At 46.4% G+C, this 144,179-nt stretch overlaps 5 protein-coding genes across 5 annotated transcripts in view; 2 read left to right on the forward strand and 3 right to left on the reverse strand.

The window, feature by feature from the left end:
• Window positions 1-16,732: 16,732 nt before the first annotated feature.
• LOC311307850 (homeobox protein aristaless-like 4) lies at window positions 16,733-37,636 on the forward strand (the record flags this gene model as incomplete). Its single annotated transcript, XM_084436736.1, has 3 exons — window positions 16,733-17,082; window positions 35,943-36,051; window positions 37,316-37,636. The coding sequence occupies 3 exons, from the start codon at window positions 16,733-16,735 to the stop codon at window positions 37,634-37,636; spliced, it is 780 nt and encodes a 259-aa protein (XP_084292862.1).
• A 5,128-nt stretch (window positions 37,637-42,764) lies between these two features.
• Window positions 42,765-72,984, reverse strand: ext2 (exostosin glycosyltransferase 2). Its single transcript, XM_084436601.1, has 15 exons — window positions 72,860-72,984; window positions 71,881-72,229; window positions 70,443-70,666; window positions 69,923-70,012; window positions 67,077-67,193; window positions 66,141-66,360; window positions 65,621-65,760; window positions 65,341-65,434; window positions 58,352-58,483; window positions 51,448-51,637; window positions 48,409-48,575; window positions 47,210-47,353; window positions 46,615-46,743; window positions 45,582-45,664; window positions 42,765-44,478 (listed from the first exon to the last, which is right to left on the reverse strand). The coding sequence occupies exons 2-15, from the start codon at window positions 72,193-72,195 to the stop codon at window positions 44,340-44,342; spliced, it is 2,184 nt and encodes a 727-aa protein (XP_084292727.1). The 5' UTR covers window positions 72,196-72,229; window positions 72,860-72,984; the 3' UTR covers window positions 42,765-44,339.
• A 699-nt stretch (window positions 72,985-73,683) lies between these two features.
• On the forward strand, window positions 73,684-79,078 carry tollip (toll interacting protein). The gene is made up of 6 exons (XM_084436775.1): window positions 73,684-73,831; window positions 74,367-74,516; window positions 75,367-75,549; window positions 75,929-76,081; window positions 76,189-76,273; window positions 77,018-79,078. Exons 1-6 carry the CDS (start codon window positions 73,799-73,801, stop codon window positions 77,242-77,244), a joined length of 831 nt encoding a protein of 276 aa, XP_084292901.1. The 5' UTR covers window positions 73,684-73,798; the 3' UTR covers window positions 77,245-79,078.
• Window positions 79,079-123,878: 44,800 nt separating this feature from the next.
• LOC311308438 (intestinal mucin-like protein) lies at window positions 123,879-131,689 on the reverse strand (the record flags this gene model as incomplete). Its single annotated transcript, XM_084437397.1, has 12 exons — window positions 123,879-124,080; window positions 125,317-125,440; window positions 125,583-125,622; window positions 125,874-126,002; window positions 126,558-126,632; window positions 127,854-127,994; window positions 128,127-128,161; window positions 129,651-129,829; window positions 130,473-130,662; window positions 130,830-131,013; window positions 131,158-131,318; window positions 131,665-131,689. 12 exons carry the CDS (start codon window positions 131,687-131,689, stop codon window positions 123,879-123,881), a joined length of 1,485 nt encoding a protein of 494 aa, XP_084293523.1.
• A 2,608-nt stretch (window positions 131,690-134,297) lies between these two features.
• The window catches only part of LOC311308439 (mucin-5AC-like), a gene marked incomplete at both ends in the record, with an annotated part of 13,549 nt that continues 3,667 nt past the window's right edge, over window positions 134,298-144,179 (reverse strand). The window contains 18 exons of the mRNA XM_084437398.1: window positions 134,298-134,405; window positions 135,467-135,588; window positions 136,115-136,243; window positions 136,333-136,489; window positions 136,753-136,992; window positions 138,431-138,610; window positions 138,703-138,813; window positions 139,212-139,350; window positions 139,844-139,995; window positions 140,971-141,185; window positions 141,337-141,463; window positions 141,794-141,888; window positions 142,089-142,253; window positions 142,356-142,493; window positions 142,628-142,697; window positions 142,790-142,903; window positions 143,145-143,264; window positions 143,966-144,177. Coding sequence (XP_084293524.1) covers window positions 134,298-134,405; window positions 135,467-135,588; window positions 136,115-136,243; window positions 136,333-136,489; window positions 136,753-136,992; window positions 138,431-138,610; window positions 138,703-138,813; window positions 139,212-139,350; window positions 139,844-139,995; window positions 140,971-141,185; window positions 141,337-141,463; window positions 141,794-141,888; window positions 142,089-142,253; window positions 142,356-142,493; window positions 142,628-142,697; window positions 142,790-142,903; window positions 143,145-143,264; window positions 143,966-144,177 — 2,594 coding nt within the window. The remainder of the gene's footprint in view (window positions 134,406-135,466; window positions 135,589-136,114; window positions 136,244-136,332; window positions 136,490-136,752; window positions 136,993-138,430; window positions 138,611-138,702; window positions 138,814-139,211; window positions 139,351-139,843; window positions 139,996-140,970; window positions 141,186-141,336; window positions 141,464-141,793; window positions 141,889-142,088; window positions 142,254-142,355; window positions 142,494-142,627; window positions 142,698-142,789; window positions 142,904-143,144; window positions 143,265-143,965; window positions 144,178-144,179) is intronic.

A 144,179-nucleotide genomic window follows, 5' to 3' on the forward strand; every position in this document is an offset into this window, starting at 1 on the left:
TCATTTTCACAAACTCACAGAAGCAGAACCAAGACCCCCATCTTCTATCCGATAGACCGCAGTCCTGATAGCCAAACATACCGTTGTTGCGTTGTGTGCTGTGCAGTTGTGTTCAGATGATCTAATCATTATTGGGACTGTGTCCCCAAGGTTGAAGAAAAACACAGCAAACATTTTGTGGATATTTTACCACAAAAAAAACCCCAAAACTCGACTCCCCTCTCGGTGCACTGTAAGCCAATCTGTGTACAGTGGGATTCCCTGCCGGATCAAAGATGCACTCTTGGCTTATATTCTACAAAGACAGTTGTCTTGGTCCAGATTTGACAAATTGGAGACAGATGCCTTATAATAGCTGATGCCCCCCCGCTCTCCCATCCCATCAAATGCAAAGTCTTACACACGGTGCTATTATATAACATCTAATTGCTCTATGTGTCCCCATTAGAAGCGAGACAGGCGACGTAACACACAACACAAGTGAGTGAGATGCTTTAAAGAAGCAATTTACACATATGGGAAGGAGGCCTAGTGTCTCCTTGAAACCTCAAACTTGACACCTTTTATTGGATGGAAACGTCTGTTATTACTTTCTGCTGAAACACATGTTTACACAAAGTACAAGATATATGTTTACAGAAGCTTTTTTGTCAGGGGGTTGAATGGACTGGAACTGCAGTCTATTTCAACATCAAAGAATGCTGGGTGTTGCTGATGCTGCCGTCTTTTGATAAAAGGGTACATATAATAGGAGGAATATTAGTGAGACTTGAAGGGTGGATCTAGACTAGCCTATCCGCTTGTCTCTCTCTAGAGTACACTGCTGGAAGGCCTGCTCTGAGCAGTCTCTGACCTGCCTGTCTCACTTCCTGCTCTTTCCTCTTCAACAACAGGTTTAATTGAGAGTCATGGTGTCCTGCAATATGATCTATTGTGGTGGTGGTGGTGGTGGTGCCTGGAGGCCTCAACCAGGAGGTGAACACTGACCTCTCTCCAAACAGCATATCTCCTCTTGATTCTGAGGCGACTGCTGGATAAGGTGAGGCAGAGAGAGAGAGAGAGAGAGAATGAAAGAGAGAATGAAAGAGAGAGAGAGAGACAGAGACTGACAGAGATGGAATGAAAGAGAGAGGGAGAGAGAGAGACACTCAGACACAGAAAGACAGAGATAGAATGAAAGAGAGAGGGAGAGAGAAAGAGAGAGAGAGAGGCACTCAGACAGACAGAGATAGAATGAAAGAGAGAGCGAGACAGAGACGGTGGTGAGACATCCTAGAAGACACTGGAAGTGTGTGTGTGTCTAGCTTCCCCCCCTTCCTCAATCCAAATATAGGGCAGCAGGATTAAACAACGTATGAGTGAGATGCCAATACACTTTCAGCACAGACGTGATGCGTGATCTGAGTCAAACGCTCTTTGTCTGCTGCTGCATCCCCTTCAACGATAATCACAGCTTCACGGCAGCCAAATGTCAGGCCTGTCTAGTGGAACTCAACACTATGTGAGTACAATAGTTTGTCTAATCAAGTTAATGCCTTTCAGCTTGGCGATGCCGCAGACAGGCAGTTCAGAGCCGGTTCATTTGGGAGCATGTCAGACAGACCTACAAGAGACTAGCTTAGGGGAAGCATTCACCACGGATGGATCAAGCTAGCACCCCGTACCACAGCAGACATATTCAGAACACAATACAGAGCATTGAAATGAAACTCAGACCCAAATATCTCAAAGTCTTTATAAACCTTTATAATGCTTGAAACGTAATTGAGGTGGACAAGCCAATGAAGAAGAAGAAGAAGAAGAAGAAGAAGAAGAAGAAGAAGAAGAGAGAGAGAAGTCCACTTCCTGACACATGTGCACCATGGGCCAGCATCCCTGAACCCTGACCTCTCAGTGTGCCTCTCGGAGGGGCTTCTGCGGCCCTCTCCTCTGGAGTCCTGGGGATGACCAGCGGCCGGGGTCAAAGTTCACAGCGATGACAGCAAGCACCTTGCTGCGAGACTCCCACCCGCCCCGCAAACCAAACAAAAAGAAGGTTAGGGTTCGGGTCTGGCCGACCCCTCCCTCCTCGCCACCCCCGTCCTGCTCCCAGCCAACCTGGCAGATAAAACGCCCAGGATCCTGCCTCCCCTTATCAAAACACCGCAGGGGTCAGAGGTCAACCCAGGAGATCACAGCCCACTTTTATCCCTGCGACATGCTTCCAGGGAATGTGGCTTTCCTCTACGGCCCGAGGGAGAGGCAGCTCTGATCCCTTCTGGACGGCTGGCGCACACTCAGCTTAATACAGCCTAATTTCAGCTAAAAACAAAATACCGTTTGAATACTCAAAGTGTGAAACGAACTGCAGTATTTTTCACGATGCTGCACAACTGTCTCTAGGCCCCTTCCAAAACAAGATGACTAATCTGAAGGGAACCAAACACTTCTGAAAAGCATGGAATAAAACATGCCTGTTTTTATGGTCTTGGGAAATAAATAAAAAAAGGGTTGTGTGGGGAGCCTGGAGCCAAATCTATAACTCTATAACTTCACATGGATCTTCTGCAGCAAGCTGTTCACAGTTCAAACCATAAGGGAACCATCCAAACACAGCGCTTCTCTCACACACCAAGCCAAATGGTGTGTGTGTGTGTGTGTGTGTGTGTGTGTGTGTGTGTGTGTGTGTGTGTGTGTGTGTGTGTGTGTGTGTTTGACTGCTGGAGCCAGGGAGGGTGGGGAGGGTGGGAGGCGAGACCTCAAACTTTACAAATGCCCCCCCCCCGATCCCCTACCCATAATTCAAAGCATAGAAAAGTGCAAACACACACGCATGCACGCACACACACATACAGACATTGCAAAGCTTTAAACAACATGTAACAGGGGAGGTGAACAGGTGTATCAGCACATGCTCCTGCCAGTGAATTTCCGATGGGTGACAGTGTTTAGACAGCAGCTACTGTAATGCATACTGTATAGTAACCCTAACCCCTACCCCTAGCCATATCGCTATCCTTAACCATACCCCTATCCCTAGCCATACCCCTAACCCTAACCATACCCTTATCCTTAACCATACCTCTACCACTAATCATATCCCTATCCTTAACCATACCCCTATCCTTAGCCATACCCCTAACCCTAACCATACCCTTATGCTTAACCATACCCCTACCACTAATCATATCCCTATCCTTAACCATAGCCCTACCCCTAACCATACCCCTATCCTTAACCATACCCCTAACCGTAACCCTACCTCTAACCATACCACTATCCTTAACCATACCCCTATCCTTAACCATACCCTTATCCTTAACCATACCCCTAACCTTAACCATACCCCTATCCTTAACCATACCCCTAAGCATACCCCTATCCTTAACCATACCCTTATCAATCAATCAATCAATCAAAGCTTTATTTGTATAGCGCATTTCATACCCAGAGGCAACACAATGCGCTTTACAGAGAACAAGGGAGGTGGGCAGACATCCCACCCCTACATATTCCAGAGGGAAGCAAAAAAACAGTAATCACCCAGGGGCCAGATAAGTGAGCTGTAAAAATTCTTCCCTGACCCCTCTCAACGAGGCGATCGAGCAAGCTCCTGGAGTATGTTTGTCTACCGGCTAAGAACATTTATAGAGCAATAAATAACATTAAATTACATTTTCAGAGTAAGAGAGGCTAATAACATCATAGGAGAGACATGGCAAACACTGGTGTATGTCTGTGTGTGCGTGAATGTGCCTGGGCCCAGATAGAGGCAGGGGTCAGGTGTAGGATCGGGGTAGGAAAAGGATACGGACCCGGGTTAGGGTGAGGGGAAGGGGATCTGAGCCCAGGACTGGTGTATGTCTGTGTGTGTGTGAGTGTGCCTGGGTCCAGGTAGAGGCAGGGGTCATGGGTAGGGTGGGGGTAGGAACCATTGGTTATGGTTATCCTCAACCATAGCCCTAACTAACCATACCCCTAACCCTAACCCTATCTCAGAAGCTGGAGGGCAGGTTGAAGATGAGACACCTGTGCGCTGGCGACCACAAGAGACAGGCTCCTCAGCAGATACATGCTTTCTTGGCTGGCTCTGGCTAGACATGGTACTGTCAGGAGTGTGTGTGTGTGTGTGTTTGAGAGAGAGAGAGAGAGAGAGAGAGAGAGAGAGATAGACAATTCTCTCCTCCCTGCATTCTTCTCTCCTCCTCCTATGCTACTGCTCTCTGAGCTGAAAGACACACACACACACACACACACACACACACACACACACACACACACACACACACACACACACAAAATGAAAGTAATAAGTGTTCAGGTCTAGATCCAACTTGCTAAACTGATTTACTAATAAACAGTGCTACTCTTTAAAAACTGCCCATATTAAAGGACGCTTTTATATACTTGAAGATGCAGGTGCTGTTGTCATACTCACTTACACCTCATGTAAAACCAAATTGAAACTCCCCTCAGCTCAATTAAGTCATGAATCTGTTCACTTATCTCTGTATACTATAAAGTAGCATATCAGTTGTTGACTGTGATAATTCCAAAACCTATTTAAATAAATGATGAGAGATTGAGACCAGTTGATTTGATATCCATTCCTCCACTATGGACACTTTTGGTGAGCACACAGAGCAAAGAGTCTCTGTCAAACAATATAGCATCATCACAATATAGCACCATCACAGTATAGCACAATCACAATATAGCACCATCACAATATAGCACCATCACAATAGAGCACCATCACAATATAGCACAATCACAATATAGCACCATCACAATATAGCACCATCAGAATGAAACAAGATAGCACCATCACAATCAAACAATATAGCACCATCACAATATAGCACAATCACAATATAGTACCATCACAATCAAACAATATAGCACCATCACAATATAGAACAATCACAATATAGTACCATCACAATCAAACAATATAGCACCATCACAATATAGTACAATCACAATATAACACCATCACAATATAGCACCATCACAATATAGCACAATCACAATATAGCACCATCACAATATAGCACCATCACAATCAAACAATATAGCACCATCACAATATAGCACAATCACAATATAGCACAATCACAATCAAACAATATAGCACCATCACAATATGCACCATCACAATCAAACAATATAGCACCATCACAATATAGTACCATCACAATATAGCACCATCACAATATAGCACAATCACAATATAGCACAATCACAATCAAACAATATAGCACCATCACAATCAAACAATATAGCACCATCACAATATAGTACCATCACAATAAAGCACAATTAAAATATAGCACAATCACAATATAGCACAATCACAATCAAACAATATAGCACCATCACAATATAGTACCATCACAATAAAGCACAATCACAATATAGCACAATCACAATCAAACAATAAAGCACCATCACAATATAGCACCATCACAATATAGCACAATCACAATAAAGCACAATCACAATATAGCACAATCACAATATAGCACCATCACAATATAGCACCATCACAATATAGCACCATCACAATATAGCACCATCACAATATAGCACAATCACAATAAAGCACAATCACAATAAAGCACAATCACAATATAGCACAATCACAATCAAACAATATAGCACAATCACAATAAAGCACCATCACAATAGAGCACAATCACAATATAGCACCATCACAATATAGCACAATCACAATATAGCACAATCACAATAAAGCACCATCACAATAGAGCACAATCACAATATAGCACCATCACAATATAGCACAATCACAATCAAACAATATAGCACAATCACAATAAAGCACAATCACACGAGTCTCCTGAACAAATAACTGTGTGAACTCAAATGATATGTAAATGATATATAAATGATATATAAATGATATGTAGCAAAGCAATCTTATGCCTCGCTGGGGGGCAACAGACAAGCCATAGAAAATATGTGACACCTCAGTCAAATTGGGCGAACATACAGTAGTACACAAACATATTATTTTGCAGTCCAAAGCAGAGCAGAAATATGAGAGGAAAAGACTTCCAAGCATCAACAGTACCAGGCTTCACTTTGTTCAGTTCGGCAGTGGTGCATTCAAGGTTTAAAATCCTCTGGAGAGAGCACATCCCAAATCTATTCATGCAAATATCAGGTGTTATCTATCGTTGAACAATTGTCTTTTTTGCAGATGTGACAAACAACATTTTCCGTTGAGCAACCCTCAGATCAAGATCAGAGTCGTCACTGAGCAAACATAGCCATGGAGTGGAAACATAGTGAATCTTGAACAGCTCAGACAGCACAGAATTGACATGACCCCCAAAATTGGCTACAACTGGACACTCCCAGAAGATATGGACAAAAGAGTATTGGTATTCCAAAACTGTCAATAATAGTTGTCTCGCTGGAAAATTTACATTCAGTTTTGAGGTTCTGGAATAGCGGCAGAAAGAGTAGGCTAGGCAGAGGGACAGTGGTTGCTGTATTTGGTGTCAATAGCTCTGATGAAATATCTACATCATGCTCGGAGGGCCAAAGCAGCCATGTGTACTGTGTTCAAATTGAAGACATTCAGCAGGCCATTAGCCGTCCTTGAAAGTGAATCGTACCTTAAGAGAATTCAAAGCGCCGTTTCTTCGTTTCTTCTTCAAGTGCGCTGCAGTGTGTCTAACCACCATTCCCAGAATGCACTAGGATTGGTTCCCGGTGTATGTGAGAGCTGTTGTGTGTACAGTATGTATGTGTATGTGTGTGTCCACATCTGTGTGATTGTGTGTGTGTGTGTGTGTGTGTGTGTGTACACGTTTGTGTGTGTGTGTATGTGTGTGCACAACAAAATTGCTGGAATTTGTGTAATTTATTCAGAATACATTGCCATCTAAATTGCTGCCTGCAACCTATTTGCACAACATTATCAGTCCAGTCAGTAGTGGTTGTAGCCGCTGTTTGGTTGGCCTGGGAGGTGCTAAAGCATTCTCTCTCTCTCTATCTCTCTCTCTCTCTCTCTCTCTCTCTCTCTCTCTCTCTATCTCTCTCCCGAAGAAGACTTCCTCATGGTCCTTGTATCTCATCAACTCTAGCCTTGTGTAACACGAAGGAAAATATAAATATATCTGTGGCATACAGAACTGCATTACTCACATTGTTTTAGTTTTGGATACAAGACCAACATAGCTACTACTTTGGCACTTCGAGATTCATCCTTGAGTTGTGCATGATGGCTCAATTGATAAGTCATTATCCTCCCGGACAGACTGCCTGCAGTAGACTGAAGGAGTCCACAAGCGCAATGTGAATGTGTCATTATGTTATGAGGAGCCATTTCGACATAGCTGTGGCTCCAGTTTTCAGGGACTGTGGATTTCATCCTCAGGACCTCCCCGACAGCCTTCTGACCCAAACAACCAGAAGGACTTATCTGGAGAAGTAAATTATAGGTAGGGACCGACACCACACTCATGAGGCCCCCAAGCATTTGAGGCATCAGTTATTTACATACCAGCGGGAGACGGCTGGACACTCAGGAGGATGATTAATGGTTGTCCTCACTCCATCGACCGCCAGTGACCAGGACTTCTCAGTGTGTCTTAATTTGTGGCTCTGTGTTTCCCCGGGATGGGTCAGACAGACAGACACACACACACACACACACACATACACGCACGCACGCGCGCACACACACACTCACACACACACACGCGTGCGCACGCGCGCACACACACACACACACACACACACTTTGTGAAGGACACTGTGGTGTACAAATCTTTGGTCTGCAGTAGAAGATATCTAATTGAGATCTGATAACACAGACACACACACACACACACACACACACACTTTGTGAAGGACACTGTGGTGTACTAAAGAGTGTGAGCTGGGAGTCCTGTAGATGTGTCATACACAATGGCATAATGAGGCTAGAGGGAGCCATATACCTTCTTATTGTGCTTCCTGGAGTTTGTTCTTTCTTTCTCATAGTAAACTAGAACATCGCTGTCTCTGTTCACCTTTAGACCCGTGGAAGTCTCTGACATTGACTGCTAAATGACTTTCACTGGTTTGACCAGTAATACCATTAATACCTCCCAGTTTGAGTCTGCTCTTGCCCAGAATCAGGGACAGCGAAGGGGGCTTCACTGTGCCACAATGTCCCCTTTCTCCCTCCCTCCCTTCCTCCCTCCCTCACTCTCTCTCCTCCTCTCTCCTCCCCAGCTCGCCCCTGTGTGAGGGCGTATGCCGGCCGGGTGTGCTCTGAATTTGATGAAGTGGGGGTAATTCTCGCAACTGATCATATCACTAAAGGAGGAATCCCAAGATCAAGACCAGACTCCCGCTCCAGTCGCATATGGGACGCATTTCACCAAATCCTAATAAACTTTCATCTGCCGATTGTGAGGAGCAGGGTGGTGTCTGTGGGCATCGGCTCCGGGGCCCCAATGAGCTCCGCAGACCCCTGACGTAGAAGAGGTGTTGGAGACAGGGGGTGTGAAAATCTGGGTGGAAAATGAAAATAGGGGACTGACCTGTAATCAAACCCTAACTAGACTATAGTCCAAACTCTAACTGGAACCTCTTAGACATTCGGAGAAAAAAAAAATTCGAAATCATTCTAGACAAATGTGCAGAAGATTAATTGAGCCGTGCGTAATTTGGTGCCTGGGAAAAAACGGCCTGCTACTACAGGGTTTATCACGAGCCGGTGATGTAACACGAGAATTTTACCTGTTCCATCGCTTCACGGCCCTCGTACAGTATGAGCGTGAGGAGAGCCAGATGTGAGGAGGCGGTCGTCAAGGGGGAAGCTGAGCAGATGTTTCTCTGGTGCTCGGGGTGTGCTGAAGGTGCTCTGTGCGCTCCCGTCCGCCGCCGCTCCGCGAGGCTTTAGGCCCCGTCTGTCCAGAGCCTGAGAGCAGAGGGCGCAGAGGAAGACGACAGTGATGATTTTTCTGTTTCCTGACTTGGTTCTGTTTATCGAATTAAAGATCAGTACAACCGCTGGTTCTTGTTTTTGTTTTTTCTTTCTCTGTTTAATTCGATCAAAAAATCTGCTGATGTAGTCGGCCGTGCTCCACTCATGTGAAACCAATTTCGGTGGCGTATAAAACTCGGGTGCTGCTGCCATTGCTCCAAATAAGCAAGGGCCGGACGAGGGGACATCCTCGCCCAGGATACACTCAGACGTCCGGGGGTGTCTGAGGGCAGGGTCCGGGACCAGGGGTCAGACGTACCGCCCCCCCCCACACACACACACACACACACCACAGCCCCCACTACTGGAAAGCAAAAAACACTGTGGGTTTCGGGCGTGGGACTGTCTCAACTCGCCCGCCAGTCTTTAGAGAAAACATCTCTTCATGATGACACGCCGCCACACAGCACGCAGGGGTGGGAACAACGCGTCTGTGCCGGGCGCTCTGTGTGTTCTGCGTCATGCAATCAGGACCACAGAGTGGCTATGGGTGGGTGGGTGATGAGGGTGACGGGAGGCGAGGATCTCCAGCCCTAGCAAACACACATCATCTGTTCTTGGTGCACGGGGGTGGTTTTTAGCTGTCGGGTCTACACGCTCTTGGACTGAACATGCCGTTGCAAGACGATGCCGCTCCGTACTGATTTCTGATGTTATGTTGCTTTCAACTTCTGGGATTTGTATCTGTTTGTTGTTGAGATGTATTTCATGTCTATATTTCACAAGGCTCTGCTGTGAAAGAGATATAGGTCTCAAAAGATTTCCCTGCATAAATAAAGGATGATTTTTTTTTTTTTTTTTTTAAGTCTCGCAGACATACAGGCATAACACCAACACCACACACTCATAAAATCAGTCTGTGCTGTTTACAGTAGCGTTACTGTACACGGATCAAACAGTTGAACTGTTTTGACCTTCACCAGGCCTGGTTTCACCTCTGCTCCTCACAGATGCCCCCTCCAGATGCCCCCTCCAGATGCCCCCTCCAGATGCCCCCTCCAGATGCCCGTGGCGTAAACCAAGCGCACCAGGAATAGAGAGCTGACCGGATCCATGAACACAAACCCCGGCCTGAGGAATGACGAAGGATGGCTTCCTTCACACATGTCAGCGATGATATTGTCCTTGCTCTGGGTTTAAACCAGCCACAGCATAGCTATGGGAAAACTCAACTGTGCCGCGCGCTCCAAAAGTAGTCAGTGTGATGCTCCAATACACTTCTCACATAGCGATGGCGGAATCTCCCTTTTATGTCAAATTAGATAAAGATTCGCTTCCCAGTATTTCCTCTTGCTGTTCCTCTGTCCGCCTGAGGTCCGTGAGACCCCCCCCCCCTTGAACAAAGCTGTCAGTTATTACTGTCTCTCCACGCTGTGTTAATGCCCATCAAAAGCCTCAATCGAGCTTCCTTGCCACAGGCTAGAAACCAAAATGGCAGCCCGAGAGTCCCCGCAGTGAGGAAGTGGGATGGTGGCTCACCCATATCCCAGTGGGTTTGGTGATGTTTTTTTTTATAAACTTCCACGTTCACAAATAGCGCTGACCCATCCGGTTTACTGGAAGTTATAGCAGCGGCTCATCCGGAAATGTGGGGTGCATGTCGGGGTCACAGGCCGTGACAACAGTCTCTCCCCTTGTGCCACAAGGACAATGTGTGGGATGCTACCCTGGGGTTAGGGATACTTGAAATAGGCTAACAAGTTTATTAAAGAGGACTAAAATTAGAAATTTGCCACTGAGAAAGAAACTTCAAATTTGTACCCCACCCCCACCCCAGCTGTGTTAACCATGATTCATTTTAGATAACAGTGGGATTAATGGGGCTAGGTATATTTTTAAAGTTTGATGTCCATACTCTTAAACTGTTCCATAGGCAAGGCAAGGCAAGGCAAGTTTATTTATATAGCACATTTCAGCCACAGGGCAATTCAAGGTGCTTTACATGAGACATTAAAAGCATTAAAACAAAAAGCAAGACATTAAAGACATTTAAAACAAAAGGCAGGACAAATTAAAAGCATTAAAACAAAAAGCAAGTCATTATAGACATTTAAACAAAAAGCAGGACAAATAGAATACAGGAATAAAAGTTACAGTGCAGTATACTGATAAACATAGCTCCTCTTAGAAAGCAGTGGCAAAAAGAAAAGTCTTCAGGCTTGTTTTAAAAGAACCAAGAGTTGCAGCAGACCTGCAGTTTTCTGGAAGTTTGTTCCAGATATGTGGAGCATAAAAACATACCATAGCGTGTTTCATAGACTGATGGCCAATAACACATGCATTATAATGGATGAAGTAATTTATGTGGAGGCATTAAAGCACAGTCAAACAGACCACTCTATTACTTGCTTGTTTGCCTGTTGAAGGAAAATAAATAATTTTGAGTACACAGCCCTCAAATGACTGTCAGGGAATCAAGGCAGAAGGACACAGATGTGTTTGTAACATTTAAATATAGGAAATAGTTCAACACAAATACATGATACAAAATACAAATGTACATACAGTAGTTATCATCAGGGAGTTAAACATCTGTGATGTGAGTCTTAAAGGCCTGAATGATTCCACTACTACCTCAAAACACTGGCACACACACACACACACACACACACACACACACGTGATATGAGAAATACGATATCACAACTACACTCTATATATGAACTGCCTGCCAATTAAGATAGAAATGTTAACAGAAATAGGACAGTCTAATACTGTAATTACAGATTTGGAGTGTTTGAATACCTTTCAGTAATGTGCGAGGATGTAGTTACAAATAATAAGTTGTTTCTATATGACTGTGGGTTAACACTACACCTTGTAAAAACAGAAACGAGTATTCCTTAAAAGCACCACAGCTCTCCAGTTTGTTCTTTGTATATATATATATATATATATATATATATATATATATATTCTTCTTTCTTCTGTTTTATTAAAGTGCCACATTCAATAGGCAGGCTGTCTTATTCGATGCAGGTGGGCTTGTGGTCCGAGGGAAGCTTTCAATAGCTCTGCCAGAAAACTGACACGTTAATAACTGTCCAATAGTGAGGGCCGTAATCTCTCGCTGGAGTCCCCTGTCACATGCCGTCTACGCCAAGGGCGGCGCATGGTTTTTATAATAAAACAATTACAGTACGTGAGACAGGCCTTTTCCTTCAGAGAGAAAAAGGAGTAGGAATCATGCTTGTGGCAAAAAAACACACAAAAACACCAAAAAAAACACATGAGCCACCCTCTCAACACGCCAATGGAAATACAGAAAGTTCACTCCATCATTATTCACAGTGGTAATATCACTGTGGTTAGACGATGGTCTGGTTGTTGTACTTGCTTCAGGACCTACGATATGGACAATAGAAGTTAGATCATTAAGGGGTTCCAACCCAAACATTAGACTGTATTACACAGCTGTAACACTCTTTGTGGTGCACTATTTTCGCTCTCTACAGTAGACGACCGGGTATGTTTTGTGGTGGACTTTCAATCCAAAATACACTCACACACACACACACACACACACACACACACACACACACACACACACCAACTCACTGGGAGCCAGAAGGATTGCTAGAGTAGGCTATAAGAATACACAATGTTTCACACATACACACTTTCACTTCTGATTTCAAATATTCTGTTATTTCCAAATCATTTTAAGTCCAACAAGGCAATCTATATCTCAATTCTCAGAAAATGTACAGTCCAAAAGATTGTTAAGGCTATCACTGTAGCTCTCTGTCCAATCTATGACCTTTTCAGCTTTAGAAACTGATGAAACTGCAAGTAGCACAAATAGAGTACTTTACTTTCAAATTAGTCTTGTTGACGCTTGAAGCTACTGAGTACTAGGATGACTGAATGCAGGCTAATGATCACTGACATATACAGATATACAAAAATAAACAGGCACCTTTTTAGCTGACTAACTGCCCTTCACAGGTGAACAGGTTCTCTGTTTGTAGACATGCCTTGCTGTTTGTGTATGCGTGCGTGTATATGTGTGTGCCTGTCTCTATGTATGTGTGTGCGTGTGTGTGCATCTCTATGTGTGTGTGTGTGCGTTTGCACGCGCATTTGTCTCTATGTGTCTGTGTGAGCGTGTGTGTGTGTGTATGTGTGTGTGTGTGTGTGTGTGTGTGTGTGTGTGTATGTGTGCGTGTGTGTGTGTGTGTGTGTGTGTGTGCGCGCGTGCCAGCGGCTGCTCGCTGAGACTGGTTTGCATTTGTTCTGCTCTAGCGTTGAGTCGGCTGCTCCACACTCTCTCAGTGTGCCATGTATACATTCTGCTAGAGCCAAGAACCCTTCTTCTCCCTGCCACCCAGCGCTCTGCATCCACGTACCGACCTGTAACCCAACCTGGGCTCTGACAGCAGCACAAATACACAGCGTGACATCATGTCTGCCAGACAGCACAGCCCTGTACCTGACCAGGCAGGCAGGCCGGCAGGAAGGCTGACCACATCCTGGGAGGTGAGGTGGGCGGGAAGGGTGGACCTGCTCCAGTCACATCCTGGGTCCTCTCAGTTCCAAACCCAGAGCATCACATCACTACACCACCGAATGTTCCACTTGAAAACCCCCCCAAAAAACTTATCTTCAAATATGCAATTACTGAATCTTTACTGAATGCCTGACTATATTTGTGATCAATTGATATCATGTCTTCACATAATAAAACAATTACTTCCAACTAGCCGACTATAGGCCTACATCTATAGGCCTAATTCAAATGACAGGAGAGTGTAGAAAATCTTCCATTATATTATAGTCATATAAAACACAGATGGGTATAACGTTACTCAAACAAAATGTAGCATTATGATGGAAAACATATTTCCCATTCACTCGTATTTATTCGTTCACTGCCCTAAGTCTATAGGCTTATTAAACCTATCTTAGACTAAACCAGGCCAAAAATAAGAAAACGCATTTTTAATTTAAATAGCCTATGAATTTATCATATGTGAGAAACTATTGGACACGAACAGCGTTGTTCTTTCTTTTTGAATCAGCTTCATCTACACATAATTTCGATTAGTCAAGTGTAGTATTAAAAACAACAACAATAATAGTAGGCCTAATCATTATTATTATTATTTTAATAATATAGCTGAGACCTTTGATGGTTGCCTTGACTACTATCTCTGTAGAATTATGACAATTAAGTATTAGGGTATTCTGGGTAACACGGGAGCACGGTGTCGAATTGGAGGACTATGTTGAGGGCCAATCCAATAAATAAAGTTGCGGCTGAACATCCGTTAGCCTAGTTACTGGATGATGCACATCGCATCTGCAACAGCCTATTGTGATAGGCATAATAGTAATGACAAAAAAAATCTATCTTTAGCCTATATCTTGAATATAATAGAGTGCTAATTCTGCCTCGCTGTTGGAAAATGAAACGAGACATTCATATTTGATGCGAAACTCAGGCCTCTTTTGTAGAGAATGTGATGTTTGTCTTTGGAAAATAAGTGTTTTATACAAACTCACTTACACCCAGGGGAGGCATGGAAGAAAGTGCCCAAACGAGGGGCACTGGGAAGATGTGCTCTGATTCATTTTATATGAAGGCTGGCTTTGGATAAGCCTGTTTTATAGCGTCCTTAATGTCTCGACATTTGCCTCCGTTTTTATAGTTGACAATGACCTAATGGAGACTACCCTAATCTGTGGACGGCCAAGCAAACGGGCTAGGCTACCTAAGTGTGTAAAAAGAAACCAATGGCCAAGGCCACAGGCTATTAAGATTTTACAAAAATTATCGGGCTGCAACTAGGCTATTAGAATCACTAGCCTATAACCAACAATTGTGAGCTGTTTGTGAGTGCTTAACAAATATATTCGGTCTGAGCCACAGGCCTACGTTTAAGATGTGGCAATAAAGATCACTTCCGATTGAGAATTAAATTGTTTTGAAGTTCATAGTCTTGGGTTAACTATTGTTTCTATATTCGGGAAAGGATGAAAAAACGCTGACAACAACTGAACATCCCCAAAAAACACGATTATAATTGCAGGCTTATTGCAGCTCAGATATTAGGCCTAGCCTATATTAGGCCCAGATAATTTCAAGAATATTATCAATTGGTAAATAGGCTGCATATATGCCCAAATGACCAACAAAATAATCAATTGATTGCGATTTGCAATAGGCTGCTGTTCATATGGCTACATTTCTAATCCAGCACATATGCATATTCATGCCAGGCCTACACTTACTGGAGCCTGCATGTAATCATACATACCTGCTGATGCCTGGTGAAGTAGGGCGCATTTAACAAAGCACGAGGTACACCTCCTTAGTAGCCTAATTGTGTTTTCATACGGTAGACCTATCGGCTATTGAAAAAATCACGTTCTTGACTGGAGCTAATGTCTGTGCATGAGGGAATAGTCGGTGGCCTCGTTGCGATCGTATTTAACTCAGATTTGAATAGGCTATTATAATGTTATCATTGATTTATGTGTCATGTTAACCAATCACCCAGAAATGCCTCGCTAGGCAGCAGACAAATGGATGGGCCGTCTTTGTGACCAAACAATTTTCTAGATAAGGCTGATGGTTTTCAGTTACTCTGTTGTGTGCCATTCGTTCATCAACATAAATACGTAGGGTTCTACGTTTTTTGGGCGCTATAACCCATTTGACATCGCCTACACTCAAACGTTACTTGGATAGCCTATAAACACGACCGATATCACTATGATGGGTGCAATAAATGTGTTTACTGTGATGATAGGATATTAGAGTAATCAAGGTCAAATTATTTAGAGAAGAAAGCATCCAACAATAAATCAGAACTAACAATAGCCTACAATATTTCACAATACATTAGTCGGAAAATTGTATAGGATGTTTATTAGGCTATTATTAGCCTAGTATGAATAATATTAATATTAGTATTTATATTGATATTATTATGATTATTATTTAATGAATGTCATGTTTTGTGACTGTCGATGAGCTGCAAATAGACTATATAGGCTCAAGTGCCCATGCAACCTCGACCCCATGAGTGAGATGTGTGGCTAAACGTTAGAGGGACATCAATAACAATCCATAGCCCATGAGAAATCTCAAAATACAGGAAATACATGTTAGAGCTGGATGAAGTCTCAAAGACGAACCATTCTGAATCAACTATACATCGCATCCTTTCTGGTGCCCTTCACTTGCCATCACATCAGTTATTCATCCCTAATTACATTAATGTCATGTGTTAAGTCCCCCCACATATTTCAACAAAACAGTTTTTCTTCTGAGCAAACGTCTGACCTCACCCATTCATTCCATCTAGCCTACATAATCAGTCGGGAGAGGTCTTGACTTAAAGTCCGCTCTGCAGTCTGGATCAGCGAGATCTGGGGTGCATCTTCCGAAGAAAGACGCTTTTTTTGCTCATCTGAACCTTAAGGGGAGTTTTTAAGCTTTTGGTCAGCGAGAGTGGTTCCTGGAAAACATCTGAATCGTTGTATAACCAAACCCAGCTGCCGTAGCCTGTGAGCGTGTGCATGTGTGTGCGTGACGGTGCGTATGTGTGTTCATCTGTGTGTGGAAGAGAGAGATAGATAGAGAGAGAGAGAGAGAGAGAGAGAGAGGGAGAGAGAGAGAGGGAGAGAAAGAGAAAGAAAGAGGGCGAGGGTATCTGTTTGCTTCCCTTTCCAAAAAGGAAAGAAACAAAAAAAACGTTGGACGTCTTTTTTTGCTCCCCCTAACTTTTTTTAGGAATGAACGCCGAGACGTGCGTTTCATACTGCGATATGACATCCATGGATTCATATTATAGCTCCTCTGCACCTCAAGGTAGGGATCACCCGACGAACCCGTTCAGGACATTCCAAGCGAGTGACACCAAATACAGCCCCACTTTCCTGACCAGCAAAGGTCAGGCTTACGGAGAAAAGTCACGGAGTCCATTTCAGCAGGAGTGCCAGTCATTGGACGCCACCGCTGGGGAAGGCACCTTTAACAAATATCACCTCTTCATGCAGAGATCGTCTTGCAAAACACCCCCCGAAGGAAGCAAACTGCACCAGGAAAGCGGACTCAACGGAGCGCTCATCCCTTGCTATGGTGAGTAAAGAAACGGTATCCATACGCAGCGTTCCCGTATAGGCTACGGTAGGCTATACGATACTCCGAGAAGCAAGAGATGGCGATAGTAAAATGTTAGAGTCTTCTTATTCTGATGCAACTTGTTAATAGGGTTAAATGCCTTGTAATATTGCATTGGTTCGTATGGCGATGTTGCGGGAGCTCTCGTGTCCGTCCGTTTCTAGACTAGGCTATTCCTCATTTTCACGGACGTTTCGACCCCGCCAATACAAAAGAAGACGCGTGTGGTTGGCAGGTCACAGCTACTGCGTTCCCGGTGTTAAAGGAATAATCGCACAGGGGAACATTGCGTCTGCCAAAGTATCTACAAAGTGAATGTGCTGGACTTCACAACTTATTACTAATATTACGGTCACCACAACTATCCCTGTAACACAATTACAGAGAGGCATAACCTCTCAGTCTATTCAATTTTCCCTTTGACTATTGGATTAGGCTATATAATGCGATAATCATTACAATATTTAATATTGGAAGTGAATCGTGCGATTAAATTAACGCGTTTTCAAATAGCATGAACAACTAATGCGCACCATGTATTTAGGCTCACTATAGGCTTATTTTTTCCAACATGCTTCCAGTCCTGCAGGAAATATCTTGTAGTAGGCTATTTTAGAAAATAGGCCTTTGCTACCTCTTGTTGTTTTAAAAGGTAATAATGTTAAGCGCCTGACACACACATGCACACACGCATGCACACACGCACGCACGCACGCACGCACGCACACACACACACACACACACACACACACACACACACACACACACACGCACCTTTGGTCTGCAGTAGGCCAAGATATCTAATTGAGATCCCATAATCTAATAGTCTACGTCTACACTGATTAAAATGGCTGATCATCATTGCAGATGTAGGCCTCTAATATTTCAGAATTCAGAAGCCAATTTGTCCGATCTTAAAGATCGCACATTGAATAACCTTGAGCACCTAGCCTACATTTTATATCATAATCAGTGCTGATATAGGCTACATGTAGGCTACAATAAACTTCGATTTCGAGCTATTAGCCTGCGTGGAAATGCATCCGCAGAATGATGCGTAAAATGCATCCCAATCCCCCAATCCCAGCAAAAACACGTTCTACCGTCATAGTAATCTGTGTATTGAGGATTCTGCAGAGGTCTACGAAAGGCCACATCTTGAGCGCAGGGGAAAATCAACCCATGCTATAAATTTAACACAAATACCACAAAATCCATTGCTTTCTCCAACCATGTGCAAGCAACTTGTGGGGGAGATCAAAACCCCGGGTATACGGCTCCTTGGATGAGCGAGAGAAGTCTGTTCAGAGCCCGAACGAAAAACCCGTCAGTTTGTCAATCCTCAATTCAACATTTGGGGTATTTTTTGTAAACAAAATATAGTCTACTCCATGCGCCCCTTTCGCAGAATACATAAAACATTGTTGCAGCTTCCATTCAATTTGAACGATAGCCAGGCGTTACGCACTGCGTGCACAGATTAAAATTTGATTTTTATAGCCAATATTGCATTGTATCCGTTTTGTAATGATGTAAAAAAAAGTGTGTGAAAAAGGCTATAATGATTATACTACTATTAAAATACAAGTCTATATTGTTTCTCAAGTTTGATATCTTTACTGCATTTAAATTGCTACACGCCCCTTCGTACTGCGTTGTAGATGTACGCACCAGTGACGTTCATCAAGTTTATTACATTTTTAGGTTAATAGCCTATTCATATAGCCTGTCCCATTTCACGCCCCTGCCAACAGAAAAATAAAGCAATACGGAACATGTGTTTATTAAACGAGCAGAAAAAGCGAGGTTATTCATATCAGTCTGTGTGCAGGGTCCATATCAAATGGGTGATTCATTTATTTTACACAGACCTACAGGATAGGTTTAATAGGCTAGAAGACCTACTCTGCTCTGCCATGGTGAGCGGAGGACTGTAGGGAGGATGAGAGAGAGAACCTGACCAGAGAGGACCGCTCAGAGTTGAGATGTCCGTAGAAGAGAGAGAGAGAGAGAGAGAGAGAGAGAGGGAGACAAAGAGAGAGAGGGAGAGAGAGAGAGAGAGAGAGAGAGAGAGCATTGAACCAACGCTGTCAGACAGAAGACGTTGATGAATGAGTTGGTCTCGCGGGCCAGCACATGGGAAAAGAAATACTGACGGAAAACTTCGGTTAAAGGATGGCATCCTCAAGATAAAGTGAGCCTACAACTTTTAATCGATAAGAATCAAAGGAGAAAATATGATTGTGATGATGGTGGTGCGTAGAATAATTGTCAATCGGCTATTAATAGGCTATTATTATTGTTATTGTTATTGTTATTGTTATTGTTATTATTATAATAATAATAATTATTATTATTGGTGTTGTTATTATAATAATCATCTTTATCAAAAATCCATGCACAGAACGAAATTGCTCAACTCTGAATCAAATAGCCTGGACAGCTGAGTTATTGGGCTGGGCGGTGCCCTAAAATATTTAATTAGGATTCATATAAACCCTAATAAAAGAGCATAAGCAATCAATCATTTCCGAGCGTTAATTAGTTGAAACTGATGACGTAACATAGCTTAACCATCAATATTAGATTTAATGATGGTCTGTTGCACAGATGTTATCTAATGTCTTTGGCTTAATCAAAGACCTTTTGACATAACGCACGAACACCTAGGCCTACTTTTTATCACCAGATTTGTCCACTGTTCAAATGAAAACTGATAGCTGCTGTGAGTTGGCCCTGGAATCATAAGATAATGATAATAATAATAATAACAACAACAACAATAATAATAATAATAGGCTAATGTTAATATTAATATTATTATTATTAATAATAATAATAGGAATACCAATAAGAAACATATGTATACGAATAATAATAGTAGGCCTACCACTTAATAATAATACAAATAAAACATATTAATAATAATCATTATAATTATAGTAATAACAACAACACTGAAAAACTTATTAATTAATATTATGTTTTAATAGACCCTCTAAAGTTCCACATGATGGGCTGCAAATGTTTTCATTCTACAGCTTGAATGTTAGGCATTGACCAGCTTTAAGCACCTGAACCTGAACCTTTACCAGTATGGGTAAATGGTATGGAGATCCAAATTAATTTGTAGGCCATTTGATTTTTAGTGATACAATTTCGTAAATTTCCATGAAGATAACATCGTTTGTTGACAGTTTATTGTGTCTTGCTATGTAGCCCGTGCAAAACAGGTTCTAAATGTCCAATTAATAAATGTAATGTGCAACAAAATGTGTTGTGTCAAGGTTAACCTCAGAGAACACATTTTTCTTATGCCATAGCCCATAGGATATTTTATTTATGTCAGAAATGTTAGGATCATATGCCTGTCAGGTCATATAGGTCGAGCAGCCTATGACGGGAAGTTCATGGGGACTGCTGATTAGCCGAATTGCTTTAGTCAGGCTTTAGGCCTTTCTGCAATCCCACATCGTTTCAATATTTCCCGTTAGATACCGCGGGTGCCAGTGTGAAGATATTAGAGCAGGCTACCGCACTGTTTTGAGAAGATGTCAAGGTGTTTGTTTCTGCTTTCGTTCGGTTGAACTTGCCAGTGACCCGAAAACTTCTTAACTCACAATATCCTATCTGACCCCCCCCAACCATTCAAGATACCAATATCTTTATCTTATTAAAGCAAGTAGCCTAGGCTACGACACGACAACATTTAAGCGTTAGCCTACATCAATATCAACAGACACAGCCTCATAATCAAAAGCCTTGATGAAAGTTTTCATAAGACCTAATTTTAAAGCAATGCAGCCCCTTCTATAGCCATGTGTGTCCGTGTGTATGTTCGTTCGCTTTATAAGATTTAGACCAATAAGGAGTAGCCAATACCATTGCACACCAGCAGAGGGCAATGGAGTAAATATCGACACATTTAGTAAACTGTCACCACTCCTCCAGTTTAACAATTTATGCACAATAAACATTATATGCTACATCAAAATGTCCAGCTTTTTACCAGCTGATTGAGGCCGGCCATGCTTTCCTCATCGAGAATGAATACTAGTAATTAGGAGAGGAGGAGAGTGAGGGACAACATGGCAATTGCAATAGGCAAACACTTGGGCTGCGTTCAAACTCAGCAAACAGACAAACACCGTTCATGGTAAAAAAAATAATATTCTGTGACCAACAATGATTTTTTGGATTATATATTTTGGATGCTGGCCTATTACCACTAGTACAACCTAATTTAATGATAGTTAGAAGTAAAAGGGTCTCAGGTTTTCAATTCATTCATTCAATCATACAATTTACCTCAGTCCAGTGTCCATTTTGTTTCACCGTAAACTACCTTTTCAGACCGTTAGCCTATGTTTGCAAACGTTTGCGGCGAACACAAAGCTAACTGAAAAAAGTTTAAAATAGTTCGCAATTTGAACGCACCCCTGGGGACAGAGCCGACTCTCTTAAAAGTACAGACACCGTTTTTAAACGGCATAGTCTCTTCTAATCGTGTCCGCCTATCCGTCCGCGTGTGTCCGTTCGTAGCATGAACTTTAGACCAATCAGGAGTAGCCAATACCGTTGCACACCAGCAGAGGGCTCATAAACCTGCACCGCATACCTCACCACCTGGGTGTGATTTTTTTCATAAACAGTGACATTATATAAATTAGAGGTCATGGGCGTAATGTCCATAAAGTCTACCAGCAGAGGGCCGAGGGTGAATAGTGATTATTATATTATATTGGTATTTTTTCTTTCTTTCTTTTTTTTTTACCATGGCAACGGTGCCATACAGTCACCATTACAGAAGCCCGCCTTACCACAGGTATGACTGAAATCCATCAGAAGGAGCAGGCGAGTGTTGAGGAGAAGGCAGGAAAGCCGGAGCGCTACGGGGGACCAGGGCCGTTAATGTGCTTCAGATGTAGGCCTCATACCGGCATCTCTTTCACTTATTTTCATACTTTCAAAGACCGATGCCTCAGAATCACAGGGAGTCATGGCGGCCAGAGAGTCGGCTCGTTTGCATAACTTTGCTCTACGAGTGCTTCATACAAACACACAAAGTGTCACGATATAAGTTTTTTAGTCATGGGGGTGTGTTGAGGGGGGAACGGTGAATAACTGTGTCAATTCGACTTTAACATGCCGGGCACGAATTATGAAAATTGCTCCGTGTGTAAAGTGTTTACGTTGAAACTCTCCATGCGAGACTTGCACCCCATATATTTTGTTTCTGTGTGAAACCAGGAAACAACTCAGTAGTTCGATGGATAGTCTAAGCTATTGGGAAAGACGCCATTTACTAGCTCCTTGGGAAAGCACACCACTGGGTCCTCTTCTTCCCATCGGTGTTTAATGAGCATTTGCAGGACCCACAGGGGACACTCGCATATTACTTCCAAACCAGGAACCTCAATCTCTTGGTATTTTTCTAGGAACAACAGGAGCTTTCCTCTTGTGGTATTTTGACCATCCTCCCAGTGGACTGCCGGGGAGAGGAGACCTCTAACTTTGGTTTCCTGCCCTTTTCGTGCAACTAAGAGGAGAGGGGAGGAGGAGGAGGAGGAGGGGGGGGATCCCCATCGGTAAAGGCCAAGGAGAACCCCTGAGGGAATCCAAGAAGAGACTGCGTCAATATTTGCAACATTCAACACTCCTGTTGAGTCGCTTTCCATCTCAGAAACCTCCCCCGTGTCGATGGGGATGTAGTAGTTGTTAGATGGAGTATTATTTTTTATGTCATTTCATGTCGAGCTCTTAGTACACTGCTGCGGTTACATAGCACACTTGTCACTCAAAAAAAAGCAGTAAAACTATTATCCAACAACGTGAATATTTAACTGTCCTGTGAGATCCTCTCACTCCATATCGAAGCCTCCAAAACTCTCCATCTGCCCCCCCCCTCCTCCTCTCACTGTCTTCAGTAGAGCACAGCTATTTCAGCTTGGCTTCATGGCCATCGCTGCTGATTGAGTTGAGCAGCGTAGTAATGGAAGCCAGCCACGAGAGAGTCACGCTAGAGGCCGGAGAAGGCTAGGGGAGGCTGGGGGGAGGCCGCGTTCCCTTCAGCAGGTCGCTGACATGAGTGGAGGTGGCAAGGGCCCGGTATCGGATTACCGGCCAGCTCACATTTTTGGGACAGCAATTTACATTAGGATCAATCTGTGTGGCTGAGCGCGACAGCTCTGTAGAGAGGGCCTTCCTCCAGGCCTGCTTAGCCAGTCAGACCCAGTGAGGAGTAACACAAGCCCTGAGAGCACACACACTGATCAGAAGGACCATCCCTAAGGAACAGGGTCGGTAATATTGACCTATGTTTTTCTGGGGGTACTCCAAGAGCTTAAACAGTTGAGCACACAATTCACAGTTAAGAGCCTAATTTCATTCATGATGTGATGAAATGTGACTAATTCCTTTACTCAAGTTGATTATTTGTTTGAGCCTCCCCTGATAATTTTTGGACTCATGTGCAGCACAGAACTGCTTGTTTGCAGCCCACGATACTGGAGCAGCTTCACAGACAGCATTGCTCTCTATTCTACAAGCATACTGTGCTATAGCTTTTACTTCAGCGAATGTGATATCCACATCATGCTCAGAGGGCAATGACTGCCTCATGTCTTTTATTATGACATTCCCCTGCTTTTGTAAAATTGAGTGTTTGTCCTATTGTGGTTTTCAACACCGGAGATCGGACCTCACTGGGACGGGAGAGGCGGGACACAGCAACTGCCACATCAACAGACTGGCAGTAAAATACAGACACAAGCTAACCTCCAACTTTTTCAAATATTCTGAATATGTATTTCCTCATTTTTTCCTACAGTGGTCTAGTTCTTTCTCAATCCTGTCTTCGAATGTTGGGAAAAAACATATAAAGTCAGGATGATTTTTGGATTGTGTTGAGTTCCCAGCTGTGAGAGCGGAGAAAGTGAGAGCGGTGATTTATCATGGTCTCTCTTTGTGGATTCTCTCTCGTAGCGGTTGTTTTTTCGCGCAGCGTGTGGACTTTACAGCAGCCTGCCGACATGATTCATCTCCTCACTCGGCCAGAGGAGCTGGACTTCAAAGTCCATGGCTACCTATCAGGGATGGCCGCAAACTAGCTCTACTGTTGATATTACTGTAGCTGGTGTGGGTACTTTGGGAATGTTTCCCACATTGAGTTGTGGTTTTGTTTTTCCATGTCTCTTACTGTTTTAGCTTTATGGCCAGGGGTATTAGAGAGGGCAGAGTGTTATCATCCCCCAGGGGTATTAGAGTGGGCATAGTGTTATCGTCCCCCAGGGGTATTTGAGAGGGCATAGTGTCATCTCCCATGCTTTATTTAAAGCATTTGATTGATGTAAGAAGCAGGTAGAGGAATATGACTGACTTTTAAATCCAAAAAGGGGAGTTAATGAGTTTACCCTTCATTGAGAGGGGAAGATAATTTTAATGTGTAGTGTGTGCGTGTGTGTGTGTGTGCGTGTGTGTGTGTGTGTGCGTGTGTGTATGTGTGTGTGTGTGCGTGTGTGTCTGTGTGTGTGTGTGTGTGTGTGTGTGTGTGTGTGTGCGTGTGTCTGTGCGTGTGTGTGTGTGCTCGTGTGTGTGTAGTGTGTGTGTGTAGTGTGTAGTGTGTGTGTGTGTGTGTGTGTATTTGTTTCAGTTTGCCAGTTTGGTTTAACCTTGAGCTGTCCTGATGATTGCAACTGACACCGAATTGTACACAGCCGTGCTATTCGCAGGGGGGGTCATTGTGTTCTACTGGAAACAAGGTCGTTTAGCTAAATGCCGTGAGCTGGGGCCGAGACTCCATCTGCCTCTGAGTAGGAGATTAGCTCCGGTTTTGTGAAACGGCAGCACAGGCATTCGTCCGCTAATCAGGTTATTCCGGCACCAAAGCCTTGTGGTGCCACAATCACCCGTTGCAGTAAACGGGATTTTTCTCAGATATCACCACCTATTGTTTTTCTGTCATCACCGCACAGTTTGTCGAACAGCAATCGTTCCCGTCCACAGTTATGTAGGCCTACTAGCATCTGTATCGTAGCCCTCACAGGCAAGACTGGGCAGGAACTCACCATTCTGGCCAGGCTTCAGAGCACAAAGCTTAAACATTACAGTCTAATCCATATTTCAGAAAGGGAAAACAAACCAAATTAGAGTTACAAATAAATGCTTAGCAGAGAAAACAGCTTGAACAAATGTTCCCCGCTCCCCGCATCCAGTCAAAACAAAGATCTATCAAGGCCAAATTACACACACACACACACACACACACACACACACACACACACACACACACACACACACACACACACACACACACACACACACGCGCGCGCGCCATTTCAAATATTGACGTTTTCTAATATTTAAAGAAAAGTTTCCCGCACACGGTCTCTACTTGCAATAAGATTTATTCACAATAGACGTTTCGGTACTATGACCTTCATCAGTGTTGTTAATATTTAGAATATTATTTTCGGCTTTGCGGGATATTTCTTCCATTAATCCCTCTTGGTGGCTGCAGGGAGTCTAATTTATGGTGTTTCTCCTGAAGCTGTGAGCTGACCTCAGCCATCTAATCAATTAAGAGGCAGGAGAGGCGCCCTGTCGCTTTACAGCCAGTTAAATTACACTTTGATGTTCCTCCCTGGTTTTTAACAACGTCTTAACGGCTGTACCCTCTGAAGGGTCTGACCCTTCCTGACTTTAATGGGTCTGACACCAATATCAAGGAGTAGAGCAGCTATTGTCTTCTGTCCATCTAAACATGGCAGCTATGGAGGCCATACCTGTTCTGTGGCCTACCACTTCCCAAACCTCCCCCCTCACTCTGACGGTATGAGTCTGCAATGATAGACATTAGCATTCATATTCAACACTTTTTGGAGACATGTTAAGGGGCAAATGTAGACGCTATTAAAACTAGTTTACAAGACCCGTTCTTGCTCTGCCGGCAGGTGTGAATACTCTCAGGGTTAACCTGCCAATTAGTCCTTCAGTTGAACCTCACCCCTGCTCTCACCCACTTATGAACTCCCTCAGTCCGAGTTGTTTTGGGTAGTTCTGGAACTGAGTCCTCCTCTCCATACGCAGCGAAGGCCTTAACTGCCCTGAAAAGGACTGTGAGAGAAAATCTGATGGAAAGTCGATCCAGAAAATACTGGAAAACAAACAAGGAGTTTAAAAAAAAAATCGTATTAAAACACATGCAGTGCTTTTTCTGCTGTTTGAGAAGAGGGTCAGCTCCGGAACTAATGTGGAGTCTTGGATCCAGAATGAAAATGTTCTTCGATGGTTCGTCATGTTTCAAAACAGGGTTGTAGAGCATACATAGTTAAATGAGAAACACATATATGCTATAAAAGTTAAACGGTTAGGAGTCAGGGAGATATATTGTCTTGGGCTACAGTAGGCCTTGTTCCAGTGTGCATGAAAGATGCTGAGATCTAGAGTGGAATAGAGTTGTTTGAAGAGATAGATAGATAGATAGATAGATAGATAGATAGATAGATAGATAGATAGATAGATAGATGAAGCTGTGCTTCAATTCAAGTAAGTCAGAGACAAATGTCTCTTATATATACATACATACACACACGCATGCACGCACGCACGCACGCATGCACACAAACAAACAAACACACACACACACACACACACACACACACACACACACACACACACACACACACACACACACACACACACACACACATTTACCATAAATGACGCTGTTACAGTTTTGTAGTCTTTGCACATGTCCTGACATGGTCATGTGTCTCTGAGCCATGTATAAAACATGATTTACCCTCACAAAAATCTAGATAATCCTATAACCAAAGGTCTGAAACATGAATGGAAAGTACCTGATGTATATTTCCAGGATAATCCACCAGGCTGCTCCTGCTTCGGTTAACATTAGGAGCTCAGATATAGAGCCAGACAGTGGAGTGGGAGAGAGATGCTAGTGAGCGCTACTGTCCTCTCCTCTCTCAGAGAGGAAGCTATTCATTCCTGTCCTGGAAGGGCTGGATCTCGTCTCTTTATTCCAAGCTCCGCCCGACAAGCATTTCTCCCAAGAAACACTTCTTTTCCTTCTTCTCATCCAATCCAACACTGTATGTTAACAGGAAGACACCATGTCCTCCCCTGCATGTCCCTTCCATGGCTGTCTTCCCCCCCCCCCCATTCCCCCACACACACACTTCCTCGTCCTCTGTTCTGACTGACGCTACCTGCGTCAAGTCTTTCTCATGTTCCTGCTCCGCAGGGCAAGACCTGTGGGAAGCCCCCCGGCGCTGGGCACCTAGGTTGCGGGGAGCAAGCAGGAGACTGTCACAAAACCCCTCGCCTGCCAAAAACAATCAATTACACCGGATATAAACAAGAGTCTTTGATCAGTGGGACTGGGGGAGCCCTTGATTTCTGCAACAATCTGACAACCTTGCCTTGTGGGGGGACCATGGGTGTAAGAGTGCATACGAGCGAGTAACTCAGAAATATTTAGGGTTTGGGTAAACACGCTCTCTCCTTTCTATCTTAATTGGTTGTGTCAGTTGTGTGCAGCAGGCAGGCAATGTGGGAGCCATCACTCCCCCGGAATGGGCCCCGGGCCCCAGCGCCAGCCCTGCTGGAGATCCAGCCTGAGTCCTGGGCCTGGGCCTCGGTCACAGCCCAGCACACCCCGGCCCAGGTTGAGACCCAGCGTCATGGTCCTGGTTTAGTCCCAATCCCAGTCCCAGTCCCTATCTCTATCCCTGTCCTTAGTCCCAATCCCATTCCCCATTCCCCATTCCTGTCCTTAGTCCCAGTCCCAGTCCCAGTCCCAGTCCCAGTCCCAGTCCCAGTCCCAGTCCCAGTCCCAGGCCCAGGCCCAGTCCCAGTCCCAGTCCTAGTCCTTGTCCTAGTCCTAGTCCTAGTCCTAGTCCTAGTCCCAGTCCCAATTCCAGTTCCAGTCCCAGTCCCAGTTCCAGTTCCAGTCCCAGTCCTAGTCCTGCTTGTCAGGTGTCAGGGTTCACAGTGCCCAGGGAAGGCAAACTGAAAAGTACACTACAGTACAGTACAGTCATAGAGAGTGGAAGTACAGCAGGCATACTGAGAAGGCCTGAACCTGCTCCTCAATACTGGACCGATTCAGATAAATCACTATAGAGGCCTACGTGAGCCTAGCCCCTGACTCTGATACATCACTATAGAGGCCTACGTGAGCCTAGCCCCTGACTCTGATACATCACTATAGAGGCATACATGAGTGCAGCCATTGCAGTAAACAAACACCACACCACCAAGCTGTATTTTCTATGTTGTCGTTGGCCGAGCTTTAGAGTTTCATGGTTACCTTGCTTCAAAAGCACCTGGGTCCTTGAAGGCTGAGTGTGTAAGGTGGGTGTGTTTATATGTGTGTGTGTGTATGTGTGTGTGTGTGTGTGTGTGTATGTGTGTGTGTGTGTGTGTTTGTGTGTGCTGGGGTGCATCCCTTATCCCTGCCATTCTGGGAGCAGTATTCCCGACCAGAAGCTCACATGAACCCATACACCCCTCCTGGCTCTAACCTGACAAGGCTTTGCCCGAGCCCTGGACAAGACATGAAACACATTTCACCCCCCCCCCCCCCTCGGTTCCCTAAAATAACCACCCATAAGTCTCAGAACCGAGCCGGGCAGAGGCGCAGTACCTGGAGTCGCCACTAGACTGGGCCAGAGGAGTCCTTCGTTGACGGGAGGGGGAGGGGCGATCGTATTCTGTACTAACTCAAAAGTACTATAGATTTCCAAAGGGAGTGTGTATGAAAACCCACAGCCATTACAGGGCTGCATACAGAGGTTGTAATGGAGAGAATTTACTGAGCCACAGGGATCAGGGGCTGAGACAGACTAGGGAAGGAACACGAGGGTTGGCATGGTAGAATAATGACTGGCACACTGGCACAGACAGCTCTACGAGAATTTATGATCTGTAAGATGACTGAGGTTTCACGGCTAGGCTGCAGTGTGTGTGTGTGTGTGTGTGTGTTTTTTTCCCCTTTGCTACAAATTACTGGCCGGAAAATTGCCAGTCTTGTCTCAGGGTTAGCTTGGCCTCCTTACTAAGTGGGCGTCAGTTTGCAGCCGCAACACACACGCCGTTCACACACACGACATAGCCTACACACACACACACACACACACACACACACACACACACAGACGTTAAAGGCTCACACATATGGGGGGTGGATAGGGAGAGAGTATGTGTGTGTGTGTGTGTGTGTGTGTGTACGTGTGTGTTTGAGAGCGAGCGAGAGAGGTACAGTGAAAAGCTGTAATTTTCTATCAGTATATAATTATGGCTTGAGTGTGTGTTTTCCAGGCGATTCGAGCCTGATTCATAAGCAGAGACCGCCAGAACAAACCAATATAAGTTTCGCACCATTAAATCCACGCAGACATATAACATGCATGTTCTTATTGCTTTCTAATGAATGGGTTTCCTTTATAAATTAGCCAAGAGCATATTTTGTCCGCAACAACAGCACACTGTTCTAACTGTACGAGGTGTGGGATATCTCCCTCTCAGAGTTTCACTCCCTCTGCCTCCCCTCCTCCCCCCATCCAGGTAAGGACAGCTCAGGGCTAACAGACTCCGACCTGCCTGCGACCTCTGACCCCTCCGGAATGGACGGCGGCTACCTGGGCGTGAAGGACCAGCAGGGCGGCGGCGGCGGCGGCGGTGGGAAGGGCCCTGGCTCCGAGAGGCCAGGCGGCGACCTGGCCAGCCCCATGGACAAGGGCGGCGAGGGGGGAGAGAGCAACAAGGGCAAGAAGAGGCGCAACCGCACCACCTTCACCTCCTACCAGCTGGAGGAGCTGGAGAAGGTGTTCCAGAAGACACACTACCCCGACGTGTACGCCCGCGAGCAGCTGGCACTGAGGACCGACCTCACCGAGGCCCGTGTGCAGGTGAGGGGGGGGGGGGGGGCTGTTACGGTAGATCGGTGGGTTGTTCTAGAACTTTCGCGTCGTCGGCGAGCTCGGGTCGCGTTTTCGGCGCGTCGGATGGCCCCGACTGCAGACAGACGCGGCGCTCAGTCGGGGGGTCAGACGGGGAGGCCGCGCCGATGGGAGGGGTGTCTCTCGAGAGCGCTCCCGCCCTGGAGACTGGCGGACGCGGCCTACGGACAGAACCCCATCAATCCCCGTCCACATCTGCTGCTCTGGAGAGATAACGTCACCCCGCGCTCGGGGTGAGAGATTTATCTGGTCATGTGGGAGGATGGGGTCGTGGGGGGGGGGGGGGGGGTGGGGGGGGGCACGGGGGCCTACATAGGGCAGGGGGCCCCAGGGTATGGAGTGGGGGGACGGAGGGGGGGTGAAGGCTGCTGTGGCTGAAACGGGCTGCCTGGGCCTCATATGGTCACTGCTAGGGCAGCAGATTTTCATCAACATATGAGGAGACACACTCTGCTCTGCTCTGTCTGTGATCCACGCTGCTCTGCTCTGTTGTGCTCTGTTCTGTTCTGTTCTGCTCTGTTCTGTTCTGTTCTGTTCTGTTCTGTTCTGTTCTGTTCTGCTCTGCTCTTCTCTTCTCTGCTCTGTTCTGTTCTGCTCTGCTCTGCTCTGCTCTGCTCTGCTCTGCTCTACTCTACTCTGCTCTGTCTGTGATCCATGCTGCTCTGCTCGGCTACCCTGCCTGTCTGCCTGGGCCTGAACTCCCTGGACTCCTGAACCCCTGAACTCTGCTCTGTGAGCGGCTAGCCAGGCCTTAAGGCTAAGAAACCTGCAGACCTGGAACCTGGCTGTGACCTTCCGGGCTGATTTACATATAATCCTGCCATGACCGCCCCTGCATTCCAGCTCTGGCAGATAGACCAGGAGACCACCACCCCCTCCCCCCCCGCCCCCCCCCCCCCCCCCCCCGCCCTCGCTACGAGCACACACACACACACACACACACACACACACAAAGTCTACCAAGATCCCCTGGATTCCCTCTGTTTTTCTTTCATTACCGTCCTGTTCAGGGAAGACGCCTGTGGTCTCCAGGGGAGGTGTGAAAACCTTCCCATGAGCCTCTCTGACTAGCCCTGAGGGTCAACATCAGACCAGCTGGCTTGATTTCACTGTTCTAATTCAAGACTTTCTGTGTTGTCTATATACAAAAAATAGGGGAACATACCATGATAGATTATGCCCCTATGTGGATTTATCGTACATTTATAGTTAAATTCAAATGAATTCAGGCATCATGGTTGGTAAGCAGTTATTCAGTCTGGGAGATGAGATCAGACCAGCTTCACTCTTTTAGCATGACATGTGCTCGCAGTGAAATACAGGAAGTCCCGAGAGCCAGAGAGTTATAACCCTCTGGAGGCATGCTTCTCTCTCTCCCTCCCTATCTCTCTTTCTCTCCCCCTCCCTCTTTCTTCCCCCCTCTCTCTTTCTCCCTCTCTCTCTCTCTCTCTCTCTCTCTCTATATATATATATATATATCCATCTCTCTCCTCACTTCTTTCTTTCTCCCTCCATCTCCCTCTCTCTCTACCCCTTCTCTCTCTCTCTTCCTCTCTTTCTCTCTCTCTCTATCTCTCCATCTCCCTTTCATTCTCTCTATCTCCCTCTCCCCCCCCTTACTCTCTACCCCCTTCTCTCTCTCTCTCTCTCCCTCTATCATGGGCCTTATAGCCGTGCCCTTTACAGTCCTGCTCAGCTCTCCCAGAGGGCCTGTTAAAGCACTCAAGTTAAAAGATAAAAGACACAAGCTGCTCGTCATTCAGGGAACAGGTCTCGCCACTCTTTATCCAGGTCACTCACACAAGAACAGAACTCACACAGCTCATGAATTCTCATTCTTAACTGGACAAATGGCTTGACCGCACAATCGTATTTCCTGTTTAAAAAAAAAATGGTGTAGGGTCGTTTATGTTATTGTATTGAGATTCTATTACCAGAACTTTATTGTGATACTCAGATTCCTCCGAATGATCAAGTTATCACTTTAACCACTGATGCGAAATATTTTAAGGAGCAGCTGGATTTCTACCTCAGTGTCAATAGAATGGATTGAGACATTCTACAAACTACCGCTGAGAATTTCAACAGATTTCAGATTTAAGGCTGGAAACTCCGCCCCTCCCTGTCCACTTAAAAGTGACAGAACAAGAAGAGCTTGTAAACGGGCCCGACTTAAACTTGAGCCTGGAGATGTTTGCTTTTCTAGTGTACTGGTTTCAAAGGGAGGAAGTCGCTGCAACCCAGAGTCATATGTGCTCCAGAAACATGGCCGGGTCAGAGGTCAGGGGTTTCAAAAACACCACATCTCTCCTCTCAGCCCAAACCCTCTGGCAATCCGCGACTCTGGGGATGCAGGCCGGGGGTCGGACATGGGGGGGGGGGGGGGGGGCAGACGGAGACACCAGGACCAGGTTCTGGGCTAAAACAGTGGAGTGCAGCTGAGACAGGGGAGCGAAGCAGCCGGACACAAGAAGAAGAAAGAAATTCACTGCTGTGATTAAGAAGTGTTCTTTCATCCCATTAACATTTGCATAGCATGCTTAGAGACCAATGGAGAAGAGATGGCTGTTTATTGGAATGACCCCCTATCTTAAATCTCTTGAATATCTTAAAATGCTAACCAAAACAATGCAAAAAAATAATTATTTTCCAGTCAGATTTTTTGTTCCAATGATAATCAGAACCATTTATTTTCTGAGTGCACATTGCTCCATTAGCCTAATGTGTGCACGTTCATTTGGCATTGGCTTCGCTCTGGAACGCCGAGTGGCGTGAGTGACAGCAGAGGCTGATGGTCGATCCTCAGAGCTGGTCTCTGACTTCAAAGTCTTTCTAACCCCAGCCCCCCTGCCAGGACCAGTTTGACGTTTCTCTGCTCTTTCTCTCTCTGCCGCTGGAACATAAATAAAGCCTCATAGCCGAACTCTGAGCTACTTTAGCTGTCAACGTCTTTACCAATTACTGTCATTTGCGAGCGGGCGCAGCACAAAGATCTGCCATGCAGAACAACCAACGGAGCAAGACCTATAGACACGGGTCCACAGGACCACATTATAACACGGATACGGTTGGTGGACAGAACGTCAACATGGCCAGCAGATCTACTGAAATGTAGAACATAATGAATAATAAGGATCCGGTTGGTGGACAGACGTCGATCTACTGAAATGTCTGAGTCAAATCAAGAAGGGAACGTGTGACCTCTAGGTTTTGTGACACCAGCACTCCCACTGTTACTCTGGGTCCTGTGTGGTTTACCTGAGGGATCGCTGAGGGAAGACAGGGAGTTTTTATTCATTTATCTTATTTTATTTTATTTATTTCTCCAGTGCAACCCACTGAAACCAAAGTCTAATGTTCAATGGTGCCCTGGTAACAAAGCAATACAAAAATATCCTACATTTACACATTAAAACTGATAAAAGTTATGTTAACATTATTTACAAACATGCACAGACCTCAACCCAATATATTTTTTGAAACTGCCCAAAGAGACTATGGCATCCAATTTGATGGTGTCTTGAAACTCATGCAAAGCTCTAGGAACACGGTAACTAAAAGCAGTTTTTCCTGACTCGAGGGACCTCAAGAACAAACCAATCCTGAGGTCTTGTTTGGTGATGACTAGCACACCACATGAAGAGTCATCAGGTAATTAGGTAGCTTTTGCAAGACTGCTTTATAAACATGCAGGAGAAAACATAAACACACAGGTGTGAACAGGTTGTCAGTAGTATGAGAGAAATGTTGGAAGTAAAGAGAGAGCCGAAGGTCAGAAAGAATGACAGCAGCATGCGAGGTGGGGACGGAGTGCCTGGGTCCGGCGGTCTCTCTCTGCGGCCTGCGCATCTCTCCCAGGTTGGGGGGGGGGGGGGGGGGGTTGCCTTGCCACATGGGAAAGCCAGGGGCTTTGGGCGTCAGGAAATTAAACATCAAATGAAAACAAGCTCCAGTTTGAACATTCTTCCATCTCGCTTTTCAATTTCCCAAATTCCCCCGCTTAGATTTATAGAGGGCTGAGTGTGAGAGAGCGCACGGGTGAGACGGCCGAGATTGTGGAACAGGCAGGAGAACAGGGAGACATTTGGCAGATCACAGTGACACAGCTATTCAATAGCACAATCCAATACACTCTAATATTACATGCTCTAAATCACACATATGCTCAACTCAGCCCATATATTTATCAGGACAATAAGTGGGTAAAGCTCTCCAAACAGATGATGTGAAGACTGGGGGAGGCTGCTCTGGGCCTTGACATTCAGGGTAATCACAGCCAGCGGGCTATCGGGTTACCCCCGCCCTGAGATAGCGAGCTAGCCCGCCATGTTCTGACGCAGTGTGGGAGGGGGCGCCACACATAAGCCCTTCCCGAGACTGACTCTATTTAGATCTCTTTCACCCTCTTTGGTGGAAATTTAAACATAATAATGCTTTCAGTAAACAACGGTTTTAAGCTGGGATGTCAGGGGTGATTACAGGACCCCTTTGTCATGAGAAAATTGCCTGATCCCCTGAAAACAAAGCATCGAGGCGGGAAGGGTCTGTAAACGTTTTGTTTTGAGAAGTCAAGTGAAAACTTTCCTCTCCACATTCATTGTCTGTAATGGAGGCATCCTCTCCTTCCTCTCCTGATCTCTGATTGCCTGCTCTGAGACTTACTGTACCATAGATGAATGGCTGGGTGAATTCACTTGCTCACTTTTTTTTGGGTTATGTCTTCTCGTAGTGCGCAGTATATGTGCCGGGGGGTGGGGGTGTGTGTGTGGGGGGGGGTTGCACATCATTGTCTGTTGCAAACCGCAGACTGATTAACCAAAGGCTCGTCCACAGAACCAAGTTCAAACTCTGTGACGGATCAAGATTGCAAAACAAAGCAGCCTTTCCCTGTGAACGGCCTCCTTACTGAATCAATAAGCAGAGCTAATCTGAGGAGCAGAATAGATCACAGAGGATGGAGTTCCTGGCTGCTTCTGAGGCCGTAAGCCCTGTTGCTCTATTTATTTGCAGCGCTGCACATAGTTTGATTTGCTTCCATCTTTTTCAGCACTTGTGTTGAAAATGTTTTTATATCTCTTGGCTGTACTCTGTATCATTTTTTCCAGTAAAAATGATTGCATTATTTGTGTAAGAGAGGTAATTCTCCTGTGGAAAGTTGTTATTCAAACGCTTCAGGCTTTTTGGGCAACCTCCTCTCTCCGTCTCTCTCTCTCTCTCACACACACACACTCACGAACACACACACACAGACACAAACACACGCAAGCACACACACATGCACGCACGCACGCACGCACGCACGCACACTCACGCACACACACACACACACACACACACACACACACACACACACACACACACACACACACACACACACACACAACGCCAGTCTCCTGCTGCTGATGGTTCTGATAGGAGGGGAGCACAGAGGAGGCCTTCAAAGAGCCTGTCAACTCACTCAGACATCAACCCTCTCTTGGCTCTGCTCTCTCTCTCTCTGAGGGGCTCTGTTTGCGAAGCTGCTGCTCACACACAGCAAACACACACACACACACACACACACACACACACACGTACACACACACACACACACACACGCACACACAGCAAAAAGGCCTGGACGCAGGCCGCAGGACCAAACCAGACTCGAACCACACTGAGAACACACACATGAAACCGTATAAATGTGTGGTGAAGGACTGGTAGAGCCAGGCCAAGGAACAGTCGCCTAGGCCCCGGAGAACAAACCATCTAGAACGATAACCCAGACCCCTCTGTGCTTTCTTCATGATCTCTTGACCTTGTGCCCCGCCCTGCAGGTATGGTTCCAGAACCGCAGAGCCAAGTGGAGGAAGAGGGAGCGCTTCGGGCAGATGCAGCAGGTCCGGACGCACTTCTCCACGGCCTACGAGCTGCCCCTGCTCACCCGGCCGGAGAACTACGCACAGGTGGGCTTCTGGAGCGACGGACCGCCGGGGTCAAGCTGAGGGGATGCCTTTCTTTTCTGCTCTCTCTCTCTGTCTCTCTCTCTCTCTCTCTCTCATCCTCTCTCTCTTTCTCTCTCTCTCTCTCTCTCTCTCTCTCTCTCTCTCTCATCCTCTCTCATCCTCTCTTTAATGGAATGACAGAGCAGTGGGTTCAGGAGGAAATAAGGCTGACCTCTCCAGAGAACGAGGTCAGACCAGCAGACCAGACACACCCTCACACAGGCCCAGAAAACACCCTCCATTTATTATTAGTCTGGACAGATATGTACAGAAGGTCAGAGGGTGTGTGTGTGTGTGTGTGAGAGAGAGAGAGAGAGAGAGAGAGAGAGAGAGAGAGAGAGAGAGAAAATGTGCATATAAAATGTATGATGTTGTGGAATGCAGTGCAGTGCACATCTGGCTGCACAGCTCCACTACTCATCTCAACACTCCACCCCCCCCCCCCCACACACACACACACACATCCATACTAGCCCCTGACTCCTACACCCATCAACTCCACCCCCCCAACACACACACACACACACAGCCCCTATCTCTCAACCCACGTCTACTCTCCACACACACATGCACGCATGCACACTCACACTCCCACTCCCCCACTCCCCCCCCCCCCCACACACACACACACACACACACACACACACACACACACACACACACACACACACACACAAACCTCCCTATTGGTCCTCTGAGCCTGTCTCTGTGGAGGAGGAGACAGGAAGTATGGGTTTTAGGGGAGCCAGCCATGGTGTTGAAATGATGCCTCCTCCTTGATCTCTCTCTGTGTCTACAGTTACCATAGACTCACGAGTCAGTCTCTAAACATTTCTCCAGGTTTCGTTGATAAAAGTGGTTTCAAACAATTTGACAGACTGAAAAAAACTGTATTGCAGAACCAATCCAATGTCTTTAGAGTCGTCCTTCCTAATGGGGCGGTGAATGTTTTGTTTTGACACACTGTACTTTCCGGTAAGGTGGGTTCTTCATCCTACTGGAGATGTAGGCAGTGGCTCTGATTGGTAGCATCGGTTTCCGCTGCTGTTATAACTAAGATTTTCAATGGAGATGTGTCCAGACTTTTGGAGGTGGAGATCTCCAAAGTTAGGCATTGCGAGACTCCCTCTCCCTCTCTGGTATCTAAAGTTACTATATACTCTCTCTTTCTCTCTGTCTCTCTCTCTGTCTCTTTCTCTCTCTGTCTCTCTCTCTCTCGTTTCAGATCCAGAACCCGTCGTGGATCGGCGGCGGCAGTGGAGCGTCCCCGGTGCCGGGCTGCGTGGTGCCCTGCGACTCCGTCACCTCCTGCATGACTCCTCACCCCCACGCCGGCGGCGGCGTGTCCGATTTCCTGGGCGTGCCCAGCCCCGGGGGGCACATGGGACAGACGCACATGGGCAGCCTGTTCGGCGGGCCGCCCGGTGTGGGCGGCGGTATCAATGGCTACGACCTCAACATGGACCCTGACCGCAAGTCTTCCAGCATCGCCGCCCTGCGTATGAAAGCCAAGGAGCACAGCGCCGCCATCTCCTGGGCGACATGATGGCGGCCCGGCGCCCGGTGGGACGGGGACAGGGGGGTGGTGGTGGGGGGGGGCGCTCTGGGAAACACCACCCCCCAGGATCTCCAGGAAGTCCAATACCAACCCAGCCCATGATGGAGAGAGGAGAGGAGAGGAGGTGATCTGCGCGTAACTGTAACAGCTATAGTGAGCGGCGGCCTAGAATAACAATGAGAAAAAAAGCCATAGAGAAGCCCGTAGGACACAGCAGGGGGCCGCCGCTGTCCGCGCTCGAGGGAGAGGAGGAGCCTGGTCTCGCATGTAGACAGCGGATTTGTTCACACCACTCGTGGCTCTGATGGAGAGGGGAGTGTGGGGCGTCAGAGACCAGCAATAAGCTTTGATGGTGAGAGTGCAGGACACTTTGAGTTCATGAAGAGTCTGATCTTCCCTTCCCCAAGAGGACTTACAGCCGGATTGGTGGCTCGTTGGAAACAACTCGTGGTACAGTATTCATAGGACAGAGAAAAGCTGATTTCAACCAATCCCTGCACTTATTCACTTAACACAGGAAATGCTCCTTGAGCTTGAGATGAATCCGCTAACACACCTGCTATTGAGTGTTGATATAGCTTTTCGGTTCAGGTGCTGTCATATTTTGTTTTCTAGTATTTAAGATTTAATTTTGTATTTCTCCATTAATTTTGCTCCTGGTTTGTCATAGAATTTCTCCACCCTCAAAGCACATTAATCAGACCAATGTAGCATACAGTACTAAGCAATATACCATACATTTGCATTTTTCGTCAGGACAGTTTGATCCACAATGTCACAAGCAGAGAGGTCTGGGTAACAGTAAAATTCAAAATGAAAAGCTCAAAGAAGACTTTGATTTCTCAGATTTCTCAGAATACACAAACAAATAGCTGATCTTTCAAACATCTAAACGTCAAAAAAAAAGATTGTGGTTTATTTCAGTGTGGGTGATAGAAAGACAGACAGACAGACAGACAGACAGACAGACAGACAGACAGACTTGGCCGTTGCAGGGATGCAAGAGTGGAATGGAGGGAGGGAGGGAGGGGGTGGAGGTGTGAGGGTGTCTGGAGAGAGGGGTGGAGGGATGAAGAAGTGGTCTGTGGTAGTGAGACAGAGAGAGAGAGAGATAGAGAGAGAGAGAGGGAGAGAGAGAGGGGAGGGGGCTCAGCAGGCCTGCTGGTCATGTAGCAGTGGGTCCTGGTTGCGCCAGCCTCCAGACAAACCCAGCTCTGTCTCGCTTGAGGAGACTCCTGAAGCGGACATGCCCGTTTCCTCCCCCTGGCGTTTTCCTCACCTCGCATTTCCACTTGCGGGGGCAACCAGGTGAAGTGCCTGTTAGTCCGCCGGCCAATAATAACAGCCCGGCCCGACGGCAAGCGGCGTTGGGCACAGCGGAGCGATGTGGAGGTTGACGCTGACGGTACCCAGGGACGGTTTTTTAACACAATGAAAGGGTGTCAGTGTTCATGAAGTGTTTTATCCTGTCATCGGCTCTGGCTCACTCTGACTGTCGGGTCAGGCCGGTGGTGAGGGGTCTCTCTGTGGGTTACTGCCACCGAGGCACCAGACGGACATTTTTGTTAAGTGTTACTTTCCCTCCATTCAAACCCAGCCGCCAGTCAGTTTTAGACAGGAAGGGCCAGGTTTCTTTCCACTTGGAGAACGCTTTTGAAGTGAATCCCGGCGTGTGGAGGCGGAGGAGAGTCTGGCGCTGGTTACAGCTTGATGAACTTGTGGAAATGTTCACTGTACAAATTTCCCCCATGGCTCCTTTCTCCCCCCGTTTATTTTCCTTTTCGGAGAGAATCATCTCAAAGCACTTAGTGGCTTTACAGTACTACTGTTCGCTCCAAAACCAACGTGTTCTGATACATCTCCTCACAAATGCGTACAGAGCGCGGCGATATGGTGAGAGAACACGAGTATCCTGACAGAGCATAAGGCTCGTGGATGATGGAGTTGAGCGGGAATTGAGCGGGAGTTGAGCAGGAGTTGAGCGGGAGTTGAACGGGAGTTGAGCGGTCTCCCATGTGGAAGGCTTGGGGGGCTTCGGTGGGCGAGGAGGATAAACACAAAATGGCACCAAACATAGAGCGTGAAGCAGTTAAGCATCGTGTCCAGAGCATCTGTCCACAGTCTAAATAACACAGTCCTCAAGATGTTACCGTTGTAGCAACATGATAACATCAGTGGCATTATTGCAGCTATGTTGTCAGAACGTCCCAACCTCTCCAGGCCTGGCTCCAGACAGCTCCGGAATTGGGACTGGGGTTGAGCAAGGCTGTAGTTTGAGACCAGTTTCATTAATTTGTTGGCTGGAGGTCAGAGGAGGACCATTCCAAGACAAACTAGCAACATACCAGTGTGGGGATCGAGTTCCCTGTCACTCGCTTCCTAAAATCCCCTGGTAACCCCCCCCCCCTCACACACACACACACACACACCACCACACACTCCTGTTTATGGAGGACTGGGACAATGCGTGTGTGTGTTTGTGTGTGTGGGGGTGAGGGCTGTGGGGTAGTGGGCGGGGGGGGACCCACCAGCATCTGTGCTTTCGATTGTTCCATGTCACGATTTGCAGCAGTGACAGAAATAGAAGACTTGCTCCAGCGTAATCTGCATTACAGGATCTTCTGTTTCTCCAAAGGTCCGATTTAGATCACGTCAAAACAAAAGCCTCTTTAGATCTGGAACTGGAACATGAAACCAGTACCTCATCTCAAACTCGGCGACCATCTCTAATTTCTTAACCTGAACCACATTCAGGACCGTTCGCCCTCCAGGTAGTTATGTGTTTGAACCAGGATGTTGAGTATTGACCTGTCAGCATATCAGGACATGGGAGGTCGCGACCCCTTCCGTGTTGCATCTCAGATTTGAACCAGTTCTACACAGCAATCAGACTAATGTTAAGTCCGTGCTGCTGACTATAGATGTCACAGGCGTGGCTCTGAGACATCTGAGGTTCTCTCCTCTGGTAATCTGGACATGGGGGCCCTCCATGGGCCCCCTGGCCCCGCTGCTCTCCCCGCCCGCCCCAAGGGGTTGCTGGGAGGGCGAGCCTAGGTCGGGCCTCGGTGTTCCGGCGTTCTGGGAAAAGGACAGCGCACACAGCTGCGCCTGGGGGGGTTAATGTAAAACAAACATGCCTCGCACATACTTCCCCTCAGCTGTCATGGCTCCGCTTTCAAAGAAGCCCCATACACTGCACCGGGGCTTGCTCTGTTCCTCCCACTCGCCGGGCTCCGTCCCCTGGCCCCGGGGCCCCCAGACCCCCTCCTCTGGGCCCCGAGGCCAGGCCTCCAGGCAACCTCCGCACGGCCAGTCAGGCTTTTTAATTAATACTGGGCCCTCGGTGGAGATTGTGTGACAGAGCGCACGGAAAAACCGTCTGTGATTGCGTCACTGCACTGCACGTCGGCCTGTCTGTACAGTATCTGGCCGACTGACTGGCTGAGGACAGGCTGTTGACTGAGTTAGTGCTCAAGACTGGCGCCAAAACACAACACTCAACAGCCCTACGTCCACTCCCAGATTCTCCTCTGTTAACCGTTATACATCCATTTCTGTTCTCGCATGCGCTTTGTGCGTCTTTATTTCTGGGCTCACCGTCTCTCTCGTCCTGTATGCAGTACCAGGACTTGTTGATCACTATGGACGAAATCTCCCAGTGTTCAAATGCAGAAAGTAGTAATATAAGTATATAAGTGTTCCAGGATGACCCACAGGTTGATATGTAAATATCTCTTTCTACCTATCCTGTATCAAAGCACAGCTTTGGCCTGAATGATCAACTTGTTCTAAGTAGCAGTATTGAGAAGCCGTCATGTAAACAGGCTCTCCTCGCTGTCCCTCAGTGATGTCACCTTTCTCACCACCCTCTTTCGTTTTCTAATACTACTGAAGCAGGGCAATTGAAGTAAAATTATAATAATTATAATATAAAACTTTTCTTTTTGAGTTGTGTGCATGTATAATTTTGTTTGTGTAAATTGGACTGATTTACAGTGTTAAAAGACCCTTGAAACTGTTACTAATTTGATGTAAAGTATTGTTTTACCTATTTGAGACGTGTATGGTTCCATTCAGTGTGCGTTTGCATTGAGTTAGTGTATGAACCAGTGTATGAGGTGTTTTCAGAAGGTTTTCTGTTAGCTTAAAGCATACGGCTTTTGTTGATGATATACTTTTACTCATGTTCCTGTTTTCATATATTTTGCGTGTTATTAAAGTACAGTAAGTTATTGCACTTACATGGTATTCTGAAAAATTATTTCTACTTGTCCATACTTATTGCACCTTACAATGAACATGTCTATATGCATCACTAATGAAAGACAGCATCTTTAAAGGACAGTTCCGGAATTTAGCATTATAAGCCATGTTATAAGGTTATTTACGATCATATACAATGGCCGATATCAACGTTTTGTCAAACGGTGCACTCTCGAGATATAGCCCACCGTCACTAACACACTCAATAGATCCATAGGTGCATTGACAAAATCCCTCAAAAACACCATCAACTCTTTTTCAAACACAGGAAACTCGTCGAGTGGTCATTGGTGTCCGTTGATGACAAAATAAATCACCACAAAGTATGCTTCCAATCCATTGAGTGTGTTAGCAGTGACAAGCTCTGTATCTTGAGTGCACCGTTTGATGAAACTTTGATATCGGAAGTTGTATATGATCCTCTTAACATGGCTTATAATGCTAAATTCCGAACCTGTCCTTTAAATCCTTTTGCATCTCCGAATGGACATAGCTCTGATATGAGATTGCAAAACCCTCAGGAATGTCATACTAATTGAAGTGGACAGAAATACAAGCAGCACCCTTTTGAACTGCTGACATTGTACAGGGTGGATTATGGAGCGTATATTACCAACAGGTGACAGGCGAGGCTCAAACCAACATCCTGGCTGGCGGGGGTGTGTAGAGGGACTGAGGTAAACCCTGCTGCCTCGCTACATCAACATGGAGGAATCTGTCCATCTGCATTTCTGATCTAAGTACGCACGCATGTACGTACACACACACACACACGCGCGTGCACGCACACGCACACACACAGCACTCTGACTCTTTGATGTCCCTCTCCTTGAAGACTCACCATACAGTGGAATTGGAATGAACACATGATCCTTTATTAATCAGTATTCAGACAATTTCTTTACAAAGTCATTATATATTTTATAATATATGTTTGTTTTCAGCATCATCTTAAACACATCCTATGGTCCTTATTAAAGTTAAAAAAAAGGAAAGCAAGTAAAAAGAACAAATGGCAAAACTGACAACTTTTAAAAACGTCCTCATAGTGATCCGACTGTAATGCACTGACTGTGAGAGGGGTTGGGAGGAATCCTCCAGACATAATTTATAGGTCGGCCTAACGGCACAAATATGAGTTCATCTGAATGTCTGGTGATTGCTTTGAAAGCTTAGTGTAGTGTAGAGACTTAAGTTTGCAGAAACATACTAGCAACATGGATATATGCAGAGACCAAGTTGACCATAGGGTTTGTGCAGCAATATCAACGCACGTTCAACATCTCAAGCCTTCAAATGACCCAGTAACCTTTGTCAAGAAGCACCCTCTTTCATAATTAGAGCTTGTTTCACAAAATACAGCATTAGAAAAAAGAACCAAAACAAAACGTTGATAACAGTTAAATTACATGGGATATATTATTTCTACAGGTTGCCGAAACGTCACACACACACATGCAGACTACCTCTCCTGTGTACTGTGCTGTACAAGGCAGCATAGCTGACTGTCACCCTGTCACAGCCAGTGCTACTCTAGTCTATGTACACTGATCCCAGAACAGCCAGAGAGCCCACAGGGCCTCCAGCTCAAACAGTCGGTCGTGGGAGACAGAGGTCACGAGCAGCCCCGCCCCCCCTAGCCTAGCCCCACCTCCTCTGACCTTGTATGGTCCTAGAAGGCCATGGCGATGGAAAAGCGCTGCGGTGAGCTGGCCAATGACAGAGCGAGGCGGGGCTACTTCCTGTACAGTTAACACCTATCCTCTTGAAGTGTCCGGAGGGTAGATTACGGGACTGGGGGGTTAGGGGTTCAGAGACAGTCTCCGATCAAGCATTCCATCCACCATTGACAGCATAACCGTACACAGGCTTAGCATACAGCATAACCCCACCCTAACCAACCCTACAGGCTCCTACACAAGCAAGTACACCAACCCTGCCTAACCCTAACCTAACCTCACCTCACCCTGCCTAGTATCGCAAAGCCAGACCTTCCTCCACACTTTATTTTGCACTGTTCCAACTCTGGAGAAGGATCTGGCTACACCCTAATATTCTGAGATAGGGGGGGAACACTGTATTTCTTTAAACCAATCGCAATTGTCTTGGCCAGCGCCAAGCTTGTTCTTTTTCAACGGTGCCTTTGCAAAATAGTGTCAGGGGATTGAATCTGATTGGCGCCGCTGGAATGATCTGGCTCATCTCAAACCTACATCCCTTGAGTCAGACTACTCCTTACCTAACCTACCCCATCCTCCATCCCCCTACACCCCCCTGAGATGATCAGAGCTTGGAGAGTTTGACATGAGAGAAGGATTAAGTATCAGCAGCAGATGATGTTGATGATACAGTATAGTGGGCTTGTATGAAATTTCTGGAGGTTGTGGGTGGGTGGGGGGGGGGCAGGTAAGTCCGCCGATGTGTCCGCTCACAGGCTGCCGATGTTGGGGAAGCTCTTGAGTTTCTCAGGGAAGTCGTCCTTGTACAGGACGGGGTCGGCGCGGTGCTCCACTACCTTCAGAGGCATGGTGCCGAACACCGACGCAAACTTGTTGATGCACTCAGACCTGGAGTGGAGAGAGAGCACAGGAATCAATCCACAGAGCAAAGAAACCCAACCTCGCAGACGCAAGTTAGGACCTGGTCCAACCTCCCAGGGTTATGACCTGGTCCAACCTCCCAGGGTTATGACCTGGTCCAACCTCCCAGGGTTATGACCTGGTCCAACCTCCCAGGGTTATGACCTGGTCCAACCTCCCAGGGTTATGACCTGGTCCAACTTCCCAGGGTTATGACCTGGTCCAACCTCCCAGGGTTATGACCTGGTCCAACCTCCCAGGGTTATGACCTGGTCCAACCTCCCAGGGTTATGACCTGGTCCAACCTCCCAGGGTTATGACCTGGTCCAACCTCCCAGGGTTATGACCTGGTCCAACCTCCCAGGGTTATGACCTGGTCCATCCTCCCAGGGTTATGACCTGGTCCAACCTCCCAGGGTTATGACCTGGTCCAACCTCCCAGGGTTATGACCTGGTCCATCCTCCCAGGGTTATGACCTGGTCCAACCTCTCTGATGCAGGTTATGACCTGGTCCAACCTCCCAGATGCAGGTTATGACCTGGTCCAACCTCCCAGGGTTATGACCTGGTCCAACCTCCCAGACGCAGGTTATGACCTGGTCCAACCTCCCAGACACAGGTTATGACCTGGTCCAACCTCCCAGATGCAGGTTATGACCTGGTCCAACCTCTCTGATGCAGGTTATGACCTGGTCCTACGCTGTGCCTGGGTTTACACCGGGTTTATGTTCATGTCAACAGAACTTATTTAAACATGCCTTTATTGTTTAATGATTCACTTTGTGTAATGGATCTAGAATACATGAAAGTTTCCCTTTTTGAATTAAATTACGGAGAATAATGAACTTTTCCACAATATTCAAATTTCTTGAGATGCAACTGTATACTGCTTTGTGTTTGTGTTCTGTATCGAAATGTGTTCTGTTATGCACACTAAGGTGCTTTATAAAATAAATCCAATATTATTATTATTATTACTATGCACAGTCAGCAGTACAGTAGTGTGTATATGTGTGTAGCATGTAGCGTATAGCATGTAGTGTGTAGCATATAGCATGTAACGTGTAGCATGTAGGGTGTGTGGGCCGTACCGCTCCACCATGTGAGTCTGGTCCAGCGACAGCCCGTCGATGGCCGTGCATTCCGGACACTTGAACTTCTTCCTGGGGGTCACCTGACAGGAAATGAGAGAATGGACTATCACTATCAGTCCCGTCGCCTAGCTAGCAATTAATTACAAGTCACGTTCACGACTTAGCCGGTGCATCGGTCAGGCACTGTAACTCAGTACGGGCCCAGTCCAAGAAAATCTCCTGTATCTGTGGAGTGATTCTGAAGAGTGTTTAAATAACCGAGCCCAACACAGCGCTGTCAGCCATGACAGATGCCGAGAAGAGCTAAATAAGGTCCTGGGCAGAAACAGCTCATTAAAGAACTGATCTACGGCCTGGCTCTCTGTCTTACCCCCACCCCCCCCATACCCCCTCTCTCAGTAGCTAGCTACCCACACGCAAAACACTCCTGACCTGTGTGTGAGTGTGTGTTTGGGGGGGGGGGGGAGTGCAGGGTTCAGTGTTCCCAGAGAGGGAGTGTGTGAGATATGAGTCCATGTGGGGCGGGAGGTGTCAGTGCGTGCCCTGGGGAGGGAGTTGGCGGGCGCTTGCCCTGTCGACCGGGTGTGCGTGAGCCCTGGCGCGCTAAGGAAAACAGTGTGGGGAGGGGGAGCGGCCGTGAGTGACACCCCGATAAGGGAGGTTAAGGCTGGGTTTAGCTGCTGGCCCTGCACCTGGAGATGGTCACTCTGGGGGGATGGAGGGGGGGGGGGGGGGGGGAGGGGGTAGGGGTTGGAGGGGGGCACGGCGAGGTGAGAACTGATCAGAGACAGAGACCCCGGAGTCGGCTGTCAGAACGCCAGCCCCTTCTCCTCCTTCCCGACCTGGGAACTCCACAATGCTTTATTTTCACCGCTTTAAGCTACAGTCAAAGCGCCGCCGGTATAAGAATCTCTTTCAATCATCTCACCAAAAACCTGGGCATGAATGGCTAGCTAAAGAGAGTTGGACCGGTAGCTGGTCAGTATGAAGCGGTCTCTGTTTCCGCGTCACTACTCGGTGTGCTGTGTACCTTTATGGGGGCTTTGCCGGTGATGTTGGCCACCAGGAAGTTCATGGCGATGTCCTCACAGTTCATGTGAGCATCCACCCAGTTCTTGATATCTCCTGGCATCTTGTACGAGTACAGGTAGTTAAAGTACTGGGAAGGGAGTTGAAAAGAAAGATAGTTAAACCTGAGGGGTCTCTCTTCATGTAGATATATCGCACATCACTAAAATGCAAAGTCAGGCATCTTCTGCAGTAGCCAGAGAAATTAAGCCGCTAACCCTCTGTGAGCGACGTACAGTACCCCCTTTGAGATTTTTTATCCCAAAAGAACTATCTTTGAGTCAGTGTGAGGGGCTGTGAGATGACAGCGAGAGATAGCATCCCCACACCTAGGGCTCTGTACTCTCTCTCTTTCTCTCTCCCTTCATTCCTCCCCAGTCCCCACCCTCTCTCTCTCTCTTTCTCCCTCCCTACCTGCCTCCCCCTCCTCTCTCTTCCTCCCTCTCTCTCTCTCTCTCTCTCTCTCTCTCTCTCCCCCTCCCCCCCTCTGATCTAGCCCCGATGGAGGTCTACGTGGGGGCTCAGCTGGGAGGAACACGTGGTGACTCCCGCGGTACCTTGTGGTAGAAGGCCGCCCCGGTCAGCACCATGGAGACCTCGTTGGTCCACTCCGACTCGTACTTCCACTTGCCCATCTCGTGGTCCCACAGGTGCAGACGGCCAGGGTAGCCAACCAGCCTGTCCGGGAACTCCCTCCACACCTGCAGGGGGGGGCAACACACACACACACAACAGTGTTGAGAATAGATGCACATCTTCAACTTGGCTACTTGAACAGAGGGAGGGGCGGGTTAAATCGTCAGAGAGTGAGCTTCATTCAACTGCATCAAAGCACTCCGGTCTGAGCCCCAGGATCACAGATAATCGCCTGTAGAGGGATGAGGGCTACAGGGTTTCTCTGTGATGGTCCTGGCTCCCTCGGAGGGTTGTGGGCCGGACACCCGAGACCACTGAGCCCCGCCGTCAGGCCCGGAGACCGGGCCTCGCAGTGCCCTGGCGGGCGGGCAGCCAAGCCTCGCTCGCCGCAACCTGCCTCTCATTTCGTGTAATTATCTTCAAATTGTCCTCAATTGTCTCAATGGGTTCTAAACGCCTTCAGGTGAGCGGTGGGCCGGCCTGGTGGACGTATGGACAGCCTCAGCTCTAGGCCTGTCACCATCCCTCACACATCAAACGCACGTCCGACGCAGCGGGCAGCTCGCTACCGCAAGCCCTGGACCAGCTTCAATTCTGGGATCAGCTCTAAGTGGGCAGTATTACCTGGCGGCGTCAGAAGGAGAGGGGATGGGTTCGTAGATGTCAGGGCGACGTATTTTCACCGTTTCATGGAATGTTCACGTTTAAAACGATAACAGCACAAGTCCGTCTCAACGTCCGGTTTGCTGCGACGACAACTCAAGTTAGCGAACGTTAGTGGCGGTAGCTAGCTAGCTAATGTTAAAAATGACAAGCGGCTATTTCTTGAGCCTCCCAAACAGTTGAGATATGTAAATAACAATCCCACCACTGAACAACAAGGTCCCAAAGTTAATGTGAACATTTAGAAAAGGTGCGACTTGCTAGCCTTTTTTTTTTTTTTTTTCGTATCAGCTGACACACTGGAAGTTTGCTTGGATCAAGTCATTGCCCTAGTGACCGTCGACGGAACATTCCATTGAAAAGGTCTATATAAGGCTATATATATATATATATATATATATATATATATATCAGGGTTGGCGTTTCTCCTCAGGCCAGACACAGAAGAGCTCATCACCTCGTAACCGAACTGCAGCTCGTCAGACGTCAGCATGATGATGTCGTCGTCGATGGCGAGCACCGCCTCCGTCTCGATCTCGTCGTAGGGGAAGAAGCGGTTACTCAGCTTGTTCTCCTTGGTGCGCACCACCTTGAGAGGCACAGAGATTTTCGGCCACAGAGACTCTGCCAGTAGGGAATGGACACAGAGGGAGTGGGGGGGGGGGGACAGAGAGAGAGAGAGAGAGAGAATATGGGGGAGAGAGAGAGATGGGGGGGGAGAGATTGGGGAGAGAGAGTAGGAGAAAGAGTGGAAGAGAGAGTGGGAGAGAGAGAGAGAGAGGGAGGGAGAGAGGGGGAAGGAGAGAGAGGGAGAGAGACAGACACACATACGACATACAGTAAGTGATACTAGATGGTTCATAAAACATTATACTCGTTGAGGACTTAACGGGGTCAAAGGGAATATTCACCCTACGTAACAGCAATGAATCACTTCACTAAAACTGACAGATTTTTAAAAGTGAAATATTTCCGTCGAGTTTGAACCGAGGAAGGGAGTCATCTGAAGACGGCGCTCTCGGTGGAAAAACAACGCCGGCGTAAGCGGCACGGCTACAATGACCCGCCCCTGTCACCTCGCCAGCTGCAGGCGGGTGCTGCCCGCCGGCCCGACCACGGAGACATTCCTCTCGAGGCAGAGAAACAGAGCTGGCTTTTTTGGGGGGCTGCGTTTCATGGGCTTGGGAGGTGTCCCTGGCACGGAGGACACTGATGGCACTAGATGTGTCACCCCATTAAGCCTCGCGCTGAGGCGCGGCGAGCTGCCCAACTCGCTGACGAGTCTGAAGACTCACACACGCACGCATGCACGCACGTACACACATGTACACACACACACACACACACACACCCAGACACACACACGTACACACACAACAACTGTCAGCTGGGGAAAACTGCAGTGATATATCTGTGTCCTCTGGCTTTCCCCCTCCTCTCTCGTTCTCTCTCTCTCTTTCCCCCTCTCGCTCATTCTCTCTCTCTCTTTCCCACTCTCTTTTTTCCAGATCCCTGCTGGGAAGACGAGAGGGAGGGAGGTGTTGCCAAACGGAGGTTACAACCTACCCCCCCCCCCCCACTGCATCTCCTCCGTGTTCAGAGCCAGCTGGAGGCCTGTGCCATCCCCGTCTCCCCCCAGTGATCTGTCCACGATCCCCTGCTGCAGAACTATCTACTCGGAGGTCAATCAAGGTCGAGGTCGGGGGCAATCGGACTTGATCCGGATCCACGACTGTGGTCTCTGACAAGCTTGAACGTAGAGCATCAGAAACAGACGGCAGAGACAGACAAAAGTCTCTGCGACGTTCCGAACCCGGCAGAGGGAACGTGGCGGAACAGCGACGTCAAATTCCACAACTCCTCGTTGGCGACGGAGCCTTGTTCGAAGGGTCGGGGCAGGTGGAGGAGGGGCGGGGCTTAGGGTGTCACGGGGAGTAAACCCACATCAGACGGGGTGACGAGGAGGAGGAGGAAGTCCGTCCGGGTCCGAGCAGCGGCGGCGTTGACCTGCCGACGGCCCCTCGTTACCTCTAATGGGTCACAAAGCTCCCGCCAGGCCGGGCTGATGGGACCATTAGGGGCCACTTCAAACAGGCTCCACTGCTTCCTTCCATTAGCCCCCCCCCCCCCCCCCCCGCTCCGAGGGGTCTCGGGTCCCCAGACCAGGGCCGGCCCCCGTCCCGGTGAGTGTTGGTCGGCGCTAAGGGGCCTCCATTAACAGCGGCGTGGCTAATCGCCTTGTTAGGAGGGGTCGTTAAGAGCACGGGCCACGGTGAATAATGGCTCATATCAGCTCAGTCTCACACATCTCTAATCAGCGATCTGACAGACAGGCGGACAGATAGACAGACCAGGCAGACAGACAGGCAGTCAGGTGGTTGAACGGACCCTCGGGCTGATTGCTCCAAGGCTGGGAGCAGCTGGCGGGTACATCGTCTGTACATCAGAATGAAGCAAGCTGCTGTGTGATGCCTGGCTATGCAGGACTGCGTAGGGCTGCTGGCATCTCTCGGTTAGAGTGAAGCGACTGCACAGCATGGGGGCGGTGAGGAGGGATGCCAAAACACCCGACCGATACTAACGTTTCAATTTCACAGTGTTCTCGTTTTCTGTCCGAAGGCAACCTGCCACACTGAGCTACTTGGGTTTCCTGCCCTAACCCACTGAGAAGCAGAGCCAGGAAGCTCTGGCTGCAGAGAGACCAGCATGTCACGCCTATCACGGCCTAACCTTCTACAGAGGGAGAGGGAGGGGGAGAGAGAGAGAGAGAGAAAGAGAGGGAGAGTGAGAGAGAGAGAAAGAGAGTGGGAGAGAGAGGGAGAGAGGGAGAGAGAGAGAAAGAGAGGGAGAGTGAGAGAGAGAGAAAGAGAGTGGGAGAGAGAGGGAGAGAGGGAGAGAGAGAGAAAGAGAGGGAGAGGGAGAGAGAGAGAGAGAAAGAGAGTGGGAGAGAGAGGGAGAATGAGAGAGAGACTCAAAGAGAAAGAGACAAAGAGGAGAAAGAAAGAGAGAGCATGGGAGAGAGAGAGGGAGAGAGAGAGAGAGATAGGGAGAAAGCTTGGATCGCCTGGCTGTTGTCACTCATCTGTTGTACATCAGTAGCTGCTCGAGGCCTTCACCACCATGGCGTAGAGCAGACTCCCGTTCACATCAAGCTGGCAGTTGACACGCCGCCTTCAACCCCATTCTGTGTGTGTGTGTGTGTGTGTGTGTGTATCGCTCTGCCAACTAAAGTCTCCCTACTGTCTGTCTATACAGTGAGAAACTGAAGGACTGACTGACTGACTGACTGACTGGTCATGGCTCCTGGCTCTGAGTTGAGGGAATGGAAAGGAGAACATTTTAAAGCCCTCTTGCCTCAACATGGAGAACGGTCTCCAAAGGGGGGATAAATCACACCACACTCTGGGCAGAAGCGTAACGGCCCGGCGCCCGGATTCTGTCCCCGCGTGGCACTTCTCCTGCGGCCGAGACGGGGTGACGACTGAGGGGGGTTTACCTTCTGGGGGGCTCTTGTTCTGGTTGTTCCACACCACCAGCAGCTTGGCCAGGCTGGGCACCTTGGAGATCTCTGTGATGACCCGGAACAGGCTCTCGATGCGGTCGTAGGTCAGCACCACGGCCGTGAACCCCGGCGCCCGCGGGGGGATGAGGGGTAGGAAGAGAGGGCTGTTCACACTCGACCACTTCTGCAGAGAACACACACAAACACAGAGACATTAGGACAGGTATAGGCAAGGACCCCATGATACAATACGCATCACGATATAGGTCACATTACGAGACATTGCGATACGATACGATACATATTGCGATAGTCTTCATAATTTACTGAAAATGCTTAAATACAGCTGAAAATACAACTCCATCCCTCGCTCCCTGAAGGTGATCCTGAGGGTGGAGGGGATGTAAGGACATTTGAAATTTACAACCAGAATAATGTATACATGACTGATTTCTATCCTTCATTTTATCTATTCCCTGTCTTGTTCTATATAGTTTCCTTGTGCAAAAAAAATACATTAAAAAATTATTGTTTCGATACTGTACTGCCGAAAGTTATACAGTATTGCAGGAAAAAACATTGTTGTACATTGTATTGCTGCATCGATTTTATTGCACAGCCCTAATACACACCCACACACACACACTCTCACACACACACTCTCTCACACTCACACTCACACACACACACACACAGAATTAGAAAACCTTAACATCCTCTGTTGCTGCATACAGCAGCTTGTGTAAACTACTCCTTTCAAAACAAAACGCACACATGCACACATCGTACATGTGCATTAGGACTTAGGTACCACACTCTCTAACCACCCTCCAGACCCGCATATCTCTGCCTTCCCGGTGATTTAAGCTGCTATAACTCAGCTCTGCTGGGCACTGAGGTCACTTTGTAGTGATTTCCAGAAGACATTTCACCGGGGAACCGGAAGCATCCATTTATGCCTTCTGAAAGATTCATAAGAGTTAGAAGTGGAGAACCAGAGAGAAGTGGCCTGGGGAGACAGACAGAGAGAGAGAGAGAGAGAGAGAGAGAGAAACAGACAGACAGAGGGAGAGATAGACAGAGAGAGGGGGGGAGAGAGAGAGAGGGGGGGGGGGATAAAGACACAGAGAGACAGGGAAAGAGAGAGAGAGGGAGGGAGAGAGAGGCAGAATGAGTGCGTGAGAAAGAGAGAGAGAGAGAGAGAGAGAGAGAGAGAGAGAGGTAAAGGGAGAGGAGGGACAACAGAGGGGGCAGGCGGATAGAGCAGGTTGCTTCCCTCTGTCATGTCAGGCTGGACAGTAGATCACTCCTGACCGACTGAGTGACGGAGATGAGGGAGAGGGTGAGGAGCAGTTGCTCTGGTAGCCTGGGAGCCCTGCTGCTCCTCTGATGTATCTGAGATATGTTGTAAAGGGAGTGTTCCGTCACGGAGCTGCAGAGAGATGCCTTCCCTGCAGCAGGGGTCCAGATGAGGAGTACTGGGGGTGCAGAGGAGGAGGGAGGGGGAGGGTCCAGATGAGGAGTACTGGGGGTCAGAGGAGGAGGGAGAGGGAGGGTCCAGATGAGGAGTACTGGGGGTGCAGGGGAGGACGGGGAGGGAGGGGGTCCAGATGAGGAGTACTGGGGGTGCAGGGGAGGAGGGGGGGAGAGGTGGCGTGGGTGTATGAGGCGGTCTCTGTCCCGCCAGCGAGGGGCTTGGCTCCTCTCCCTGGCCCCTGGTTTTAAAATGGCCTGTAAACTCTGCTAGACGCACAGGCCCAGGCCTGGATCAAGTGACGCTGTTAAAAGAACTGAGAGGGGAAGATGCTGTGTGACACACACACCCAGGCATGTGTGCGCGCGCGCACACACACACACACACACACACACACACACACACACACACACACACACACACACACACACACACACACACACACACACACACACACACACACACACACACACACACACACACACACACACACACACACACACACACACACACACACACACACACACCAGGAATCTGAAGGGAGTCGCACACTCAAGTCCAAGCCTGCGAGCTAACATAGACAACATTCATCTTGCGCAGCCCACTCTCCCTCCGGCCTACGTTGTCGTCATACACACACAAAGACACGCACACACACACACACACAGAAAACCGACACACAAACACACACACTCACACAAAGCAGACACACAAAAACACAAAGACATATGGCATTGGAAAAGTGCCACGTCAAAGCTAACCAAGCAGACAAACGTGACGAACGTCGCTATGGCAGCTACACCGTACGTGACCGCGTCACCCCGTCAGCCAAGTTAGCTACATGTCTACAAACGTGACCCCGTCAGCCAAGTTAGCTACATGTCTACAAACGTGACCCCGTCACCTCGTCAGCCAAGTTAGCTATATACGTGACCCCGTCAGCCTCTCAACTGCAAAGGCAGGTAAGCTTAAGGTTTGGTAGTTGTCTTGTTAGCTATGTAGGCTTTATAATACAAGCTTGTAGGCTTCATTTTACTTCAAATAATACTAGCTAACGTTTGCCATCTAGTGCCACGGTCCATGTAGCCTACAAGACAAAAACGGCAGTGGTTAGGTATGGTTGCTAGCTAGCTAACCGTTTTCTGAAACGGTCTTGTATGTAATACACGAAATGGACATTGGCACTAAATAACTAGCTAGCTAGCAATACGCGAAGGAATGTAGCTACTAACGTTAGGTGAGCTAACGCTAGCGAACAGCTATGTGTAGTAAAATTATTAAATATGGCTAGCTAGCTAACATTAGCTGGCTAGCTAACGTTAATTTTGGTCTATACCCAATCAATGGCAGGTTTATCTTGCTAGCTAGCAAGCGAAGTGCACACATCGGGGTCTATAATGCTAGCTAACCACCTTGCCGTTAACTAGCTAACGTTGAATCATTTTTGAGTGGCTAGTGTGGGCGGATCATTAAGGAAGAGCATTAGGGCCTACAACTGAGTTTATTATTTTTTTAAGCTTCTGAGTTTAAAGTCAGAATTTCTGAGATTAAAGTCAGAATTTCTGAGAAAAAAGTAAGAAATTCTGACTTTAAACTCTAAGCTTTAAAAAACAAACTCAGCTGTTGGCCCTAATGCTCTTCCGTAGATCATGGGTGTATTAATGGGGCGGATTCAGAGGTCTGTATCGAGGCAGCGTTCGAGTCATGCTTTTGCGAGGTGGCCACGTTCGATTATTGGCTGTGACTGCTGTGATAAATTAGTTATCTAACAGTTAGGCCTATTGGTAAAATACTGTTATATGCTATAAATGACAGTTATCTACTGTTATTGGTTAACCTGACCGCATTAACTTTTAATTTACATGTGAGTGATGGATAATTAACAGTATTTTACAATTAATATGAAATACAGTGGTACACTATGATAGCCTACTGTCATAAATCCATTGTAAATTGACATTTTTTACAGTGCATCATCAGCATGATATCAGCTTTCAGCCAAGCCAGCGAGCATTATGCCAACAGTAGCCTACATATCATAGTTCTACCAGGCCGTGTCATCTCCTGACAATGACATGGTGATTATGGTAATGCATGCATTCTTTGCACCAAAGAGACGTTTTGTGGGGTCAGCTGTCAAACATGCGTGTAGCCTTACTGGGCTAGCGCTGGCACAAAAAAAGTATAAAAACTCGAAAGGTTCGGTACAATTAGATGTATCAACTCGAAGGAACCGAATCTTTGAAAAGAGTCAGACTGCCCGTCACTGCTCGCTAGCGCAGGACTCGTTAGCGATACTTGAAAAGTGGAAACCTGTGGTCAGTGACCAATCAGAGGCCAAATCAGCCTCTCTGCACAGCCCACTATCTACGCGGGCCAATCAGCATCCGGCTGAAAATCCGATTGGATTCTCGTTGGTGTCCACGGATATCATAGCCTGTTCCCTGAAGTTATTGTCGCGGCGAGAGCATATTACACCCTGCGCATTACCCAGTGAGCTCTACAACAGGAGCCCCCACTAATAAAGGAGTGTATGGCTGACTTCATTAACTCTATCAAAGACCCCCCACGCACTCCAGATCTGCAGTCAGGACCCTCGCGCTTGTTTGAGGAGGTTCTCCGTATCTGATATAAAACTGCGGCCGTCTTGAAGTACGTAGGCCGGCCTCCTCTGCTCCAACCCATCTGTCAGGTGGCCACAGACGGCGCCTCCCCCAACCAGACGTCCACCCTACACCGTCGACAAGACGTGCACGCGCGTACACGAGCACCGGCACGCGCACATACGTGCATACACACAAATACGCACGCAGACACACGCTCTCCACATACCCACACCTACATCAGTCAGGCCTCAGCCAATAAAAATGCTCTTTACTAGCAAGTGGAAACTTCCTTTTGGTCGCCCCGACAGTGACACACAAGCAGTGAGGGAAATAATTAAACTAACACGGTGACTCGTTAGTGGCGAGATGGATAAAAGGGGAAAGGCACCACTTAAGTCATTTGTCTGAGGGAACGAAGTAGATGAAAGAAAAGCTACTTCGCCATGTTGATGGTTGCTTACTGTTCTCTGCTCAACACAAAAACGGGGGCTTGGAGCCAGCTGGCTTACCACCGCGCTCAGTATGGGGGTCAATGGTTGCGTGCCTCACAGGTATAGCTATGCCCACCTCTGCTCCCCAAACAAAAAGCAGCCTGTCCTTGCTGCCTCGCCTGACTGGCCTCCTATAGGCAGGCACTAGCACTGCCTGCGCAAAAATGTGCTTCCAATTAGGACCCCGAAGGATACAGAACGAGAGAGTGAGAGAGAGAGAAAGAGTGAGGGAGAGAGAGAGAGGGAGAGAAAAAAAAAAACCCTGCTTGATTTATTTAGTGTTCTGTTCCAATTCCTCCCAACGTCTTTCCACTGGATACGTGGAGAAAAGCATTTCATCTCCCCTCAAAACGCTGGAACGGTCAGAGCAGGCCTGTCTGAGCCCCCCCCCCCCCCCCGACAACAATTAACCTCTTGTGGGCCTGGACTGCGCCAGAGCAGAACCCGGACGGGACACCTGAGTGATGCTGAGGCCTAATGGGCCGGGTTGGGTAACAGAAAGCAGCTGAGACCTGCTTTGATTGAGTGACCGTGGAAAGCCATTAGACCTGCGAGCGTGTGTCGTTCTGAGGTACGCCGAAACGCCAAACGCCATGAGCGTCACGGCGGATGGAACGTGAGGGGCTCTCACCACCAGCGCGATGTGACGTTCTGACGCGCACGCGCTCGCACACACACACACACGCACACCTCGGCTCTACTGGAGGAAGGCGGGGCTGCATGTGGTGTGTTTGGGGAGTGAAGATCAGACTGGGCTGATTAACAACCCCGGAGAGGTGGTTGCTCAGTCAGGCTGTCTGCATCCCCAAACACTCCCCCAACCGCAGGGACGCAACACACAACCACACACGCACGCACGCATGCACACAAACACACTCACTCACTCAGATTACTCTGTCACAGAAACACACACACACACAATTCTGTCACAGAAACAGACATACACGCATGCACACACACAATGACTCAAACACGCAGGCACGTATTTTTCACCACACTCGAGGCATCCTCCCAGTGCAGAACTGCTGACGGGACTCTCTGGCTGTCTCTGTGACAAATGTTTACGGTGGCAACACGAGGCTGGGGGCCCGGGCCAGGCCGAACCGGGCCAGACCGAACCGGGCCAGGCCCGCTACACTCTCTCTGAGGCGGCTGCCGGAGAGAAATGTGGGGAATCTGCCACCCATTACAGAGGGGAAAGATTTACTAGGGAAACACAGAATAGTAGGGAAACTGTGACATAATATGCACCCGCCAGGGAGTCTGTATGGTCGAACCTCCATCCAGAGAGCCAGGTCGCATCAGTCCCAGACTGCTCCTAGAGGACTAGACCGGCTCGAGGCATGTAGACCACCTGGCAGACCCCCAGAGGCAGGCCGGAAACTCACCTGACGGGAACGTCGAGAATTCAAACACCGCTGCTTTCAACAATTCAATGCGCCTTGCCTTATGGAAAGACTCCCAACGAGTCGGCCGTTCTAAAACTATAGCTTTCATCCCTGCTGTTGTTATGTGAAGCCGGCTTAAAGGACAATGCTCGTTTTTGACAACCTGGACCTTATTTACGACATATTATAAGACGTTTGACTCACCGAGATCACTTTGGTGTAGTTCGGAGGCATGTAGAAGAAATTTAAAATCCAGCGCGAGCCAGTATATCCATGTAGTGGCGGTGGTCGGGGCACTTAGAATGCAGTTTCTAAACATCTATTTTCTGCCGCGAAACGGTTGTTTTCATCAATCTGTCTTGATGAATCGCTAGTTGTGCTTACATAGAGCATATAGGCCTGTGGTGGTTTTTCACATGCCTCTGTAATATGATCTTTAGAAACGTCTTTAGACACGAAATAGCTTCCTCACTTGCTCCAGCACGCATGCGCACAGCGTGCTGGAGCAAGTGAGGAAGCTATTTCGTTTCGAAAGACGTTTCTAAAGATCATGGCATGTGAAAACCACAACAGGCCTTTGTTCTATGTAAGCACAACTAGCGATTCATCAAGACAGATTGATGAAAACAACCGTTTCGCTGCAGAAAATAGATGTTTAGAAACTGCATTCTAAGTGCCCCGACCACCGCCATTACATGGATATACTGGCTTGCGCTGGATTTTTAATTTCTTCTACATGCCTCCGAACTACACCAAAGTGATCTCGGTGAGTCAAACGTCTTATAATATGTCGTAAATAAGGTCCAGGTTGTCAAAAACTAGCATTGTCCTTTAAGACACAGCAGCGGCGCTGGGAGTTCTGGGTGAAAGTAAACTCATGTCATGTCCACGGACTACGGCCCTCGCGCCGCAGCGCACGGCGTGGCCAGGGGAACGTACCACCACGGGAGGGTTGTTCCACTGCTCGTAGGCACGCGCGGCGTACGGGTAGATGCGGTCGTTGATGATCTGGAGCGTTGTCATGCCGATGGCCTTCATGGAGCTGAAGTAGGCCTCCCAGAACCAGCGTGCCTGAGGAAGTAAAAAACACTGGGGGTTAACACCCACACCCACAGACACACACACACGTTGAAAGGACACTGATAGGCATAGATAGCTGGCCTCGTGAGACCATCCATAGATATCCATTTGGGCACGGTCAAAAAATGACCGGGCCAATCAGCGTTTTATGACGGCGGGTTTAGGTGTGATGGCAGCAAGGACCGGTTGAAGTTAAACCGCGTGATAGACGGTGATGGACAGATGGCTCATCCAATCACCTGGCAACTTGAAGTTGCCTGATGAAGACCTAAGGGTCGAAACGTTGCGATATTCTCAATAAAGTGGACCGGGAGAAATCAGTGTGCGGATCTTTCCTCTTCTCATGTATGTACTACAAGATCCAGCACCTGGCCTACTAAGGTTGGATGAGCGCACAGCTCTTTTGCCCTTTTGTCATCCAATCACCTGCCAAGTATTTTTGAAAGTGCCTGCTCTTTTCCAAACAGTTTCCAAAGGAGAGTTCCCAGATGGTTATGTGAAGTAAACCTATGTGGCGCATCAGGTTAAGTAACCAGTTCATAAACAAACAAGCCTTCATGACCTTGACCAGTGTAGAGGTGGTAACCTAGCAGTTAATCAGATGTTAGACATGCAGATGTTAGCCTAGTGCTACAACAAACCCAGTAGGAGCCACCATGGCATCAGACCAGACAACCAGCCCAGCCCCCCCTTCCCCCCCCCTCCCGAGCCTCCTCCTGGCCCCCTGGCGTCCGAGCCCCCCGATCTTCCTCCATTAGACTTCAAGGGACATTGAGGAGGGGGAGAGGAGCCCATAAACGTTAATGGTCCCTGAAACAGCGCTATCTCCCGCCAGGAGGCGCCAACCCCCCCACCACCCCACCACCACCCCACCCTCCCCTGCTCCTCGCAGGTCCACTATGACGTCTTGAAAGAGAAATTGAGTATAACAACACTATCAGACAGGCTCATTTCTCCAACATGATCGCTGTGAACCAAAATAATCCAAGGGTGCTTTTTTTTTTTTTTCAACAATTGACAGTCTCATAAATCCTAACCCCCCTCGCCCGCCCAAATATTTGCGACTTGTTCCCCGCCTCTAAATGTGAGGAGTTTGCAGCATGTTTCAGGGAAAAGATTACAACCATTACGATAGGTATTACTCAACAACCCCCAGCTGAGAGTTGTAATCCTAAGTTATGCAGCCAACCATGCAAAGGCATCATGCTCTCCTTTTCCCTGGTTGACACACACACGCTCAAGAAAGTAGTATCTCAGTTTGAGCCTTCGACCCGCTTCCTTGACTCCATTCCCCTCCCACTACGCTTAAAAAAAAAAAAAGGGTTTTAACTGCATATCTGATGAAGTGCACGCTATAGTTGTTACGCTCCATGTTCACTGGCTCTTTCCCCGGTGCTCTTAAAACTGCCAGGTTGAAACCCCTCCTGAAGAAACTTAAGTACTTAGCAGCTTTAGGCCAATCTCTAATCTTCCCTTAAAAAAAGGTTTTTTATACAGCTAAATTAAAAAAAAGAAAAGAAAATGCAAACTGTATCTTTGAGAAATTCCAATCTGGCTCCCCAGCACACCACAGCACAGAGACAGCCTTAGTTAAAGCAGTAAACAATCTTTAGAGAGTAAACACAGATGCCAAAAATCTCTGTCCTTGTAGATTTAGGTGCAGCATTTGACTAGCCTTGTGTGACACCATACTGATTTTGCGAACTCACATTCTGTTTCTCTTGCAAATCAGTCTGTACACTCTCAATAGAGATCCGTTTGTGCCCCACTAGAAAATGATCAGGGCAATTGACGTTCTGTGAGGAAATACAAACAGCTACGCTGGGCGGGTTTAGGTGTGACGATAGCGAGGAGCGGTTGAAGTTAGCATGTAATTGACAATGACAGATAGATTGATCATCCAATCACCTGCCAAGTATTTTTGAAAGTGCCCGCCCTTTTCCAAACAGTTTCCAACTGAGAGTTCCCAGATGGTTATGTGAAGCAAACCATCTGGCGTGTCAGGTTAACATTTGATGGGGCGGTTCTATACAGGTTCAGTAACAGGCTGAAAGTTTTTTGTCAAAACTGATGGTGGATATAACATGTGGTGTTCCACAAGGTTAAAATCTGGGCCCTGTACGGTTTTGCTTATACATGATGTTACCCCTTGACAGCCTCCTTAGGAAACATGGATTTGATTTTCACTGTTATACAAACGATACTGTACTTTACATGTCAATGTGACACAAAGATTTGAGCCCCACCTAAAAACCTGTAAACTGCATTACAGACACTTGGATACCTCAACTAAAATTAAACCAGGACAAGACAAAGGTTCTCGTCATTGGAGGCAAAGACCAGAGAGAAGCAAGCTGCACATTTTGATTCACACTCACTAAAGACTAAAAACCAGGTGAAAAACCTCGGTGTTATTTTAGATTCTGATCTTAATTGCTGCCCGCTTTTTACCACCTGAGGAACATAGCCAAGGAGCGCCCATTTCCCTCTTTAGAAGACCCTGAGAAACGCACCCATGCTTTTATCAGACTCGATTACTGCAATGCTCTCCTGTCTGGCACGAGCAGTGCGAGTACTGACCAAGACCAGACAGAGAGCACACATAACCCCCACTTTAAAGGCTTTGCACTGGCTACCTAATCAATTCATGACTGTGCACCGCAATATATGTCAGAATAATGCTTTCGAGGTATGAGCCTTGTAACTACACCAAGGCCCGGGACTAAGACATTCAGTATGGAGAGGCAGCTTTTATCCCCCAGCCTCTGGAATAGCCTGACAGAGAGCTTGAGGGGGCTGCACTGTGGAGAATTTTTGTGTGTATTTTTTATTAATGTATTTTATTTTATTGTATTTAAAGGTATTGTGGCCTTTAACCATCTGTCATATTTGTTCCCTTTTTATTTTGTTGTGAAGTGCATTGTGTTGCATTCATATCTGAAAGTGCTATAGAAATGAAGTTGCATTGATTGATTGATTTGATTGACCCCCACAACACAGCTCGTTAATAGGCTGATTAGAAGGTTGGGGGGGGGGGGGGGGGTAGGCTTATTAAGACACGTAGTCGCCACAGTCCAGCCACGCCCGAGGGTCTTATTAGATAAGATAACCTTTAACCCTCCAGGACAGGAGTAGACCCAAGCCTTGTGGGTCAACTGTAAACTCAAGACAGGGCAACAGACGGCCCTTGTGAGTTGGAGCAGAGGAAACCTGTGCTGGGGTTAGCTACAAGGCTGTCCTCCCCAGGCAGTGAGCTGCTTGTTTTATTGACTGGAGTGTTTGTTGTCGTACGCTCCACAGAGAGCCATCAGTGGCACATGTGACAAGATGCAACCCCTCCCTCCTCTGACAAGATCCCCCCTCACACCGCCACCCCCGTTAACACTGGAGAAATAGAACAACACAAAAAAGAGGCTGTGTTTTTATGGAGGGGGTGAGGAGTATCCACAGAGACTTTCTAATCTCGGGGGAACATGGACGGCCCATAAATCAGGCGGTGATGAAAGTTTCCTTTCCGACCGAGAGGAGGCAGAAAGCAAACTGTGCAGGCCGCAGAGGCCTGGCCCATCCCCCCCCCCCCCCCCAGCGCCTGCAGGAATTTTTATGAGGGAAGAAGAGATGGAGTGGTAGGAGAGGAAGAGGCTTGAGCAGCGCTTCATAGCTCATTCCCCTGGTCACAAATATCAAGAGGGGGGAAAAACACCTCCTCAAACGTACGAGAGCTAATTAAGAGGTCTCCTTCTCATTGAGCAGGCAATGAACCTGTCCTGCACCTAACAGTACTCATTCTGTAGCCATAACTGTCTAATCTTGCTATTAATATACCTACATGTTTATACCTATCTGGAGAAAGAGCTTAGTACACTGAGCAAAAAACAAACTTGACAGGGCACTACTTCCCAGTCCACCCTCTCTCTCCCTGGTTTGACCACACCGTCAATCAACTGCTGTTGGGCTGGGTGGGGGGGTAAGACAGGATTACATGAGCCGTGCTGGCTACAGCCCCGTGATTGGCTGGCTGAGTGCAGGCTGCAGCCCCGTGATTGGCTGGCTGAGTGCCGGCTGCAGCCCCCTGTGATTGAACGATACCGACCGGCCCGGCTGATCTAACAAAGGCATGCATGTCTTGTATTCTGAGGGTCTGACCCAAACTAGGCTCTGGGGAGCCACTGGGTAGAACACGGCCCAGAAGCCCGCGCTGACCACTGCTAACATCTAGCAGCTGTTTAGCACTTAGCCCGCAATTTGTGAATTACATTGATGCTGCCCACACTGCCTCATCAAATTTGAAAATGAGTTTTCTGGATTGATGCTGCCGGCTACTGAAGGCTTAGGGTAACCATTCCGGCCCGAGCAAAATCTCGTGTGTCAGACTCGTTCCCTCTCACTCCTCTGCGACTTGAAAGAATCAGCCAGTCCGCTGGCCCTGTGAGGCTGAACCAGGCTGGAAGAAAGAGGTGGATCAGGTATTCATTCACCAGTAAGAGTAAACTACTGTAGGCTGATGACCGACAGCCAGGATATATACTAATAAGGACTTGTCTTGGGCCTTCCTCGCTGCGAGAGAAACTTCACATCTTCAGAAAAGTCCGCCGTGCACAAAGTAGTGAGACAGGAAACTACACCCACCGAGGAAGGAAAGACAGCTGGGCCCTCTATTGGGTAAACTATGTAAATACATCAATAGTATTACTATCAAAATTGTATAAAAAGGAATGTTTTAAGCTCCATATCACGCGCGTTTTGTACGCCTATTCTATACTCTTTTCCATAATTCGTTTTTTTCCCCCCGCTCTATTGATTTAATTTTGGTTTCATAAGCAGCGTTCATTGTATGTCACCATTGTTGAATGTTCTTTTTTCACAGGGCCTCTTTGTGAAAGAGGCTGACTGTGCGTCTCAATAGACTAAACCCTGTGTACACGGGGGTTGAAGAGAGACAACCGCGCACGGCCGTACAAGGTTCCATTAACTAGAACGCAAGTCTATCCGGACCTTAGAGAGGCGGTAGTCTTGGCTCAGCTCAGTCATCCCACTGTCCCCTTCCTGTGGAGTGTGATGTGTCAGTGTTGGGGGGGGGGGGGGTCAGGAGTCCCTCCAGATGTGCGCCGGTGTGGACTGATATGGAATGGGCCCTCCAGCACCCCATAAATCCTGAACAGGATGGGCCTTTGTGTGCAGACGAGCCCGACCCACCCTCACACCCGACCGGGCTGGACTGACCCTCGACACCCTCCACCCCCCCACGATCTGTCCAGCAGCCTCCACAGACACGCAACCCCGGGCCACACGGACCAGCGCTGACCCTCGCACCTTCCACCTTCACACACACCCCGCCTCCACACCCAGCCATCACCTCACGTGACCACTGTCTTTTAACCGACCTACCCAACACCATCCGCTTCTGATCGAGAAAGGGACTCGGCCGGGTCTGCCGTCAGTGTGGAGGATGACCCAGCCGACGTCCCGTACCCCCGCCTCCTCTGACCCCACGCTCGAGACACAGCGTAGACGGAGCAGACGGAGAACGAGCATTCCCGACCCGCACGGCTACGCTAGCGGCACACCAGACCAGAGAAGAGAACCAGAGGACGCTCAGAGGGCCGGGCCGGGCCCCGGGCAGGTGTAACCCGACCCCCGGCTCTGTCTCTGAGCCCTGCTTCCACCACGTCTGTTTGGCCAGTCTAATTGGTTAATGGACCGGGGTTGATACAAGGGAATGAGAAACAGCTTGAAGCGCTGTCGCTCTCTCATAGCCACTTTCACCTCTGTTTATTGTGGCTCAGCCCAGCTACTGAATGAAGAGAAGATGGAGAAGCCAGGAGAGAGAGAGGGGGGGGGGGAGAGAGAGAGAGAGAGCTGTTCTGTCATTCATTTCACCGTGACTAAAATCAACACTGCGCAATCAATGTAAGAGCTTTTTTTTTTTTGTTAAATCTGGACTGGGTAAATTTGGGCGGCGTTCTCCATCTGACAAAAAGAGAGACACTCTAGTCCGCGTGGGTCCACTGTGAACACAGACCACCTGGATTCTGGTTTACACCAGGAGGACGTCTGTCTGGCTTAGCAAGGGGGGGGGGGGGACGCTGGGCTGAGGAGGAGAGACCAGACTGGAATGTGAGAGCTAAAGTCACAACTCTCTCTGACCTCCCCTTCACACCGTGTTAACCCGGGAGCGCCGACGGACGCGCTCTTCTTCCGACACCCCTTCCTCTGGAGGCGGAGCAGAGGTAGATGCACCGATCCATCTTTCACTGTGACACGACAAGAGTGAGGAGAGGGAGAAATGGCTCTAGTTTACCGGTTGCCTCATTAACGTTATCAGGTTCCCTATTAGCTTTGGGTTTGAATCCGAAATATTGCCAAAAAGGTGCATTTGCTTTTGGAAATCCTCCGCCACCGACTGGTGTAACCAACCTGAGCTGCGCATGCAACTCGAGACTTTCGCTTTCACTCGTGAACGTTCCTTGCAAACCATTTTAAACGTTTGCCAAACGTTTGCAAACATAAGCGAACGGTCTGAAAAGGTAAGCTAGTTCAGTGAACTAAACGCTGGACTGAGGGAAATGTGAATCATAGTCTATGATTGAATGAATGAATGAATACCGGAGAACTTTCACTTCATCTGGACCGGTAGATGGATCGGTGACGTCAGGCAGATACCCGACCCGTGAACCACGTCTGGATCGTAACCAGATCCCCATACCGGATCGGTCCCATCTCTACTAAGAGGATGTGTGTAACCACGTGTTTTGAGACACCCGAGATGGAATAGGTCAGTTCTGGGGAGGCAGTGTGTGTGTGTGCGTGCGCGCGAGTGTGTGTTTAGTATGACGCGTCGCCGTTACCTGTCTCTGCATCTCCTCCACCTGTCTGTGAGGGATGCTCTTCAGTATGGTGTACATCTCTGCCAGCTTCTCCTCTGGAATGAACACTGATGCCCTGTACACACACACACACACGCACGCACGCACACACGCACACACGCACACACACACACACGCACACAAACACAGATGAACAAACAACGAATTTGACTTGAGACCATTCCTATCCAATCCCAAGTACAAACTGATCAACAACAACAGAGTGGTCTTGTTGGCTGTGTGTTGGGGGGTGTTCCTGTACCTCTTCCAGTCCAGGACCTCAGAGAAGGGCAGGATGTAGGAGTCGGCCAGGATGACGGGCACACAGCCGGCCTGTAGGACGTCGCTCAGGGCTGCCTGGCCCAGCCGGGCCCCGCGCAGGACCACGCAGAACGACGACTCCTGGTACACACACACGCACACACACGCACACACACATACGCACGCACGCACACACACGCACACACGACACACATACGACGCAGGGCTCAGACCGGATCCACGCTGTCGAACGTAGCCCGGTAGATATCAGACTAAATCTAGTCAAGTAACGCCACTGAATAAGAACAGACTGCTAAGACAACCACCCAGGATCCGACCCACCCTCCTCCCACCCTGGGAGTCCAGCCCTCTGCCACTCCCCCGCCCCCCGTCTCTCCCGTCCGTCACACGCCAGGTAGGACAAAATTACTTCCTGTCTACACAGGCAAGGACAGCGGCATGCTGGAGACAAGCTCTGAGCAGGCGGTGACTGAGACATCCATGCTGTGTGTGTGTCTCACCTGAAGGATGTGAGGGTAGTCGAACACCTGGCCCTTGTAGCAGCGTTTGCGGTTGGAGGCGTTGGCGGCGGCGGAGGAGGAGGAGGAGCCCTGGGAGAGGTTGCTGCACTTGTCCAGGAGGAGCAGGGCCTCGCCGTTCTCCTCCTTCAGACGCTCTAGCTCGGCCCGGTACTCCCGGTGGATGGCCGTCTGAGATGACAGGATGAAGTACCGCCGGGGCCTGATGGACAGACAGGAGGACAGCCAGGAGGAGAGACAGACAGGAGGACAGACAGGAGGAGAGACAGACAGGAGGACAGACAGGAGGAGAGACAGACAGGAGGAGAGACAGGAGGACACAGACAGACAGGAGGAGAGACAGACAGGAGCACAGATCGACAGGAGGACAGACAGGAGGACACAGACAGACAGGAGGACAGCCAGACAGGAGGACAGACAGACAGAAGGACAGACAGGAGGACAGACAGGAGGACAGGAGGGAAGACAGACAGGAGGAGAGACAGACAGGAGGACAGCCAGACAGGAGGACAGACAGACAGAAGGACAGACAGGAGGACAGACAGGAGGACAGGAGGGAAGACAGACAGACAGGAGGACAGACAGGAGGAGAGACAGACAGGAGGACAGCCAGACAGGAGGTCAGACAGACAGAAGGACAGACAGACAGAAGGACAGACAGGAGGACAGACAGGAGGACAGGAGGGAAGACAGACAGACAGGAGGACAGACAGGAGGACAGGAGGGAAGACAGACAGACAGGAGGACAGACAGGAGAGAAAGCAGGGATAACGTTGTGAGACGCCTGGAGGATCTAAAGCGATCCAGACCCAAAGTGGAGAGACGTAGAGCGGAGGTGACCGGACTGCTGTGGAGGTCCAGGGCGTGGAGGTGGGTGTGTACTGCTGTAGAAGTGTGTGCCGTCGGGGCCGAGCTCACCCAGGCTGCCTCTCGGGCAGCTCCACGTCCGCCGACAGTGGGCTGTACACGGGGATGCTGACGTCATAACCCTGGCGGTACGTCCACGTGGAAAAACCTCCACCGGCGAGCAGCGCTCTGAGAAACGCACACACGGACACACACATGGTCAGCGCTCTGAGACACACACGCATGGACACACACATGTTCAGCGCTCTGAGACACACACCCACAGGGACACATGCATATTCAGCACTTTGAGGTACACACACACACACACACACACACACACACATACACACACACACACACACACACACACACACACACAGACACACACACGCACGCACATATTCAGCGCTCTGAGGTACACATGCAGATACACATACTAGAGGTAGAGGTACACACACGGACACACACATTCAGCACTCTGAGACACACACACACACACACACACACACACACACACACAGAAATACACATATTCAGCGCTCTGGGACACACACACACACACACACACACACAAAGACACATATTCAGCGCTCTGAGACACACACACGCACACACACATTCAGCGCTCTTAGACACACACACACACACACACACACACACACACACACACAGAGTGGGTCTGGGTTTAAAAAATCGATTAATCGATACTGAATCGATTCATGAATCCCAAAATCGATCTTTTATTTAATGAATGAATGAATAAATTAAGGGATGAATAGTTCATTCATTCATTCATTCAATGATTCATTCATTTTTGGAAATCAGTATCGATACCCAGCCCTAGTATTGATGTGGTGCATAACTTGGCAGTCATGTAATTAAGGTTACAGCAAGGTTTTAGTAACACTAATCGAATCGAATCGTGATAATCGATTCTGAACCTTGTGAATCGGAATCAAATCAATTATTAAAATTCGAATCAATACCCAGGCCTAACAGAGAGACACCAATTCAGCGCTCTGAGGCACACACACGGACACACACCTATTCAGCGCTCTGAGGCACACACACCGACACACACCTATTCAGTGCTCTGAGGCACACACACGGACACACATCTATTCAGCGCTCTGAGGCACACACACCGACACACACCTATTCAGCGCTCTGACACACACACAGGCACACATAATATATATTCAGCACATTGAGGCACACACATGGACACAACTATTCAGCGCTCTGACACACACAGGCACACATATATTCAGCACTGTGAGGTACACACATGGACACACACATATTCAGTGCTCTGAGGTACACGAGAACTGCACAAGCTTTCATTATGTCTCCCCTGCATACAAGGAAGTAAGTTGTCTGAAACACACACACAGCACGCACATACACAACACACACACAACACACACACATGGTTCCGATGAGGCCCCACGCCAAATGGAGCACAGCTGGATGAGCCCAGGAAATTCCCCTCAGCTCCAGATAAGTGTTCCTGGTCTCAGGGCCGTCTGTTCATAAAACCCACCTTCTTCTTCCACCTCGGAGCCGACAGCAGCCAAGAGCCTGGCTGGGGAACATGGGAGTCTGGCCTGCTCCACACTAGATACAAGTCTGTCTGCTCAAGGCCACCGCTGCTTCAGTCACTTAGTACTGACTACTGCTTCTGTCACCTAGTACGGACTACTGCTTCTGTCACCTAGTACGGACAACTGCTTCTGTCACCTAGTAGGGACTACTGCTTCTGTCACCTAGTACGGACTACTGCTTCTGTCACCTACTGCTTCTGTCATCTAGTACTGACTACTGCTTCTGTCACCTAGTACTGACCACTGCTTCAGTCACCTAGTACTGATTCTGTGACCTAGTACTGCTTTCGTCACCTAGTACTGCTTTTGTCACCTAGTACTGACCACTGCTTCAGTCACCTAGTACTGATTCTGTGACCTAGTACTGCTTTTGTCACCTAGTACTGCTTTTGTCACCTAGTACTGACCATTGCATCAGCCACCTAGTACTGCTTCTGTCACCTAGTACTGACTACTGCTTCTGTCACCTAGTACTGCTTCTGTCACCTAGTACTGACCACTGCTTCAGTCACCTAGTACTGCTTCTGTCACCTAGTACTGACCACTGCTTCAGTCACCTAGTACTGATTCTGTCACCTAGTACTGACCACTGCTTCAGTCACCTAGTACTGCTTCTGTCACCTAGTACTGACTACTGCCAAGCAGCACGTTCATCTTGATCAACTTTTCAGACTTTATCTGGAGTTTAAATGGAGCCTTCACGTCTCACTTAATCATGGCGGGCTTTGGGAGATGCCAGACTGAATCAAATGTGAATATCTTAAGTATCAGAGAAAATGAGGCCTATTACATATGTGTGGAAAGAATCACTGAACACACTGAAAAATATAATTTTATACTGAACAAATGATAGAAAGGGTTTAGCCGAAGTGTTGTTGCTTTGAATGTACCAACAGCTGGACCAACCTAATCCAATGTACCATGTGTCGATAATGTCTGAGCGTATTATATGTGTATCGCCTGTTGATATGTTTGATAAGACGTTTCTTTCTTGGAACTGTGCGTTGAAGGATAACTTGCACCTAAAGAGTTTCACTCCTGAGTCCTGACAATAATCTATTACCATACCTCCCTCTAGTGGTCTGAATGGTGCACCTTTGTGAAGAAAATGTGTTTGATTCAACTGGGGAGTAAGTAGTAGTTATACCTCTGTTATTTTGTCTTCATAGTGTTTATTTTAATTATGTTTTTATCCGGAACTATCCATGGACTGCAGTTGAAAACTAGCCACACAGCTAAAACTGGCACATTTACAGTAATGTTGATTGGTGTGCATTGTCCCTGTACAAGTAAACTAAATAAAATAAATACCTGTCTCTAGGTACATCCAACGCAGTGTTATAATCTGGAGGTCCTCCAGGCAACATGTTGAAAAGCAGGTGGTTCATTCCTTTGTCCCACCTGGAAACAGACAGACACAGGTGGTTGTCAGGGGTTACATGGGGGTCGGATACCCAACATTGAACAGCAGTATTTAGAATTCCAGGACATCACAGATATACTGTCAAAGAGATATCTGAGAATAGTGGAAAGCTTAGAAATCTCACATGCAACGCAGAGCTGAGGAGATATGGTGAGAGGAGAGGAGAGGAGAGGAGAGGAGAGGAGAGGAGAGGAGAGGAGAGGAGAGGAGAGGAGAGGAGAGGAGAGGAGAGGAGAGGAGAGCCTTGGGTAGGGCAGAGCAGAGGAGAGGAGAAGGGAGTGGAGCAGAGGGGAGGAGAGGAGAAGAGAAGAATGGAGGGGAAGAGAGGCGAGGTGAGGAGAGGGGAGGGGAGGAAAAAACAGCAGAGGAGAGGAGAGCAGAACAGAGGAGAGGAAAGGAGAGGATTACCTAGGGAGCATAGCGAGAGCCTGTGCCGTCTCGCGGATTCGCAGGGAGTTCTGGTTGAGCACGTCGATGGAGGGGACGAACAGGCACGCCCTGGTGACGTCGTCGGTGTAGAAGTCGCTGTCGGAGATGGCGCTCAGCAAGTCGTTGTACTCCCGTGACAGCCCTGTGCTGCTAATGGGAACGCCCACCTCGTCCACAAAACGTTGCAGAGGGTAGATGTACACCTGCAATTTAAGAGGAGAAAAAAAGTCAATACAATAGCTTATTATAATTCCATATTCTTGCTCCTTGCCCAAACTTGATTCTATTCCATGATGTTGGTGTTGAACACAAAACCTGTTTAACCATCCAAGTTACCACACCATAACAATCTTGGGCTTATCGGCAAAGGAAGAGACTATACGCAAAGAGGTCTAGCAAACGTAGAAGATGTAGCCTAACAGTAATGAGCTCCAAGGTACTGAGTAGCGGTCGACCGGATGATTATCGGGCCAATATTCTGCATTTTTTCAATTATCTGTACTGGCATTTTCTTTATCCAATTGCCGATAAAACATTGAAACCACCGCGTCTCTGGCTGTCACCACCCTGTGTTCTCGAGCAATGTCCACCCACAGCACTATCTGATAGGCTGTTATTACTCGTGAAGGGTAACCAATCAACACTTAAGGCTACCGTGCCAGGCAGGCTACAGGCAGGCACAGATGAGGAACGGGCAGAAAAGCAGCAACGTGAAGCGAGAGAGCTGTGGGTTTCGAAGGTAAGATACTTGAAAGCCGAAGTGCAATAAACATGACAATCCTCAACACTGAAGTTGCAAAAACACCACAATCTTATGATCCAATGCTATCAATTTCCCAGTAACACTGAAAATGCCCGGATAATGCACTTTGTTGCAGTTAACTATAACGACATTGATAGGCTACGTTAGACAAAGTATTGTTCTGTGCGGTTGACTGAAACTTGCTCATCACATTGCTCAACTTTCTTTATGGAACCTTTTCTAGATCTTGCTTGTGAGTTTATAGTTATGTGTAGCTACTATCCATTAAGCTTGTTAGATCAGCACAATGTTGATGAGATAGATAATGTCCACTAACGTTAGCCACCCAGTCGCACATGCAAGGTGAATTTGGTTTCAAATTGGATATTCTGAGCTGTTTGCAATGTTTAGCAAAATATTAAAAGTGAGGCTACTAGACTAACATTACTGCGCTTATAGCTATTATGCTTCATGCTTAAAGACATTTCAACAAAGTTAGGTGTTGGAGTTTGTTATTCTACATTTTAACACAGGCTTTTCATTTTACTGCAAATGTATATCAGTTCCAAATATCGGTTATCGGCCTCCTTGATTACTAATAATCTGCATTGGCCCAGAAAAAAAAACATGTCGGCCGACCCCTAGTACTGAGATGCACCTGAGTACTGAGCCCACCTTGATTCTGTTCTTGGGGTTGTAGCCACACCGGTACACATCAAAGCAGGTGTGCATCCTGCAGCTGAGGTCCCCCCTCTCTGGGATGGGGCTGGAGACGGGCAGCCGGACGAGGGGGGAGTCGTGGACGCTGCGCTTGTCCAGGCTCCAGTCTGCCGTGGACTCGATGGAGTGCGGCCAGAACTGGAACATGCCTGTGGCGATGAGGCCCAGGAGGACCACGGAGAAGAGGGTGATGTAGTAGATCCTGTGTTTGGTCTTCATCCGCGGGATCAGAGCTGGGCCCCGAGAACTGTACTTCCCAGCCGCACACATGCTGAGTCCAGTCTGGCTCCACTCCAATCAGCCACTGAGAGGGGTTGGAGAGGAACGTTAGCAAGCTAGGCTTTGATGTGAGATTGGGGTCCAGGATGTTTCTCTTGCTATGCTGTCTCTCATTTTAGCTAACAGTCTCATCTAGCTAAAAAAAACAACAGCTAAAGCATTATTATGTCAAGGACAACATTAAATCAGTTCATAACGTAGGCATTGAAATAAGAAAACACCAAGCATTTTTTTTCAGAGCAAGCTTTCAGAGAATGCCACCCTAAACCTATGAAAAGCCCTTCTAACACTGGGCAAGTGACTGCGTACAACCAAACAACAGCTGATCTAGCTAACGTGTCTGCATAGCTAGTAGCTGGCAAGCTGATGATCTGCTCTAGCGTTGACTTCAGACCATCAAAGCATGTGACGTTAGAGAGCTACTAGTTAGCAGTCATCCAGCAGTACGTTTACATTGAAAAGTGACACAGCTAACTAGCAATCTAGGAATAATAAATATATAATGTTGAGAACACCTGTCCACATAATCAATAACAAAGCATACTAGCTTGTTATGTGGCTAACTAAGGACGGGTTAGCCAGCTAGTTCTAGCTAGATAGCCAGTAGCTAAAATGTCTGAGCGATGTTACTTTCAGTCAATTTGATTTAATGTACCTTTACGTTTGACCGGGAGAGAAGTCGACTACACTGTATCAATTCATAGCCGCTTAATGTATAGACGTAAATCGGATAATTCAGACGTAGCTGGCTAAAAATGTTGTCGTGTAGCGACCTGATTTGCGGAAGTGACTTTTCTTCTTCTTCGCTTCTTCAGGTGGGCGACAATGCGCGGCATGTACAGCACCGCCACCGCGCGGCCCGGTAGACTATGGTAAAGGCTAGTTCAGAGGCCGTTTAAGGTTAGGTATAGGGTTGGGCTAAGGTTAGGGTTGGGCTAAGGTTAGGGTTAAGTTTAGGGTTGGGCTAAGGTTAGGGTTAAGTTTAGGGTTGGGCTAAGGTTAGGGTTAAGTTTAGGGTTGGGCTAAGGTTAGGGTTAAGTTTAGGGTTGGGCTAAGGTTAGGGTTAAGTTTAGGGTTGGGCTAAGGTTAGGGTTAAGTTTAGGGTTGAGGCTTGACCGGTTTCTGCGTTTATGGGAACTAGCCACTACCAGTCGACGAGTCACCCCGGTGGTGTAGCTGGAACAACTCTCGTACGCCTAACTACTCCCTAGTTTTATTGATCTGGGGAAATGGTCGATAGTTACATCGATTTGCGTATCCCCCCGGGTGGATGGAGACGGAGTTGTAGCCTCTTTTATATATATATATATATATATATATATATATAAAATAAATAAATAAATGTGTTTCTGTATAAAATGGTTATATCTATCTGAGGCGGGCTACCCGGGAATAGAAAACTGGCGTGCATTGAGTGAAGTCAGCCAGTCAGCTGATCTTTGAACACAGGATTGGTGGCGTAATACGATTGGACTAATAAGCCTACCCCAAGTATTCCTTGGCTATTCAGTTGTTTACATTTTTACTCGGTCGTTTTAACTCAGAAGAGTTAATCGTCGATAGCGTTTTTGACATTAAAACGCTTCTGATCGATATGGCAACTACAATTAGCACCCAACGAGGCCAGGTACACGGAGATAGCAAAGAGTTGTGGTTTCGACGCGCCTACTTGTGTTAGCTAGCGTGACGTTAGCTAGCTATATGCCGACTAGCCTAAACGCAAGTTATTTTAGCTAGCCATGGCTAACACCACTTCACTTGGGAACTGTGCTGTGATTCAATAAATTAGCTACTGTAGTTAGGTGGCTAAACGCCCACAGTTAGCTCGCTATCTGGCTTATTTGATTCAACTGAATGTAGCTCCGAAGCTCATCTAGCTAGCTAGCTAGTGCTATGTCTATGTTCGCTAGTTAATTAGCTAGCACTAGTACTAACTGTTAGTCATTAAATAGGGATGTAACGTTATCTAGCACTAACGTTAGCCAGCTAAATAGTTGGCCGTATTTAGAGGATATTTGCGGAACATGAGCCAGTTAGCAAGCCAATTACGTCTTAACTGGAATAATATGTGAAATGGGCGTTGGCTAACGTTTACTCACGAGGTCAGTCTGGTAGCACCAGACAGTGCTCCGTCTCACCGTGTTCATGTGTGTCGTGGTCAGGTGTACATCGGGGAGCTGCCCCAGGACTTCCTGCGCATAGCTCCCACCCAGCAGCAGCAGCAGGTGCAGCTGGATGCCCAGGCCGCTCAGCAGCTGCAGTACGGCGGGTCAATAGGCACCGTGGGCAGGCTCAGCATCACCGTGGTGCAGGTATGGAAACGCTGGGGGGGGGGGGGGACTAAGAGAGAGCTCGAGTGGCACCATCTTGAAAACATAAAGTGTATCAAACAGAAATAGCTTCTTGGCTATGTAGGCTACTATACAAGGGTGCTGTCATCCTCATGAAAACATCCACATTTGAGTTGCCAAGCCTTGTGTAGGCTACTGCAAATCAACAGATGCCTGTCTACCAGTCAGTGTGATCCCTGGCCTTGCTTTCCTTTGCTACGCTCCGTTATGAGGGGTGTGTGAATGTTGGCCTGCTTCCCATAGCTGGACAAGGCAAGTTTTATGGATTCTGCCTTGTCTACCTGATCTTTGAAGGTTTTCTTGTACTTGGTCCCAAAGTGGCACTTAACACTCAATGTTCGGCAAACAACATTTTCAAACCATAAAGTACACACAGCACGGTCCTGAAGGACAAAACCAAACTCTGAATGCCTGGACCTCCTTTGCGTTAGCTTTTTTTTTAGCTAGTGGGGAAGCCATCATGAAACGATCACTGAGATTCCTGCGGGAAACATAAGCAGGAGGCCGTACCGTTAATCAAAATAAGACAGCGCGCATGTGCATTGCGAGCAACAGCCAATGGCTGTTGAAGAGGGGATTAGAAATGCAGCTGATGGAACACTTGAACATTTCTCTTGAGTGCCAGTGTGCCAATGATTAGGCTGCCGTGTGCCTATGGTGGCACGCGTGCCTTAGTTTGCCTACCCCTGATTTAAAAAGTTGGGGCCTTTGAGTAATCATCATATGTGGTTGAGCAGTGTGTGGGGGGGTAATTGAAGGCTTTGCAGGTGTCTCCTCAGTTTTCCCTGAACCCCCCCCTTCTTTTATCCAGGCCAAGCTGGCTAAGAACTATGGGATGACCCGTATGGACCCCTACTGCCGGGTTCGCCTGGGTTACGCCGTCTACGAGACGCCCACGGCTCACAACGGCGCCAAGAACCCGCGCTGGAACAAGGTGATCCAGTGCACAGTTCCCCCGGGGGTCGACTCTTTCTACCTGGAGATCTTCGACGAGGTGAGGCGGCGGGGCAGCACGGAGGGGCGGGGCTAGAGATTATCAGGGGATCACTTTAACAGGAATGTAGGGATAGCACCTTACTGGAGATGTTGATGTGTGGCGTTCTGCTAGAATCAGGGATGGATGGGAGCATAGATATCTAACGGGTGTCCCGTCCCCCAACTTGCCCACACTGGGATTGAGCCCGGGTCCTCTGATTTGCGAACGCACATGACCACCTCTCATAAACACCGCTAATCAGTTAATCCATCGAAAAGCTAGCTCTTCGAGGGCGTGAGAGGGCAGTATTTATACTGAGGAGTGAGTTTAACCAATTCAACTCAATTACAGATGGATAGATGAGTGTTGACACCCACGTTGCTTTGTCGTCCTCCAGCGGGCGTTCTCCATGGACGACCGGATAGCGTGGACCCATGTGACCATCCCTGAAGGCCTACGGGAGGGAAATGTGGTCGATGAGTGGTTCAGCCTCAGCGGTCGCCAGGGAGACGACAAGGAGGGCATGATCAACCTCGTTATGTCTTTCGCTGTGAGTTCACCACACACGCTTGATACACAACACGCATAACATACACATGACCTGATTGATTGAAGTGTATTCACTTTTTCCATATTCTCCATCTCTCGCTACACCAGTCCATGCCAGCTGGAATGATACCTCAGCCTGTCGTCCTCATGCCCACCGTCTACCAGCAGGGGGTGGGATACGTCCCCATCTCGGGTAAGAGGTAACACACAGCCACACATACAGGTCACATGCTCCCCTCCATTTTGCATGGGGCGGCTTTAGCTCAGGAGGTAGAACTAGGTCCAATGATCGTAGGGTCGGCGGTTCGAATCCCAGCTCCTCCTGACCACATGTTGAGGTGTCCTTGAGCAAGACACTAGACCCCAAATTGCTCCCAATGAGCAGGCTAGCACCTTGCATGGCAGCTGACACCATTGGTGTGTGTATGTGTGTGTGAATGTGTGATTGAGAGGCCTTCATTGTAAAGCACTTTGGATAAAAGTGCTATATAAGTGCAGTCCATTTACCATTTACCATTTTGTCCAGTCACGGGACTATAGAACCTCGACTTCCCTATGTGCAAGACTAAGAACTATAGAGTAGAGCTATATCAGATTAAAGCTAGCCTTGCATAGGCAGACCTTTCTCCACATTTCGTTTCGCTGTTCCAGCGACCAGTGCTGTAGAAGGGTTAGGCTGCACCCGATTATCATTCTGAGATAAGGTGGAAAAGACACTTGTGTTTCTTTAAACCAATCACAATCGTCTTGGGCGGCACTAGGCTTGTTTTTTTTGTTGTTTTTTTTTCAATGGTGCCCTTGCGAAATAGTGTTGGAGGATTGGATCTAATTGGTGCCGTTGGAACTGTGCCAATGAGAGGATTATCTTGAAAACCTCCATGCGTTGAGCCAGGCTAGATTAATGCTCACCCCCTCTTGTTCTCTCCCCATCTCCCAGGAGTGCCCACAGTGTACAACCAGGGCATGGTGCCCATGGGGATGCCAGCAGCGCCCAGCGCAGCCCCCCACTCCCAGGGGGGCCCGGTCAGCGAGGAGGACCTGAAGGCTCTGCAGGACATGTTCCCTAACCTGGACCCCGAGGTGATCCGCACCGTCATCGAGGCCCAGCAGGGCAACAAAGATGCCGCCATCAACTCTCTCCTGCAGATGGCCGAGGAGCTGTAGTGGCACCACTGCAGGGGCGGCTCCACCTGCTGGTCACGGCGGCACAACGCGGGCAGGAGCGTCAGTCTGGCCTGAACATTGCCCACCACTGAGCTACAGCCCCCCTCCCCTCCCAGCATGTACGGACTGTATATACACACACACTCAGGCCTGCTAGCTCTCAACTGTCCCACACTTTTACAACTTTAAAACAAATACTCAGCTTTGCATATCTGGGCTGTCTCACATCCATGCATTATCTGGTTAGAATTCCTGCCCGTCTGTTTCATGAAGCACAGAGATTAGAACCCATGTCCATAAGACACCAATGACGCACCTATTTAGCTTGTAACCCAGGCTGGGTTCGCTGCCTGGGGGTCGTTGTGACGTCTCGACGACCTCCCGGTGTTACATTCCACTGGACTAGGTGGGGTCAAAGGTCACCTGGTTATGATGCAATGCTTGGTCAGGGAGGAGGAAGCATAGTTGGTCTCAGACTGGTTGAGAGCTCCCAGCGTGTCTTCCCTGTGTATGTGTGTGTCGACCAGTACCCGCAACTCTGTGAGTGATACATCTGTATAAATATATAGTTCTATATGTTGAAAAGATAAGTTATTTTGAAGATATAAGATATATGTCTTAAGTGATTGGTAGGGTAAAGAGGACTTATTAATGCAGATCTGCGTAGAGCCTCTCAGCCAATCCCTGCAGGAGGTTGAGAAGCAACGACGTCCCTCAGATCAGCAGCTAAAAGTCATCTGCACTTCTCCACACATCAGTGGCCTAGTTCTGATACCGATGCGTTGCCAACAGTCGTTTCCAAATAGGGGGTGGAAAAGTAATGTTAAAATGCATTATCACATTGATGTCACATTTGGATGACGCATTAGAGCAGCACTGATCTCCACAGAGTAACGAGAGGTGAGACAAACCCACAGAGATGGACGAACCTTTGAACATCACCCTTTTCCGTGTTCATCTCTGAATATGTCGGCTGTGAAGCTGTATTGTTGTTGTTCGTCCACCTTGGATCATATGGCTTTTTCCAATACGGTGAAATTACTAAATTCTCTTTTGATTCACACAGCGAGAAGTTGTAACTGTTGCTGTCCTCTTTCAGAGGAGACTGCTGTCTGCTAATTTCAATATGCGGTATTGAATGTTGCCGTTTGCCAAAGGTCTGATTCAGATGTTGATTTGATATTTATATTTGTGTAATCTTCAAATATGTGCATATATTTTTCCAAGGAAATATCCTTTGCTGTTTCTGGTGTGATGCATTAGTACTAGTAGTAGTTCAGATTCTTCTGTGTCCAGGCCATGATGCTCCCTGTGTCATGCAGTATGTATCTAGGCTGCTGTATACCGCAACTTAGACGGTAACTCCTGTGTTCAGGCACTGCAGTTTGATTGACACTTCTATATTGTGCTACTATTGCATCTAACAAACCAGTCTTATCCCCCGCCCCCTCCCCACACACACACACTTCCCAGAGACACAACAAGCACTTTGATTTACTAAAACTACACCTCTCTCTGTCTGGCCCCCAAACATTTAACATGGCTGGCTGCATTTGGAACACACCTCACGTTGTTCTGGTGTGCTCAATGGCATGTGTGTGGTAATGAACTTGAGTGAAGGAACTGAATTCCATGGTCTGTACTATCAAGTGTCTTATCATTCTATCATGTTCATGTGATCTCATGGCATCCTGAGCAGATATCTGCTCATGTCATGACCCCATGACCAGTATCACATGCTAAAGCATCTCTGGTTCGTCTTGGTTGAATGGTTGGAGCTCTTTGACGTTGCACTGTGTTCGCAATATGACCTGCTCTTGTTTTCTTCGATACATTTCTTCGATAAATTGTGGAAATTAAATGTTTATCTACAAAGTTTATCTGTGTTTGTCTGGTTGTGTATACCTCTACCCTACTGCTAGTTCATTAAATATACATATCAGCACTATTGTACTCATACTGTCCACACCCAGTCTTTAGCCAACTTCTTAGGCCATGGAATCCCTAAGTAGTAATGTTAGGATGAGACAACCGCTCGAAGAGCCAACAGGCAGACACATTTGGACTTGATGTTGCTATTCTTTATTAAAGACTACAACTATACACATTTTTACTATATATCCAATTTACTGAAATCTTGAAAGAAAGTTTCTTGATGTTGATAAATGCTATGTAATTACTCGGCAACACTGCAAATGAATATAACTATAAGTTATAAGTCTATAACTACTGTAATTCCGAGTATAAATAAAGCTTGAATGAATGAATGAAATTAAACTGGTGTTAAATTAGTGTTTAACTAATACCCCCGCTACCAAGAACTATACTGTAGACTTGGTCAATCGAGGGTCAAACATTGAATGCCTGTCCAGAGGTCTGTTCTTAGCGCCTCCCCACGACGGACTTTCGCTTGGCTGCGCTCTCACATTCGGTGATGTGGCAGGAGCAGGCGTCGATGTGGATGTAGGTGTGTGTGACCGTGGTGCCATTCTGGCACTTTAGCTGGACCTGCCTCTGACTGGTGCTGGCCTCCTGGCAACATGAGCAGTGGTGCATTACCTTGTTAGCCTCCACAGAATACCTGCGCACACACACACACACACATGAACACATACACATACAACACACTCACACACGCGCGCACACGCACACACACACAGGAGAAAGAGACAATTTTATGGCTTGGAACTACAATGGGGCAACAGAACACACCAGTCAGATTTCATAAGGGGCTAATTGGCTGGCTGGCTGAAACCTTTGCATCAGCTACTGAGAGCCCAGAACAGGGGACCGGCGGCTCCAATGTGGTCTGTAGCTGCAGTAGAGGACTTACATGGAGGACGACTGACAGGCTCCAGCGCAGGAAGTGATCTCCACAGGCAGGGTGGAGTTACAGCCATTCACCAGCAGGTGGGTCTTGGTCGTCTTGACCTCACAGGTGCGGGGTTTGCCTGAGGCAGAACACGGAACGTGGGTTAGGATGTATGAGAAACACTAAAAATATAACTACAGTTTTGTGGTCTTTTTTTAGTGGTTCTAGATAGTTGACTTACAGGACCTGCAGCATCCACTGGCATCAGTGGTCTCTGTGCCCTGGAAGAGAGGAGAGGACAGAGGACATTAAAATGAATAAACATTAATTGAGTTCTGGCAGATAACGCTGTTCATCTAACCTCTGGTAGTATCAAACATCCCAGTAGAATACTCACTGGAACACAGGCCTCTGGGAAGAATGGAGGACATTGTGTTTTCACCTCTATAGGAACGTAGTGGCCGTTGATGACCTTGCATGTGTATTTCACACATTTATCACCAGGGACTGTCCATGTCTCATTCACCTAGAGGAAACACAGAGGAGCAGGATCAGGACATCAGACAGGTGCACACACACACACACACACACACACACACACACACACACACACACACACACACACACACACCATGGTCAGAGAATCAGGAATCATGTACTGACCCGGATAATGTGTGTGTTTGGTCCCTTGGTTGTAGTTTCAGCTTGGGTTGTAGTTGTTCCAACAACGGCAGTTTGGGGTACAGTGGTTGTTGTTGTTGTGGTAGTTGGTTTAGCTGTTGAGAACACTTGAGCAGTTGTTGATGGACGTGCTGATGAAGGCTTTAGTAGTAGTAGTAGTATAGCTAGTGGTGGTATGGCGGTTGTTGTTGTTGTTTTGGTAGTTGGTTTAGTTGTTGAGACAACTTTAGCAGTTGTTGATGGATGTGATGTTGAAGGCTTTGTAGTTGATGAAGTCTTACTAATCGTTGTAGTTGCTGTAGTCTGGCCCGTTGTCACCACTTTAGGGGACGGTGTGGTGCTACCTGGCATTATGACCACACAGCTGTTCTGAACACACCTCCCACAGCACTGACCAGGTACAGTCTGGTACTCATAGCCCTGAAGAGGCGAAAGAGATGATAAGCATGATTAGCGCATACAGTATGTACGCACACACACACACACACACACACACACACACACACACACACACACACACACAGACACACACAACACACACACACACACACACACACACACACACACACACACACACACACACACACACACACACACACACACACACACACACACACGTGTGAATGACAGGTTGTGAGCCAGATTAGACAGGTAACTCTGCTGGCTGACTGTGGCTGGTATCTACCGGAGAACAGGTGGTGTGACAGGTGATGGGTTGACAGGTGACTATGTCCAGCTGGGTGACAGGGTCGATGGTAGATCCACAGGAACATTCCTCACACTTTCCACTGGGAACCTTAGAACCCGGCTGCAGACACAAACATTGTTTATAAACATATATTTTGACCATGTTATTGGAGGATGATCTATTCAGCAGTTACAGCTGGACGTTTAGTTGAATAGTAATTACTTGTTGAGTCTGTGTAAAACTGAAGCAGGGTTTATAACACATTCATGTCAACTCAGCTCTTACCTGGTACTCTTTTTTGTCATGGACACACACGCCTTTGGGAACTGAAGAGAGAAGCACAAAGATGAATCAGACACAGGATAGCACACCGTCCGTGGCCAGATACTGGCACCTATGGATGTAATTAGGGGGCCTCCTACGTCGAGGTGATAGACCTACCACACTTGTAGGTAGTGCAGCAGGTAGAGTTGGTTGTAAGCACCACCTGGAAGCCTACTTGGCAGGTTACATTCACAATGGGGCACAGCTTGATGTTACATTCTGTTGAGGAGCAGACCAACCATAGGCTGTTAGTGGAAACAACAACCGCAACCTCACTCCTATAACCTGACACGCCACATTGGTTTGCTTCACATAACCATCTGGGAACTCTGATCTGACACAAACGGATCTCTGTGGAGAAAGTATCCAGACTGATTTGCGAGAGAAACAGAATGTGAGCTTGCGAAAATCAGGATGGTCTCATCTTACTCCTTCTATGACCCCTGACCCCAAATCTGACTATGACACTTCAAGCCGACGCCGGCCCAGAACTACAGTGACTATGATTTCTCACCACAGGTCGAGGTCTGGCAGCAGTCAACTGTCTTTTTGACCACCTGGTATCCAGGCTCAGAGCAAGTGATGTTGGCGGCGGGAGAACAAGTGACTGGCTGGCACTGTACACTCATGGAGTCCTTGTCACATGTACAGTTCTCACAATTGCTCGTCCACGTGTGACCAGGCTGGAGGAGAGACAGGACAGGCGAGAGTCAGGCTGGCGTCTCTATGAGGGAGTCCGGAATAGGCAGCTAGAGAGGCCTTCAAACGAATCTGACTGACAAGCAAAGCTGGTGAGCTTGACCACAAATGTGAGGTGCAGGTTCAAGTTCAACTTTATTGTCACATGTATTAAATACAGTGAAATGCTTTTGCAAGGCTCTCTCTCTCATAACATGGAAGACGTCCAACAACAACAGATATATACAACAATATGCGTTATATACAGCAAAGTGCAGGTGTTTTGTATGATAACGCTTTGTTGATGATGTTATTGTAATCATGTGCTCTGCTTTAAGATACCCATGTGTGTCTCATCACTTGTCTCTGACACTGTATAGAAAGTGAAGTCTGTCTGTCTGCATGTCTATCTGTCTCTGAGACATTATTACCTTCACGGGTTTGCCATCAGGCCCGGTGCAACCTGGGATGAGAGAGAGAGAGAGAGAGAGAGAGAGATACATATGAGAGTGCGAGTGTTTAGGTTTTATTCCAGTGCGATTATACATTACTGTAGTTGTGAACAAATAGGTTACATCAATATGTCAACCCATTTACCATATGATTCCACAAATTCTTTCAAAGTTGGTGTTAGACTCTAGATATGATATACAAGATCTATGAACTGTCATACAAGTGGATCTCCAGTCTAACACAATACAACAGTCGCTGTCTTACCACAGGTAATGACGCAGGTATCAGAGTAGCTGTTGAAGAGGATTGTCCCAGCCGGGCAGAAGCAGCCTTCCTTGGTCGAGGTGGAGGTTTCATTGGTCAAGATGGAGGTTTTGTTGGATGGGAGTTGAGTGCCACTTGTCCCATACTTCTCATTGTATCTAAGACAGGACAGAATGGGGTGATGAAAGGAAGTTTAATTTTCACAGACAGCGGTAGTGTCTTGTTATGATCGAACACATGGCTTAAGAAGGTTTCAGTCATGTCCAAGGGAGGGAAAGAGGGCAGCTTACATAGTGTTGCATGTGGGTTCGACTGCTGGACCACAGGGCATGTACACCTTAGTCTTGGGGCAGACAACCTCTGCAGACAAGAGGGGGGAAAAATGTATTGATGGTATTTTTATGTTGAACCAATAAAACACTGCTCAGTGATGCCTGAAGGACGGTGTCGCCATGACAATGCAGACAAATCAGTGACAATTCAGAGAGTGCCTTGGTCAGTGCATTGTGGTGTCTGGCGCCCCCTGCTGTGCAGCTCACCACATTGCCCATTGGTGGCATTCCTCCAGTGTACGCAGACGCCGGCATTGGAACACTCTGAGGCGTAAGCCTCCAGGCTTGAGCAGCTGTTGTTTCCTCCGCTACACAGGTCTGAGCGACATGTCTGGATGAATACGTCTGGAGACACAGCCTTGTGGCATGCCTCAAATACCCTGAAGGACAGGTAACCCAGCGGTTAGAGCACCCGATCAGTGACCGAATGAGTCCCCATCAATCACTGTGTAGTATATTTTTATACTGTATTACATCAATACATTTGTATTAGGCCTACTCTCATGTAGTAATCAATTTACTCAAGAATAATGAATAAACTTCACTTTAGGTAGAACTGTGTTAATATAACAGGATAGTGACAACAGATGCCCTGTCCTGAGTAAACATTCCTTTGTCCCTGAGGCCAATAAAGATAACACCTCTGAAGAAGAAGTCTACAGTTGTAACGTGACACAGGAAGAACCCAAAATGGCCCCCATGTCCGGAGGGGGGCAGAGCTCAGTGACCTGTTGACCAATTACAAGCAGATCTGTGTTAATGAACATCCCTTGTATGCAAATTTGTTTGTCATGTGATACTTGGCCTGAAGCCAAGTATATAAGCTTGCCACCTCGTAAAAGAACCTTAGTATTGCCGAAGTTTTGACCTGTGTTAGGCATGCTCAATAAATTGTTGTTTTGACCGCATTTTGCTCCTGAAGTCCTTTCATTTTGCCCAAAAGTTAAGAAGAAAAGATACCACAACTGCTTACCGTTGTGCCCTTGAAAAGTGTCACTTAACCAAGTCACCTTGGATAAAAGCATCTGTTAAATGACTAACATGTAATGGAAACGTAGGACAGTCACAGGCTGAAAACGGAGCAGGGCAGGAGTGTAGTTTCTCTGGGAAATGGAAGGTCTCCAAACAAGTCCTGTAGCTACAGTACCTTCAGGACATCAGAATGTCAGTTTACAGAGAGGCTAATGTTGACAGAATATAACAACGCTCTAACGACCAAAAGCTCAGCCAAATAACTTGATATTAGCAACTCACTGAGTGTGTAGATATTTCTTTCCACTATCTGTCAGAATACAACAAGCCATAAACCGTTTTCACAGTTTTCTCTTACTTGCTGGCCATGATGTCACAGACTGCTGGGATGCAAGGGGTAGAGGGCGAAGTGCTTGGCCAGGCTGTTGTGATAGGAGTTGGGGGGGTGGGAGGAGTGGGACAATCCTTGGCATTGACCACCCACTCAGGAGCGGATGTGGAACAGCTCTGTACCTGTCCATTAGGTGACCGGCAATCATTGCCCTTGGAGTTATCACAAGTACCTGCGAGAGGGACAAGAGTTGAGAGGGGAGGAAGTCCAGATGGGGGCTGAGTTAGGATTGGTATTGTCGCAGGATTTAGTAGATAGCATAGGAGTGGAGATTTTGGTAGTTGTTAAAGTGAGGCCAGAGTAAGGTTCACAACAGGATTAAAGTTGGCTTAGTCCAGGTTGGGGGCTTAACAATTTACCACACTGTCCCTCTGTGTTGCTGTGGAAGAGGGAGTACGGCAGCTGGATATTGAAGGAGGAGCCCTTGTAGACAACCTTGACCTTGATTGCTTGGATCTGCAACATCATCTCCAGGCCAGTGCTGGTCAGGATCAAACCTCCCTTGGTGAAGGCTGGGTAGACTCTCGTCTGGTTGACATAGGCCTGGTATATTCAGAGACAACCACACACAGAAGTCAGGGTAAACACGCAAGACAAGTAGGGGTCAACTAACTATCTGTCACCGGCTATAATAAAGGAATACCACTGTTTTGTTTGAATACATTTTCAGATCCATTTTATAGGACTGAAGTTTAAGGTGCAGGAGTATTGGATTTGAGTTTATCTATACTGAGCATAATCTTGGAGTCGGCAGCAACATTTCACTGTGACTGTACACATGTGACAAATAAAATAAATCTTGAATCTTGAATCATCTCTAATTCACCACGGTAATACAAATGTATAGTAAGTACAGCATTTGTATTTCGGAGATGTTTTTAGGAGATGTACACACCACATTGGTAGGTGTCCCGGCAATGATGAGCTGTGTGAAGATAATCTTGGTGCCCTGGCAAAAGATGATGAGAGACTGGGGACAGAAGGAGCTGCCAGATGTTCCACAGTAGTGATTATCAACAACTATGCTCAGGTTGTATTTAGGGATGATCTCTTTGACCAGATAGTAGGAGCAGTTCTGTCGGAAGCTGTAGGATACTCCATCAAACGTCAGGTAGTGAGACCCGCTCCATCCACTGCATACACCTGCATGAGGAGAATATCAAACCTCAGGTAAGATGCAGATATATCCAGTGATGTGCACAATTACCATTGAAGTGGCCAAGGTCAAGATAACATAACTGGAAAATATGCTGGAATGTTCCGAGAGTGACTTACATTCACACTCATATTGATAGCAGCATCCTGTTTTATCCAAGACTTTGATAGGTTGGCGGCGGTTCTCACAGCTTGGGGGAGTCTCGGGGCAGGGATGTGGTATCTCAACGACCTCCCCCCTACTGCACGTTGCTGAGATACAGTTGTTCACTTTCCAAACATCTCCTTCCTATCAGAGAAATAATGGGGCTAGGCAAATATACTACTACTAATAATAATATAATGCATAGCGTTATGCGTTATAGAACTGTACTATACTGAAATGTACTGGGACAGTTGAACTACCAATGAATAAGACCTGGCCTCACATTATAAACTACATGTGCTTAGACTACAAAACATGTTAAAATCTGAAGTCCCTGAGCATAAGGCTAACCATAATGTTCCCTTTAGTAAATGTGAATTACCTTTCTTGGTGGCGTTAGACTAGTGCACTTTGATGTATATTGGGGAGTCTTGTGTGATGGTGTAGTCTTGGGAGAGGTGGTTGATGAGGACGTGGGTGGAGGAGTGGAAGGACATGGTTTTGATAATTTTTCAATTTGGCATGTTGCATTACAGTAGGCAGTGTAACACCACCCTGCTCCATCAGTCACATTATACAGCAGGTTACCTGGGAGTCGACAGGATGAAAATGTTCAATTAGCAGAGGAAGTAAGTGAGGTAATTTTATTAGTAAAAGTAGAAGTTACTGTAAAATGGTTTATATCAAAACAACAAAACCTTACCTGGTAGATACTTTGTACTATTAACCAAGCAAAAGCACTGGGTGGTGGTTTTAGCTTCTGTAGTGGTGGACACTGGACCTGTGGTAACTTTAGGGGGTACACTGGAAGTTGACACAATGATCTCAGGTGTGGTTTGTTCCTTGGTGGTAGTTTTAACTTGGGTTGTTCCAGCCGTAGTTGATGACGGTATGGTGGTTGGTATGGTAGTTGAGATAACTTGGTTGGTTGTTCCAGGGATTGCTGTAGAGGGCTGTCCGGTTGTTGTTTCAGAAATCACAGTTGTTAAAGTTCCTGTAACAGGTACTGTTTTTGTAATAGGTAAAATCGATGTTGTTAAGCCTTGAGTACTGGATTGTCCCCTGGTTGTTGATGGTGGTATGGCCGTTGTTGTTGTAGTAGTACTTGGCTTAGCTGTTGAGACAACTTTGGCAGTCGTTGATGGACTTTCTGTTGAAGGCTGTGAAGTTGATGAAGTCTCAACAATTACAGTTGTAGATGATGTAGTCTGACCTGTTGTCACCACTTTAGGGGCTATTGTGGAAGGTGACACAATGATTTCAGGTGTGGTTTGTCCCTTGGTTGTAGTTTCAGCTTTGGTTGTTGCTACGAAAGTAGTTGATGGTGATATGGCAGTTGTTGTTGTAATGGCAGTTGGTGCACCTGTGGAGACAAATACCACGGGTGCCGTTGGTGGATTCGCTGTTGACGATTGTGCAGTTGATTGCGTTTCAACATTCAGAGTTGTAGCTGTCGTAGACTGGCCTGTTGTAACCACTTTAGGTGATGCTGTGGAAGTTGACACAATGACCTCAGGTGTGGTTTGTCCTTTGGTTGTTGTTCTAACAGTAGTTGAAGATGGTATGGCAGTTGTTGTAGTAGTACTTGGCTTAGCTGTCGAGACAACTTTGGCAGTTGTTGATGGACTTGTTGAAGGCTGTGCAGTTGATGAAGTCTCAACATTGACAGTTGTAGCTGATGTAGTCTGGCCCGATGTCACCACTGTAGGTGTTGCTGTGGAGGTTGACAGAATGACCTCAGATGTGGTTTGTCCTTTGGTTGTTGTTCCGCTAGCAGTTGAAGGCGGTATAGCAGTTGTTGTTGTTGTTGTACTTGGTTTAGCTGTTGACACAACTTCAGCAGTTGTTGATGGACGTGCTGTTGAAGGCTGAGAAGTTGATGAAGTTTCAACAATGCCAGTAGTAGCTGATGTAGTGTGGCCCGATGTCACCACTCTAGTTGGTGCTGTGGAAGTCGACAGAATGACCTCAGATGTGGTTTGTGCTTTGGATGTTGTTCCAATAGCAGTTGAAGGCGGTATAGCAGTTGTTGTTGTTGTAGCACTTGGTTTAGCTGTTGACACAACTTCAGCAGTTGTTGATGGACGTGCTGTTGAAGGCTGTGCAGTTGATGAAGTCTCAACAATGCCAGTTGTAGCTGATGTAGTTTGGCCCGATGTCACCATTGTAGGTGGTGCTGTGGAAGTCGACAGAGTGACCTCAGATGTGGTTTGTCCTTTGGATGTTGTTCCAATAGCAGTTGAAGGCGGTATAGCAGTTGTTGTTGTTGTTGTTGTACTTGGTTTAGCTGTTGAGATAACTTCAGCAGTTGTTGATGGACGTGCTGTTGAAGGCTGTGCAGTTGATGAAGTCTCAGCAATGCCTGTTGTAGCTGATGTAGTCTGGCCTGTTGTAACCACTTTAGGTGTTGCTGTGGAAGTCGATACAATGATCTCAGGTGTGGTTTGTCTCTTCGTTGTTGTTCCAATAGCAGTTGAAGGGGATATAGCAGTTGTTGATGGACGTGCTGTTGAAGGCTGTGCAGTTGATGAACTCTCAACAATGCCAGTTGTAGCTGATGTAGTCTGACCCGATGTCACCACTGTAGGTGGTGCTGTGGATGTCGACAGAATCACCTCAGATGTGGTTTGTGCTTTGGTTGTTGTTCCAATAGCAGTTGAAGGCGGTATAGCAGTTGTTGTTGTTGTAGTACTTGGCTTAGCTGTTGACACAACTTCAGCAGTTGTTGATGGGCGTGCTGTTGAAGGCTGTGCAGTTGATGAAGTCTCAACAATGCCAGTTGTAGCTGATGTAGTCTGGCCCGATGTCACCACTGTAGGTGGTGCTGTGGAAGTCGACAGAGTGAACTCAGATGTGGTTTGTCCTTTGGATGTTGTTCCAATAGCAGTTGAAGGCGAGAAAGCAGTTGTTGTTATTGTTGTACTTGGTTTAGCTGTTGAGATAACTTCAGAAGTTGTTGATGGACGTGCTGTTGACGGCTGTGCAGTTGATGAAGTCTCAGTAATGCCAGTTGAAGCTGATGTAGTCTGGCCCGTTGTAACCACTGTAGGTGGTGTTGTGGAAGTTGACACAATGATTTCGGGTGTGGTTTGTCCCTTGGGTGTAGTTTCAGCATTGGTTGTTGTTGTTCCGAAAGTAGTTGATGGTGATATGGCGGTTGTTTTTGTAATGGTAGTTGGTGCAGCTGTTGAGACAACTACTATGGGTGCCGTTGGTGGATTTGCTGTTGAGGATTGTGCAGTTGATTGAGTTTCAATTTTCAGAGTTGTAGCTGATGTAGTCTGGCCCGATGTCACCACTTTAGGCGTTGCTGTGGAAGTCGACACAATTATCTCAGCTGTGGTTTGTCCCTTGGTTGTTGTTCCAATAGCAGTTGAAGGCGGTATAGCAGTTGTTGTTGTTGTTGTTGTACTTGGTTTAGCTGTTGAGATAACTTCAGCAGTTGTTGATGGACGTGCTGTTGAAGGCTGTGCAGTTGATGAAGTCTCAGCAATGACAGTTGTAGCTGATGTAGTCTGGCCTGTTGTAACCACTTTAGGTGTTGCTGTGGAAGTCGATACAATGATCTCAGGCGTGGTTTGTCCCTTGGTTGTTGTTCCAAAAGCAGTTGATGGGGGTATAGCAGTTGTTGTTGTTGTTGTAGTACTTGGCTTAGCTGTTGAGACAACTTCAGCAGTTGTTGATGGACGTGCTGTTGAAGGTTGTGCAGTTGATGAAGTCTCAACAGTGCCAGTTGTAGCTGATGTAGTCTGGCCCGATGTCACCACTGTAGGTGGTTCTGTGGAAGTCGACAGAATGACCTCAGATGTGGTTTGTCCTTTGGTTGTTGTTCCAATAGCAGTTGAAGGCGGTATAGCAGTTGTTGTTGTTCTAGTACTTGGCTTAGCTGTTGACACAACTTCAGCAGTTGTTGATGGACGTGCTGTTGAAGGCTGTGCAGTTGATGAAGTTTCAACAATGCCAGTTGTAGCTGATGTAGTGTGGCCCGATGTCACCACTGTTGTTGGTGCTGTGGAAGTCGACAGAATGACCTCAGATGTGGTTTGTCCTTTGGTTGTTGTTCCAATAGCAGTTGAAGGCGGTATAGCAGTTGTTGTTGTTGTAGCACTTGGTTTAGCTGTTGAGACAAATTCAACAGTTGTTGATGGACGTGCTGTTGAAGGCTGTGCAGTTGATGAAGTCTCAACAATGCCAGTTGTAGCTGATGTAGTTTGGCCCGATGTCACCACTGTAGGTGGTGCTGTGGAAGCCGACAGAGTGACCTCAGATGTGATTTGTCCTTTGGATGTTGTTCCAATAGCAGTTGACGGCGGTATAGCAGTTGTTGTTGTTGTTGTTGTTGTTGTACTTGGTTTAGCTGTTGAGATAACTTCAGCAGTTGTTGATGGACGTGCTGTTGAAGGCTGTGCAGTTGATGAAGTCTCAGCAATGCCTGTTGTAGCTGATGTAGTCTGGCCTGTTGTAACCACTTTAGGTGTTGCTGTGGAAGTCGATACAATGATCTCAGGTGTGGTTTGTCTCTTGGTTGTTGTTCCAATAGCAGTTGAAGGGGATATAGCAGTTGTTGATGGACGTGCTGTTGAAGGTTGTGCAGTTGATGAACTCTCAACAATGCCAGTTGTAGCTGATGTAGTCTGACCCGATGTCACCACTGTAGGTGGTGCTGTGGAAGTCGACAGAATCACCTCAGATGTGGTTTGTGCTTTGGATGTTGTTCCAATAGCAGTTGAAGGCGGTATAGCAGTTGTTGTTGTTGTAGTACTTGGCTTAGCTGTTGACACAACTTCAGCAGTTGTTGATGGGCGTGCTGTTGAAGGCTGTGCAGTTGATGAAGTCTCAACAATGCCAGTTGTAGCTGATGTAGTCTGGCCCGATGTCACCACTGTAGGTGGTGCTGTGGAAGTCGACAGAATGACCTCAGATGTGGTTTGTCCTTTGGTTGTTGTTCCAGTAGCAGTTGAAGACGGTGTAGTAGTTGTTGTTGTTGTTGTTGTTGTACTTGGCTTAGCTGTTGAGACAACTTCAAAAGTTGTTGATGGACGTGCTGTTGAAGGCTGTGCAGTTGATGAAGTCTCAACAATGCCTGTTGTAGCTGATGTAGTCTGACCCGATGTCACCACTGTAGGTGGTGTTGTGGAAGTTGACACAATGATTTCGGGTGTGGTTTGTCCCTTGGGTGTAGTTTCAGCATTGGTTGTTGTTGTTCCGAAAGTAGTTGATGGTGATATGGCGGTTGATGTTGTAATGGTAGTTGGTGCAGCTGTTGAGACAACTACTATGGGTGCCGTTGGTGGATTTGCTGTTGAGGATTGTGCAGTTGATTGAGTTTCAATTTTCAGAGTTGTAGCTGATGTAGTCTGGCCCGATGTCACCACTTTAGGCGTTGCTGTGGAAGTCGACACAATTATCTCAGCTGTGGTTTGTCCCTTGGTTGTTGTTCCAATAGCAGTTGAAGGCGGTATAGCAGTTGTTGTTGTTGTTGTTGTACTTGGTTTAGCTGTTGAGATAACTTCAGCAGTTGTTGATGGACGTGCTGTTGAAGGCTGTGCAGTTGATGAAGTCTCAGCAATGACAGTTGTAGCTGATGTAGTCTGGCCCGTTGTAACCACTTTAGGTGTTGCTGTGGAAGTCGATACAATGATCTCAGGCGTGGTTTGTCCCTTGGTTGTTGTTCCAAAAGCAGTTGATGGGGGTATAGCAGTTGTTGTTGTTGTTGTAGTACTCGGATTAGCTGTTGAGACAACTTCAGCAGTTGTTGATGGACGTGCTGTTGAAGGTTGTGCAGTTGATGAAGTCTCAACAATGCCAGTTGTAGCTGATGTAGTATGGCCCGATGTCACCACTGTAGGTGGTTCTGTGGAAGTCGACAGAATGACCTCAGATGTGGTTTGTCCTTTGGTTGTTGTTCCAATAGCAGTTGAAGGCGGTATAGCAGTTGTTGTTGTTGTAGTACTTGGCTTAGCTGTTGACACAACTTCAGCAGTTGTTGATGGACGTGCTGTTGAAGGCTGTGCAGTTGATGAAGTTTCAACAATGCCAGTTGTAGCTGATGTAGTGTGGCCCGATTTCACCACTGTTGTTGGTGCTGTGGAAGTCGACAGAATGACCTCAGATGTGGTTTGTCCTTTGGTTGTTGTTCCAATAGCAGTTGAAGGCGGTATAGCAGTTGTTGTTGTTGTTGTACTTGGTTTAGCTGTTGAGATAACTTCAGCAGTTGTTGATGGACGTGCTGTTGAAGGCTGTGCAGTTGATGAAGTCTCAGCAATGCCTGTTGTAGCTGATGTAGTCTGGCCTGTTGTAACCACTTTAGGTGTTGCTGTGGAAGTCGATACAATGATCTCAGGTGTGGTTTGTCTCTTGGTTGTTTTTCCAATAGCAGTTGAAGGGGATATAGCAGTTGTTGATGGACGTGCTGTTGAAGGTTGTGCAGTTGATGAACTCTCAACAATGCCAGTTGTAGCTGATGTAGTCTGACCTGATGTCACCACTGTAGGTGGTGCTGTGGAAGTCGACAGAATCACCTCAGATGTGGTTTGTGCTTTGGATGTTGTTCCAATAGCAGTTGAAGGCGGTATAGCAGTTGTTGTTGTTGTAGTACTTGGCTTAGCTGTTGACACAACTTCAGCAGTTGTTGATGGGCGTGCTGTTGAAGGCTGTGCAGTTGATGAAGTCTCAACAATGCCAGTTGTAGCTGATGTAGTCTGGCCCGATGTCACCACTGTAGGTGGTGCTGTGGAAGTCGACAGAGTGACCTCAGATGTGGTTTGTCCTTTGGATGTTGTTCCAATAGCAGTTGAAGGCGAGAAAGCAGTTGTTGTTATTGTTGTACTTGGTTTAGCTGTTGAGATAACTTCAGAAGTTGTTGATGGACGTGCTGTTGACGGCTGTGCAGTTGATGAAGTCTCAGTAATGCCAGTTGTAGCTGATGTAGTCTGGCCCGTTGTAACCACTGTAGGTGGTGTTGTGGAAGTTGACACAATGATTTCGGGTGTGGTTTGTCCCTTGGGTGTAGTTTCAGCATTGGTTGTTGTTGTTCCGAAAGTAGTTGATGGTGATATGGCGGTTGTTTTTGTAATGGTAGTTGGTGCAGCTGTTGAGACAACTACTATGGGTGCCGTTGGTGGATTTGCTGTTGAGGATTGTGCAGTTGATTGAGTTTCAATTTTCAGAGTTGTAGCTGATGTAGTCTGGCCCGATGTCACCACTTTAGGCGTTGCTGTGGAAGTCGACACAATTATCTCAGCTGTGGTTTGTCCCTTGGTTGTTGTTCCAATAGCAGTTGAAGGCGGTATAGCAGTTGTTGTTGTTGTTGTTGTACTTGGTTTAGCTGTTGAGATAACTTCAGCAGTTGTTGATGGACGTGCTGTTGAAGGCTGTGCAGTTGATGAAGTCTCAGCAATGCCAGTTGTAGCTGATGTAGTCTGGCCTGTTGTAACCACTTTAGGTGTTGCTGTGGAAGTCGATACAATGATCTCAGGCGTGGTTTGTCCCTTGGTTGTTGTTCCAAAAGCAGTTGATGGGGGTATAGCAGTTGTTGTTGTTGTTGTAGTACTTGGCTTAGCTGTTGAGACAACTTCAGCAGTTGTTGATGGACGTGCTGTTGAAGGTTGTGCAGTTGATGAAGTCTCAACAATGCCAGTTGTAGCTGATGTAGTCTGGCCCGATGTCACCACTGTAGGTGGTTCTGTTGAAGTCGACAGAATTACCTCAGATGTGGTTTGTCCTTTGGTTGTTGTTCCAATAGCAGTTGAAGGCGGTATAGCAGTTGTTGTTGTTGTAGTACTTGGCTTAGATGTTGACACAACTTCAGCAGTTGTTGATGGACGTGCTGTTGAAGGCTGTGCAGTTGATGAAGTTTCAACAATGCCAGTTGTAGCTGATGTAGTGTGGCCCGATGTCACCACTGTTGTTGGTGCTGTGGAAGTCGACAGAATGACCTCAGATGTGGTTTGTCCTTTGGTTGTTGTTCCAATAGCAGTTGAAGGCGGTATAGCAGTTGTTGTTGTTGTAGCACTTGGTTTAGCTGTTGAGACAAATTCAACAGTTGTTGATGGACGTGCTGTTGAAGGCTGTGCAGTTGATGAAGTCTCAACAATGCCAGTTGTAGCTGATGTAGTTTGGCCCGATGTCACCACTGTAGGTGGCGCTGTGGAAGCCGACAGAGTGACCTCAGATGTGATTTGTCCTTTGGATGTTGTTCCAATAGCAGTTGACGGCGGTATAGCAGTTGTTGTTGTTGTTGTTGTTGTACTTGGTTTAGCTGTTGAGATAACTTCAGCAGTTGTTGATGGACGTGCTGTTGAAGGCTGTGCAGTTGATGAAGTCTCAGCAATGCCTGTTGTAGCTGATGTAGTCTGGCCTGTTGTAACCACTTTAGGTGTTGCTGTGGAAGTCGATACAATGATCTCAGGTGTGGTTTGTCTCTTGGTTGTTGTTCCAATAGCAGTTGAAGGGGATATAGCAGTTGTTGATGGACGTGCTGTTGAAGGTTGTGCAGTTGATGAACTCTCAACAATGCCAGTTGTAGCTGATGTAGTCTGACCCGATGTCACCACTGTAGGTGGTGCTGTGGAAGTCGACAGAATCACCTCAGATGTGGTTTGTGCTTTGGATGTTGTTCCAATAGCAGTTGAAGGCGGTATAGCAGTTGTTGTTGTTGTAGTACTTGGCTTAGCTGTTGACACAACTTCTGCAGTTGTTGATGGGCGTGCTGTTGAAGGCTGTGCAGTTGATGAAGTCTCAACAATGCCAGTTGTAGCTGATGTAGTCTGGCCCGATGTCACCACTGTAGGTGGTGCTGTGGAAGTCGACAGAATGACCTCAGATGTTGTTTGTCCTTTGGTTGTTGTTCCAGTAGCAGTTGAAGACGGTGTAGTAGTTGTTGTTGTTGTTGTTGTTGTTGTTGTACTTGGCTTAGCTGTTGAGACAACTTCAAAAGTTGTTGATGGACGTGCTGTTGAAGGCTGTGCAGTTGATGAAGTCTCAACAATGCCTGTTGTAGCTGATGTAGTCTGACCCGATGTCACCACTGTAGGTGGTGTTGTGGAAGTTGACACAATGATTTTGGGTGTGGTTTGTCCCTTGGGTGTAGTTTCAGCATTGGTTGTTGTTGTTCCGAAAGTAGTTGATGGTGATATGGCGGTTGATGTTGTAATGGTAGTTGGTGCAGCTGTTGAGACAACTACTATGGGTGCCGTTGGTGGATTTGCTGTTGAGGATTGTGCAGTTGATTGAGTTTCAAGTTTCAGAGTTGTAGCTGATGTAGTCTGGCCCGATGTCACCACTTTAGGCGTTGCTGTGGAAGTCGACACAATGATCTCAGCTGTGGTTTGTCCCTTGGTTGTTGTTCCAATAGCAGTTGAAGGCGGTATAGCAGTTGTTGTTGTTGTTGTTGTACTTGGTTTAGGTGTTGAGATAACTTCAGCAGTTGTTGATGGATGTGCTGTTGAAGGCTGTGCAGTTGATGAAGTCTCAGCAATGACAGTTGTAGCTGATGTAGTCTGGCCTGTTGTAACCACTTTAGGTGTTGCTGTGGAAGTCGATACAATGATCTCAGGCGTGGTTTGTCCCTTGGTTGTTGTTCCAATAGCAGTTGATGGGGGTATAGCAGTTGTTGTTGTTGTAGTACTTGGATTAGCTGTTGAGACAACTTCAGCAGTTGTTGATGGACGTGCTGTTGAAGGTTGTTCAGGTGATAAAGTCTCAACAATGCCAGTTGTAGCTGATGTAGTCTGGCCCGATGTCACCACTGTAGGTGGTTCTGTGGAAGTCGACAGAATGACCTCAGATGTGGTTTGTCCTTTGGTTGTTGTTCCAATAGCAGTTGAAGGCAGTATAGCAGTTGTTGTTGTTGTAGTACTTGGCTTAGCTGTTGACACAACTTCAGCAGTTGTTGATGGACGTGCTGTTGAAGGCTGTGCAGTTGATGAAGTTTCAACAATGCCAGTTGTAGCTGATGTAGTGTGGCCCGATGTCACCACTGTAGTTGGTGCTGTGGAAGTCGACAGAATGACCTCAGATGTGGTTTGTCCTTTGGTTGTTGTTCCAATAGCAATTGAAGGCGGTATAGCAGTTGTTGTTGTTGTAGTACTTGGCTTAGTTGTTGACACAACCTCAGCAGTTGTTGATGGACGTGCTGTTGAAGGCTGTGCAATTGATGAAGTGGCAACAATGCCAGTTGTAGCTGATGTAGTCTGGCCCGATGTCACCACTGTAGGTGGTGCTGTGGAAGTCGACAGAATGACCTTAGATGTGGTTTGTCCTTTGGTTGTTGTTCCAATAGCAGTTGAAGGTGGTATAGCAGTTGTTGTTGTTGTTGTACTTGGTTTAGCTGTTGAGATAACTTCAGCAGTTGTTGATGGACGTGCTGTTGAAGGCTGTGCAGTTGATGAAGTCTCAACAATGCCAGTTGTAGCTGATGTAGTCTGGCCCGATGTCACCACTGTAGTTGATGCTGTGGAAGTCGACAGAATGACCTCAGATGTGGTTTGTCCTTTGGTTGTTGTTCCAATAGCAGTTGAAGACGATATAGCAGTTGTTGTTGTTGTTGTTGTTGTAGTACTTGGCTTAGCTGTTGAGGCAACTTCAGCAGTTGTTGATGGACGTGCTGTTGAAGGCTGTGTAGTTGATGAAGTCTCAACAATGCCAGTTGTAGCTGATGTAGTCTGGCCTGTTGTAACCACTTTAGGTGTTGCTGTGGAAGTCGATACAATGATCTCAGGTGTGGTTTGTCCCTTGCTTGTTGTTCCAACAGCAGTTGAAGGGGGTATAGCACTTGTTGTTGTTGTAGTACTTGGTGTAGCTGTTGAGACAACTTCAGCAGTTGTTGATGGACGTGCTGTTGAAGGCTGTGCAGTTGATGAAGTCTCAAATATGCCAGTTGTAGCTGATGTAGTCTGGCCCGATGTCACCACTGTAGTTGATGCTGTGGAAGTCGACAGAATGACCTCAGATGTGGTTTGTCCTTTGGTTGTTGTTCCAATAGCAGTTGAAGACGGTATAGCAGTTGTTGTTGTTGTAGTACTTGGCTTAGCTGTTGAGGCAACTTCAGCAGTTGTTGATGGACGTGCTGTTGAAGGCTGTGCAGTTGATGAAGTCTCAACTATGCCAGTTGTAGCTGATGTAGTCTGGCCCGATGTCACCACTGTAGTTGATGCTGTGGAAGTCGACAGAATGACCTCAGATGTGGTTTGTCCTTTTGTTGTTGTTCCAATAGCAGTTGAAAGCGGTATAGCAGTTGTTGTTGTTGTAGTACTTGGCTTAGCTGTTGAGACAACTTCAACAGTTGTTGATGGACGTGCTGTTGAAGGCTGTGCAGTTGATGAAGTCTCAACAATACTAGTTGTAGCTGATGTAGTCTGGCCCGATGTCACCACTGTAGTTGGTGCTGTGGAAGTCGACACAATGATCTCAGCTGTGGTTTGTCCCTTGGTTGTTGTTCCAATAGCAGTTGAAGGCGGTATAGCAGTTGTTGTTGTTGTTGTACTTGGTTTAGCTGTTGAGATAACTTCAGCAGTTGTTGATGGACGTGCTGTTGAAAACTGTGCCGTTGATGAAGTCTCAGCAATGCCAGTTGTAGCTGATGTAGTCTGGCCTGTTGTAACCACTTTAGGTGTTGCTGTGGAAGTCGATACAATGATCTCAGGCGTGGTTTGTCCCTTGGTTGTTGTTCCAATAGCAGTTGATGGGGGTATAGCAGTTGTTGTTGTTGTAGTACTTGGCTTAGCTGTTGAGACAACTTCAGCAGTTGTTGATGGACGTGCTGTTGAAGGTTGTGCAGTTGATGAAGTCTCAACAATGCCAGTTGTAGCTGATGTAGTCTGGCCCGATGTCACCACTGTAGGTGGTTCTGTGGAAGTCGACAGAATGACCTCAGATGTGGTTTGTCCTTTGGTTGTTGTTCCAATAGCAGTTGAAGGCGGTATAGCAGTTGTTGTTGTTGTAGTACTTGGCTTAGCTGTTGACACAACTTCAGCAGTTGTTGATGGACGTGCTGTTGAAGGCTGTGCAGTTGATGAAGTTTCAACAATGCCAGTTGTAGCTGATGTAGTGTGGCCCGATGTCACCACTGTAGTTGGTGCTGTGGAAGTCGACAGAATGACCTCAGATGTGGTTTGTCCTTTGGTTGTTGTTCCAATAGCAGTTGAAGGCGGTATAGCAGTTGTTGTTGTTGTAGTACTTGGCTTAGTTGTTGACACAACCTCAGCAGTTGTTGATGGACGTGCTGTTGAAGGCTGTGCAGTTGATGAAGTCTCAACAATGCCAGTTGTAGCTGATGTAGTCTGGCCCGATGTCACCACTGTAGTTGATGCTGTGGAAGTCGACAGAATGACCTCAGATGTGGTTTGTCCTTTGGTTGTTGTTCCAATAGCAGTTGAAGACGATATAGCAGTTGTTGTTGTTGTTGTTGTTGTTGTAGTACTTGGCTTAGCTGTTGAGGCAACTTCAGCAGTTGTTGATGGACGTGCTGTTGAAGGCTGTGCAGTTGATGAAGTCTCAACAATGCCAGTTGTAGCTGATGTAGCCTGGCCTGTTGTAACCACTTTAGTTGATGCTGTGGAAGTCGACAGAATGACCTCAGATGTGGTTTGTCCTTTGGTTGTTGTTCCAATAGCAGTTGAAGACGGTATAGCAGTTGTTGTTGTTGTTGTAGTACTTGGCTTAGCTGTTGAGACAACTTCAACAGTTGTTGATGGACGTGCTGTTGAAGGCTGTGCAGTTGATGAAGTCTCAACAATGCCAGTTGTTGCTGATGTAGTCTGGCCCGATGTCACCACTGTATTTGGTGATGTGGAAGTCGACAGAATGACCTCAGATGTGGTTTGTCCTTTGGTTGTTGTTCCAATAGCAGTTGAAAGCGGTATAGCAGTTGTTGTTGTTGTAGTACTTGGCTTAGCTGTTGAGACAACTTCAACAGTTGTTGATGGACGTGCTGTTGAAGGCTGTGCAGTTGATGAATTCTCAACAATGCCAGTTGTAGCTGATGTAGTCTGGCCCGATGTCACCACTGTAGGTGGTGCTGTGGAAGTCGAAAGAGTGACCTCAGATGTGGTTTGTCCTTTGGATGTTGTTCCAATAGCAGTTGAAGGTGGTATAGCAGTTGTTGATGTTGTTGTACTTGGTATAGCTGTTGAGATAACTTCAGCAGTTGTTGATGGACGTGCTGTTGAAGGCTGTGCAGTTGATGAAGTCTCAACAATGCCAGTTGTAGCTGATGTAGTCTGGCCTGTTGTAACCACTTTAGGTGTTGCTGTGGAAGTCGATACAATGATCTCAGGTGTGGTTTGTCCCTTGGTTGTTGTTCCAATAGCAGTTGAAGGGGGTATAGCACTTGTTGTTGTTGTAGTACTTGGTGTAGCTGTTGAGACAACTTCAGCAGTTGTCGATGGATGTGGTGTTGAAGGCTGTGCAGTTGATGAAGTCTCAACAATGCCAGTTGTAGCTGATGTAGTCTGGCCCGATGTCACCACTGTAGTTGATGCTGTGGAAGTCGACAGAATGACCTCAGATGTGGTTTGTCCTTTGGTTGTTGTTCCAATAGCAGTTGAAGACGGTACAGCAGTTGTTGTTGTTGTAGTACTTGGCTTAGCTGTTGAGACAACTTCAACAGTTGTTGATGGACGTGCTGTTGAAGGCTGTGCAGTTGATGAAGTCTCAACAATGCCAGTTGTTGCTGATGTAGTCTGGCCCGATGTCACCACTGTAGTTGGTGATGTGGAAGTCGACAGAATGACCTCAGATGTGGTTTGTCCTTTGGTTGTTGTTCCAATAGCAGTTGAAAGCGGTATAGCAGTTGTTGTTGTTGTAGTACTTGGCTTAGCTGTTGAGACAACTTCAGCAGTTGTTGATGGACGTGCTGTTGAAGGCTGTGCAGTTGATGAAGTCTCAACAATGCCAGTTGTTGCTGATGTAGTCTGGCCCGATGTCACCACTGTAGGTGGTGCTGTGGAAGTCGACAGAGTGACCTCAGATGTGGTTTGTCCTTTGGATGTTGTTCCAATAGCAGTTGAAGGCGGTATCGCAGTTGTTGATGTTGTTGTACTTGGTATAGCTGTTGAGATAACTTCAGCAGTTGTTGATGGACGTGCTGTTGAAGGCTGAGCAGTTGATGAAGTCTCAACAATGCCAGTTGTAGCTGATGTAGTCTGGCCTGTTGTAACCACTTTAGGTGTTGCTGTGGAAGTCACTACAATGATCTCAGGTGTGGTTTGTCCCTTGGTTGTTGTTCCAATAGCAGATGAATGGGGTATAGCACTTGTTGTTGTAGTACTTGGTGTAGCTGTTGAGACAACTTCAGCAGTTGTTGATGGACGTGCTGTTGAAGGCTGTGCAGTTGATGAAGTCTCAACAATGCCAGTTGTAGCTGATGTAGTCTGGCCCGATGTCACCACTGTAGTTGGTGCTGTGGAAGTCGACAGAATGACCTCAGATGTGGTTTGTCCTTTGGTTGTTGTTCCAATAGCAGTTGAAGGCGGTATAGCAGTTGTTGTTGTTGTTGTAGTACTTGGCTTAGCTGTTGACACAACTTCAGCAGTTGTTGATGGACGTGCTGTTGAAGGCTGTGCAGTTGATGAAGTCTCAACAATGCCAGTTGAAGCTGATGTAGTCTGGCCCGATGTCACCACTGTAGGCTGTGCTGTGGAAGTCGACACAAATATCTCAGGTGTGGTTAGACCCTTGGTTGTTCCAACAGTAGTTGAAGGGGGTATGGCAGTTGTTGTTGTTGTTGTTGTAGTACTTGGCTTAGCTGTTGAGACAACTTTGGCAGTTGTTGATGGACTTTCTGTTGAAGGCTGTGCAGTTGATGAAGTCTCAGCAATGCCAGTTGTAGCTGATGTTGTCCGACCTGTTGTCACCACTTTAGGGGGTTCTGTCGAAGTTGACACAATGATTTCAGTTGTGGTTTGTCCCTTGGGTGTAGTTTCAGCTTTGGTTGTTGTTCTTCCAAAAGTAGTTGATGGTGATATGGCTGTTGTTGTTGTAATGGTAGTTGGTGTAGCTGTTGAGACAACTACCACGGGTGCCGTTGGTAGATTTGCTGTTGAGGATTGTGCAGTTGATTGAGTTTCAATATTCAGAGTTGTAGCTGTTGTGGTCTGGCCCGTTGTCACCACTCTAGGGGTTACTGTGGATGTCGACACAATGATCTCAGGTGTTGTTTGTCGCTTGGCTGTAGTTTCAGCTTTGGTTGTTGTTCCAACAGTAGTTGTTGGTGGTACAGTGGTTGTTGTTGAAGTGGTAGTTGTCAAAATAGGTCTAGTAGTTGTAGATGAAGTGATCTCTGATGTTGTTGTGTACTCTGTTTACAAGAAAAATGTTATACAGTTATATTTACATTACTGCTGCAAGAAATGTTATGAATGAAAGCCATTGTCATAAAAAACAGAAATACTTTTAATGTGTTTAATTTTTTTCATTTTCAAAGCTGCTTGTTATTCCTCTATTTAGATTATTTCTGAATCTCTCACCAGGGGTTGTGAAGGTGAAGATAGTGGAGGACTTGAGAGTGGTGTATCCTGTTGTGGTTCCACTGACAGTGGTCATGGTAACAGGAGATGTTGGTGGAGCTGTGGTTGTCAGGCAAGGGTTCATTTCCCTGTGAATGACCCCATTAGCTCCACAAACAGCATAGATGCAGCTGCCAAGCCCGTCTGTAGTGTTGTAGATGGTGGACCCATATGGGTAGTTTCTGCCATTGTATAGACACACACAGGCTGTGGAGAGAGACATTCCTCATTCAGTTTAACCACTGGGGATTTTTTGTTACCTAAATGTTTCTTGTTATTCCTGGATGTGATTCTTACCATTGACATCATAGCGGCAGTTCACTCCACTGAATGTGCACTGGCTTAAAAATAAAGGGGATAATAATCATGACATTAATATGTATTATATTTATTATAACAATGTTATAATGATAATAAGGATCAGAACATAGGGGTATCGTCTCATAAGTTTAAATTGATTGACACACCAAGTGTAACAATTGCTTTCTCTTGTTGGAACCCGGGCTCCAATACTGTAATGGTTGCCTTGGTGGTCAAAGCAACCACACTGTTCTCTGACAACACACTTCATGGTGTCCTGGTTGAAATAGGGTCGTTCAGGTGGACAATGGGGGTAACAACCTGGAACACAGACAGACAGCATGACTGAGAACAGCTAGTAGCCTGTAGGGCTGCAAACGACTCTTCGCCTGGAACATTAAAAGATAAATAAACCAACAAACCATTTTGTGGAATTCATAGAAGATACTATGGGACAGATGTACTAACAATAAAGGTTTAATAAAAAAAATGTTAGCGCCCGTTTTGGTGTGGTATGTACAAATAATCCCAGTTTTGGGCATGGTATGTACAAATAGACTGCACATGGCTCACACCTCATTTTGCCCAGCGCAGGAGCTCAGATAGGAACCTCGTGCATATGTGTTCATGGGACGGTTGAGGGAAATGTGGATCGCGCACAAAATGGGGAGGAGATGTGTAAGCAGCGACGGTTTATTATGTTAAATGTATGAAAACTGCGGGGTAAAGCGCACATCGGTTTTGTGGTGAAATTTCTCCACTTTTGAAAAGCAGGTGTAAACCAGTTGCATGTAACCCACAGCTACACATAACCATATCCCCTGTTAGGAACATAGAGTACAGTTTTATCAAATGCATGCATGGGGAAGCACAATTATGCACTGCAAGTCGCTATATTTCCCCCACACACATTACAATTTTGAGAGCGGTGACATGCGCTGCTTGTGCAATGAGGCGCAGGCTTTCTACATCTAAAGTAAAGGGAACACACCACACACTTTCTGCGGCCTGGCCAAGGCGCCATTTACGCCGCGCTCACAAACATTAGTTCATCTGCCCTTATGTTGGCATTTGTCTTGTTCACACTGGATGGCAGCTAGGACAGTAGACACACTGACAGTAGTGTTGAACTCTGTATGGATCATTCAACATAGCGATATATACAGTATATTTATCAGTGTGGCCCTTGTTGGGAGGGGTGTGTTCTTACCCTCCAGAGCAGGTATGATGCTGGAGCAGTTGCCTGATGGGTTCCTGCAGGTCTTCATGCAGGGGGCTCCACATGGCTTGTAGTGCCACTCACATCCATCAGGGTAGTTGTAGTAGTCACAGAACATAGCTGCAAGAGATGGACAATAGAGTTTCCATCTAATTGTGAAGTAATTTTTAAACAAACTTTTGAAATGTTGCAAAAAAGAGAGAGAGAAAAAAGAAAATGTGAATTAAGCATGTTTCCATTAACTGGTTTAGAGCGAATACACGGCTACGCAAAGCATTTTTGAGCGTTTCGTCAGAAGATGGCAGTATAAGATACTGTACGATATGCATGGCTGTAATAGTGGAAGAAGTAGAGGTTGCGGAAAGGAAAAAAACAGTTGTCTTGGCCATCTGAGAAGAATAAAGAGAGGTCTTCAAGAATTTGTTTCAATTGGGCAAGTTGTAATTGTTCTGTATGAGACTGAGATCATTTGGTCCACACGTACCTAATGTTGCTAAGAGCCACGTTTTCAAGAGTTGTGGTAATACCCTGGAAAATGCAGACAGTGGCGAGCACTGAGTCTGTCTGTCTGTCTGTCTGTCTGTCTGTCTGTCTGTCTGTCTGTCTGTCTGTCTGTCTGTCTGTCTGTCTCTCTCTCTCTCTCTCTCTCTCTCTCTCTCTCTCTCTCTCTCTCAGCTTAGCTAGAGGCAGTTCTTCATAAGCTTAGCCAAAGGTAAGGCTGTGATTGTGATCCAACTCACGGCAGATCTTGGGGGTTCTCCAGGTTACACAGACGTTGGCTTCGTTGCAAGCCTTAGCATAGGCGGCCACGGCGGTACAGAAACACACACAGTCTCCTCCGCTGTCACAAGCACATGAATCTCTCACACACGCCTCATAGTATGGGGAGGGGTCCACCTTTAAAACACAAACAGGTGTTGGGTGGACACATGATTAACAAACTAAATTAATTTGGTCATTCACATTTGATTCCTGTTAGTAGCCTCTGTACTAACATATTTGGTGTCAGTGTCAGTCATGAGGTTATGTGTAGTCCTGTGCATTCTTCCCAGTAAGATATAGGCTACGCATGTACCTGAGTGTGGCAGCTTTTGAAGACAGAGCTCTGGATGATGCTGCACTGTTTGAGAGACCAGGCCCTCCTGTAGGGGTTGGCGGTGCAGGGGTCCTTGGTGTGGTGGGAGTCGGGGCAGTTGGGGTTGGCTTTCCAGCTGTTCCCAAACACCAGCGGGTCCACCACCGTTTCCTGGGTCCTGGTGGTGAAGTCGTTCTTCGTGTTGCCGTCAAAGTTACCACAGAGACCACACACCTTTCCCTGTAGTCAAAATACCATGGGGAGAGGGAGTTCACATTCATGACAGGCTTACGGGTGGCTAATGTTGGCTGGCACCAATTTCAAATCAAAACTATTTGAACAATACTTTTTAGTAGTATAATACCACAGTGTTCATATTGGGATGTTAAAGGTTATTCACTCAAGGTGAGTCTTCAAAGCACACTTAAAAATCTTTACAGTCTGGGCAGACCTAATGTGCCAGGGCAGACTGTTCCAGAGCCTAGGAGCAGACGCCCCAAAGGCTCGGTCACCTCTAGTCTTCAGCCGAGTCTTTGGGACAGCCAGCAGCAGCTGATTAGAGGATCTTAGCTCTCTAGCTGGGGCATGAAAGTGCTGGAGTTCAGCAAGATACTGAAGTGCCAGTCCATATTGTCTAACGACCTGACAATACCTTCATAGCCCAGAGCAGACATGAGCCCAGGCCCTTCTGTGAGGCTCGCTCACAGCACTGACTGACCAAATATCTGCATGTTAATTGAGATGAGGCTCTTCAGTCTAAACCAATCAAAAAGCTTTTTTTTTTGAGGCGGGCCAGGAGGAGCAACAGGGATCTTTAGACTAGACAATGGATAAAACAACAAATTGTCCACCCCCAAACTGACACATGTACGTCTGTACCTGGAATTAGTCCATACTGCAGCATATATGCATAGCCTACCTTGTACAATGTGCTCATCTTGATGAACAGGCTTGTCTTTGTGTCCCACATGAGGATGAGTCCGGGCTGCACCTCGATGACCAGGTAGAGGCCCATCTTCCTGATCTGTTTCGGGAATGGCCCTCCGCCGTCTCGTACCACCTCGTACCCTCCCTCCTTCAGCAGTATTTCGTTACCCTAAAGAACGCACACAAACACACACATACGCACACACACACACAATTTAATTGACGTCTCAGTCTGGAGTCAAACCTTAAATAGGGTGTAGTTTGCTTGTTGTGTGTGGGTGCCTGCATGATAGGATGGGTCTGGGTACCCTTAAGAACAGCTTGATGTTCTTGGAGCAAGTGGTGCCGGTGGTACCACAGGGAACGTTCTCAGTGTTGATTCTGAAGTGGCCTTTGGTCTGATTGGAACCACAGTAGTCCTGGTGACGACACACAAGATAACTTTAATCCACAAGAGCATCGCTCCCATTTATAGCCAGAGATCAGGTCACGACTTATACAAGACACATGCACACACATACACACACACACACACACACACACACACACACACACACACACACACACACACACACACACACACACACACACACACACACACACACACACACACAGAAACACACACGTACATGCATACACCAACCTGCAGCAGAGTGTATTCACACGCTCCGTTGAAGGTGAACCGTTTGTCGTCAAAGGTGAGGTAATTGCCATCCCCGTACAGGGCACAAACTTCATCGCAAGTGTTTTTGGTACACTCCCATTTCCGGGCCTTGCACGTGCTATGAATAAAACACACACACACACACACACACACACACACACACACAAACAAACAAACAAACAAACAGTACAGACAGTTGTAAAGGTCAGTGAAGTCTGAGAGTAGCCGAGTAGCCAGCTATGGAAATAAATCAAATCAAACTTTATTTGTATTGCACATTTCATACACAGGCACAGAAACACAATGCGCTTTACAGAGAGGACAGAGGTGAGAATGTACATAATGATCCTACCCTTAATTTTCTAGAGGGAAGCAAAAAAAATAAAAATAACAGTTCATCCTCCTGCTATGGATAGCTGTAGACCTACCAGCTGTTACAGCTGACTTTGATGGTCTGGCCAGACTTGTACACAGCTCCGTTGTGGAGACAGGGACAGCTCTCCTCCTTAATGCAGGCACCATTTCTAGACACCAGGCCACTGGGACACTTACAGCCTGACGTGCACTCTGCACTGATCTGTACAGCGCCAACACACAGTACAATGTTAAGAGACAACAACATTAATGTACATCATATGCACACAATGTAAATCAAATCAAATCAAACTTTATTTGTATAGTGCATTTCATACACTGAGACAACACCATGCGTTTTACAGAGAGCAATAGAGGGATGGTCATATATTCCAGAACGAAGCAAAAAATTTTGCAAATTCTTCCCTGACCTCTCTCAACGAGACGATCGAGCAAACTCCTGGATGTTTGTATATTGGCTAAGAGCATTTACAGAGCAATACACAGTGTACTGTGTTGTGCAGTAGAGACTCACGCAGGCCCTGTCCAGGTTGTCACAGCTCTTCTGACATTCACTCCCTATGGCTCCTGGCACAGCCGTGGAACAGTTGAAGTAAACCATTGGAGCTACGCATGCTGCTGCTAACACTGGACACACACACACACACACACACACACACACACACACACACACACACACACACACACACACACACACACACACACACACACACACACACTTCTTACTTTCTGAACATTGCAGCAAAAGTGGAGATTTTTTCAGTAAGCAGCACTGTGAATTGCCATGGAAGTTCATCCAATGCAATTCTAGCCAGACAGATCTGCCAACCAATCAAGAGTGCTTTTTCTTTTGAAAAGGGGGGGTGGGGGGGCTGGTATGATCTCAACAGTTTAAGGCAAAGTTCACAGGCTGTAGAACAGCTTTTAATTGCCGGGAATTAGATTGAATTACGTTTACATGCATTCACAGGGTCAAAAATCCCACTTTTCATCCAGTGGAAGTGAAAGCCAAGTACCTAGTATCCACCAGTTTTGTATATAATTAGTGCTATGTTTTTATAGTGAAGTATTGGTGTATTGAAGTACCCATGTATTGCTGTATTGATTGATGGTAATTGTATGTAATAGTTATCTACTCTATTTGATCTGCTGCGCCCTGCCCCCTTCCCACGTAGTTTTTTAAAGATGAAATCTATCTATCTATCTATCTATCTATCTATCTATCTATCTATCTATCTATCTATCTATCTATCTATCTATCTATCTATCTATCTATCTATCTATCTATCTATCTGTCACTTACAGTATGTCTGGGAGGTCATCAATCAATCAATCAATCAATCAATCAATCAATCAATCAATCAATCAATCAATCAATCAATCAATCAATCAATCAATCAATCAATCAATCAACCAGTCTATCTATCTATCTATCTATCTATCTATCTATCTATCTATCTATCTATCTATCTATCTATCTATCTATCTATCTATCTATCTATCTATCTATCTATCTATCACTTAAGTCTGGGAGGTCATCTAGATTCAGAGGAGCAAGGAAGCAGGTGCGCTTACCTTGTGGCCCAGTGCAGCTTAGTACTCCTTCTCTACAAACACTGTAAAAGAACAGTACATACACCCTTATAACAACAGTCCTGTAGACTGTACATAGTGTATATACAGCCCCCCCCCGACCCTTCTCCCTCGTTCTCACCAGTTGGCTTCACCTCTCCTGATGGTCTGTCCTGAGAGTACGACCGCGTCATTGTCGTAGCAGGGGCAGCTTCTGGCCGGCACGCACCGACCGTCCGGGTTCATGTAGGTGCCGTTTAGGCAGCCACAGCCGTCCACGGGGGTGAAGGCGTGGCCGCAGGTGTGGTCCCTCTGGCTGAGCGTGCGGCAGGAGCGGCCGCAGCTCACCATGTTGTAGCTGTAGGACGTGCCGTTGGTGCATGAGGATTTGAACTTCCCTGAGGGGGGAGAGAGCGGGGGGACGGACGGAGACAAAAAGGGGAGGGACTGGAGTGTTACGGCTGTGTTTCAGGTACGTATGATTCAACAGGCGTTTTACAGGTGTCACCAAAGTCATACTTTTTCCCATCGTTTTCAGGCTGGTATGTCGCAAAATGAACTACCATCATGGCAGCAAGTTGTAAGATAGATTTGTCTGGGGCCTGTAGTTAGATTTTGCAAACTTGGTATCGGCAACATAAGAACAAAAAAAATACCTCTGTGGTGGCTTGGAGTGATAGCTTGAATGCTATGAGACATTTCTGTATTGCTATACTGATGTGAAAAGGGATATTGCTCAGATAGGAGTTTCTGGGACTTCAAACCTCAATGGAAAGAGACTTCGTTAGGTGTAGGGATGTGACTTTGTTAGATGTGGGTGTGGCTTTGTTAGGTGTGGGGGTGTGACTTCGTTAGGTGTGGAGGAGTGGCTTCGTTAGGTGGTGGTATGACTTAGACATGAGATGAATCCCAATCTGAGTGCGCAAACCGCACTTGCGGCCCCTCGCACTTGTGGCCTGAGGCCTGAGCACTTAATTGACGTCAGCTGGAAGGGCCAGAGGGTGCAGGGCCGTGAATTAAATGGGACGATGAAAATGGTATTTTCTGCTCCTAAGTCTGTGAAATTGCGGACTTTCGGTAAGTGCGGTTAAAGTGTGCAAAATGGCGGCGTGGCGCACTTGTGGACCTAGCAATTCCGTTTTGGAACTACCCTGAGCCTTTGTGGACTTAGCGGGAATGCGCATGTAAGGCCACAAGGCCGCGAGTGCTCTGCACTTTCGCCTAAGTGCGCGATTTGGGATTCAGCCATAGTCTGTGGTGTGGGGGTGTGGCTTCGTTAAGTGAGGGGGGGTGGCTTCGCTAGGTGTGGGGATGTGGCTTCATTAGGTGTGGGGGTGTGACTTTGTTAGGTGAGGGCGTGTGGTTTTGTAAGGGAGGGGGTGTGACTTTGTTAGGTGAGAGAGTGTTATTTTGTTAGGTGAGGGGTTGTTATCCAGCAGCTGCTCACCACAGACTGTGTCTCTCCAGCCAGTGAGGACCACCCCGACAGCAGCGCAGGCATGAACGTAGGAGGAGACGGCGGTGCACATGCAGTCCTCCTCACTCCTCATGCAGTTACAACTGTCATACATACAGCTCTAAGAGACAGAAGGCAGGGGAGAGAGAGAGAGAGAAAGAGAGAGAGGATCTATCACTCTGGGATGTTTTTTATGGGAAAAACATGAAACCATTCTAATTTTAATTGCAAGGGTTTTCTTGATGTTTTACTTTGTCAATGTGTGTTTTCATGGGTTACAGTGGCATACATTCACACAGGTGAGTGTAAGTTAATGTTGAATGTTGTACTCCACATGTGACTGGGTGTCACATTATTGCATCTCTGTCTGTGAGGAAGTGTGTGTGACATACATCTCTGTAGGATTCAGGGCTGTGCGTGTGTGTGTGCGCGTGTGTGTGTGTGTGTGTGTGTGTGTGTGCGTGTGTGTGTGTGACTTACGTCTGTGTAGTATTCAGGGCTGTGCGTGTGTGTGTGTGTGTGTGTGTGTGTGTGTGTGTGACATACGTCTCTGTAGGATTCAGGGCTGTGTGTGTGTGTGTGTGACATACGGCTTTGTAGGAGTCAGGGCTGACGACAGAGTGGCAGGCATTGAATGCTCCTTTGGGATCTGTCAGCTTGGAGCACCAGAACTGGGCGTATTTCTCTGTGAGTCAGACACAGCACGTTATAATCACACTCATCATCTCGCACGCACACACACGCGCACACACACACACACACACACACACACACACACACACACACACACACACACACACATACACACACAGGCATTATCGTCACATTATAACCATATGCATTATCATCACATACAGTTGACGGTGCCTATAGGAAGATGTGGCTGTGCGCCGGCTCGTACCCTTTTCCACTCCCAGACTGCAGGGGTCAGCGAAGGTGGCGCTGACGTCGGGGCAGTTGGACCTGCCCTGCCAGGTGTTGACGAACGCTACGGGGGTGCCCTCCACCAGACCACTCATCACCATGAAGTCATCAGCCATCACGTTGTTGAAGTTCCCACACAGGCCTGGAGGAGGACGGGACAGACAGACAGACGGATGGACGGACAGACGGACGGACAGATGGACAGATGGACAGACAGGACAGACAGATGTCAGAGATGTAAAGATAGAATAGAATAGAATATAACAGGTACATTGGAATTCTTGTTATCACTTGTCCTTACAATATCTCATCAGCACTAATCAATTCCTCATTCTAGTTCCTAGGTATACTAGACATTATAAGCTGCCCAATCTTGCAATTTACTATCTGTAGTCTAGCGGCTATCTGTAGTCTATCAAATTGACCTTCATCGGACAGATGAAAAGAGATGTAAAGAGGAGTGGATGAGGACGGAGGGAAGGAGACAGGAGAGGGAGAGGTGAGGAGCAGGAGGGAGAGAGGAGAAGAGGGGAGGGGGGAGAGGGGGAGCAGGGGCGAAGAGGAGGAGCAGGGGGGGGGGAGAGAGGAGGAGCATGGAGCTGGTAGTGAGAAGAGAAAGGCGGAGGAGAATAAGAAGAATAACGTAAAGGTGAACCCACCACAGGTGGTCCCTTTGTGAATGGTGTTGACGGTGATGTAGAGCTGCATATCTGGAACCAGCTGCACCTCCAGCTGCAGACCGATGTTAGTCTTGATGAAGATGTAGAAGGAGGAGGGCTTGAAGATGCTCACGTCCGCTGCATCACAGGGGCAGGAAATGATTTACTTATTTATTTTTGAAATGTGGTTACTACCCCTTTAATGTATGTAATTATGTCGACTATCCAATGTGTATGAACTCACCGTTGAAAATTGGAAGTTTAGTAATGATCTTATTGATGTAGATAATCCCACCCGACTGGATTCTGATCACCTGTGAAATGTATAGAGATACTGAATTAGACTGACATTTACTTTGGCTTCCTCACATCACAGTGATGCTGGATTGGAACTCTGGTCCTTATCGTACTCAATCAAATGACTGGCTTGTTCTTAAAGTCCCTCCAGTATGGTCGCAACCTTGAAAGTCTGCCTTCTCTTGTTGTTGCTCCATGCTCTTGGAATAATCTCCAAAAGGGTTGATTGTCTTTCATCCTATGATCAGTTAAAGGCCGTGGGGTTTAGAAAAAGGAAAGTGGACACAGTCTTGGAGAGGTGCCGGTAACGGGTGACTTATACTGAATAAAAGAAAGACACTGCACACTCAAGCTCTTGATGCAGGGTGATTTAATCAAGCAGACAATGTTTTAGTCGTTTTTTTGTCAAATCTTTGACAAAGGCCTGTAATTACCTGTAATTCCTTTGGTTGGTTGGATTTTTGTTGATATGTTGATGGCTTATTTATTGATGGCATTTTAATGTATTTGATTTTTTATGTCTTTGTATGTTTGGCATCTTTGGAAATGAGGGTCTTTAAAACTGAGTTTTTAAATTTAAGTTTGAAATGAAATGTAATGAAAAACCGATAGTTGTATCATACAGGTGATTACAAGAAGTAAAAGATATTGTCTAAGAGGGCCTATGCTCTTCTGTGACAGCACAGCCTGCACGCTATTTGACTTCACGCTACGTCCTGTCTAAGTGTTCTTGTGTACTGTATGTAAGTTATTTTTATGGTGTTGTCATTGGTACTAGCCTACAGGGCAATGAAAGGAACAGCTCCCTCCTACCTCCAGGCCATGGTCAAACCCTACACCGCCTCCCGACCACTATGCTCTGCTACCTCGGGACCTGTCACTCCGAGGCCTCTGCGGTTGATCGACACGCTCACGGCTCTTCTCTGTCCTGGCCTCGCAGTGCTGGAACGAACTGCCCACTGACGTCAGGACAGCAGAGTCGCTGCCCATCTTTTGCCGTCGGCTCAAAACTTATCTCTTCAAGAAGTATTACAACAATCCTCCCTCTTAAGCATCTATTGCATTTATATTTTGCACTTTGGCTTTAACACTAGACTATGCACTTGTTAGAAAGGAGATGCACTTGTGAGTTCTGGTGAGTAGTAGTACACTACCTATGTTAAATGCAATTATTTTAAGTTGGATAAAAGTGTCTACTAAATGACTGTAATGTAATGTAACGTAAAATATGGAGTTGTCATTGTATGGTGTTGTCTTATGTAATGTTTGTAGTTGTTTCCAATGTAGGCTACAGTGCTATGGAAGGGAATTTCCCCTGAGGGGACAATCAAGTCTAAAGTCAAACAAACAAAAAGTTAGAGTTGTCTCACTGTCTTAATTCATGTACGACAGAGGAGCAGCAGTGGATTACTTACTGTGGATTTGCCATGCAAGGCCAGGGTGACCGCCTGCAGGCACGTCTGGGAACCCGTGTCCGACGAGCCACACTTCACCAGGTCTCCCAGCACTGTGAACTGGGACCCGTTACACTTCTGCAACACCAACCGCAAACACTGGGTTAAAACCAGGGAGAACTGGAGAGCACCAGAACAGGTTGAGGAGCTACGAGACCAATAATGTCCTGGAGCAAAGTATTGGAGGTACTGGAAAATAGTCACACAGTGGATACGTGTGAAATAAATTATGTATATAAGAATTTGTTCCTAATTTGCATGCCTGGGTAAATAAAGGTTAAATAAATAAAATTTTAAAAAAATGACACGCTTCTATCCAGCAGGTAAACATGAGCATTCATACATTTCTACCACTTCCTCCCGTGATTCAGGAAGGGGAGTCTCGGTTATATTACAACCCCGATGTGGTCCCAGCACAGAAGTGCAAAACTAGCTTACTACTACTGCTTAGCTGCTCCTGGTGAGAGGCCTGCGCTCCCTAGCCAGGGGTCTGCCTGTGTACCTTAGCCAGCACGTAGGAACAGGCTCCGTGGAAGGTGTATGATTTCCCATCAAAGGTGTTGATGTGGGATCCTCCCTCCACCGCGCAACTCCCTGGACAGTCTTTGTCCCGGCAGCTCCACTGGCTGCCCTCACACGTGCTAGACGAGACAACATGCCAACATGAGGGCGACACCATTTAGCCTCCTGTGGCATGAATAGAATACTTGTGTTGTGTCAGGAACTATTCCCTGTAAATATTATGTCATATTGTGATAGATCTTGTTTTGTTTGTTTTATCATCCTGCAAAGCACTTTGTAATGCTCTGTTTAAAAATAAAAATTCAAAAGCTATATACAGTAAAGTTTTGCTTCATACAGAGATGTCACGGCTTGTCGGACGTCCTGAGCCAGACCTACCAGTGTTGACAGCTGGTTGAGTAGGATTCTCCTGGCCGATACAACTGTCCGTTGTTGTGTTTACAGGGACACTTACGCAGCGGGATACAGCCCGTCTTGCCGACGTCATCAAAGACCGTCCCTGAGAGAGAAACAGAAAGAAAGAGATCAAGAGAGAATACTCAGAGCCACAGATATGGAAGTTAAATATCGCTGGAGATGATAGATAGATGGATAGATAGATAGATAGATAGATAGATAGATAGATAGATAGATAGATAGATATATAGATAGATAGATAGATAGATAGATAGATAGATAGATAGATAGATAGATAGATAGATAGATAGAGAGAGAGAGAGAGAGAGAGAGAGAGAGAGAGAGAGAGAGGGATAGATAATGGTTTTATTGATATCAGATTTTTTATAGATAGATAGATGGATAGATAGATGGATAGATAGATAGATAGTTAGATAGATAGATAGATAGATAGATAGATAGATAGATAGATAGATAGATAGATAGATAGATAGATAGATAGATAGATAGATAGATAGATAGATAGATCCTGCCTACCTGTTGGGCAGAAGCAGTCTTCGATGCAGTGTCCATCACACACCTGGCTGCTCTGGGGGTTGGAGCAGGTGTCAGGACAGGGGCTGCCACACTCCAGGTACACCTTGTTGTAGGGGCAGGACTTTGCTGTGCAGACACACACACACACACACACACACACACACACACACACACACACACACACACACACACACACACACACACACACACTCAATAGGTTAATCAACCAGACTTTTTTTTTTCAGAACTTTGCTGAATTGCTAAACGTATGGGCAGGTTGTTTTGATAAGTGTGTGTATGTGTTTTGGGGATAGATGAATGATGAATCCTAAACAACCCACATACGGAAAATAACAATATGTTGTTGTTATTATATGAGAATGTATGTCAAATACATTTGACTTTTCTCAAGATACATTTCACAAAGCAAAATGCATTTCACCTTTTATTTAGAAATGTATATTGAAATTGATGAATATATAAATACTTTCCTTATTGGTGTGAAATGTATTTTGAAGTTAGTAAATATATGTCATATAAAAACTCCCAGGCCAGTTGTTTTACAGTAACTAGGCCTATAGACCAATGCTTGTAAGTCTTAAAGGTAGAGTTTTGCACCGGTAGAATTAATGTTGGTGGTGACAGGTGGTCATTTGTCAAACATAGTTTTTGTTGTTGTTGTTGTTGCTTTTTACAGTACAGTGTCTCTCTTACGGCATAATGAAGCGGTCCTCCACTGCTTGGGCATGGCCCCGGCCTGTACACACTCGCGGGAGAACTCAGAGACGGTTTGACACAGGCAGGAGCTGTTGGAGCTGTTGGTTTTGCATTGGCATATGTCTGCCATGCAGGCAGTGATAAAGGACTCCTCGTCCAAGTGGTTGGTACAGTCTTTGAACACATCATTGGTGAAAATCCCGTGACAGAAGCTCTATCCAAGAGAAACCAGACAATACGAAGATTAAAAACAGAATTAAACAGCCAGCCACCACTGAACAATGACATGCCAGGTAGAATCACATTTTCCTCTGTCTCTCTCTCTTTCTCTCTCTCTCTCTCTCTCTCGCTCTTTCTCTCTTTCCCCCCCAGACCATATGCCTTCCCTAGGACACTCACAATAATTCAGCTGTCAATGCTTGAAGTTAGAGCTTATATGTATACAGTAAATTTAACTTATAGTGACAGTAGTAGTCTATAGCTATAGCCTATATCATTGCTCAAACACAAGAGTTTACAGTACCTTATCGGCTACTATACAGTAGGTTCTACATGTGAGAGATCTAGGTACTATAATAGTGTTTGGTCTACCTTAGAGCCACATGTATGTTCAGTTTGGACCTCATCCTGACAGTTCTCTGTAGGGTCGTTCCGCTTCCACAGGTCTCCATAGGACTGCGCAGACTGCTTTACACCTGAAACACAGCCCCACAGCAGGTCTCAGACCCAACATATAGCTCACACACACCTAAATGGGTATGTTATTGAATGAAGGCTTTTTACGCGAACAGAAGAGAACGAATACATTTTATAGCAGGACTTGTAACCACCACCTGTATTGTTAAATGTAGGTACACTTTGTTCATACTAATCAAGAGTTTACATACTGTGCATTTTCACAGTCATGATTTTACCATTCTTGTTGAACTCGTTGTATGTTTGGACTCCATTGAAGTCACCACAGAGCCCACAGGTTAGGTTCCTGAAATTCCGGTTAATTACAATCTGCAAACAAACAGTGTTATTTTAAGACTGTCACTCCAATCTGCCCTTCTGTGTTCAGTACACTGTAGGTCAATCACTATTCAAAACCCACTTAATAGCCATTTCATTCATGAATTCTTATTCTTAGCCCATGTAGTAAATATTTGTTTTGTGGTTTCTTCATCTTTCGTTTGTCATGTTTGTCGTGGAAGGATAGGTTTGTCATCTGCTCTCTGAACCTATTTACTCTTTTTCCTCCATTGAACTAAATATTTGACTTTTCTCTGAGAGTATGCCGCAACCCAGATCCTGTTCATCTACTTGTTTCCTGTGTTTGCATCTTATTATCTTCTCAGGCGATGCTAGTGGTGTGATTATCTCACCCGGAGCGAGTCTTCCAGGTTCCAAACGATTTGCAGACCAAGCTTGGAACTGACTCTGATGGAGCTGGTGTTCTCTATGCTTACTCCAGATGAGACGTAAGGCGCTGTCACCCTGTAAGAGAGACCAGAGGTTCAAAAGCCTGTAAGTATACTACAAATGGCCATCAGTACATGAAGTTATACCACATCCACCTGCTCCCATTGCGTGTTAACCTGACTCGCCAGATGGTTTGCTTCACATAACCGTCTGGGAACTCTCAGTTGGAAACTGTTTGGAAAAGGGCGGGCACTTTAAAAAATTCTTGGCAGGTGATTGGATGAACCATCTGTGGCTCAGGGGGTAGAGCGGGTCGTCCAATGACTGCAGGCTCATTGGGAGCCAAATTGCTCCAAATGAGCAGACTAGCACTTTGCATGGCAGCTGTCGCCATTGGTGTGTGAATGTGTGTGAATGGATGAATGAGAGGCCATTGTAAAGCGCTCACGCACTAACTTCAACCACTTCTTGCTGTCGTCACACCTAAACCCACCCAGTTAGCTGTTTGAATTTCAACCTCTTGGAACGCTGATTGGCGAGATTGTTTTCTGAACGGGCACAAACGGATCTCTATAAGAGAGAGTATCCGGACTGATTTGCGAGAGAAACAAAATGTGAGCTGACGAGATCAGGATGGTCTCATGAGGGTAATTGTGTGTTAACCTGGAGCTTAACGCTCTAAAGACTGTGGTAATGGTGGTCAACCTCAGAAAGAACTCAGTCCCCCCCCCCCCCCCCCGTCACATCACCCTGCATGACACCCCGGTTGCCACCATGGACTCCTTCCGCTTCCTGGGTACTGTCATTTCCCAGGACCTCAAGTGGGAACTGAGCATCATGGTACAGTTCTACACCTTCATCATCGAGCCCATCCTCACCTCCTCCATCACCACCTGGTTCCCCGCCGCTACAGTCAAGGACAAGACTAATGTACGGCAGGTGATACGCTCGGCGGAGAGGGTGATTGGCTGCGGCCCGCCCTCCCTCCAGGCCCTACATGACTCCAGGCCCCGCCCTCCCTCCAGGCCCTGCATGACTCCAGGCCCCGCCCTCCCTCCAGGCCCTGCACGACTCCAGGGCGCTGAAACGGGCCAGGAAGATCATGGCCGACCCCTCCCACCCGGGCTATGGCCTCTTCACACACTCCCCTCTGGAAGGAGGCTGCAGTCATCAAAGACTAAAACTGTTCAACACAGGAACAGCTTTTTCCCCTCAGCCATCAGCCTTATCAACATGGCTCCCCTCTGACTCACCCCCCTGCCCCCTGCAATTTTGCACTATACTGACTACTGCACTGTATCTTTTGTAGGCCAACTGATAGTATTTGCACTATATTTGTATTTTGCACTGTCCTGTCCAGTCCTTGCACTGGTACATTGTTGTGTTGTTGTTGGCCCAACAATGTGGAAAAAAAATCCTATGTATGTCAAGTACAATGGCAATAAAATAAATCAGATTCTGACTAGGTATCAAACATAGGTTTTCCCACATGCCAACCCAAACATGTACTTTTAGACTTCTAGACGCTTAATTTTGCATAGCCTGAGGGGAACGTATGGACATACAAATCCTAGGCATGGGTACGAGTAACAAGTATTGTGACTGACCGTGTCCACTGAAGAGACTTTTATGAGTGAAAGTTAGAGAGGTAGAACAGACTTACGGCAAGTCATTGACCAGGATGGAGTTCTTGGTGAGCTCCACTGTGGTGCCCTCCACCCTAATAGTGATCTTGCTGATGGTGGGGAGGTTGTCCACCACCTGTCTCCTCATCTGGATGTTGAAGTCCTCATAGGGGCTCCGGCAGTTAGAGGCCAGGAGATGGTTGCAGGTGGAGGGTAGTCGGAACATGTCCCCGTCAAACGTCTTAAAGTGGTAGTTTCCCCAAGTACTGCATACTCGGTCCAGGTACGAGGAGTCCCCTGCTACAGACAACACAGCTATCAACTGAGGCAGTGGCATTATATTTTCAATAATTCACATTAACATTATTTTCTGTAAACGTTACTTTTTTTGGATATGGATATACTGACCTGTTTGCGATGCAGATGGCGTTATCAGCAATGCCAAGCATGTCATCAGCAGAGGAAGACTATCCAGTATTATAGAACCCATGGTTCTTCCACCAGTACAGGTCGATATGAGAACAGAGTTCCGTCTGTTGCAGGTATTTATACCTGAATCCTTTCTGTGAGGAGGGAACTCTCTGTTCCTTCTCTCATCCACTCCTCTCATTTACTCATCCCCTCCTTTCCTCCTCTGCTTCTTCTGCCCTTCAAGGTGGAGTCTTAGAAATACGAACAGTATGTCGAGCTGTCAGAACTCCTCAGTGAAGACAGCTCATGCCGTATGAGGAGGGGAGGATTGTTTGCATTGTGCTCTGCTTCAGGGCTCTCCAGTTCCTTATATTGTGGGATAATGACAAGGAAATACTATTTATTTAATAGTATTTGCGGCAAAAAAACAAATTTGTGTCACAACTAAATACGTCATGTGTTTCACATCTATCTGTATAGGCATTTTGTGGGCCTAACCCTGCAAGGCATAAATCTCCTGTTTAATAGTCACCTGCTGTTTAATAATAATATTAATAATATTAATAATTTATTTATAAGGCGCCTTTCAGGTCACTCAAGGTCACCGTACAGGATAAAAAGACAATAAAATAGACAAAGATACAAAACATCAACAATCACAGTGAATAGGCCTGTCTAAAAAGGTGGGTTTTCAGGTGGGACTTAAAAATGGACATGGAGCCGATATTCCTGATGTCAGGGGGGAGGGAGTTCCAGAGGCGAGGAGCAGAGCAACTGAAGACCCCATGGTGGACAGATGGGCTGGAGGGACGATGAGGTTGATGACAGAGGCAGACCTGAGAGTCCGGATGGGATTGTTGATGTGGAGGAGGTCAGAGAGTTATGGAGGAGTGAGGTTAGGGATGGCCTTGAATGTGTGGAGCAGAATTTTATAGTCAATGCGGAATTTGATAGGGAGCCAGTGGAGTTTAATAGTCACCTGTTTAATAATTCACTGTGTGGTACTCTGAGGACAACATGACACTGTGCTGATGTAAATATTACAGCTGAGCTGTGTTTCTTAAAGGAGGTGTGGGCAGGATCTCACGGAGCGACGAACCACACCCTTCCAGGACCTGCATCCTGATCTAACTAAACAAAGAATGAATCGTATCGTACATATCTACTGTTAAGGAGCAATCTTGTCCCACAAAATACACTGTTACGGGGCACTGATTTGAATTCTTCTGGTCACTGGTCTGATGTTCTAACCGTTGGGCAACCTACGTCATCGCTCTGGGAGCCTCCTTTCCTAGCATCCTCTCCTAGCCTCCTTCATCCAGCCTCTCGCTGGGGGGGGTATCACTACCTTGTTCAAAGGCATTGATAGCCGGGAATATTTGTCAAGTCTTGACATACTTGGCTGCTGTGGCGTCACGGCCCATCTACTCCTCTCTGTGGATCCTTTATGACACATACCCTGGGTAAATATACTAAGCTGGGGAGCAAACTCATTTCAGGATGCAGAAATAATATGATAGAGAGGCAGTTGATGTGTGTGGCTCAAAACAACCCCGATGATTCATGAGCTGGTGGCTAACTGCAAAGTGTCACTGGAGGTCAGAGCTGGCTGGCACCACACGCTCTTCATGAGGAGAGAAACACTTGAGAATGTTATAATAGAGAGACGTGACTCAGGTTCGGAAATGGTGTTCAGAGAGCACAAACCTCTGCCCATGACAGCATTTCATGGCTCTGTGCGTGCGCACCTGCGTGCAAGCAGGACATATTTGGTATTGCTGCATTCGTCAGGTCGAGAGGTTTATGCCAGTGCAAACCCTGTGCCTCTATGACCTTCCCATGCTGAGATATGGCCGTTTCAAATACCCCTATTGACAGTGAAAGGGGTAAATTTTTCACTCCTGTGACTAAATCTTAATAATGAATGGAGGTGAATGGCCTGTCGTGTTTGGGTTGCTCGTGGACCCACCCCGTGATTCGGATCCGCTCCAAAATGTAACGCCTTCTAAGTTGGACCATGCTACACGCTTCCACCGGGATTCCTGAAAACCGGTCTGGTAGTTTTTGCGTTATCCTGCTTAAGAACCAACCAACCAATGAACACATGCCACCGAAAACAAAACCTCTCACCCTACGCTGCCGCTGGGGCGGAGGTCATTGGCGATTTTATAGGGGGGGCAGGGGGGGCAAGTGCCCCCCCTGATTGGACAGCCCAACTCTGCTCAGATTCTTTTTTTCTTTTTCTTTTTTTTACTAATTATCACAATTATTAAATACATACTTGTGGTTTGTACCAGTTTGTGTTAGATCATCATTAATTTTAAAAGTGCATTTATTACTTAAACTAGGCTACCTCTAAAAAAAAATATATATATTCATAATCCACTAATGGCACAATTCGTCCGTCGAAAAAAAAGAGATCTGACTGTACTGCTCAGTGCTCAACAAGCTACAACTAGCCAACCTGCTCACAATGGCAAAAAGAGCTATACAAACAATTTACCACTTCTTCATAAAATAAAATAAAAACTGGCAATGCTAATGAAGAAGCTATCACTCGAAATGACAGCGCAGCAGGTGCAATCGAATGCAGAAGTGCTCCAGAGGCTATCGAAGCTAGCACTAGCACTAGCAACATCACCATCGGCGAGGAAGCTAGCACCAGCAGCCAGTTACAGTTTGATGTTGTGATGTTGGGTATGGCCTAGTGCATCAGGTGTGAACCATCATAATGTCAGCAAGACAAGAAGAAGAGACAAAAAGGGTAAATTTAACCTTACTAATTTACTGTAGATATTAAGTGCTGGGTCAGATTCTATAATGTGCCAGTGTTTTAGAATGATAGAATGAAAGAGCCAAGAGGGGAATACTGGATTAAAAAGGGACTCTAGGCTCAGATGCTCTGGATCATCATCACAAGACATTCTGCTTGTGTTACATTTTCAAAGCAGATACGTGCCCATGCAACCCATTTATGTTTGTACTGTCTTTGTTGAAAAAAAAACCCACATTCTCAACTCAACTCAAATTTTATTTGTAAAGCACATTTAAGACAACCGAGGTTGACCAAAGTGCTGTACAGCTCCAGAGCAACAAACACATCACAGCACGCAACAGAACACTACAATACACCAAACACAATAAGCAATATACAATACAGTACAATACAGGGGCCATCGGGTGTCCAGCTTAACCTGAGTTGAAGGCCTGGGAGAAAAAGGTGAGTCTTCAAAGCAGACTTCAAAATCTCTACAGTCTGGGCAGATCTAATGTGCCAGGGCAGACTGTTCCAGAGCCTAGGAGCAGACGCCCCAAAGGCTCGGTCACCTCGAGTCTTCAGCCAAATCTTTGGGACAGCCAGCAGCAGCTGATTAGAGGATCTTAGCTCTCTAGCTGGGGCATGAAAGTGCTGGAGTTCAGCAAGATACTGAGGTGCCAGTCCTTTTAGAGCTTTAAAAACAAACAACAAAATCTTGAAATCGATTCTAAAACGCTGATTCTACTTGTACTTCTGTCCAGCACCTAGAGCTCATCACTTTTGGATGTGCGTGCTTTTTAAACTGTAATAATACTGATGGTGCCAGAAAGCATATTGCTCATCTGGTCAGTATGTATAGGATTGAATGTTGTTTATTTGTCATATCTATACGATCGAGGTACAGTACCATGTACAATGACATGCTAAAATGATTATCAAATGTGGGCTAAGCACTGTCTGTGTACAGTCTAGATATAGTCCAACTATGGAGTAGCCAGATAAAGGTGACATGACAACCAGGTGGCGGTATCTGTACGAGGACAGGAACCTTAGATGACCTGTAACCTGGAAATCCTGCCTGACATTAAGTTGCCCTGGTGCCTTTAGGGCAAAATGCTCTTGTTGAGCAATTGTTTATTTACACAATGTGTTACTCTACGCTTCATCAGATGCACTTGGATTGGTCCCCGGGCACGGCTTATGCACGCTCCTACTATCTGCTCCCGGATGCCCTTGGGGGAAAGACGACTGGATGGGTGAAGAGCAAGAGACGCATTTCATTGGCTACCCTGATGCATGTGTGTTTGTGTGTGTTCCCTGTGTCACCTATTACCACATGTGTGCTTGAGTCAAGTGTACTAGCATGCCACATGAAAAATAAAGAATTCTTCCTCTTCTTCTTCTTTATCTACAATAATTTCTGCAATTCCCCCCTGGGGATCAATACAGTACTACCTACAATGAACATTGGTCATATTTACCTGCATGTCACTGTGAACAGCTCATCCTGCTGGTTCAAATGACACTGAATGTGCTGAATGAATGTAGCTGTTCTTAGCCATTAGACAAATATATTCCAGGAGCTTGCTCCAGGTTGCCTGTTTTAATATCTGTGTTGCTTTTATGGATCTGTGTGCTACTAACCCTTTTCTTCCTCCCCTCTCCCTAGTGCCTCTCTCTCTCCCTCCTATCTTCTAACCAGGTCCAGTGGATGCCCCAATGTCCCCAGCAGACCACCCTGAGTCCGATAGATACCCCTGTGTCTGCTGTGGAGGTCGTAGCATTTAGTTAGCACACACACACATACACAGACATACACCAGTCCACTTCCGGCTTTAGGCCTGGATCCTACCCCCTCCCTACCCCAACCCCTGCCTCTATCTGGGCCCAGGCACTTTCACGCACACAGACATACACCAGTGTTGGTGTATACGCCATGTCTCTCCTATTATGTTTTTAGCCTCTCTTACTCTGAAAATGTAATTTCATGTTATTTATTGCTTTATAAATGTTCTTAGCCGGTAGACAAACATACTCCAGGAGCTTGCTTGATCGCCTTGTTGAGAGGGGTCAGGGAATAATTTTTACATCTCACTTTTCTGGCCCCCGGGTGATACTGGTTTTTTGCTTCCCTCTGGAATAAGTAGGGGTGGGATGTATGCTCACCTCCCTTGTTCTCTGTAAAGCACATTGTGTTGCCTCTGGGTATGAAATGCGCTATACAAATAAAGCTTTGATTGATTGATTGATAGTTCACTCTTGGTAAAGTGTGTTTGTAAGTCAGAGGACCCAAGATCGAATGCAGCGTGGGGCAAATAAGAATAAAAGCAATACTGCAGAATGACGCTGCATAGCACAAAATCAGACCTGGGGTCAGTTGTTGAAAGAAATGGACAGGAAGACAGGACATAGATAAACATGCTTAGCCTAATGCTGGGTTTATTAGTGAGTTGGATAAATGAGACGGATTTGAAGTTGCACTGAAATGGACGTTTGAGAGAATCTAACTTCCGTAGTTTGACATATTTCCGACGCAAACAAGCTATGAGGGTGGGACATATGTTTAGAGGAATTTGATTGGAACATTGACTAGTGGACGGGTTTTAAGAACTTTAGACAGATTCGATAGAAGGATAGCGTTGATTGACGGGTGGATGTCGTGAGATTATTGGCCTAAAATCTAAGGTACCTGTTATCGTCATTGCACGTGACCTACCATTTTCCAGGAAGTAAGAAATGATATACTTTGATATAAGATTACAACAAAAGTAGAATTTTGTAATTTTTTTGGCATACATCGTTGAATAGGTGAACACTATGACCAATTATGTGAACCAAAATGGGACAGAATGCTTTTTTCATTTCAGTGCGACTTTAAAGAGAGAGAAGCAGAAACTAACAAAGTTGCAATCTAAAAAGCTGTCTCAGAGCGGAGGGGTGATCATCGCCTCCGGCGTATGCTCCTGTTGACCTTGCTGACCTCCGGTACGGCACACTCTGTCTTCACACACTGACACCTCTCGATGTGAATGTAGGAGTGGTTGACCTTTGACCCATCAGGACACACCAGCTCCACTTCCTTCTTACTGGTGGAGACTTCCTGGCAACAGGAGCAATAGCGCACCACGGCCATGGCGGAGTACCTAAACGCACACACACGTGCACACCACACGCATGCACACACACACATGCACACACACACACACACACACACACACATGCACGTACACACACACACACGCACACATGCACACACAAACACACACACATGCACACACAAAAGAGTATGGTGTTGTTATGATAATCTTTGATCGGAAAACCGACACTACCAATCAGAACCACGCCCTACATCTCCAATAGAGTGAAGGACCCAACTTACCGGAAATGATGTCCTCCAAACAAACTGGAGTGGAGGAGGAACAAAAAATTGTGCTCAGAAAATGGTGTGTGTTCGTGCGTGTGTACGTGTGTGTGTGTGTGTGTGTGTGTGTGTATGTGTGTGGTTGTTTGTGTGTGTGCGTGTGTGTGTGTGTGCACTGACTGAAGACTTTTCTTTTTTTCAGCTTTTTGTTAAATTAAATAATTATTCATTCATACACTGCAACTTTTATTCCTGTATTTTATTTTTCCTGCATTTTGTTTTAAATGTCTTTTTTTTGCATTTCGTTTTATATGACCATTTATGTGTTTCTTGCACTTTGTCTTGATGTCTCATGTAAAGCACTTTGAATTGCCTTGTTGCCGGAAAGTTGCTATACAAATAAACTTGCCTTGCCTTGCCTCTGACCATGAAACTGCATTGCTGCATTCATTAGGTTGGGAGCTTTATGCAAGTCCAAATCCTGTGTCTCTGTTACCTTAATATGTTGAGATATGACTGTTTCAATTACCCCCATTGACAATGGGTCCCTTACCCCCCCCCCCCCCCCCCCACAAAAAAAAAAGAATGGAGACGAAGGTGTTTACACGGTTTGTGGACCCGCCCCGTGATTCGGATCCCTTCAAAATGTAATGGGTTCTAAGTTGGACCATGATACACGCTTCCACAGAGTTTCATGAAAATTGGTCTGGTAGTTTTTTTTATCCTACTAAAGAACCAACGAATGAACAAACCAACAAACACACACCACTGAAAACATAGCCTCTTACCCTGTGCTGCCACTGGGGCGGAGGTAAACATTCACCGCCCCATTAGGAAGGACCGCCCTAAAGACGCTGGATTGGTTCTGCAATGCATTTTTTTTTAATCTCTCTAATTGTTTCCACCCACTTTAAGCGACGAAACCTGAAGGAATGTCTTCAGTCCCTAGTTGAGCGCAGCGTTCAGAGACTGACTCGGGAGTTGTTCCGAAGCCATCTGAAAGGGTCTCTAGACTCACGTTGAGTAGGTTCTGCATGAGCCGTCACAGGAAGTTACGTTGACCATCTGAGAGGAGCGACATCCGCGGTCCTCCAGATAGGCTGCCTTCTTGTCCGCCTTGCACAGGTTATGCGGCAGGGCACCTGGGGGCCAGGGAGGAAGACGACCGTAACCACAGGCTTCAGAGCAACCGTTCAGCATGCTTGGTTTTCAGTATACAGTATGTTCAGGTTGCAGGATAATCAAAGTGGAATACAAAACAGCTGAAGTTCGACAGACACTCACAAGCATGGCAGCAACCGTCTGGGGCAACGACCTCTGTCCCCTACAAACGACAACATGACAACATGAAACGCAGGGAAAAGTCCTCCTACAGTCATCAGTTGAACAAATATATCATGGCTGCCTCTCTGCCTCTCTATCAGTGAGGACTTTGGCTCATGGTCTCCAGTAGGTGGCAGTAGCCTCAGACTAATGTACTTTAGCTGGCCCTTGGTAATATATATATATATATATATATATATATATATATATATATATATATATATATATATATATTATGTGTGTGTGACCTACAGGTATGCAGTCCTCTGGGTGGAAGTCCGGGCAGATGGTTTTGGCTTCCACGGTGATGAACTGATTCATGATCGTCAAACACTCGTATTTGAGGCAGGGCTGCCCTGGGGCTGTCCAGACACTCCCAGGCTACACACACACACACACACACACACACACACACACACACACACACACACACACACACACACACACACACACAGGAGAGATGAACATGTCAACAGACAGGGAGGAGAGGGGGGCAGGATTAACATGATGCAGCTGTAACCTGAATCAAGGGTTTACTTTCCTCTGATAAAGTGGCATACATGTGTACAAAAGGAAGCAACACTGACACCAATAATTTGAGTAATTTGATAAACATTGAGTTTTTTGTTTCTTGTTCTTACTTACTGTGCATTTTTCTGATTCAATGGTTACTATTTATCACAATGTTACTAGTGAAACAGTGGCTCTAATACTGATCTGTTGTACACCATGTGCACCAGAGGCCCCATGTATGGCGTGTGGTCTGGGTGTGGGTAGCACCAGCTCTGACGTAGCCTCCCCTCACTACCTAAATCAAACCAAAGCTTCGCTGACTTGACACATCGGCCCTGCTCTGGCCCCCCCCCCTCCACACACACACACACACACACACACACACACACACCATACCGAGAGGATCAAGTATCATGTACTGACCTGAACAACGTGTGTGGTTGCGTCTGGCAGCATGATCACACAGCTGGTCTGAACACACTTCCCACAGCACTGACCCTGTACAGTGTGGTACTCATAGCCCTGAAGAGGGGATTATTATTAGTAGTAGTAGTAGAATAAGTATTGTAATAATAATAATAATAATAATAATAATAATAATCATAATAAATAATAATAATATATTATTATAATAATAATAATATAATAATATTGGTCCTTACCTGCTGGCAGTGTGTATCACAGACCACTGGATGACAGTCGAGGAGATGTAGGCGGCTGAAGACATCAATTCTGTCACCACACACACACTTTTGGCATCGGTCGTTAGGAACAATGTCTCCAGGCTGAGATGGACACACACACACACACACACACACACACACACACACACACACACACACACACACATTTAGATTCCTCCGTGTTTTCTAACTGAAGTCCATGACTGACCGATGGTGGTTCTTAATTTCTCACCCGATATTCATTGTTGTTGAATACACAGACATCCTTTGGCACTGCGGAGCGACAGAGAGGCATGCGATGTCAACATCTTGCTAACATCCTCCCCACTGAGACCCAAACGCATTTTCACACTCATTCATATCAACAGGCATGAACACGAAAGATGCAAACAATATTCTTACAGTAAGTGTATCCCCATAAGTAACCCCCCCCACACACACACACACATACTATCAGTCTCCCTCACCACATTTATATTTTGGGCAGCAAGTTCCCATGGTGTTCTCAATCCGGTAGCCGACAGGACAGGTGTCTTTGGTACGAGGGCACTTGCCACACACTGTTGGGAGATGAACAACCACTCGGTCACCATGGAGTAAAAACCAGGTGAACTAGGGGTATTTCACATATGAGATAGGTACTGTAAATGTTAGCAGAATGTATCGACGCTAGAATGTCTCAGTTAGTGTAACTGCGTTGCCCAACTCACACCACTGATATAACAGTCAAGTTCAGTGTGTGAGGGTAGGATTAGAATTATGAGCAAGGTTAGAATAGATAGATAGATAGATAGATAGATAGATAGATAGATAGATAGATAGATAGATAGATAGATAGATAGATAGATAGATAGATAAGGGGGTAGTAGCCTAAAAATAGGAATCATAGGGGCTATATACATCCATATGTACAGTAACTGTATAGTATAGAATAGAATAATATATATTCTAGAATAAAATAGAATAAAATTATATATATATATCGTGTTTGAGTTACAGGTCACTCACCACACAGTTCCTTCTGACAGCACCCGACCCTCTCTGTGACCTTGATTTGACCCGGCTGGTCGCAGAGGATGGGGGGCTGTATGGGGCAACCTCTTGGCCGGCAGACCACTGTCAGCATGTCCTCGTCACACGTGCAGTTCTGGCAGCCACTCACCCAAGTCTCGTTAGCCTGGCAACCGCAATTTCAGGGTGAGCATAACACGTCTGACAGATACTATGCACCAGATACGTATACCTGCAGACATACAGTGTATGCTACTTTCACACTTTAAGCCAGGTCAAAAAATGATGTCTTATTTACCTTTTTCCATTCACCATTTGGCATGGGGCATATGTCTGATGCACCACCACAAAAAGAGTCACTGGTTATTGGTTGAATGCACGTAATGATTAAAGGAGCTACATGTTTGTTGTTTCTGCATACATGTAAAGTATATCTATGTATATTAGCAAGCTAACCAGGTTCCAAGTCTGTAGTGTTTACAAAATGGTGCATGCTTTTGATGCGCGTTGCTGATTTTTGTAAACAGTGCAGACAAACCAGGAAAAACTCAACATGCAAAATCATCGGCAAAACATATGAGGTAAGGAAGTCTGTCACTTCACCAACCCTGCAGATTTAACCTGGTTAATTTGCTAATATAGATATAAAGATAAAAAACATTATTGTACGTATAGCACTTTTAAATATGCACTTAAGGTGACATGTTCAATTGTGTATGCAACCAGGCTCACCACAGCTGGTGAGGCAGATGCTGGAGTTAGGGCTGAGCAGCGTGGTGCCTGGGGGACAGTAGCAGCCTTCAAGGCTTATATCCGTCAGAGCACTGAACATGTTGCTGGTTAGGACGTACTTCAAATTGTACCTGCACACACATGGCCAACATTCTGTAAGCACCGGAGTAACTCACCAGCATTATAAACCCAGCCTTTCACCTACAACCCCATCCATCAACGCCACCCAGGACGAGCATACCTGGAATCACACGTCGGCTCGACCTGTGGACCGCATGCCTTATATATCTTTGGTTTATGGCACCCGTAGTCTGTGGGCAGAGAGACAGAATCCTAAACACAAGGCAAGTGACACCAGATTGTTATCAGAGAGAAAGAGGCTACCTGAGTCTCTCTGACTGTATCTCTTTTATTTATTTTTAAAGCTCTGTCTGGCAAGCTACAATTATACTTGTCCTCACTTTTGAGTTTTAGAGACATAGAACACTACACTCTCACTACACAGCAAACTCGTTCTCTTCTGTCCTGATACTCCTAGACCTGTCAGCAGCATTTGATACGGTTGACCACCAGATCCTCCTCTCCACCCTCGAGGAGAAAGGAGTCGCTGGTTCTGCACTCTCCCTGTTTGCATTCTACCTGACGGGCCGCTCCTACCAGGTGACATGGAGAGGGTCGATGTCGGAACCGCGTAGTCTGACTACGGCGGTTCCACAAGGGTCTGTCCTGGGTCCTCTCCTTTTTTCCCTCTACGCTACATCTCTGGGCTCTGTCATTCCCTCGCATGGCTTCTCCTATCACTGCTATGCCGATGACACCCAACTTGACCTGTCATTTCCCCCTTCTGATACACAAGTGGAGACATGCGCATAGCTGGGTGCTTGGCTGTTATGTAATGTACTTGAATTTATTTTGTTTTGTTGCATCATGTTCCTATTTTGTATGTGTTTTTTTTTTATTGTAGTCAGGGTGGCACTGAAAAAGAGAGCTTGCTCTCAATTTTCTTCCCTGTATAAATAAAGTTCTCAATTCAATTAAATGAGGGGAATGGCTGGTGGTTCACTGCCTGTGTGAAGAGAGACCTACTTACCACATGTTCCATCGGTGGCACCCCTCCAGTCCACACACACTCCTGCCATCGCACAGGCCTCTGCATACATCTGCAGGCTGGCGCAGCCAATGTTGGAGTTATTCATGTGACAGACGTCAAAGGTGCATCCCTCGTAGGAGGGCTGGTAGGGGATCACCTTGTGACACTCTTCGAACACCCTGGGAGATGCAAAGCTGTAGTGAGTGGACACTTACACCGCTAAGTTTGTTGTAAGGACCTGCTGGCCTATTGTCTCATGTCAGAGTCTTAATGGAAACATTGGTGTGTCATACTACTGCTGGTATTGACAGTGCCAGTCACGGGTTTAGGTTTCACTACTTAAATAGACAGCATTTAAAGAAAAAAGACGTGAAGATCAAAGCTTTCCACAATGGATGTCTCCGGAGCATATGTCGCATCATCTGGCCGGAAAGGATTTTCAATGAGGACATGTTTAAAAACACAAACTGTCACAATGTGGTGCTGGAAATTAAACAGACAATGTGGTGCTGGAAATTGGACCAGAACTGTATCCCCAAAGTAGCCTTGAGATGGACTCCACCTGGAAAGAGGAAACAAGGGAGGCCAAAACCAACCTGGCGAAGAACTGACCTCAGAAACGGCTAACCTAATTTGGGGTGAGGCACAATATGCAGCACAGGACAGGACCATATGGAAGCAGATAGTCGCAGCCTTATGTTCCTCAAGGAACAAAGAGGATTAAGTAAGTAATGTCATAATACAGAAAGTGTACAACTTAAGCGTACAACTTCTTTAAGGTACACAGAACACATTTAAAACAAGTTCCTAGTTCATCCTCACTTGCTCTTAAGGATCTTGCAGATAGGCGGGTGGCAATTTGGTATGGGGGGCGCATCGGTGGGAGGGGGCGGGAAGCAGTAGCTGTTGTCGTGCTCAGAAACGTGCCACTCATGAGCCATCTGTGGGCACGAGGAGATGACTTGCCCAGTGGGCAGCATGCAATCATTCTTCGGGTTGTTGTCACACGTACCTGCGGTTGACATCAAGATGTATTCCATTACTACCAGGATGAGTCCATGGTTAAGTAATACGTTATAGATTTTGGAAAATAATAGAATGAAACAAAGGACCTTCCAGTTCAGAGTGCTCTTACAGTGAAGGGAACAAAGTGTCATTAGAACTGGAGGGTGAACTTACCACACTGTCCCTCAGTGTTTCCGTTGAACTTGTCATATGGCAGGTAGATAGTGAACTTGATGCCAGAAAAGCCTACCCTGGCCTGGATTTTTGGGATGACCAGCATGGTCTCAATGCCGCTGTCCGTGATACGGAAATCAGCATTTTCATAGGCGAGGATGACATATTTGTGGTTGACCTTGACCTGAGATAAGAAATAAGGAACAATGAAAACTGAATAGTGACATGCTTCTCTCTCTAATAAATGTTATACGATTTACAAACATTAACAACTTCAATGACAGTACCTACTGATCCACTGAAACAAACCAAAAAAGATGCCAGTTACCAGGTTTGTGACGACTCCATCCTTGACTTCCTGAGTCATGAAGATCTTGTAGGACTGGTAGTGAATGGTGAGAGACTTGGGGCAGGACAAGCCGTCTTCGGCATCGCAGAAGTAATTATCAATGATCACACTAAAGTTGTACTTGGACAGGATCTCTTTGACTAACACGTAAGAGCAGTTTCCTTGGAAGCCATAATATGTCCCATCAAAGGTGACGTAGTGGGGATCACCCCAACCAAAGCAGATGCCTAGAGAAGAATCATTAGTATAATAATAATAATAATAATAATAATAATAATAATAATAGTAATAATACTACTACTACTAATAATAATAATAATAATAACAATAATAACAACAACAATAATATTTATAATAATAATAATAATAATAATTATTATTATTATAGTATAATTATTCATGGAATATACGTATAGATATAAAAAAGAGGTTGCAAGTGACAAGAGACAATTCTTGAATGTGTTGAACTTACATTGACACTGGTACTGGTGGCAGCATCCAGGTTCGTCATAAACCTTGACTGGGGGGTAGTTGTTTTCACAGACTATTGGCTTGGGAGTCTCACACTGAACATGCTCGATGATCACCTTACCATTGTCACATGTTCCGGTGGAGCAATTGTCAACTGTCCAAGTTTCACCATTCTACAAGGGGAAGAACAGTATGTTTAAAGTGCATCGATTCTGGCCTACGGTAATCATAAATGGATGGTCATATTCATTTTGAAAGATGCATAGACTTTGCAAATGTTTTTTCCACTATAAAACAAATATTGTGACATGCATTGTCACTATATAATACTAAGTCATCAGAACTGGCACTGGACAAGAAGTAGCCTACCTTTCTTGGTGGGCTTGTAAGACAGGGTTTATGTGTGGAGTGGGTGGTAGTAGGCAATGATGCCTGACTTGTTAAAGAGGTTTTAGGGGTTGTCGGTGGAGGAGTAGGGGTTGTTGTAGGAGGAGCAGGTGTGCCACATGGACTAGAAATTATCACTATTACACAATCTTTGTTGCAGTAACCTATGTAGCACCATCCATCGTGGTCAGACACGTTGTAGACAAGAGAATCTAGGCAAAGGAAGAAGATCATTGAATAATTATGCAATAGGAAATATGGTTTACTGGTTGAAAACATGTTTTTGAGGCACTCGGCAAAACTTACTGCTTGGGAATGTGGTATTGTTGTAAAAACAACTGCAAATTTGATGCTGTGTAGGTGCTGTAGGTCTAGGGGTTGTCCTGTCCGTAAATAATTTTTGCGATGTAGTAGGGACTGGGGTTGTTGGACTGGGTACACTAGTGGTGGTTGGTTTTTCAGTTGTTGTTGTAGGAGGCAGAGTTGTGGTTATTTTTGGAACAGTAACTGGGGTTGTTGGATGGGTTAAACTAGTAGTGGTTGGTTTTTCAGTCGTTGGGACTGTTGTGGTAACAGTCGTTGTTGGGACTGTTGTGGTTACAGTTGTTGTTGGGACTGTTGTGGTAACAATTGTTGTAGGCAGAGTTGTAGTTCTTTTTGGAACAGGAACTGGGGTTGTCGGACTGGTTACACTAGTAGTGGTTGGCTTTTCAGTCGTTGTTGGGACTGTTGTGGTAACAATTGTTGTAGGCAGAGTTGTAGTTCTTATTCGAGCAGGAACTGTGGTTGTCGGACTGGTTACACTAGTAGTGATTGGCTTTTCAGTTGTTGTTGGGACTGTTGTGGTAACAGTCGTTGTTGGGACTGTTGTGGTTACAGTTGTTGTTTGGACTGTTGTGGTACCAATCGTTGTAGGCAGAGTTGTAGTTCTTTTTGGAACAGGAACTGGGGTTGTCGGACTGGTTACACTAGTAGTGATTGGCTTTTCAGTCGTTGTTGGGACTGTTGTGGTAACAGTCGTTGTTGGGACTGTTGTGGTTACAGTTGTTGTTGGGACTGTTGTGGTAGCAGTTGTTGTTGTAGGAGGAGGCAGAGTTGTGGTGGTAGGTCCTTCTGACGGTGGTAAGATTGTTGTAGTGGGTGTTGTGGTAGGAGGAGGCTGAGTTACTGTAGGTTTACTAGGTTTAGTAATTTTGTTTACAGTTGAAGTTGGAAATATTGTGGTTGTGACAGTACTGGTAGTTGTCGGTGTGGCTGTTGTACAACTCAACACAGTCTTGCAGCACTTCACATTGATTTCATAGTCAAAGCATATTTGGGGAATCCCTTGGTCTATGTTCTTGCATATCAATCCAACTTTAGTGTTACATTCTACCTTTTGATTCAATTGTGACAATGGAACCCCAGGATAACGTACTGCTTGGCACTTCACCTCCTCTGGTTTTTCACAAATGTGTTCTCCAGATTGTATAATGTGTTTGATTGATTCGTTATCACCACCTTCTGGACCATATTGAGGGTAGTCCACACTGATCCAGCCTGACCAATCACAAGTTGTCTGACTAGCGCAGGTTGTTTTTGAAACAGGAACTGTGGTTGTCGGACTGGTTACACTAGTAGTGATTGGCTTTTCAGTCGTTGTTGGGACTGTTGTGGTAACAGTCGTTGTTGGGACTGTTGTGGTTACAGTTGTTGTTGGGACTGTTGTGGTAACAATTGTTGTAGGCAGAGTTGTAGTTCTTTTTGGAACAGGAACTGGGGTTGTCGGACTGGTAACACTAGTAGTGATTGGCTTTTCAGTCGTTGGGACTGTTGTGGTAACAGTCGTTGTTGGGACTGTTGTGGTTACAGTTGTTGTTGGGACTGTTGTGGTAACAATTGTTTTAGGCAGAGTTGTAGTTCTTATTCGAGCAGGAACTGTGGTTGTCGGACTGGTTACACTAGTAGTGATTGGCTTTTCAGTCGTTGTTGGGACTGTTGTGGTAACAGTCGTTGTTGGGACTGTTGTGGTTACAGTTGTTGTTGGGACTGTTGTGGTAAAAATTGTTGTAGGCAGAGTTGTAGTTCTTTTTGGAACAGGAACTGGGGTTGTCGGACTGGTTACACTAGTAGTGGTTGGCTTTTCAGTCGTTGTTGGGACTGTTGTGGTTACAGTTGTTGTTGGGACTGTTGTGGTAACAATTGTTTTAGGCAGAGTTGTAGTTCTTATTCGAGCAGGAACTGTGGTTGTCGGACTGGTTACACTAGTAGTGATTGGCTTTTCAGTCGTGGTTGGGACTGTTGTGGTAACAGTCGTTGTTGGGACTGTTGTGGTTACAGTTGTTGTTGGGACTGTTGTGGTAACAATTGTTGTAGGCAGAGTTGTAGTTCTTTTTGGAACAGGAACTGGGGTTGTCGGACTGGTTACACTAGTAGTGGTTGGCTTTTCAGTCGTTGTTGGGACTGTTGTGGTTACAGTTGTTGTTGGGACTGTTGTGGTAACAATTGTTGTAGGCAGAGTTGTAGTTCTTATTCGAGCAGGAACTGTGGTTGTCGGACTGGTTACACTAGTGATTGGCTTTTCAGTCGTTGTTGGGACTGTTGTGGTTACAGTTGTTGTTGGGACTGTTGTGGTAGCAGTTGTTGTAGGAGGAGGCAGAGTTGTGGTGGTAGGTCCTTCTGATGATGATAAGATTGTTGCAGTGGGTGTTGTGGTAGGAGGAGGCTGAGTTACTGTAGGTTTACTAGGTTTAGTAATTTTGTTTACAGTTGAAGTTGGAAATATTGTGGTTGTGACAGTACTGGTAGTTGTCGGCATGGCTGTTGTACAACTCAACACTGTCTTGCAGCACTTCACATTGATTTCATAGTCAAAGCATATTTGGGGAATCCCTTGGTCTATGTTCTTGCATATCAATCCAACTTTAGTGTTACATTCTACCTTTTGATTCAATTGTGACAATGGAACCCCAGGATAACGTACTGCTTGGCACTTCACCTCCTCGGGTTTTTCACAAATGTGTTCTCCAGATTGTATAATGTGTTTGATTGATTCGTTATCACCACCTTCTGGACCATAATGAGGGTAGTCCACATTGATCCAGCCTGACCAATCACAAGTTGTCTGACTAGCGCAGGTTGTTTTTGAAAGAGGAACTGGGGTTGTTGGAATGGTTACACTAGTGGTGGTTGATCTCTCAGTCGTTGTTGGGATTGTTGTAGTCTGAGTTGTGAAAGCTAAAATAAAAGAATTGTCTGTGTTAAAGGTATGGTAATTTCCAGATAAGATGCAAGAATGTTTTCTCTCATTTTTGCACCTCACATACAACTAATTTGTCTGCTTACCAGTTGATGTTGAGAAAGTGAAGACAGTGTTTGGGGTGATGTGGGGGGTAGAGGGAGTTGTGGTCGTGGGAGGAGGCATGGTTGGAGTTGTTGGACATGGGTAGACGTTCCTGTCCACGGTTCCATTCTTCCCACAAACTGCCGTGATGCAGTTGTCATGTCCATCCGTGGTGTTGTAGACAGTGTGTCCGTATGGGTATTTGTTCCCATTGTACACGCAAGTGCAAGCTGTAAGGGTATGGGGTGTTTTAGAGAACTGGAATGTCACACATGCATTGTCAGGTGCCATGTACATTATTTCCCATTTTGTTATGTATCTATACCTTGGACATCATGTTTGCAGATGATGGTCGAGGAATCACAATAGCTTTGGAAAAAGACACAACTCCATTATGGTATACAAGAACACAGTTCAGTTGCTCATTAGAAGCCTCAAGATACAGCGGGCCTCTTATTGAACAGATTTGGAAGACATACCATGTCTGGCAGTTCTCTGTGGCTGGGACTTTGTCTCCATTATTGTAGTGTTTCCCATCTCTGTCATAGCAGCCACACCTCACCCCCTCCACACATTCCATGGTGTCTTCATCAAAGTAGGGCTGAGCAGGGGGACATTTGGGGTAGCAACCTATAAAAGAACAACCAGCTGCTCATTCCAGTGCTTTTCATAGATGGAGAGGTCAGACGAGGAGAAGTGTCAGCACCACAGCCAGAGGTGTATCACTGCCTGCACTTACAGTATCTTTCTGCTTACCTTCCAGAGGAGGTATTTGATTCGAGCAAGTCCCAGAGGGGTTCCTACAGGTCTTCATACAGGGGGCTCCACATGGCTTGTAGTGCCATTCACATTCACCAGGGGCATTGTAGTAGTCACAGAACAGAGCTGCAAGAGATGGACAGAGTTAATATAATATTCTCCTTTTTTTTAAATGGCCACTGTCTTCATGGAGTTGGGCATGTTAAGAGACTTACGGCAAATGTGCGGGCTTCTCCAGATGATGCAGGCGCCGGCTTCGTTGCAGGCCTCGGCATAGGCGGCCACGGTGGTACAGAAACACTCACAGTCTCCTCCGCTGTCACAAGCACATGCATCTCTCACACATGCATCGTAGTACGGAGAGGGGTCCACCTAGAGGCAGAGGCAGGTGTTAGTCAATCTAAATCACATTCTGGAACATTCAATGAACAGCACTGCAGATCAGAAAGGCCTCAGTTGGGCATTGACTGAGATACTGAACTACATTTAAAATAATAAGGAGCATCTGAGTACTAGCAGACACTTAGGTCCTGAGGTACAGTAACATTTCATTGTATATGGTACCCATATGCTGTAAATATTACATATAAACATAACTGAATCATAGGGTTAGATTATCAAGACTCTGAACCTACTTTAGAATGGCATTTGGTGAAGACGGGCCCCTGGATAATGCTGCACTGCTTCTGGGACCAGGACTGCCTGTAAGGGTTGGCAGTACAGGGGCTTCGCTGAGCCTTGGCCTCAGGGCAACTGGGAGACACTCTCCAGCTGTTGCCAAAGTCAAGAGCGTTGACCACGCCAGCCTGGCTCCTAGTGGTGAAGTCATTTTTGGCATTGCCATCGTAGTTACCACATAGACCACAGACATGCCCCTGGAGAGGAGGAACGGCAGATTCAAATTGGCATACAAGATATGGTCACACAACACACTGGCCAATGGCTACCTAATAAAACTAGAAGGGCACTCGGGAGGTTCAGACCTCCACCCATGATGCTTGTCGTCAGCATGTGCAGTGATATCAGGGTACCGATGGTGGCGCATCACTATTGCAGTTTAAGAGCTGCTGGGTTTGACACAGCTGAGGTTGGCCGAACGGATGGTCTGCTCTCTGATGTTTGTCAGCTAATGCTACCTAGCTAGTTACTCTAGCTTGATATGATAGGACTGACAGCAGTAATCTAGTGCGAGCTAGCAATGAGCATAACTAGCTAATTCAAAGCAGTTGTTCGGCATCATTCTTTTTTTTTTCTGTCCTCATAGGCTACTTGCAAAATAACTAGGTATGTAGCTGAGTCAATACTTTCCAGCATGCTAAGAATAGCTATCGTTACCTAGCTAGAAGCTATCCTAGCCATGGATATATTAAAGGAGTAGTAAAGGGAAAATGCATGTTTAACCCTGTTTTAAGGTTACTTATGATCATATACAATGGTTCAGATCAAAACGTTGACAAAACTAGCACTTTTGAGAAAGTCTTATAATTGCTCTACCACCGTTTTGGTCATACAATGGATGTGGGTGGGCATCTTGAAAAATCTTTCAAAAACATGTTAAACTCTCGATTTCAAAGACAAGAAACTAGTCTATTATCAGACTTTCTCAAAAGTGCTAGACAATGTTTTGATCTGAACCATTGTATATAATCATAAGTAACCTTAAAACAGGGCTAAACATGCATTTTCCCTTTACTACTCCTTTAAACATTGTGGAGTATCCGTATGTGACGGTCTTGTCTATCTTGCATGTTAACAAAAGTTTAAAAAAATAATTTGTGGATCTGCCCTGTGATTCGGATCCACTCCAAAATGTAATGGGTTCTAAGATGGCCCATGCTACTGTACACCCCTCCCGAGTTTCATGAAAATCGGTGTGGTCGTTCTTGTGTAACCCTGTTGAGTGTGACATACTAACTAACAGGCTTACAGACACTGAAAACATGGATTTCATCCTTTTTACTGTAGGTTAAAACAACAACAACAACAACAACAACAAAACACACAGGCCAATGGGCAGGCATGAGCAATAATGTTCCAGAGGTTGTTTGTTGTGAGGGGATATGGGTAAGGGGAGTTGTTAGGAGCAACCAGGCATAACTATATTCACCTATAACACATGGCCTCAGGGTTGTTATTGCTTTACAGCATAAAACAATCAAACAACACACAGTCATCTAACTAACATGCTGTCTGGTAGTAGCAGTATCTACAACAACAGATACTGTTGTCTGGGAGCAGCTGTACCTACAACACTAGAAACTGTTGTCTCGGAGCAACAGTACTTAAAACTGTTGGATTTGGGTCTGAACTCACCTTATACTGAGGGCTGAGCTTGATGAACATACTGGTCTTCTTGTCCCACATGAGGATAAGTCCGTTGTTGGCCTCCACTACCAAGTAGATGCCCATGGTGTAGATGTGGTAGGGCACTGCCTCCCCAGAACCCCTCTGAGCCACCTGGTAGCTGCCGTCGGTCAGGACCAGCTCTGTTCCCTGAAAGAGACAGCATTCAGTTTTATAAAGAGAGAACCCACTAGTTTTATTCACAGATTTTTGTGAAAAATAATAACAGTGGATGTACATACCCCAAGGAAGAGCTTGATGGCCTTGGAGCAGGTGGTGCCTGTGGTTCCACAGGGGATGTTCTCAGTGATTACTCTGAAGCTGCTTCTGGTCTGGTTGCTCCCACAGTAGTCCTGGTGAGGACCATCCATCACATTAATCATACCATGAATTTTATTTTCCCACACAAATCAGTTAACATTGTTTCTCCCCACTAAAGTCAGAGTAGTGTTTTCCGTTAGTTCCTAGACACCAAGACACTAGTGCACTCACTAAGAAAAGAAACAATGCACTATAGTACATATACTATAGCTTATACTGTCTTGTACATGAAGGGTATGGGATGCTAGGGGAGTGGGTGAAGTTGTGCAGTTGGGTTAAATATATAAGTGTACGTATGGGTCTGAAGGAATTATGGGTATGTATACAGTATATTTACAGTATCTATAGAGTCTATTGGTGTGTATATTCACAACTACAGAATGCAGATATGTATATTCTACTGTGTATAAATGTTAAGTGCCTAGCCTACCTCTGTAAGAGTGTATTCACAATTTCCATCAAAAGTGAATCGTTTCCCATCGAAGGTGATGTAGTGTCCATCTCCATATATGACGCATGTTCCATCGCACACCTTGGTGGTACACTGCCACTTCCTGTCTTTACAGGTGCTAGGTGAACAAGAGTACAAGGTTCATAAGAGTGTTAGATTGAAACACAATAGGGGTGCAAATATAGATTCAGACAGTCAGACAGCTGTTGGGTTCAGACAGATACGTTATATTCAGAGAAACAGATGTATTCAATAGATATAGATAAATAGGTTTGTTACTATAGATTCAGATGTTGACAGATGACATATTGCACAGATTCAGAAGTTAGCTACAGAAAAAGTGTGGTGGATTCCGACAGACAGGCTAGTTACTGTATCTTCAGACAGGCTAGTTATATTCAATCAGATTCCGACAGGCCGGTAAGTTACTATAGATTTAGATGGAAAGATCAAACAGATTCAGACAGACAGGTGGGTTCAAAAAGGCTTAAGTATTACATAGGAGGCAGGGAGCAGGGAGTAGGGGGAGCTCACCAGGTGTTAGAATCAGACATGTTAGTGTAGAGGGGGAGAAAGGGCAACCCAAGGGGCAGGGGGCAAGGGGAGCTCACCAGGTGTTGCAGTCCTCCCCGATGGTCTGTCCTGGTTCGTAGTAAAGTCCATTGTGGAAACAAGGGCAGAGGTCATGCTTGATGCAGCCACCGTTCCCATCAGACAGCAGGCCAGTTGGACACACGCAGCCTGAGACACACTCTACACTCACCTGGGAGCAGAGAGGACTCATTTACACAACTACAATGCAAAAGTAAATGTTGAACCCAGAAAGGTCTGGGGGATAATTAAACAACTCACCATAGTGCCACATCACTAGACAAAACCACATTACTTACATGAGTTTTGGGCATGAGCTCTCAACAGCTGGAAACCGAGTCTGGTTCGCATAGGAACTTAAAGGGTGTGGTGTGAGGTGTTGCAACCACCCTGATACAGGTAGGTGTGCAGTGTGTAGAGTGTAGTTTGCACGGTCTAGAATGTAAGGTACTGTACATAGGGTGCATCAGAGACTCACGCAGGCCATGTCCTGGGTGCAGCTCTTCTGACACTCTGAGCCTCTCATGCCCGCGGTCGTGTTCGAACAGTTGAAATAAACCATGGGAGCTGTGCATGCTGGGTACATCAAATTCATTATTGTGTTATTGTCTCCTGTTTACAGTATTTCACAAAAGTAATTAAAATGTGCTGTGTACAAAAGCAGAATTAAAATCTTTAGATTGCATCAAATTAATGATACAAATATATGGTAATCTGGTTTTCTAAGTATGTAGGATTTAGCGGTGTGCTCAAAAGATCATAGAGCTACAACCACTACCAAAGTACTCTCATAACTCTATAACCACTACCATAGTACTCTCATAATGCTATAACCACTACTATAGTACTCTCACAACGCTATAACCACTACTTAGTACCCTCATAATGCTACTGTACAACCACTACTTTGTACTCTCAACAAATGAAAACTCACATGGGGTATGATGAGACTCCCCAATGCAGCTGAGTTTACCCTCTTTGCAGGTGCTGAAATTACAAATTATTATTATTATTATTATTTTTTTAAACGTAAAATCATGATTCTCTCTGTTACTGACACAAAACCAACCATTTCTATCAGGTACAGTATGCACATGTTCTCCTACCACAGGTATCCGTCCCTAGTAATGGCCTCTCCAGGTGGTACCACTAAGCCCTTGTGGTAGCAGGGGCAGCTGTCAGGTGCCACACATTTGCCAGTGTTGTCCAGGTAGGTTCCCTCGGCACAAACACACCCTTCCACAGGCGAGAAAGTGATGGAGCAGGTGGGGTCCGGGGCGCTATAGCAACTGCAGGTGCGGTTGCTACTAATGATGTTGTAGTCATAGACCAAGGAGCTGGGGCAAGAGCTGGGATATTTGGCTGGGAAAGGAAACCATTTTGTATAAATGTGACGTGTCCTTCAAGTTTGAGTTAAATATGTATGATATATATAATATGTATGAGGTGTGGACGTGCCTGTGTCACAAGTGCGGGTGTATCTGTGTGTCACAGGTGCGAGTGTGCGACTCACTGCAGATGGTGTCTGTCCAGCCCGTCAGCATGACCCCAGCCGCAGTGCAGGCGCGAACGTAGGAGGAGACGGCGGCACACATGCAGTCCTCGCTCTTCTCACAGTTACAGGTGTCATACATGCAGTTCTACACAGACAACCAGAAAACATCAAATCTGGATTAAAGGTGGAAATAGTTTCATTTTAATTCAACTAATAATTATTAACTTTGTTAATCCCCTTGGGAAAATTCACCTCTGCATTGAGCCATTATGGGCTGCCGCATTACAGCACTGGGGGAGCAATTTGGTGTTCACACGCTTCTAGGAGGAGCTGGAATCAAACCGGGGACCTTGCGATCTCCAGACGGCTAGCCTATCCTATCTCCTGAGGTTTTGGCCATGATTGTCATATATATTTAGGTAGACTTGTTAGCTAGCTAGCCCTGATGTCCGGATAGTGTGGGTGAGTGACTCACATCTTTGTAGGACTCAGGGCAGATCTCCGAGTGGCAGGCAGAGAACACCCCGTCAGGGTCAGTCAACATGGAGCACCAGTGCTGGGCATACTTCTCTGGAGGGAGAAAACCATAAAAATTAAAAAGTTCATCACTTTAGAAACTGTCCACAATCTACATCCTTGGATTTAAACTAGCAACAAGAACTTGACTTATATCACATCTCCCTCACAACCAATATTTAGACTGAAGCTTAGACCTTGTAGGCCTATCTAGGCTAATCTAGAAGACTGTGCATTATCCAGACTCTGACTACCGTTTTCAATGCTGAGGCTGCAGGGAGTTTCGAAATTCCTCTTGACGTCATGACAGCTGATTTGGGTCTTCCAGGTGTTGGCGAAGCCGATGGCCGTGCCCTCCCTCAACCCGCCGGTGGTCACAAAGTCATCTGCTTGGTTGTTATTGAAGTTTCCACAGAGACCTGCAGGGGGGTAGGCCAGTGCTATGGTCAGACCCAACACTTCTACAGACACACAGATGACCTACCGCGGTGGGTCTAATTCGAAATGCGCAGGAGACGTACCACCGATCTGGTTGTGCAGGACGGGGTCTGCAGTGATGTAGACCTGCATGATGGGCTGCAGCTCCACTTCTAGCTCCAGACCGAAGGAGGTCTTCACAACCAGGAAGGAGGAGGAGGCTTGGAGCACGGTACAGCCACCTGAGGGGTGGTGGCGTTTTAGAACTCATCCCCGTCATAGCAATCGTCATCTCAGTCATTATCATCATCATCATCATCAACAACAACAACAACAACAACATTGTTGTCGTCACATGAATCCTGTCAAAGCTTACCAGCAGAGAAGGGAAGCTGGGAGTAGGCTCCATTGACAAAGACCAACCCACTGGGTAGAATGTAGATCACCTGGAAAAGGGCATTCATATCAGGATATTACAACACTGATAGATGATTACAATACTGAGAGACGAGAGGAATATCAGGGTCAGTGTACTCACGATGATTGTTTCTCCAGTGAGGGCCAGGGTGATCGCCCTTAAACACGTCTCACTGTCAGAAACACCACACTGCACCAGGTCCCCATGGACTACAAACGACTGTCCTACTGAGTCCTGTAACACACACACACAAAGTCACAGATTGCGAAAACAGGACAGCCATCACCATGGACACATAAGACATATGGAACAGCCACCATCCTGCAACACAAAACAGATAAACCTTTCAACAGATCCTTTCGCGGGGCAAAAGCTCAGTTGAAAGGTAGCTCTCTGAGAGCCTGACTTAATGGGCTGCTGTCAACAAGGCATAAGGAATAAGGTAACGAGTAAGGAGTAAGGTATGTTGGCCTACCTTAGCCAGCACGTAGGTGCAGTCTCCATGGAAGGTGTAGAGCTTTCCATCGAAGGTGTTGATGTGGGATCCTCCCTCCAAAGCGCAAGACGCTGGAGAGTCCATCTCTTGGCAGCTCCACTGGGCACCCGCACACACGCTACACAGGACGGACGACACCGGACTTCATGAGACAGAACGGCCCGACGAGGAACATACTGACGCATTTCACATTAAAAGAGAGACTGTGAAGTGACTACTACATGAATACTTTTATTCATGTTTAAGACATAAAGACAGATGGAGAGACAGGACAGGGATGTGTGTAAGAATGCAATGAGCCAGGTTCCAAAGCCATGCAGGCTCATGGTATACTGTCTGTATGAATCTAAGAGTCAGAGAGAGTTTATTTGCCATTTGTAGAAGAATCCACATTGGGGCAGGGCTCAAGGTTTAAAAACATGTAACAGATCACATAGACACACTATTAAACTGTACTGTAGGACATAGTATTAAAAAAAAAGACAAAGAGAGACAAATGCCAGCATAGTAAGACCAAAAATCATACTGTATACTGTATCTCATTGTGTTCAGTATATCAAAGTGTGTATCTCAGGTAAAGTGCATTGTGCGTAAGAGACATGATTTTCTGCCATAACCACTAACTGTCTAGTAACAGAAACTACAAGAAAAAAAACTGAAACCAGGAGTGAGAGCAGCTAAAGATCTAACATCTGGACTGTTCAGGCTATGTACTGCACTGGGAAAGAAGCTCTTAGCGAACCGAGTAGTGGAGCATGTCATGAAATGGCAGCGTCTGCCCAAAGGGAGGTAAGGTAGACCTGCAGCAGGATGACCTGAGGGGTCATTGATAAAGCCAGGAGCATTATCAATGGCCGGCTCAGCAACGACCGGGTCAGCCGGGCCACATCGTACCAGTGTTTAGTGAGGCTGGAATAGAACTCCTCGGGTGCGTAGATTTTGTTGTTGTAGATGCAGGAACAGTTCCTCAGAGGGATGCAACCGTTGTGGTTGATGTCATCCAGCACCGTGCCT

The sequence above is a fragment of the Borostomias antarcticus genome (genome assembly GCF_949987555.1).
Source record: "Borostomias antarcticus genome assembly, chromosome: 4".
Taxonomy (NCBI): Eukaryota; Metazoa; Chordata; class Actinopteri; order Stomiiformes; family Stomiidae; genus Borostomias; species Borostomias antarcticus.

What these genes read in the sequence shown, in the direction of transcription:
- ext2 (XM_084436601.1), bottom strand. Translation starts at nt 72,195, where the DNA reads ATGTGTGCGGCTGGGAAGTACAGTTCTCGGGGCCCAGCTCTGATCCCG. An exon ending in ACTACCCTCACATCCTTCAG is followed by an intron (nt 65,761 to 66,140) that starts GTGAGACACACA and finishes TGTGTGTACCAG; the next exon opens with GAGTCGTCGTTCTGCGTGGT. An exon ending in AGCTGCAGTTCGGTTACGAG is followed by an intron (nt 47,354 to 48,408) that starts GTGATGAGCTCT and finishes CCCCCCCTGCAG; the next exon opens with GTGTGGAGGGAGTTCCCGGA.
- tollip (XM_084436775.1), top strand. Translation starts at nt 73,799, where the DNA reads ATGGCAACTACAATTAGCACCCAACGAGGCCAG. An exon ending in TTAGCACCCAACGAGGCCAG is followed by an intron (nt 73,832 to 74,366) that starts GTACACGGAGAT and finishes TGTCGTGGTCAG; the next exon opens with GTGTACATCGGGGAGCTGCC. An exon ending in TCAGCATCACCGTGGTGCAG is followed by an intron (nt 74,517 to 75,366) that starts GTATGGAAACGC and finishes TCTTTTATCCAG; the next exon opens with GCCAAGCTGGCTAAGAACTA.